Source organism: Parasteatoda tepidariorum, chromosome 7 (genome assembly GCF_982258835.1).
Source record: "Parasteatoda tepidariorum strain Cologne lab strain chromosome 7, Ptep-v5.0, whole genome shotgun sequence".
Taxonomy (NCBI): Eukaryota; Metazoa; Arthropoda; class Arachnida; order Araneae; family Theridiidae; genus Parasteatoda; species Parasteatoda tepidariorum.
In genome coordinates, this window is record NC_141761.1 from 67,253,924 (window position 1) to 67,379,064 (window position 125,141).

At 29.2% G+C, this 125,141-nt stretch overlaps 1 protein-coding gene across 2 annotated transcripts; it reads left to right on the plus strand.

Moving 5' to 3' along the window:
- Positions 1–24,977: 24,977 nt before the first annotated feature.
- Positions 24,978–111,721, plus strand: LOC107455881 (uncharacterized). Of its 2 annotated transcripts, XM_087167975.1 has the most exons (4): positions 24,978–25,234; positions 70,429–70,524; positions 85,020–95,023; positions 95,084–111,721. In XM_087167975.1, exons 1-4 carry the CDS (start codon positions 25,135–25,137, stop codon positions 110,696–110,698), a joined length of 25,815 nt encoding a protein of 8,604 aa, XP_087024101.1. In that variant the 5' UTR covers positions 24,978–25,134; the 3' UTR covers positions 110,699–111,721. The 2 variants fall into 2 exon arrangements, with proteins under 2 accessions (XP_087024101.1, XP_071039445.2); XM_071183344.2 differs by having other exon boundaries at positions 85,020–111,721.
- Positions 111,722–125,141: the final 13,420 nt, after the last annotated feature.

The following is a 125,141-nucleotide window of genomic DNA, read 5'->3' on the forward strand; positions in this document are numbered from 1 at the left end:
TTATTGTTACTTGGATATTTCAACGATTTACTTGCTTTTAACAAAGCATTTATTCACAAATAACAATTACATATGCATTCAAAAGCGATCTAAACTAAAATAAATAAAAAAAAGTTGCATAAGAAAGCTGAGATAAAGATTTTATTCAACATGCAGCATCTTTTTAGCATAATGATGAGCTAGATCATTAAAACCATGTTTTTACTTTAACTATGGTTATCAAAAAAATTTTGGAGACAATTTATCTTCTATCTTTGTATAATAAACGTATAATGGAATCATTACGTAAAAAAATCTAGGTTTTGCATAAAAAGATGAAACATTTCAAGAACGATTGTGTTTCAGCAGCATTTCTTTTTTAATATATTCTCGATTACATATGCGTTCGACTGTTAAGCGAATATTTATTCTCAAGAAGAAATCTTTCTAAAAATGTCACAAATATAATTGATTTGTTTAAATAATTGGATATGTTTTTAAACTACTTCAAACACAAATAATATAAAAATAACACTAAAAAGAATCTAATGATGCACCTATTGATGTGAATAGTTTAAGGTTAGAACACTCATGTTTCGAGGACTCGACGTTGGTTCGAATCCCCGTGATGACTGAACAATTCCTAAACTGTCTCCTACTCACATCGACCCTGTTTTCGTCTCATAGCCTTAGCATGAAATATCAACCAGCTGTAGAAAGATCATCAATTACAGTTCTTTTGTCTTTGGGCTAATCATGCAAGGTTTCTGTGGTTTTCTTCTCCATTTAGCGTAATTTTTCTTCGCTAGATTATTTTCCTTTAATCCCTGCACTGAAGGAAGTTTGTTGCGATTTTCCCAGTAGGCTACAATGTTATTGACTAAAATAAACCTCAGAACTCATGTCTTCACAGATTTTATTAAGATATAACAGGAAATCTTAGATTGAAGCTTTTTTTTCTCAATGTCTACCTCTGTTAACATCGGTCAATGCAGGCATATACCGGGCGATTTTGTTGGCCTCTCTTACAGGGGCACCATATTAGGTGGGCCAACGTCGCTCCCACAGTGAGGACAGATAGTACAGAGAAGAAAAGACCATCCATGCCTTGCCCGGGATTGGAACCCAGAACCTTTCTGATGCAAGGACAGTTCCCTACCCCCTACACAGGCCGGCCGGCTAGATTGAAGCAACTATAAACATTTTTTCTCTTCTACTGATGTGAACCGGGTTTAAATCCAAGCGATGACTGGTCAATACGAATTCCGCGTCTGGCTTGCACCGGCCACAGTGCTAACGTAAAATATCCTCAGTGGTTGAAGGATCATGGGTTAGAGCCCCTTTGCCATCAGGCTAACCATATCAGTTTTTTGTGCTTTCCCTCTCCATATAAGGCTAATGAGATTTAGTTCCTCATAAAAAGTCCTCTACGAAGGCAAATTTCTCCCAATACTTAGTCCAGGAGTTCCCTCTTCTTATGGATTGGGTTCAAAATTACAAGGCTACGGAGTTGAACATTAGTAGTCGTAAACCCAAACAATTGGGTCGGCTGTTCAACGCTTTTTATGAAATAAGAAATTATAAACATTTATTAACCGAAGTAAACATAATTTTAATTACGACTAACGAACTGAATATGAACATAGCTGCTAAGAAAAAGCAAGATTAAATAGATCGCGCTTTCTTTAACTTCCAGAATTTTGTACCCACAAGTAAACGAGTTGAGGATGATGAAGGTGATTTATGCTACTCGTTTACATCCTCTGTTCTTTGAGAGAAAAGTTGTGATTTCAGGCACAAGTAAGCGAACGTTAACCTTTTTGACGAACAATGTACGGGGATACTGCCATTCAGAGAAACTGTAGAGTTACCAGAGTGGTCAGCAAAACCACTCTTTTAGGCCAATGGGATGTGACTCTTTCTGTTCTAACAACAAGGGGTTATAACGCGGTTTGATCCTCTACACGTTTTTTCCAATGCTCGAAAGAAAAATTTCATTGTCTTCTGACTTGAGTTCAAAATTCCTAAGTTACGGAATGGAATATTAGTCTCCACGAATCCGACGAGAATTGACTGCTTTACACCAATTATAAAGCGATACAAAATGAAAAAATCCAAAACTATTTATGAAACATAGGAAGAAACTTCTTGTATATTTTTAATAATTGATCAAGTATTTTATCTTTTAACATATACATGTTGAGTTCATAATTTTACATCTGTAATAACAAATAACTATAAACGTAAGTTCACAATGACGTTAAGCAACAAACAAATTAATTAAACATAGGATGCCTATATAGAACATATGATGATTCAAAGTTTTAACTTAACTAAACTGAACTCAGTGGCACGACAGCCCAAGGTGGGCCAAGGCCTATTGTGTCAAACCCTGCTTTCTTGATCCTTGGTTCAGGTGTTATGTTCCAGGTGAGTGGTTAACAGAACGCAGAATCCCCAGTATTCAGTTACTAAGCATGTTTGGTATTCATATAATCTACGCATTGAATGGATGGATAGAAGGCTGAGTCAACCTTGATGTGATGAAAACTAGTGTTTAAAAGTTGCTAGATGTGTTCTAGCACTTTTTGAAAAAGTAATGAATGATACATATTGTTTAAGTATGATTCCAAAAATATCTATTCATTTATTTGTAAAAGTGTATTAGGTAAAATAAAATGCAAGTTTATAACGCTCATTACACTAAATAAACTTTAATATGTCAGGAATTGGTTAAAAGAAAAAGACTGACACATTAAGTGCTAGTTTCATAAATTATTTCCTTACTATAAAATCAAAAATGAATTTTTCGTCGGAACGAAAAGATATATTGTTTTTTTTTCTGCTTTGCATTCGTTTGCAGTAAAAATGAAAATAAGATTTATTTGATTTTATTATTAATCTAAAGCACAAACCGAAATATATCGACAAACGCAAATCTCTGTGCTCTCTAAAAAATATTGAATTACATTAGGTTTATTTGCTTGCATGAAGTTTTGTAAAGTTTCTATGAAACATCTTTAAAATCAAATATTAAATACGCTTCTTAACATTTGAATAAGTTATGAACAAATACAGAATATTTATGCGATTTCAAGTCAAAGTATTGTAGTTAAACTAGATTTAAAAACGTTTTTCTTTAAATTTTACTGAATTTGTTTGAATTAAAATCAAACGATTAAATAAATTAAGTATTCTTTAAGAAAACAACAAAAAAAATATTTAAATATTTCTTTATTTCCATTCTAAAGATTATTTATTTTATTTAAACATTAATGTTACATAGATTAAATATGTTCAATAAATTTAAAAGTTTCATTTACATAGATACGCTATCCATGGATTTTTACGGTAATATTTTTTCTTCACATTACAAATTTTTACATCTATTTTAAATTAAATATTCATTAAATTAGATGGAAATTTCGGAAAGTTACAAAGTGTACTCTATATAACTTAAAGGCATTAAAGTCGTAAAGTAAATTAAGCACCTAAGATGATTAAAAGTTAAATATAGGTATTACAAATATTGTAAAACTGTTTGAATTTCCAGTGGCATTCGATTCTTACTCTAATGATTGAATGAGATATAAGCATATGATAATAATTATGTATTTCCTTTTCTTTCTTAACTTTAACTTAAGGCACCATTTCCTCAAAATTTTCTTAAGAAAGAAAAAATTTTTAGGAAAAAAAATGAGAATGAGGAAATTTGTCTTTTTAGTTACACTCTTTTAAAAGATTCTTGAAATTATAAGTTATTCTTTTTTGAAAGATAAACAGAAATTTATATTTTCTGCTGCTTATAAATATTAGCTAAATATCCAATAATTATTTTTCTTGCATTTATATAAATATTGTTTTTTTTGTTTGTACTATTATTAACCCCCTAACCAGGGTTCGTGATTTTTTTGATTTTTTAAAAAAAAATCAAAAGAATCAGATTTTTTTGATTTAAATCGGACTTTTTTGATTTAAATCAGATTGTTTTGATTTTTATTCAAATACACTGTAAGATCTTTAATTTATGATTAAAAAAAATTATAAATGTTTAATCAAATTAACTTAATATTAAAACTATGTTGTAACAATATTTTAGAAGCTCTAACTAAAATAATTTTTCATTATAATACATGGCTTTGAATGCATAGCAACTGTTTTGAAAGAAATGCATGATTAAAATTTAAAGACTAGATTAAATAGAGAATTTAAAGAATACTTCAGGGGTCTGTCTGGGTTTTTCTGAGAGGTAGCTATTTTGTGAAAATTATATTAAAAAATCAACACAAATATAGTAAAAATATGGATTTATCGCTTCTTACGAGACACAAAAATAAAATTTTAAGAAAAAGTATTTTGTGTGATTATTCTATCATTTTTCCTAAAGTTGAATTTGTAAAGGTACCGTTAAACGGTAGTAAATTTGGCTTGGACAGACCCCTGCACTTTAACTATTAAAACAAAGTTTCAGTTAGCAAACCATAACTTTAATTTAAAATTGTAATTTCTTTTTTTTCCTCTTGATTTTTAAAATGACAAAATAAATGTAGCAGACTGTGTTTATAAATGTAGTTATTTATCAAATAATAAATAAATATTTAATCTAAATGTTTTTATATTAAAATATTCATTTTTAATTCTATATCAAAATAGATAAGTTAAGCTAAAAAAAAAAGTTAGAAAACCTATCTACTCATTGGAATTTTTTTTCACAAAATTTCTTTACAGAAAATCTGATAATGTCAAAGATACTGTAAACAAATTATGAGAAAAAAATACCAGTTAATAACCCTACTGCATCAAATAGACTTTGAAAGAGTTTGAAAGAGAAGAATGAGACTATATTTGGAAAAATACATCTGAATTCATCAGCCCTCTTTTTTTCTTTTTCTATTTTTGGCATATTAGGGTAATTTTTTTTTTTTTTAACAAACAAATATAACTTTATTGAGAACAAAAACACATAAATACAAAGAATATATATTCGTCGTCAAGAGGAAAATCCTGTCCAGGCGACAAAGAAAAGTAATACAATAAATTTAAAATAGAAATTTAAAAAAAAAAAAAAAAAAAGAAATGGGGTATTACAATCATAAATTATTTTGCTCATCATGAGACGTCATATATTGTTGAACACTGTAATAATAGAAAACAAAAAAAAATGCATGAAACTATATATAAAAAAATAAATAAATAAAAAAAAAAATAACAAAGGTCACATAAGAAATTCATTTGGATTGGCACAAGACTGGTATAAAAAATCAAATGCTTCCTTTAAAGTGAAAAATAGAGATCTAAATCGTCAATGTTCATCACAAATTGAAATAAAGCACGCTTAAAAGAAGAATATATTTTGATGTTTTGCAACTGAAATGGTAATTTATTATATAATTTAGGTGCTAAGTAAAAAAACTGTTTTCGTGAAATTTCTTTTGTAAAGAGGGGAATCTCATACATTTCAGTTGGTCTCCTTTCAGACACATTAGTTTTTAATTTGCATATTAATTTATTGTTGTGTAAATAGAGTAAAATACGAAAAAATACATTATGGCGAAATGGTAATAGGTTAATTCTTGTATATATATTAGTAGTAGTTACACTTGAATTATTTATATTTAGAGAATTAATACTCTTGAAGCATTTATTCTTGACTGAGATTAAGGGAAGTAAATTAGTTTTATATTCACCGCCATATATTATCGCACCATAATTTATGGCGCACCATTATTTCTTTTTAACATAACCTCAAGCTTCAGAAATACACATTTTCCACCAATAAAATATTATGTAGATTTTAATTCACGCTTTTTCATTCAAAAGGTAGAATTTTAATTAACATTATTTGTATTATTTTTTGAAAAATATTCATGTTTATTAATTACTTTCTACAGCTATGCAAGTCTATATTAAGACAGCATTAAATGTTTACTTTAATCTGTACTTTCAATCTCAAGAATCAAAACATTTTTAAAAATGTAATTTCAAATGTGTTGGAATTTAACACACACCAAAAAAGTAATTTCATTAACTAAAATTAATTAATGCAGCAATTTATTTAAATTAAATTTTAATACTAAGAAAAGAAAATAATAAAAGTATCAAAAATTTAAAACACTGTTTTTTTACTTTTAAAATCAATATATATAGATAAAAAAATTTTTTGATTTAAATCAATGATTTTTTTAAAAAAATCATTTGATTTAAATCATGATTTAAATCGTGATTTAAATCAAGCTGATTTAAATCAACAAACCCTGCCCCTAACAGTGACATATATCTCAGAAAAATAGACAAAAAATGAAATATTATTTTCTTGACTGCTTAATTTTGTTTTTATATTATTATAAAAGTTTGAAAATGGTTTTTTATTACAAAATTTTTTTAAATGCCGTAACTACTGTATTTATAATTTTTACATACACATAAAAAGGCAATGGATTACACACACATCTTATTCAATTAGAGCAAGCTAAACTAAATTTTGAAGTCACATATAATGTAACTAGTATAATATAATATAAAAACACAACAATATGATTTTCAATACACAAATTTTTCAAATCTTTTGACCCGGATAGCCTGGTAATTAGGGAGCTGGGCCCATGTCCGAGAGTTCGTGGGTTCGAACCCAGCCGGCCGAAGACTCCCTGTGTAGTTGGTGTCTGATGCAAGTTAAAATACTGTCGAGTCGCAAAGTCCTCCATGTTGCCATAACAAGTCAAAACCTCTGGGGGTACTGAATTGGAGATCGATCGTTCTCTGAGTCAGGTCAAAATTACGATCTGTGGATGAATGAATGAATGGATGTATGAATGGGTCCGCCTTATAAACAGTGTGACGTATGATGTGGCTGAAGTCGAATTCTTGGCCATAGATGGCGCCACTGAAAAACAAGAATCGCACACTCTGCCTTAAATTTGCTCGGTTTCACCTAGCAGACTTGTCCGTGTGGCAAGAGGCATTAGAACCAACCAACAAACAAACAAACAAATCTTTTACAAATACGGTACTGCACGGCATCCCAAAAAACGGTACTGCACACAAGACCATATCGTACTCTTTGCCCTCGAATGAAGTCGTAATCAGTGAAAAACTAGGACCATTAATGCCATCTTTTAGGTAAATAGTGAACTAAGTATTCTAAAGTAGAAACGAAAGCAGCTCAGTCTTTACAAAATAGAAACGCTAATTTTTCTCCTGGCCAAAGTCAGTTCGGGCCCGAATTGGATTCGGGCGACAATGGCAAGGAGTTAAATTATATTTCATAGTTAGTTTCACCAAAATCATTACCAAACCACTTCGGTAAAAATTAACGAGCTTTATGGTATTACCTAACTAAAATCTTCATTCGCTTCAAAAATATATAAATTAGAAACAACAGTCAACTTGCTTCAGTTATTTTCTATGTATATATTTTTGAAGTGAATGGCGTTTTTAATCAATTAATATTAACCTCTTCTGTATCTTAGGATTATTTATTTAAAATTTGGCCTCTTTGAGCTTTATAGAGCTCTACTCAGAGCCAGAAACACGGTAAATTTTACCATATTGTAATAGTTTTATAGTTTTAAACATACTTTTTTTCTCAGAGTTATTATTAGTTTCCAACATTAGTTTCAACGTTTAAAATGGCAGCACTCAGTGGTCGGAAGTAACGCTCCATAAGTAGTGAAACTACTGTAGTTGTTACTTTTCCCCCTAGTTTGTGATGGAGTCCACTACTTTTTAAAAGAAGTAGTGTAGTGAGTTGTGCGATACAAAAAAAAAAAAAAAAAAAAAAAAAAAAAAAAAAAAAAAAAAAGTAGTTAGTAGTAATTTTTTGCAACTACTTTTAACGTTAGTTAAATAAAGAAACAAATTTGAAACGTAAAAAATTTTTGAATCTGATTGGTTTAAATTCTTCGAGGGCCCGTCAACGCACGCAATGAGAATGCCTCTGTAGCCGAGAGTTAATAAGATCTGATGGTCGGAAAAATTGGTGCAAAATCGGTTCAATTTATGCTGAGAAATTGAATTTTAAATATCTAGCTTTTTCAAAATTTGATTTCGCAGGAACTATAAAGTACGTTTTTGTATCTGGTTTCATTACTCAAAATATTGTATGCATTACTAGATCGTATAGCATTGCTAGAACGTGAAGATTCTAGCAATGCTATACGATCAAAATATTGTATGCATTGCTAGAACGTGAAGATCCAATCGTTAGATCAAAAGTTATTCAGGCTGGTACGTTTTTTTGTTTTTCTCATTGTACTTTATTTCTTGGAGGATATTAAAAAAAAAACATTGATGATTTAAATCACAAATAGTTTATAATTCCCCAGCATTTCTTAAATCACTGTCGAGCGAATTTTTTTTATTCAAAATCATTTTGAATATTGGTGAAAATTAAGTTCTCCAGTAAATTTGTCTTGTAAAAGTAGAGAAGTAGTGACTACATTTCGAAAGTAGTTTGTAGTTGCTACATTTAAAAAAGAGTAGTTGTAGTTGTGGTTAACTACAACTGTAATAAGTAGTTGTAGTTAACTATACAGAAAATGTAGTTTTCCCGACCACTGGTCACATCTTATTGCCACTGACTTTAAAACCTAATATCATTTAAAGTTATTTCAAACCTTATTAAGTTCAAATTTGTTTTTCGTGAAATTACAAAATGAAAAATAGTATTCTGTCATCTCCCATAACAAACCAAATGTTTCTGTAAATTAAATTCCAACTTTTCTTCTTCATCAAGTATAATCATATTTGCATAAATGAATAACAAGGACGTGCAACAAAAGTTCTCTTAGACAGTAAAATGATATCACTAATCAAAAAAGCATTTGAATTCCATTTTAATTTTCTGATTATTGATTAACAATCATACAATATCAGCTACAAAAATTTAAATTTAAAAAAATCATGATTATTTATTTAAAAAATCATGATTATTTATCTATAGAAATCAAATTCAAGAAAATTGAGATGGCTACAGCAGGCTTTGTGTCGCGCAAGTGTTATCATATATTTCCGAGGAATTTAAATCAGCTACTATTGAACTAAATTCTTATTGTTTGTAAAGATATGAATCTGTAGTTCGTAAATATATGAATCTTTAACGTATAATAAATAGAACTAAAAATAATTTTTGTAACTGTATTAAAAAGGAGAACATTGGAGAGTTGATATAGTGAAGCAATAGACATAGTAGGCTTTGGCCCTACATGGGCTGTCGCGCAAGCGTACTTACTTATTACAAGTTTCCGAAGATTTTAAAACAACTTGTATTGAACTGAATTCTTATTGTTTGCAAAGATATGCATCTTTAACGTATAATAAGTTGAACTAAAAATAATTTTTGTAACTGTATTAAAAAGGAGAACATTGGAGAGTTGATATAGTGAAGCAATAGACATAGTAGGCTTTGGCCCTACATGGGCTGTGGCGCAAGCGTATTTCGTTATTTCAAGTTTCCGAAGATTTTAAAACAGCTAGTATTGAACTGAATTCTTATTGTTTGTAAAGATATGAATCTTTAACGTATAATAAGTTGGACTAAAAATAATTTGTGTAACTGTATTAATAAAAAGAACATTAGAGAGTTGATATAGTAAAACAAACTGATTTACACGGAAGCCGTGAATAAATCAACAACAACGAGCCAATATGGTAGGTCCTTCCATTTGACTAGTAAAGGGAAATTCAGAGTAAGTCAACCAAAAAATAGAACTAATACCGACACAATCGAGGCACTCAGCCCTATTTTAACCTAAAGACATTATTTAATGCCTGATATGATAATGTTATTATTTTTTAATGATATTAAGACTAAAAATAGTTTTGAAAAAGAAAAATAGTTTAATGTAAAAAAAAATTATTTACTAATTTTTTTTAAAATTAAGAATATTTTTTATATGAAATAAAAAAAGAAAATTTATTTTAAAGCTGAGCATATAATGTGTTTGTTCGATGAAGTAAAATATATTAGCAGCACCGACATTAAAACTTACTGAAAACTTTTCCAAAAGTCACGAACTAAAAATAGTTCCACAGCGCCAACAATACCTTCAAGTACCAAAAACATTCTTTCTAGTCTCAAAATTTTAAAGCTAACTCTTTAATTCACCCGCAATGCCCACAAAAGCGCTCGAGAAATGTTCGAAAAAAGAATTCTTTGCTTTCCGAACTGAAAGCGAAAGACGTGATTCTGGGAGAAGTTCGTTCTTGTTTACCCAGCAAATCCGTTTTCATTATTTAGACTTGGGACGAAATTGTATTAAAGCACAGAACTTTACTCTTCCAAAGTGCATAAAACTGCATTTATGTATTATTCAATGCAAATTTGTAACTAATTTTCTAATTAATAAAATATGGATAATATATAGATTACAAAGCAAATCCTTAAGTTATATTCCCTTTATGATTTTACAGGAATTTGAGTTCTTAATTTAAAGAAAATCTTAAAATCGATTTAATGAATATAAAGTATAGTAACACTAAATAGAAATTTAGATATATTTTACTTTTAAATTTTTAATTTTATTTTATAAATTGTATGTATGTTTTACTCTAGCTGAATACCCGTTCTTTGAATGGGGGGGAATAAAAAAAATCGATAAATCGATAGTGATGACTATGAAATCATGCATACAATCAAAACAAAAACTAAAACAATCCCAATTATTTATTTATTATTATTTGTTGCCATCCCGGTGGCTTTACGTGATAAAATTAAGCAAAACACATTTGTTTATTCCATCAGAATTGAGATTGATTGAACTCAGCACCAATTCGCTTGATGTTATTGCTCGAGGCCATCTCATCGTAGTCAAAATTTACCACAATTTCGCGTTTTTCTCCGGTATGTATTAAAATATTCTGGTATATATTATTTATTTTCTCCGGTCTGTATTAAAACTACTCAGAATTGTTGCGGTTTTAATAATTACCCAGTATATCAAAATAATAGTTTGTACCTATATTAGTGCATTTGGTATATATAACATACCATGCTACATTTGAAGTTTGTGCGGAATACATCTATCAGTAGGAGCAAAATAATTTCATTATTTTAAAAACAAATGGAATTCGTATAAGACCTTGATAAGGATTTTAGGGCATGATTATTTCTTTATCTGACCTCTAATACACTATTTAAAATATTTATAAGTAGCGGTGGAAAAGAGTTCTTTTAATTCTAACTCATTAAAATATTAAAACATTATCTTTGCTACCACTGGGAAAAATATTTTTTTAAACTCCGGAAAATCCTTATTAGAATTCTTTTTAAAACTGTAATAATTATCATAATGCCAGTTGTAAATATTACCAAAATTAATTAAGCGGCATCAGCGAATCTACGGTTCCCCTAAGCGAATAAGTACCTTTCTTCCATTAACTTTGCTTTTTATTACATTATTTATTTTTATTTTAATTAGTACATACTACCAATATTAACTAAGCAATTGTATCCAAAATATTATGGCAAAGTTTTTATGGTTTTCTAAAATGAATATTAGAAACAAAATCAAGTTCGCTATTTATTACTCATTAGCCGCCTAAGGCGACCCGCTGTCCGCCACGCTAAATACTTCTTGGGTTCTAGAATTGCTTGTCGAAATTCTGTTATGTTCCATCTTTCTTTGACTTTCCACAGACGTTTCTTGGGCCCTTCTTCTTCTTTGAGAATCTCTTAATATCTTTTTCCTTGACAAAATACAAAGTTTTTTGGAAGGCGGTTCTGCCATGTCAGTAATCGGATTTTTAAGAAGTCAACGAATACTTTAGAACAACAATTACTATGAAAGCAAATCATGAAACTTCAATATTAAAATCTAAGTGCTTACCTGCAAACTGAAACTTTCTGAAAATAACTAATTACATTTAATAAAAACTGTTAAAATAAAGAATAGAAAAACCAAAGAGATCCAAGGTAAGTGTGATCGTTCCTTCAAAAACAATTAAATTCCTATTTTATGTATTCTATAGCTACAACGCTTAAGAAAAAAAAACTAAAATGCTAAATACATGAAAAGAACACGAAAACGAATTAATTTTTTATGGTATCAATTTCTATTTCTATATAATTTTTTATGGTATCAATTTCTATTTCTATATCGCTACAAAAATTATCGTCTTCGCTTAAGAAAAAAAATAGAGTGTGGAAAGAAGAAGAAAAACTTATTATAACAATTATGAACAGCGACAAATATATCAAAGCGAAGCGTTCTATTTACGTATCGAATATGTTGCCACATTTTTAATACGAAATTTAAACTTTTCTCCACTTTGATAAATGTAAACCAATGCGAACCTTACAATTAAATTATTAATTCCTTCGTATATTATTGGTTTAAGTTGTCGAAAATTAATATTTCAATTGTAAGGTTCGCATTAGCATACATTTATAAGAGTGGAGAAAAGTATACGCATTTTTTAATAGTTTTTTTAATATGGCTCTTTGAAGACGAAAAAGCATAGATTTTCTTACAAAATGATTGATAAAAAACTAATCCAAATTTTTGAAAAAGAAAAAAAATACTTCTTCATTATGTCAAAACACAATTATGTGCCGAGTTTCGTGCCTGGTCAAGGCTTCTGGGGCGATATATTGTGATTACAGACACACACACAGCCGCGTTTATTATTATGTATATAGATAGTTTATTTGTCATTTATATTATTACCTATTATCAAAATTAATTAATCATCATTGGTGCCAATAATGGTTTAACGATTTGTTACGTTTCTCCTAAACGAATTAGTATCTCTTTTCCATTAATTGCTTTTCTATACATAAATTATTATTTTTTTAATTCATACGTATTACCAACATTAATTAAGCATTACTGGTGTCAATAATGGAATGGACATTTCTCATAATTTTTCTAAATGAATAAGTACCTTTCCTTTACTAACTTTGCTTTTTAGCACATGCTTTTTTTTATTTCAATTAATTCCTTCTTACCAAAATCAGTTAGGCATTGGCGGCAAAAACAATCTGGCGAATTTTTGCTGTTCTCCAAAACGAATAAGCATGCTTTCTCTATTAACTTTGCTTTTCAGTTCATAGCCAATTTTTATATCAATTAACAAATATTATCAACATTATTAAAGCATCGCTGTGACGTCAATAACAGAGTGGGGGTACTTTACGGCATCTCTAAACGAATAAGGACCTTTTATCGATAAATTTTGTTATTTAGTACATAGTATATCTCAATTTCATTTATTATATGTTACCAAAATTAATTAATCATCAATAGTATCAGTAATTGTTTGAAGATTTATTTCGTTTTCTCTAAAAGATGATGATTAAATAATTTACCATCATTGGCATCGATGATAGTTTGAAGATTTATTACGTTTTTCCTAAAAGAATTAGTGCCACTTTTTCATTAATTTTACTTTTCCGTCCTTTTTTTCGTTTCAGCAACCATTAATTTTAAATTATTTAATTGCATGGAAACATGTTATGAAAGCATAACTAAACTCGTGGTTTCAGGTAACTTATTATACTATTACCGTAACGTTCATGCTAGCACGTTCAAAGTGATCAATTAGTTTTCCTGAGATAACGAATCAACATTATTTTATAACATTAAAAAATAATTAATTGTTAAAGAATGTTCAATAACTCCTTTTTTTCATCAACTAGAGATATAAACTATCAAACACTGATAATGTTATCTTTAAAATATTTGAAAAATAGAATCGTCAATAATTTAATTTAAAATGATATCTAGCTCTTAAGCAATGAAAAAAATTCTATTTTTCAAACGACTCTATTGAACAAACTACTTGATCAAGGGCTAAATTTAGGCCGCTGTACAAACTTCAAGATGAAAATTGTAGATAAATGTCTAAAAATGTAATGCAAATAATTATATAATAAATGATATCAAATAATTATATTATTATATTTGGGGCGAACAGTTTTAAATATCATAGAATACAGAAAAAAACTAAATATTAATGTGTGTAGCAGATATATAAAATTTTTTCATCATTTGTAACATTTAAAACTTTTCTGTTGGAAATTTTATGTTTTAAAAGTGAAACAATTTGAATCTGTAGTATATTGCAAAAAAGGATGCAAAATCTTTAAATAATATCCAGAAAAAATAACTTACAATTTATATTAAAAATTTTGGATAAATATATTTTACTTGCCTAACAACACCTTAGTTTATTTATCTAATTAACATCAATTCATTTAATTATAATAAGGTCTTTCCTCCATAAATATCGATTTAAAAAATAAATGCATGGCTCAATGTTCATTAATATTAACAAAAACAAAACAAAAATTCAATTTAAAGTGACATTATATGGAATGCAATTAAAGCTTTCCCTGCAAATTAACTTAGAAATTTTAAAAATGTTAAGGTAATAGCGTCATCATAATTAATTAAAAGATTTTTCTAAGATAATCAAATTAATAAAAAAGATGCTTAATTTTTTTCTTGCATAAATTATTTGCCTTAAAGTAAGCGAATCTTTTACGAAATTTTTTCTCTCTAAGTTAATGAAAATATTATCTTCTAAGCAAATTTGAAAAAGAATATGAAAGAAGAACAGAGAAAATGTTCCTCTTTCATATTCTTCATAAAAACAGAGAAATGAATTCCTTTTTTTAATTCAAGCAATACTACAGAGTATATTTTAATTAAACTTAATTTTAAAAAATTGTTTTGAAAATTACATTGAATCTTATTCCGTAAATAAATAAATCTCACAAAGAATAAACACAAAAATGTTTTGAACTACTAAAAATCCTCAAATATTATTTAATTATACTTTTTTTTTCCAATATTCGAAAGTTTCTTTACAGCAACGTTTAATTATAAAATATTTTTAATGGATTTTAAAATTATAAATATAATTATTTTTTAAATAATCCATATATTCATCGCTGTATACTTAAATTTCAGTAGTAATTTAAAAAAAAAAATATAATAAATGGGTATTTTAAATCTACTTAGTATTTGATTTGAAAATTCTGTGCCTGCTGTAGCATAACCAAAAAATACATTTCTCCCATTCATGGAAAAGTTATAAGCGGCAGAAAAAACAAATTAAACCATGTAGGCCTGACTCACGCTTCTTAAATATTTAAATTTTTCTAAAAATGTTACATAATTTTTAGAACCTAAAAGTTTCCTTAAATTAGTATACGTATAAGATCCAAGTAGTACAAATGCAGCAATCTCAAGACCACCAAACATGTTCTGAATGTTCTTGTCGATTTTCGACGAGAATGGAAGATGATGACGCGTGGCCTTGGCCAATCCCATGGTTAGATGAGGCGCACCTTTCTTCAGGTGAAGCTGTGAATAGCCAAAATTATCACATATGGGGTACTTCCAAATGTCCCGCACCAACAACAACTGCATTCTGATTATGTGATTGAATAGTGTGAATTTACTGATGAATTCATCCTCGTAACATTTTTCTTTGAAACTCTCAATCCTCCAGGATCTAAAACGTACTCTGCTACAAATGCACTGTTCATTAAACTTTTACAACAGGTCATTCTTACCTAACAGGAACGGCAATGTTAGCAGGCCGCTGTCTTCATGTAAAGCAAGATGAAGCCAGCAAAAAACTGCCTAGTGCTAACTTTTGAGAGGATTTCATGTAATATCCAGAGCTATTCCAGATGCCTGAGCTCTTCGTTTCCCCTATTTAAATCCCTGTGATTTCTGGTTGTATTTATTCCTAAAAGACTGTGTTCATAGAGCTATAATTAGGACTTTACCTGAGTTGACATTCAGCATTACTCATCATGTCGCTCAAATCCTTTTAGAGTTTTTTCGCGCTACCATTGAAAAATCTATAACGCGCTTATCAACACGTAATTGATGTTAGCGAACGTTAAGCACATTTTTTAACTATATAAATTTTAATGATTCTGACGGATTGTTTTATCCTTCTTTAGGCTCCACAATATAGTCATAGTACCAATAAATGCGACATATATATAATTATATGTATTAGTTCATATTCAAATTAAAAATAATTCACAAATTTTAAAACATATTTAAATTTTAAAAATGAATTTGCCATTAAAATTTATTACCGGATACTACTTTAAAGTATTTCTATTTTTGTCAATTATGCAAAAAATGACAAGAAATTTAACATTTAAATTTAAACTTTATACACTGTGTAAAATAAAAATATTGATATTGCAAAAATAAATTTTTAAACAAATCTAAAATTATTGACAATATTAGTTAAACAATTTAATGGTTATTGTTTAATGATTATTGTTTAAGTTAAACTTCGAAATAAAATTTTACAACTGTCACTACATTCTTAAAGTTTTACATGGACAGCAAAAATATTTGTAAAGTATGTATCCTAAAATATAACTTCCGATAATAGTTAGATAAGTTTTTTCTTTAAGCTTGCGTAAATTTTGCTTGCAGTATGCATGCAGGATTGTTTAGAGTTAGACTAATTCGCAAAACAATACTAAAATTTTAAACACGATTTATACTTCAATAAATCTCGAAAATTAAATACTTAGAAGCAGAGCATAATTAGACCCATCAAATTTTAACATCAGTAATATATTTTAGCAAAATTGTGACCTCTCACGACCTGTAAAGTTTAGTACAAGTCATTCCACCAAATAAAACGGAAATAAAAGTATATCCAACATATTTTTACTAGTCTGATTCTGAAAATAAATTCTAGTATTTCTCATAAATTTTTCCAGAGTTCTTCCTTTTTAGATAAAATCTAACATAAAAAAATGAAAGTTCTTTCTCAAAAGTTAAAATGGTACAAGCACAACCTTAAAAATGTCCCCGACGTATCATATTGAAATGCAACATAAAGCGAAATCACCTTTTATTTCTTTCTTTACTTATGCAAAGCACAACCATCCTATTAGAAATATGAACCTTGATATTTTTAGAATTGGCATTGAATGATATTCTTTTGAATGTTATTTCAAATGGTACCATAATAAGATGGGTTTTGTCGTGCCTCGGGCAAGATTTTGTTGCGATGACTTCAAATGGTAGGTCGTGATGTTAAAATAAGCAGACATGAGGAATGCTCTTGTCAACATGAATAGTATTTTATTCAGATCTTTAAACAAACTGCATTGAGTTGGAATACTAAGACAGTTTTCTTCGCTTTTTTAAGGATAAGGTGTACTGAAATGAGCACCATTAATATATATTTTTACAATATTTCTCAAAGATGATTGGGTAAAAATATTCATATTGAGAGTTGCAAGTTGATATTTAAACGAGAAACATGCACCAAAATTTTACACAAATGAGAAAAGTAGATGTACAAAACGTCAATACCTGTTAGATTGCCAGTTAAAACTTGTTTAAGTTGTTTCTAATTGAAATTGTTTCTTTTTTTCTCTGCTTTCTCCCCAAAATCAGTTCTTGATGCCTTTTTTAAACCCGTTTGTGATAGTAATTTGTAGTTTCATGATAGCGTTTGTATTTTTTCTCCAAATTCTAATGTGTATACTTTTTTGTCATCATTTTTGTCAAGAATTGAGAGTTAAAAGAAACATGTAATATGCTAAAAGAATAGAATAAATATGAATAGTTACGTGTGGAACAATTATATTCTGAGAGAGAAGCAAGAATAATATGCTAAAAGAGATGCCTTTTTCAACAGCAATAATTTAAAAAAAGTCGGTAATTTGCTTGTGTGCATCAAAAAAAACTTTTTGTGATTAATGTAAAGTATAATTTGAGCGCTACTCTTTCAGACTCTCAAATCCTTTTACTTAAAATTTACGAATGAATTGCTTTATTTTATTTTGAACAATATTATATACATTTTTTATTAATTTAAGCATTTTATATATGGAAAAATATATTCTATTATATATCAATATTTATATCATATAAACCGAAGAGCCATTTCATTATGACCACCCTGCAAATAATATGTAGGACCACCTTTAGCCCTCAAAACTGCTGGCACCCACCTTGGCATTGATTCCACAAGGTGCTGATAGGTAGTCTGAGGTATCTGGTACCAAGCGCTCACCAACTGGTCCTGCAATTCCCTCACATTGCGGGGGGGGGGGGTAGCGTGGCAGCACGAATTTGGTTTTCCAAGTAGGACCACAAATGCTTTATTGGATTCAGGTCAGGTGAATTTGGGGCCAAGACATGACTTGAAAGTCACTGGAATGTTCCTCGACAATTTGACCCTTATGACATGGTGCATTATCCTGTTGGTAAACACCATCTCCCGCAGGAAAAACTGTTGCCATTAATGGGTGAACCTGGTCTGCAACTATGTTCAAGTAGCTCGCAGACATCAGGGATTGTTCTATGAGGATTATGGGTCCTAATGTGCCCCGTGAAAACATTGGTCCTGAGCGAGAAACCATGAAAACCTGGGCGAGTCCATTGTTATAGATGGAGGGTGGTCATAATGTAATGGCTCTTCGGTGTATAATATATTATACATCATCAATATTTAAAATCAAGACCATCTAACAACTCCTATGAAAATTCAAAATGTTATGAACTTTAAGAGTTTGTACGTTGCAGGTCTTTTGTACAGAGAAGTTCAATGATTTCAGTAAAATTTAGAAGCATCGACTTTTTATGGATTAATTTTTAATATTTAGTTAGAGTTTTTAATCTCCGACTACCTTTGTTTCTGTCCATTACGATTTTAATTAAGCATAGAGAAATAAATTCATTGAAATAAAACAAAATTCAAGAATTAAATATTTTAAGCAAGCTTTATTTAAAAACGACTTTCATGAGGTTGAGTACACTCTACAACAAATTTCTTACTAAATTACAATTACAAAAACTTTTCTTCTGATTTTCAGTTTCATTTAACTCTTTTTAATCAAACATTTTCTAGTTTACATAAAGCATCGAATCCAAAATTTTTTACTCAGATTTTGAAATTTAAAAGCATTAGTCTGCTGTAATTCATTAAATATGCTTATTCATGGATGTGTTTTTAGGTAGTTTATTATTTACGATGAAAAGTATAAACTAAAATGATAAAGTTTAAATCCATTTATTAGTATTGTTTGTCTATCGAATTGAATTTTGAAATTATATAAATCATTTTAATATAAAATCGTTATACACTACGAAAAATATATGAAATGCTCATAAAAATATGTAACCTTATATAGCTTTAGGATTCTAACTTTTTTACTTACATCGATTTATTTTAAGAAGACCTTCAATATCCAAAGTTTAAAACTTCTGACCTCTTCTATTGTAATTGATTTCTATAAATTTTATTGGAATTTCTAAAATACCAAACTTAGGTAACGTTTAAGACTTCTAAATTTATTAATTAATTTTTAAGAGAGTCTAAAAGATGGCATATTTTTTTGCAAAAGAATTTCAAAATTTGGATAAAAACGTAAAAAGCTTATTTGACTTTAATAAAAAAAATTGCACACAAATATATAAATAACTTTTGAAAATAAAAGTTATTTTAAAAACTTGTTAATGGACTTATGGTTGTTAATTTACTCTTTAAATTCTTTCATAACAACTGTCTCCTCTTCGTAACAAACATTCTAAATTTTCCCGACTCTTCAGAAATCTTGAAACTCACACTAAAAAAAATATTGATATAAACTAACAGAATAAGGTAAAAATTAAAGTGCTTCTAACTCTATTGGAATACCAAACAGCTCGGTAATTTTTGCCAAAGTAACTTGGTAACGATTTCGGTGAAATTAATAATAAAATATTGTTTCATAATATGTTTTAAAATTTGCTAAATGTGGCAATTTTTTCACAATATTTTAGGGCAAGTAACAAAAATCTTTTATTTTGTTAAATTTATTTTTAATTCTTGTATTTTTTACTAAAAGTGTAGTAATAAGAACTTTAATTTCAAAAACCGAAATTTCCGCTAGCCCTTACCATGGAAAAATTTATGATATAAATGGTTAAATTAGCGGATATTACCGTTTTATGAAGCAAAATTATTATTTCCAGAAATGTATTTACTGTACAGTGGTGTAATTGCACTAGAATTTTTTTCTCCATGAAGTAAAAATATTTTTGTTCTGGACTATAAGGAATTAAAAAAACTATTCATTCTAAAATAGTATAGAAGCATAATACAACTCCAGTTCAAGAGAACTTTAAAATTTTTTTTAAAAACATTACTGTGAGTGTTAATTTTCAACCCCAATTATATTAGTTCTTTTGATGGAAATTTTCATTATTGTTCATCTTATTAAGGAGGAAATGAACTACCATTACTATTAAGGTCTCTCTTACAAGCATCTATAACGAAACATTTTAACATGCTATGATGGTAAACATGATTGTATCAAAATATCATTTTATAATAATTTTTATCATGATGCATAAAATAGATATAATTTTTTAACTTTTTTTATTTATATTTACTATGCATTTTCATTTTTATATTGTAAAGTGTGTGCAATAAATCATAGTTTAAACTTTATTTAAATTAGAATAGTAACATTTCTATGATGGTATTAAAAGTTAAAACTTATCATACTACATATTTAGTTCTAATCAAACCTTCATCAATTATAAATTTTGCGTCCTAGTTTAAAAGTTCATATCTCTCGTGACTTAACTTACTTTTTAAACGATGAAAGATAGAATAAGTTAAGTTTTAATTAATTTCTAAATATAGACGTAATGATGTGTGCAGCCGATAGAACAGTCAGTTTTTGGTTAAGCCTAAAACACGCAACGCGGTGAATCAGAAGAAAATTCTTGCGATTATTTATTATTTGATCATAACTGTAAAATACTTGACTGGGAGTGATAAATTAATTGAATATTTATTGCAATAAAATGTATATGATGCTCTATGCAAGAAACAACATTCAAAGAAATAAACTTAAAAATTTAAAGTTCTGAGAAAATTAAATATCAAAAATTTCCTATTTCATATAAATTTTCTCAAAACTTCATATCATATGTCAGAAACGTTTATGGTAAAAACCAAGTCGAAATAGAATTTTTCTATTTGTGCTTCTTAATTTGTTGTATAATAACAACAAAACTCTTATACTTTAAAATCAAGACTTTGAAGTCAATATTTTAAAGTCCCTTTGAAGTCAAAAAAAAAAAATCCTTGTTACTTAAATGTTTAGATTAATCAATATTTTTCATTCACTCCAGCCTCCTATGATTTCTATTTCAATGACACTAATTACAAATTTAAAAATAACTGTTGTTTAAAGTTATGTGCATGTATTGTTTATTAGTTTTTTATAAAACTCGCATTCTTTAGTTTGCAACCAAATAAATCATCTAAAATATACTCTGAAGTTTAATAAATGGTAATTTATAAAAAGCCTTTTGTGTGATAATTCGTTAAAATGTTTGGTTATATTTCTTTTCCTTGAGGTCACGTGCACCCCAAGTTATTACAAATAAAAAGATTTTACAGCAAGATGTACTTAATTTTTGATATTTTTCGAAATTATAATGTCCTAACATGGAAGATATGCTATTTAGATTGCTTACTTTTCATGGAATTTTTAATATAATTTTTCCGAATCTTCCCCTGCGTTTGGAGCCATTAAATTACGACTAATGAATAGATTTGTCTTTAACCCACTGGCTAAATGGGAAGAATGTTTCTCCCCTATACACTAATTCTCTGTCTAATAACATGGAAAAACCAGTTTTGCTATGAGGAGAAGGTTAAAACAAGGCTTTTTACATGCAGAACCGTTAGTGGCTTAATATACTTTATTTCCCTTACTTTGTTTGTTCTCTTCCGGTTTTGCTTCAGACTAAGATTAAGTTCCATCGTTTAATTTTCTTACCTTGAGTACCTACTGCACATTTTGTTTATTCTTCATTGCTTTGACTTACACTGACGGAATGTGAAGAGACACTCTCAAATTAAACTGATTATCAAATTATGCAGTTAGATTTTTTCTTGATTGTGAAATATTATGTTTTAACATTTTTTTTTTCTTTTTTGAATTGGTTTCACAAAAATAAATTATTGAAAATTTAAGATTAGGTGAAAAAGTTTATAAAGAATAAAGAGATTTTACCAAAGTCGCGATAAATAATGCTGACTTGAAAATCACGTTTAAGATATTCATAAAATATTAATTTCAAACAGTTTCACATTTGAGTTCCAATTCAGTTAATAAATTGTCATTTTAAAATTACTTCTAAAATGCAGATTCTTACATGAACTTTTGAACTTTCTTTTACTCAAAACAATAGAATTTTTTATGAAGTTTATTTTTCAGCCTTACCTTTTAAATCGCTAAAGTTAACGTTTCCGATTAAGGATTAAAGTCTCAAATTAAAGAAATCTTTTTTTAGCCATCAATATTCTTCGTCCGAGGAAACTTGGTGGCATATTCAAGATAAAATTGTAAACATTGAACATTAATAAACTATTTATATATCTTTGAAATAACAATGTAGATATTACATAATTGTAGCAAATTACATAAATGGAAGAAAAAGTTTTTTTCATTGGCCATTTTTCATTGACAACTTTAATTTTTTTATTTCATATCACTTTTGTTTATTCTCATTCACGTCTGGACAGTCTTGAAAATGGGCGCCTATTTTTAAAGCGCTTGAAACATGTCGACTGTAATTTCCTACTAGTATATTTTTGAAGTGAATGAAGTTCTTTTATCAGGTAATATCTTACCGCTTCAGCTTTCTGGGATTATTTATTTAATGGCATAAATAGCTTTAAATAAATAAAAAATCAAATATTTAGTTAACATAAAAGCTGCTTAGGTTATTATAAATTATCAAGCTAATTTATAAGAATCAGCTGATATTGCAGCAATCCGATAATTGCATTTTTCAACTCACCTCTTTCCCGTTGTTGGGTATTGGAAAAATCGATTTAGTAAAAATGGGTACTAAGAAAAATGTGTTGTGAAAAGATAATTCTTTTCTATTACTACACAGCCTAACATTTTAAGCAAAAAAAAGTTAACTAGATTTATAGTTTTTTGTGGAATTCAGGGACTGGTAGCAAAACAAATGAGCATTTTTGTTAAAATTAAGCTATATACCTTTCTACAACTAATATTGTATTAGTAGTTTAAATTACTCTTATTTATTTATATTCGCCTAGACGAAAATATTTTTTACCATTATAAAAGACTATAAAACTGAATTAAAAAGAATAAACAAATCTAAATGACAATTCTTTTTTTCTAATTAAAAATAAAGAAATATATCTTCCCTGCTTGCTAACTTTCCACTCCTTTGTTCAACAAAATTAGGCAATTTGATTTTAGTTCCGCAGTGAACTGATCGTAAAGACACCATTCCCAAACAACAAGCATCACTGGCTGCGGTCAGTAAACGGATGAGTGACTTCGTTGATCAGCCTGCGTAGGGACCGAGGGTGCGCGGTATCGGTTCTCGTTAAACTGTTCTACCGTAAAGTGCTCTACTTCGCGCAGGTCGTCGGGCTGACAAAGAAGGGGAGCCATCCCCTCTGAAGAGGGTTGAACTTGCAATGGCATGTTTTCGGATCATCGTCAGAGATGTTTCCTAAACCGTCACCAATAGTCCATTGTGCAGATCTAGTGCGACGTAAATAAAGTACCTACCAACCAATTTGATTTTAAATAATAATAGCTATTTTCTTCGTATTATTTAATCTAATTTAAAAATTTTAAAAAACAATAAATTTGTAAGTTTACATTTTAGTATTTTAATGGAAACAATTAAATTAAACAAAGCCCGTTTTTTCAATAGTTCTCCCAAACTATGTCCTAAGATAGTCCTTAAAAAATGCATAAATCAATCAACCTTCAAATACTTACAAACTGGAAAACTGTTTTCCAAGTTGTTGGCAAAAAGATAAGTAAAGAAGGATTGTGTTTGCTAGTATTTCATTTGCATGTATACTGTTAAAAATTCCAGATCAATTTACGGTAAAAAGTATCAGCACTCAGGGTGCCTGTACTTTTTACCGCAAAATCCATTTTTATCGGAGCATGTTAAGGAACAAAAAACTGATTTATCGAATTTTTACTGTTATAATTATTGTAAAACTGCTGAATCACTATACAATTAAATAAATATTACTGTTAAAATCACTGTATAATATTTTACGGTAAAAATAAATTTCACTGTAAAGTGGATTTTACAAATGATACACCCAAAGTGTCTGTACTTTATACCCTAATTTTATCTGGAATTATTTACAATGAAGGGAAAAAATATTTACTCCTTTTTTGCTGATCAATTCTTGTTCAAATATGGCTAAGAAACTCAATGATTGTGTCATAATTTAACCTATAAAATCGAAATTAATTTCAAAATTCAAAAACTTACTCTTTTAACTACTTTTGCAACCATATTTATACGAAAACAGAATTCATTACGAAATTAAATAAGCATGAATGATAGAATTTATAAAGATAAGAAACACGCTAAAAATTAATAGATATTTATTATATTTTTTAAAATGGGTGAAACTACAATAATTGTTCTAGACTGACTCCTTTACAGCAATATAAAACAATTTTGATCACATTCACTCAATGACGATCTTAATTTAATACTTCCAAACATACTATAAAAAAATATTTATTGATTTAGTGTATGGCATTCTAAAAAATTTTTCGAAGAAAAAAAATTATAAAATTCCGTTTGTAATCCAAAAAATAGTAAATATGTTTGCGAAAAACAATTCTATATCAGCATCTGTGTTAGAATTTAAAACATGAAAACATCCCTCCTGCAGTGAAAAATTTGAAACCAGTTCATTCGCTGTCAACATTAAGATAGTTGAAGAGATTTCCAATTATAATTTGAGAAACCGGGAAGAAAAGGAGATAGAAAAAAAAATCTCCGACCACGTGTTTGGTTTTTCTCCGCATTACAGCTGATGGAATTGCCTCATCTATTGATCATCCCGGCGTCGGTCGAGACGAAGGGGGTATAGGTCTTCTTCCTAAAAATATATATATATTTCCTCCATTGTTTTTATTGCCGCCACTGCCGCTTGTCCGCCACTGCCGCCTGCGTGCAGCAGTGCCCGTCACATGATCCAGTGACGTCACTGCGGTGCCGAAGCATCTGGCCGTTGCAGCAACGGTGTTCCGACACTGTAGCATTCGCCAGTGCTATGTTCTGAGCTCCGTACCGCCCCGGTGGTACTTCTCCTAGCGATAAACTTTCTTCTCCGGCCGCCCTAAGCATGGCGACCGGTGCCCCTCCGGGCTGTTACCTCCTTCTTGTTCTGGCGCAGCCCTGCGCCGAAGAGCATAAGGAGCATATTTTAAGAAAAGTGGAAGAAGGTGAGTTTTTTGTTAACTTTTGCGCCCTTCATAGTTTTGCCCTTGTCCGGCAACCCCCGCCCTATTGTGAGCCATATGTAAAATTTAATGACACCGTCTGACTGCGGAATTATTTGCGGCCCATTTTACGCAAATGCCCGGCGGTCAACCTTAAGTCTCAATTTCATAAAACTAAACTTTAATGCTTGTTTATTAATTTTTATTCAATTCCTTCGAATAAATTATTTCTATTGCATTTTGTGTGCGACAGTTTATTTATGTACTGCTTTTCATTAAAAAAAAATTATCAGTAATATGTAAGTTTATATGTAAGTTTTTAAAATATAAATTATTGAAAAATAATTAAAGTAGCTTTTTGATTCTGAAAAAAAATCAATCAAAATTAGTTTAGTGAAAAATAATAAATTTTTTTGAAAGTTTTAAATGTATAACTAGGTTCAGTATCAATTTTCATGCTATCAAAATCTAAGTCAAAAATAACAACTGTGATAATTTTTCTTCCTTTTGTAAAAATATTAAATGCAAAAAACATCCATTCATCGTTCATCCATAAGTGTATTAGTTCATATCTCTTTCTTTCTTGTTATTATTATCAAAGAATCTCCCAATAGTATTCAAATCATAAATACTATTGAGTTTTGAGATATAAATGATATTTTATAAATACTAACGAGTTTGTGTTTTTGAATTTCATTGAGTTTGTTTAGTTTTTCATTATTAAGAACAGCGAAGTTTTTTTTCGCTCAGGAAATAGTTTTAAAAGAAATAAATTTCATCAAAAAGAAGTAAAACAAACAAGCGGTAAAATACGAAAGATAATTTCCAAAAAAAAAATAGCAATGAACACTTATAAGTGCATTAGTTATTCTTTTATTTTATTAACATTTTCTTATATTGCACTTTATTTTAAACTCGATAATTAGTTATGAGTTGAACGACGAAAAAACTTCCACAAAAAATGAGTGAATTCTCAAAATTTTAATGCATTTTTGCGCAGACAACAAAACTAAAGCATCTTTAAAGTGACAAAGTGTACAATTTATGACACTACAGCTTTATTGACAGATAAATATTTTAACAGTGTGTAAATGAATCATCAACAAATTTCCACCATTTTATATTTCACTTTCTGAAGCAATTTAAATTTTAAGTTTAAATAAATTAATTCAAGCATACTTCCAACTACTCTATACCCATACCCATTAAATACCCATACTACCCCATACCCATACCCATTAAATATCTATACTACCCCATATCCATACTCCCAAGTACTAAATACTCATTAAATTCCATTAAAGTGGGTATTTAGTACTTACACTAAAGCGTGTATCAAGTATTTCTACTCTAAACTATTGTATATATAATCTGTATAAATACCAATAATAATTTTTCAATAATTTAAATCATACACAAAAGTACTACAGTACTGCAATGCATCATGATAATGAGAAAATCACGCAATATTTATCTTTGTATCGGAGCTTTGTAAAAAGCAATATTATTTTGATGTCAGTTACATATTTGTGATGAAAAGTATATTTTGAAAAACAACCTCCATTTATTTTAATAATAGTTTTTATTTTTTCCAAGTGCCTATGAATGCTCCATTCGTTAATTTTTTTCGAGCAGAAATTTTTTTTTATCTAGCGGACTACTACTTCATTTTCGATGGAGGTGGTTTTTTAATTGTCTCCTTCCAAAACAACTATAGCTATCGAAACTTATTTTATCTCAAATTTTATCTTTAAAATGTTAAAGCTATTCAAAACAAATTAAATACTGTGAATGAATTTAGCGTGAAAATCGAAATATCGGTAAATCGAATCAGTTGCAACTCATTTTTAAACTATGTTGATGACAACGGTGATATTTAACTGCCAACCGTCACGAAACTTGATCATTGGAAGGGGAAAATTATGTCTTTGCCAGCGATAATGAAAGGAAATAAAAATTCTGAGCACCAAGATTTATTTCTTATCGTCTGTTACCTTGACAACAACTCGATACTCAATACTCTCGAATTCAAGTGCATCTTCTTGAATATCTTAAATGCTTCAAATTAAAAAGGATATTTAACTTAAAAACCTTTTCCCAATAAATTTGAAATAAGGTTATTTTACTTAATAGAATTTCTTCATTGACTTTTGAAAAAATTTTTCAAATGTAAAAAAGCATGAAAATTTTTATTGATTTTTAAAATAAATTTCGAAAATGCTTTTGAATCAAGAAGTTAATCTGCGTTTTTAAAATTATGCTTTATTGAAATTACGATTAAGGTGACAAAAACTATTATTATCAAAAATATAGATTTGTACCATTGCAATGTATGAAACCAATGGATAAAATATGACACAAAGAAAATCTTAAAGAATGCTCAAACTAAGTAAAATTATTTTTTTTTTAATAGTTACGCTTTTAGTTTTTTTTTCTAAATAAAGTATAACGGCCTCATTAAAGATACAAAGATGTAAACATTGATTTTAAATACCATAACGTATTTTAAAGGTCTCATATTACCTTCCATTTCTAAATCAATACTCATTACGAAATAACTTTTTTTCCACTTTAAATGATTTGAGTTTTTTATTCAAGAGGTTTAGGTATTTTTAACTCATATCAGATGGTTAAAAGTGATTTAAAAAAAGCAACTGAGTTTTAAATCTTTTTTAATTTTTTATTATTTTTTTCGTAATACTTTCTAGACTTTTCTAAAGAAGGATGATCTAAAAATGAAAAATATATTAATCCAGCAATACGATATAATTTAAGATCCATAAATTTGTTTTGAAATAAATAATAATTTACTTTTTTTTTATGAAAGCAAAATATAATGAAAGTCATAGGAACAGATATTGTTTCAGTATTGCCACAAGTACAATTAACAAAAGTGAGGTACAAAATATTTTAGCCCTGATGTTCTGTCTGCTTGAGCAGTGGTTCCAAAATGGCGTCCCGCGGAACCCTGCGGTTCCCTGAGTTAGTAGTTTTTATAACTAGTGATGAGTTCAGAATCCTCAGATTAAAATTATAATAAACCTATAATTCGTTATTTATTTAATATTTCTGTTGCCTTTAAGAAAAAACTTCAAGTAAGATGCCAATAAAATAGAAATGGCATTTTTGAAAAAAAATATTTCTAATAATATATTGAACAAATTAGATTATATTGAATAAAAGCTTCTCAAATCGATATAAAATAATTAAATTTTTAATAACGAAACATACTTCCTTATTAACCATTTTTAACATTTATAGCAGTTTTTTGTTAAGATTTCATTTCAAGGGAAACCACAATTTGACTTATTTTATTCATTTCCGGCTTCTGTATGTGCACCAAAAACAAATTCATAACTATACTATATGTAGCATAAGGACTGTGTTTATTCGCTAGTTCATATAAATTCCACTACACAAGAAGGATAACCAGAACCTTATAACAGCATTATTTTATTTTCAGCTATCTCTTCACTTGTTACACAAAAACTCTCACATAGGTACACTGCCTGCTCGTTACACGAATTATTTTCTCTCTAGGGGGAGCTACAATCTCTTTAACACTGAACAGAGTGCAAATTTAACAGTCGGACATAAAACTTCATTTAATATTGCTTTATTTAATAATAAAACAATGAATAATCCTCATTCCTCTAAATAAATATTTGAAAAATAGTCTTTATTTAAGTTATGACGTTTACAATTACTTTAATAAGCATTATTTATAAAATTGGATTTTGCCAAAAGAGGGCAGATTATTTAGGATCCCGTAGCCGTAAAAAATCGGGAAGCGCTGTGCTATGGTGCCGAAACTGTTGTTAATCATAACCAAGTGTTATTTTTTGTGTTTTAATGCCCTGTCTTAAAATTTATTACCAAAATTTTTTTTTTTTTGAAAAACTTAATTAGTGACCGAACTTTTAAACAAATTAATTTTTGATAATATTGATGTAAAATAAGTAATGGAAAAGTGCTTTTTGACGTACGTGTATCAGTGTCTCTTAATACAGTATAATATTATTAACAAGACAACAGATTACATTACGGATAACAAACATAAGAATGTTTTTAAATTTTTCTACATATTAAGTTACTTTTAATTTTCTGCATTCATTGTTTATGCTAGCACATTTATTTTGATAAAATATGAATATTTTTATTTTACGTCTGAAAATAATCTAGCAATAATTTGTTTAAACTAAACTAGTTCAGCAAAATACATGGGCTGATCATACATTAATCAATAAATAAAGTACTCCTTAATATGAAAAGCGTACTATTTTCTTAAAGGACGAATTTTTAAAAGATTTTAACTGTAACTTATAAAACTATGACATTTAATGCACATAAAGACAAATACAAGCAAAATAAGCAGAATATCTAGGATGATCAAATATTATTCAATAGAAAATATACATCTAAGTATAAAAAGGGTACAATTTTTATAAAGGACGAACTTTTTAAAGATTTTAACTGTGACTTGTAAATCTATGGAATTTAATGAACATAAGTCAAATACAAGCAAAATAAGCAGAATATACAGGATAAGCTCAAATATTATTCAATAGAAAATGTACACCTAAGTATAAAAAGCGTACTATTTTCCTAAAAGACGAACTTTTTAAAATTTTTAACTGTAACTTATAAAACTATGACATTAAATGCACATTAAGGAAATCTAATATTATATATCCCGTGGTTACCTCATCAGCGAAGATAACTTGAATACTTAGCGGTGAACCAATGTAAGATAAATGAAGGCATAGGGCTATCTGATTAATATCGTCTTAGTGATCGTGACAGAGAGATTAAAGACAATGATAATGCTGAAATGAGGTGAACCGGGTTCGAATCCCAGCAAAGACTAATCGATACGAATCTGTATACGGCTTGCATCGACCACAGTGCTGACGTGAAATTATCCTCAGTGGTAGACGGATCATGGTTTAGAGTCCCTTTGTCGTCAAGCTAACCGTGGTAGGTTCTGGTGGTCTTCCTCTCCATGTAACACAAATGCGGGTTAGTTCCATCAAGAAGTCTTCCACGAAGGCAAATTTCTCGCAATTCTTGATCCAGGAGTTCCCTTGTCTTCTGCATTGGGTTCAAAACTACAAGACTGCAGAGTTGAACAGTAGTAGTCGTAGACCCAAAAATCGGGTCGACTGTTTAACTACGGTTATAAAATAAAATAAAATAAAAATGATAATGCTGAGAACATTTGTGAAAGCGTGTCTACTTGAAAAAAAATAGGAGAAATAGATTTGAAAAAATATTATATAAAAGAGTGATTCTATATAATATTTGTTGAGTAAGTTATATGTCTAGAATTAAATGAGATAATGATTGGAACTTTGGTGCTTGTTAAAAATATAAGTTGACTCTTTGTTAATTTAAAAACGATTGGCAAACTTTCGTTTCATATTTTAAATTACATACTTTTTATGATTGTATTCACACAAATACATTTGTTTTTCCTAAAAAACCATTATTGGAATAATTTTACATTGGAGTTTTATTTATTTATTTTTCTTGTTTAATTATGAACTTTATCAATGCTTTCAGATAAACTGAGAAAATATTCTCATAATTGTCAAAATTTCACAACAGGATGCGTAATTTTTGAAAAACAAATAGTTACTCTGTTTAATGAAATATATTGTAAGAAATAATTTTTGATAAAGAGAACTTTCTTTCAAAAATATAAATTTTAAATTTGATAGGATTTTTCTATTGTGCGTTAATATATTAAATACATTTAGTATAAAATAAGTTAAAAATCAAATAACAAGTTAATAGTTAGCTCGTCTCAAACAAGATGGTTAATTGCATGTAAATATATTCAAGATTTTTACATAGCAATTTTTTTATTCTAATTGAAATGTAATGCAAATTATGATATTAAAAAGTATTTAAACAAATTCTGTTAAATTCTATTACATTCAATTACTATTAATTGCGATTGTTGATTCTTTAGTATTTGTGTGAAACTCCGTATTTTATTGTTATTATACACATTATTTTAATCCATTAAATCTTATTTTCGTTCAGATTTTCTTATAAATTCTAAGTATCTCTCGCACTCAATTGTTATGACACCAATTATTTTGAGATTATTCTGATAGGATTTTGAATAATAAAACTCTTAACGCTGTTAAATAATTTTAACCAGGATATCCATAACCCTACGTTTTCATTTGAATGTAATAATCATTTTATTCCTTTCCTGAAAGCGCAGTTTTCAAAATATTAACAGAGTTTTATTTACGAAAAAAACATTTTTTTACAAAATTATATATCGTTAAATTTATTCATTTCATTTTCGTATTGTGTTTCAAAAATAAATATCCTTCTCATATTGATAAAATGAAGGAGCAAGAAAACAGAACAAGTTTTTTTGTACCTTTAGCTATGCTATAACATTACCTTCCAGAGTAAATGTTGAAGCTTTATAAATTATTTGTTAAAATATTAAAAGAGCAACAAGCTGCTTTAACTTAATTACTGATATTTCAAGTAATGAAAGATTTGGCTACTCAACCGCGCAAAATAAATTGAAGAGATATTGATTTCATCATCATTAAAGAGAAGAAGGTCACCCTCAATGTCTGCCTTATTTTCTTCCCTCTATTCATAATGTACAGTGCGTCAAAAAAGGAAAAAAAACAGGACAACTCTATGACTTTTGATCTAATGATCGGATCTTCACGTTCTAAGACTCAAACTTACGGGTTGTCACCTCAAAAATGCTAATAGGGCAGACGATGTTTTAAGTTACGAAGTCAGACAAAAAAAACGTACTTTCTCGGAATTAACATATCTTTCTTTCCACGGATTCAAATTTTTAACCTCCAAAATATAGAGGGTAGCCGCAATCTGAGAAATATGATCCCCATAATTTGGTCAGGAAAGCGATCCAAAGTATGGAACCTATATTATTAATTTTACTTTTTGCGTATTTCGCCATATCTCAAGAACTTTTTAAGCAAATTGAAACATTTTAGCACAAAATTATTAAATTCTAAGGATTTCAAACTATTAGCCTGTAAATTAGCCAAACATCGAAAGTATACTTTTAATTATTACAACTCTAAGAAGTTTCTTACTAATGCATCTTCAAATCGTAAATTGATTTTTGTTCCAGATTGTTCTAACATTTGTAAATAAAACTTTAAAGCACATAAGCAAACTAATTTATAAATGTCAGTTAAATATAAATAGTGTTTCCAAAATTATATTTCACAACTGCATTTATATTAATTTAGATCAAAATAATTTTATTAAAGTATATTTTACTGAATTGATTCAGTTACTGTTAAATGAATACAAATTTATTTTATCTTTATGAAAAACTGTTGAAATAGAACTTAAAAGAAATCAGCACTGCAATTAGCACAATTCTTTTTAACTCTTTTAATTATGTGAGTCATAGTAAACGAGGAAAATACAGACAACAACAGAGAAAGCCGTAAATGTGAATATACAATGCAATATGAAAATTGATTTAACGGAACGTGATTCAAAATGGAGTTTTAGTTTTCGAACAATACATTGAAGGTATATCTACATAACCTTGAGTTTCTTTCCCATTGTTATTCTAAGAAATACGTTCAAATGAAAAATTGAGATTTATTTGTGATGTTTGGACTACAAAATTTTATTACAGATAAATTGTAAAGAATGCAATTAGAGAAATATTCGAATCAATAATATATATTTTCTGCTTAATTTTGTTCACTAAATATATATATATTGCGCAAGATAAACTATAGAAAATGTTCTTTTGTATTTAAAACTAAATGTCGTTTCCCAAATATCATTCTAAATGTCCTTATAATTTTAACAAGTAAGAATTTTTTAGGAGCTTTAATAGTTATTTTGCTTCCAGTTCTCAAATTCAACAACATTTAAATTTATTATTTTAAAGGTATTCGTTTTGATTTTAAAAGTTTTTTCTGTTTAATCAAAAATAATGATACTTTTAATAACATTTATTACTATTTTATTATTATTTAACATTTATAATTAACTTTCTAAAATTTTAAATGTTTTGAATTTCTGTATTATTTTGATCTGACTTAAAGATTACTGAACATCTAAAAATGAAATAAATACACTCCAAAATCTTTTTTTATTTCAAAAATTAATTGTTAAATTAAATAAAATGTTATAAAATGTAAATATAAAGTATTAAATTAAAAGGTGAATGTATAAGTAGGTGTGCGCAATACATTGTATGCTAAGTATTTGCACATAAAGTGGTAAATGTATTATAATTTTTACAATATGGATTCTAAAGAAAAAATAAAATCGAAATACGGAGTTTTATGGTTTATTTTTTTAGACACGCGTTGCATTAATGGCCACGTTTTCATAACATTAAAGGTCCAAAAAATTTATGCTTACATATTTAGCATTAAATATTCAAATTTAATGTTACTATGTTGAAACAACTAAGCTTATTAAATTGTTTTACTTATATTACAGTGCTCAGTAACATGTTATTCTCATACTTTAAACACTGTTAGTACGTTTAGTAATTATTATATTTTTATATTATTATATTATGTTATCACTATATTGTGTTATCATTATATTATGTAACCATTATATAATGTTATCATTATATTATGTTATCATTATATTTTCCACCAGAGCTTTTTTTCATAGTTTACGCATTTTAAGCTGAAAAGTTTAAAATTCCATTTTAAACTGTTTTTTTATTGTTATAAAATCTACAATTTTTCTTTTTTCCTTCAAAATTAATTAAAAACACAAATGTTTTTACTCATTTGTATGCAATGCATTTCCTAATCTCGCTTATAACAATGTATCTAATTAACTTTAGACAGTAATGGTTTTTTTCAAGGACATGAGTCAAAATTAGTTTTATTGCATTTAGTTTATGTGTAATTTCCAGCATTGTAAACCAAAAATAAAAAAACTTGTCATTAAATGAAATACATGTAATTAAAGTCTCTATCTTTTGAAAATTGAAAAAATAACACAAAACAGAAACTTTACTGTTTTTTTTTAATTTTTTAAAACTAATATGGTAATGAAAATGATGAAATTAATTGACCAGAAGATTTGAGAAAGTAAATCCTTTTAATGGGTATTATTAAATCATCTTCGTCGTCCTAAATTTTTATTATCTTTAACTAGAGTTCATAAGTAATCATATTAGTAGTTCAATTAAGAAAAATAAATAAATGAAACATTTTATATGTTTATCCGAACATTTTTCGAAATTACAGTAAACATGAAATTTTATTGCGTTTTCAGCCTTTAAAATTTATTATAAACATTAAACAATTCATAAGACCATCAATTTCGAAACAATAAATAACAGCTGCTTATACAAATTACTTCATTTCCACAGCATAGAAAATAAGTTAATCGAAACAAAACAATTTAAATTCTCTTTACTAATAAACATTATTAGATAAACCAACGGTTTCTTATAATAAATGGAAAAATTATCTAGTTGCGAGTTATTTATTTAAAACTGAATCTTTAAAAAAACATCTATTAATTTTCCTGGTCTAAATGAAATATAATTATTCGATTATTGGGCACTCGAATTCAACTCACAGACAACCAGACTCAATTAAACTTTTTTACTTTAACACCCATATAATATTTGAATAATTCATTATTTAATTTCTATGATAAAAATTATTTAATTACTGTCATTTAGTGTAATTAGAGTTATGTTTGGCATTTATTATTATTTCGAAAAGTTTGTTTTATCATTCGAACTGCCTGTGAATTGATTTAATTAATGGATTCTGATAGTGATTCAAGTCTTCTATGAAAGGGACAAATGTTAAAAGTGCAAAATTACAATACATTTTTTTAACAAAGTTCCCTAAAAAGCTTGAATATTTAATTAATTTATTTATTTTTTAAAAAAAAACACTCCTACAGCAGCGTGCTGGGGCCAGGGATACATGGATTTGAAGGACTCACAACTTCGTGACCAATGGCATGATTGCGACTATGTGGTTTGAATTGCGCATAGGTTGCCTTTACTTTCCAGCTAAGCTGGAACCCATCTATCTGAAATTGATTTTGTTTAAAATATTATTTTATTTTTAGCATTGATCAGACTTTAAATTTCATATTTATAATGTTTCATTTCTTTAATACATTTTAGTTGACAAAAATTTGCGGAAAATTGAAAATTGCTTAAAAATTTACTCGTCTAAACTTTCTTCCTTTTCCCGTTTTGTTTTATAAACCAACAAAACTTTCAGGATTCAGTTGATCTCAGGTAAAATGTTTCTAACTCTCTTAATTTATTTATATTGTCAGTAGAAAATCTTTCTAGATGCTGTGTTATCAGAAAAAGTCTAATCACATAAAAAATATTATAAATTAGTTATACGGCTTCATAAAGTAAATTAAGATTTTGTTGAGCATTTTTTAGCTTTGTACCATGGTAGCCCAGAGGTTAGAGAATCGGATTTCTGAGCGGAAGGGCGGGTTCAATCCTCAAAGCCATTAAAGATCCACCGAGTACATACGATACATTATGCTGGTTCGTAAAAGTTGTGGAATCGAAGGTCCTAATGTCGGCCACTGAGCAGTATCATGGGTACATAGATCTGGAAAAAATGTCCTTTCCCTTCAGATCAATGTCAAAAGTGTGGAAATGGTCTCATGAATAAGTGGTAATGCTGCCTATTCATGGGATTCTGAGCTAAGTTGCACTTTCACCCTAGCGGTGCTCTCTTGCAAACGAAGGGTGCTCCTTTCGGACTTAATTCGCAAGTCTAATGGATGGCAAGTTTCACTTGTCCCCGTGTCATAAGAAACAAAATAAATTTTTATTTAAACCTTTACTCGGTTAAACGTAGATTTATCAGTTATGACTTTAGTTTAGCAAAGTATACTAACAAAGCAAGCATATCAATCAAATAGTAGCAATTTATTTAATAATAAGTAAATAATAATATAATTATATAATATAACAAATAAAACAAATTAATTAAATAAAATGAAAATCAACGAAATAGAAAACAAAATCCCTTACTACATTACGATTTGATTATATAATACGACAATATTTTTGAATACATAAATTAATTCCTTTTAAAATTTTTACGAGTTCTGAGTATGTAGTAATTGAATAAGCATCTACAACTTTATGTTGATACAGAAAGTAAAAATTTTATAAAAATAAATTTTCGAACACAATATTTTTGAAAAGGAATCATATTTATTTCTTAATCACAAAATGCAGCATAAAGCATAAAATTAAAAACTTAATTGATGTGGTTTAGCTGTAAGTATTTTATTAGCAGTAATTAATGATTTTTTTGGAAAGAAAATTTAAATTATAGCTTTCAAAAAGGAAAAAAAGAGAATGATATTTTTATCGAAATAATTTTTAAAACTAAATGTAACTAATGAATGACATCGTGACTCATACAATTACATGGAGATATATTCTTAATTAATACAAATTATGCCAACATCGGTCTCAAAGGTGTCGAAGTATGTTCCCATTACATATGTCTTGTGACGATAGCACGCAGCAAGTGACAGACGTTTATAGGAATACGTCATAAACGTAGTATTGTTATTCAACGCCATTTTCTGACTCACCGAGTATCTAAATCATTTTAATATCGTCGTCTGTCATAACCTCGTTTTTATATACTGCCGCGCTTTTGTCAAGATATCTTTCTTTATTTGTGTCTGGAACAACTTAGACGGTTCTAGGAATACTAGATATGTGCTACGCTTCTTTCTTCATTGTATTTTATTTTCTGTTTGAATAGTCTGCTTGTTTCATTTACCCAAAAGAAAGTTAGGTTGTTATGTTTATATTTCATAGAAGTATATCAGTGATTAAAAGAATGTGTTGATTAAGTATTATTTATTTCTCCAACATTGATTTTTCTGTATACTTATATATTTTTTTATTCCAAAATACTTATTCCATTGTTTAAAATAATGTCATTAAAACTATTTTATTTTTTTTGGAAACACAGAAAGAGTTAAAGAAACAAATAATGATGTTACTATATTAAATTTCTAAAACATTAAGAATCAAAACTAGAAAAAGTATTTTTAGAATTAAAAATTTAAAAATTACATTGGAGAACAATTTTTTTCTCTGTTGAGATTTTTTAACGGATCTTGGATATTTTCACGACGTTGATTTCAAATCCACAATCAGTATCTCTCTCCATACAGTTTTTTTAATGACATTTTTAGTTTATTTGTTGTCGAAATGTACAGGTTTAAAAACGTTATATATAACAGGAGGTCTCATAAATGTTGCAAAAAACTTCCACGAGAGTTAGGACACATAATCAGGATAAAAAACTGCATAGGAACCCATGCTTGGAAATATCATCATTCGCTCTTATGGGTACTTCCCAATTATAAACTGTTTCTTCGTGTGCCTCTATACAGGTCATTCTAGGGAAGTTGTGCAATTTTAATCCTGATAATGTGTACTAACTCCTCTAGAAGTTTGTCGCAACATTTATGCGACTCTCTGTTATATATATCGTCTTTAAACTTGTACATTTCGACAAAAAATTGACTGAAAATGTCACTTTTTACAAAAAATTGTGTCCTTAGAACTAATTTTAGACATAAAATTCTACACCCGAGTTAGGCAAGATTGAGTATTTGCTTACATGTAACAAAAAATTTGCTCTCCAATGTTATTCTCATTAGAATTAGTTTTATTTTTACAGTTTAATTTAGATGAGCTAACATTTCATTCTTACATTGTGTTCAAACTAAGCACCTATAAAAATAACGCTTTCCAGAAAATTACTAAGTTAGTTCTTCTAAAATGTATTTGAAAGACCAACTTCAAAAATGTCTCCAAGGTTTAATAGGAATAAACTAAATAAGAATAATTTTAATTAAAGTATTATGTGTACAAAAAATTTTACGAATCTGTTACATTAAAAAAAATATTCAATGCTACATAGTTCTTATTTTTAGAACAAAATCTTTTTATAAACAATATACCTTTTAACAAACTGTTGTTATAAATGCAAAAGCAATCTTATCAATTAAAATTTATTTATAAAAATTATGAAAAAAGGCGCCATAAAAATTTTATAAAGGCTGCTGAAATCAATGTCGTTCGAATAAAAAAATCATATTATTGATTAAGTATATTATAACAAAAATATATTTAAAAAATAACAGATTTCTAAAACTTTTCCTACAGAAATTTACTGTAAAATTCTATATTTTGAGGCAAAAAATATGAGTTAACACTAAAAAAAAAAAAACATTTCTATATTTTTTTATCCGTAATTTTTTACATTTACAATGTACTTGTGATATTAATATTTTATAATCATTTTTAGTGAACAAAGCCATACCGTACAACATATTCACATTTTTAGCCCTTCTTTAAATTTATCGGTAGTAACATTATTAACCCTTTAAGGTTGCATATCTGCTCACAGCCACTCAGTAAATTGGCATTTGATCCATAACTTTAATTAGTCGCTGTCCCTCCAAGTAACTTATGCTTTATTGCATCAATTATTAAATACCTCTTGTTAGCCGTTCTTTTAATTATCCCACTAAATTGCCACTTACAAAATAACTTTATATTCTTATTTCTCTTTACAAATCACTCTTTTTAGTACTGCAGTAAACTATTCAACTGTATTGGCACTTAGTGTGTAAGGTTTTTTTATTTCTGTTGAATTTTTTCACTATTTTTAATAATAAATAATATTTTAAATAATTGTGCTAAATAAGTTTCTTTAATACCACAATACTTTCTGTGATGCTGTCAGCTCTGCTTAAACGTATACCTGCATTTCTACTGTTTTCACATGTGGATAAATTTTAAAGGCAGGCAATTTGGACAACGAATGTGACTACACTTTCAAAATAAAACTCACTTTTGACGATTCTGCAATCCTCGAACTGTATTTCGCTAATTTTTATAATCATTTCGTCACGAAATCGCGCAATGACGCACAATTATCAAATATAGGACGAAATTGTTTCCTCAACTCGGAATCTCATCATTGGGCATTGTGGGAAATTGTTAACTAGAATGAAGACTAGACGATTGAAACTAGAGTGAGGAAATATTTCGTTGCATTTGACGGAATTCGTTTCCCCGTAGAAGAGACGATAAATATTTCGTCACTTTGACGAAATGTACGCTAAGAGCATACGCCAGGAAACGATTTCGTCAAAAACTAAAAACTTTTCGTGAAATTTGCGGATCCAGTTCTTACAGTGTAGTAATATTATAAGAACTTCGTAGTCATAACTTTAAAACATCAATAGTTATTTTATAAACATTACACTTAATAGCACTAAAATAACTGAATAAAACTGTCAATAATTTTCTCTGTTTTTTTTTTTTAATTTGTTGTTCACATAAATGATGGAAAGAAAACAATATATTTGTATCTATAAACACTATTTTGTATCTATTTTGTAACTATTTTGTATATATTTGTATCTATAACCACTAAATATCAACAAAATTTATATTAATAATCAAATCTACTCGAAATAAATTGCGACAACCAGCGTGTTTTTTTTTCCGGAACAGTGTATGTCGCTGAACTGGTGTAGTACCTGATAGTTTTGATTGATGATCACCAATTTCTCATAAATATGTATGCACCTATATAAAGCTCTGTAACATCTTTTCTTTCTATTTTATTAAAACAATATATTTGTTGAAATCGTACAAAAAATGAGAAATATAGATTAAATATTTCTAGTAAGTGTTGATAGGAATTCGACTTAAACTATGATTCATATAAATTTCATTAATTTACATTTTTATTATCAGAATAATTATCAAGTTGATGCTGATATAGTTTTTTTGCGCAGACTTGACAAGATTCGTGTTATTCAAATCAATCAATTACCATGCTTCTGATATTAGCCTAATTTAAATATTCGATTTTGACAAGAACTATACAACAACTTTCTCTGTATTGCGTGACTTGCTAACATTTAGTACATTTGTAATTGCTATAATTTTAATATATTTAAATACATTTTAAATATCTACGACTGTTTTCTTTATTTTAACCTGAAACGTCACTCAATGAATAATTAATAAGCAGCTTTTATCGGGAAGAGAGCTACATTTCAAATTTGTTTTAAAGCATTATTTGTACAGTGTGCAAAAAAAAACTTCTAAATAACTTTTAATCTAATGATCGGATATTTAATAAAAAATCAATTAAGTAGTGTAGACAATATTTTCAGTTATTAAATGATAACGCAAAAAACGTACTCTCTCGGAATATACGTGCCTTATTCTTCGATGGATTTCGATTCTTGATCCCAATATAATCCGCAATCTATAAAAGTAATCTATAATAAAGTAATCTACAAGTATCTATAATACTCCTCATAATTTAGGAAACACGGCGCTCTAACTTTATTTTTTTCCTATTTTCAAATTTTTATTTCTTAATAACTGTAAAACCGTTTAAGATTACATAAAATAATATTTTTTTTACATGAAACTATGTTTAAACATGTTTTATAATTTAGTGCAAAACCTTTTTCATTTAAGTCAGGGAGCTGACCTCACATCAGAAAGGTCCTAGGTTTAAATCCCGGACAAGGCATGGATGTTCTTTTATTCTCTGTATTATTTCTCCTTACTGTGAGAGCAACGTTAGCCAACCTAATATAATGCCCCTGAAAGAGTGGCCAACAAATCTGTCCAACTGATACCTGAATGAAGAGTGTCAATCGGATGGACATTGAAAAAAATTTTTTTTTTATTCTCTTCATTAGTTGCGAAGACATAGCGAAATACGCATAAAATGAAATCAACATTAGTGTACAAGCTTTTGACCACTCTTTTGCTTAAACCATATTTTCCAGATTAAGGCTACCTTTCTTATATTGAAATTTTTCCAAATATGTCGATAAGGTTGGGATAGCCTGGTTGGTAGGGCACTGGGACCATGTATAAGAGGTCGTGGGTTCGATTCAGCAGGCCGAAGACTCCCCGTGTAGTAAATGGTGATTGATGCACGTTAAATCTGTCGAGTCACGAAGTCTTTCATGTTCCCATAACAAATCATACCTCTAGGGGTACTGATCCAGGAGTTTTCTTATCTTCAGGATTGGTTCAAAATTACAAGGCTACGGTGTTGAAAACCCAGAATTGGGTCAGCTGTTCAAGGACAGTTAGTAAATTAATAATTAAATATGTCGATAAAAAGATCTGTTTATTCAAATTAAGTAAGTTTTTGTATCTGTTTTTAAATATCGTATGTACTAAACTAGAATCGGAAACTAAATTTTTGAACCATTAAAATTGACTTTGAGTAGGGGAAAATCCGATCATTAAATCAAAAAAATTTAAAGCATCGAGGTTTACATGCTCTTTAACACAACTTACTTCTGGGTATAAATTAAAAATAAACTAAGGTCAGAAATAAATTGAATATCGTCATTTAGAACTAAATCTCCCAACCAAAACTAAAAAAGAAATTATTAAACAGAATTAATTTTTTAGGAATTCAAATATCAACAGAATATAATAAGAAATGTACAAAAGTTGTATCCGAAAATATTAGAAATAATTGCACAAAGTAATCTCTAATTATATGATAATTACAAAGGTACAAAAAACTATCTTCATTTAAAATAAATTTATTTACGTTCTCTCTTATTTATTGTGTCGTGTATGAAACTGGAAATAAAATAACAAACTAAATATTTAAAATAGCATTAGTAATAATTACACAAAATAAACTCTAATTTTGTGAAAATTATGATTAAATTAGAACGCCGTGTTTAAAAAATAATTATATTGTACTTTTTCCGAAAAAAAATTTCTTTGCGCAATGTTTCATTACAGGGCAATTCCATATGTGACGGAATGACATCTTGACTTTCAAAATAACAATCAATTGAAGTTTCTATGTATCTAATTTCAAAAAAAAAATTTTTTTTTTCTCATGCATATCATTATTATTGGCATAATGCGCTTCATAAACTAAAAAAAACAGGATTTTCTATCTTTTTTACTTTTAATTTTACGAACTTTTTATTTGCGTGACGGAATGACATTTTGGCAACCAAGCTTTTGGCATGCCGCTTAGAACTGGTAGTTTCTGCGAATTTTGCAGCTATTATTTTTCTGAACTATTTTATACTTTTAGTATAATGTGTAAGCAATGTAAAATGTGAATTTGGAAAATTAACTTCAGGTTGGCTAGCAGTTATTAACATCTATTTGCTGTGACGGAATGACCGTGACGGAATGACAAAAAGTTTAGTAGAAGAAAGCCTTCATTTAAAAAATGTTTTATTAACATGTAAATAATAAACAGAATGTAACAGATAAACAGGATTAATATGTATGTAAGAATTAGTAAAAATTTCAACAGTTTGAAAATTAGGTTGTCTCTGAAGAGGTTTTATATCTAACTTGCCAATGTCACATTTTATCTTCGTTCTTAGGAAATTTATGCATTAAGACATGTGACGGAATGACGTTAAAGAAGTTACTTTTATTTCATATATTAAACTTAAAATGTTTACATTTTGTTCTATATGCATATTTTTATCAAAATATTGCAAAAGAAAGATACATTTCTTTTATTTTATAAGTATTTTTCAAGAAAACAATTTGAGCACAAATATGAACAATTCACTTGCCAGCCATGTGATTACCTTAGAATGCTGCAGATTCAAAAAAATTTAAAATTATCAAAAATGAAACGGCAATATGTAGACTTTGGCTATTTTTGAACATATTTTTAAAATTAAAATATGCAATTCATAAAAAAAAAATTTCACTTAAAAGTTGACACTTCCGTGGAATTCCCTACAACGTTTTATATATTCTATAGTTTAGTTTACAAAAGTAATAACTAAAAAAAAACTATGAGTAACAGCTGCAGAAACTAAACTTCAATTTCGCGAGTATCGCGATCAAAATAAAGTGTATCTTCACAAAAAATATTCACAAAATTTCCTCTAAAATAACAGTTCCTCATTCTTCGTTTTTAAATTTGGCTTCATTGTAGCATTTTATGTTTTTTCATTCGACAGTAAAATGGCGAAAGTGAAATAACTTAAGCCTAATAGAATAGCTTGACTCATCTTGCGAAACGAGTAGCGGAAATGTTTGTAGAACCAAACTTTGTCTGCAAAGGGCTTCTATTCATTTCAAATGAAAAATGATGTCTAGATGACTGCAAACAGATCTCTCTCTAATTAGGTGTTTATTAGAAACATCAGACATTCAGTTGAGAATATATTGCTCGATAACTAAACTAAACGCCAGTTTCTATGTTAACAAAAAAGCTAGAATGTAACTTTATTACGCGTTTTACTATTTTTTCATTTATATCAATTTTTCGTTTAAGATAGTAGCTTCTTCCAAAGTTGTTAAAAACATCTAAATAAATAGTAAGAGTCTAAAGTGTTGGATTCATAAAAACATAAAAATAGCTAATTAATTTTTAAACTGAAAAATCAATTATAATCGGATTAATCATTATATCTTAAAAGCTTAAATAATTTAAGTTGTTAAAACAGTTTTTGATTAACAAAAATATCCTCATTTTTTTAGCAAATTGTAATAATCTTGTTGAAAAAATGCCTTTAATATACTAATATACACTATGTAATTACCATGTTATGAATTAATTGAAAAATATTTAAGATATACACAACTATATAGGTTTTAATTAATTAAACAAACTTTATTTTTCTAAACATTTTTTCTCCAATATAACAGAAAATTATCGAGAAATGCTGTGTATTAAGTTAAAATGAAAATACGTTTCATTCACTAATACAAAAACATTTAGTTTTGATAAATTAATTAAACCAATTATTAAATTGTTGAGATTAATTTACACCAAAATAAGTTCTTTTACTTTCGATTGATTGTTCATAGATATCTTCCGAAGAAAATTGTTTTCATTTTATATGATAACTTTATAAATAGCTATAATAACTGTAAGAATTAAATAAGATACAGAACTTTTTTGTTTTGGAAAAGAGTACTCTATAATCAGTGGGATAGTAAATTCATTTAAAACTTATTATAAATTTTAGCCGGATTTTTCTTAAACTTTTTTTAGAACAATTTTGAATAACCGCAAAAATTTTTTATCGTATGATAACTTCTTTCAAACAAGTTATGGTAAATATCATATTGTTCGCTTAATCGTGATTGTAACAAATTAGTTTCATTTAATTTGTTTACAAAAGCTGAAATATGTAATTAAAATCGCCGAAAATAACTTAAAATTCCAGGAATTGCCCTTAAATTTTTGAAAAAAGTACCCTGAAAGCCATATTGAAAACCTTTGTGTATCGAAGTTTTACAACCGGGGAATTATTTCCGACTTATTTTCATAGAGAATTTTTGGAAAAAAATATTTATTTCGGAATGAAACAAAAATAAAGTGAATTATAAAACATTAAATATAAAGATTCTACAGATATTCATCGCTATTACTTCAAAGAAGAAGGAATTAAGACTTGATATCATTTGAAACCAATACTAGTCTTTGATTTTTTTAATGTCCAAATCAATTTACATCAAAATTATGCAGATACGTAAAATATACAGATTTTTAAAAGAAATATTCAAAATATTTATTTTTAGTGAAAAATAATATTACTTATCTTAATTGTGAAGTAGCTATAACCAAATACTAATATAATAAATGCATTATTTACGCTTAATTTTATTGGGAATCCTAAACTATCAAAAGAATTATAATTATATGACTCATGTTAGAGAAACTGCAGATATAGATAGATATACAGGCAGAAAATGCAATGTAAAATTCAAATCAAGAGATATTTTCTTAACACAATCGAAATAACTATTCTGGTGCATAAAGTGTATAATATTCGCCAATATTTACATTCCATAAATAATTTTCAACTAACAAGAGAAACCTAACGTCACGTAACCTAAGTCATCTTAAAGGACAGTCTTAAATCATTTTGACGTGAATGACTCAGTCATTTTTCTTTTTCTAGCAATAAACACCAATATTTGAAAAGAAAAAGAAGAACAGAAATGACTTAAGAGCCTTTGAAAATAATTTTTTTCCATCATCAATCATAGAAATTGGAAGTAAATCTCGAGTTATTTGGACTAAGGAATCGTATGGTTATTTATTCCATTTCGATTAAGTTAAATTTGGTTGCTGATAATCCACCAAGCATGTTAAGGACTTAGAACTAGTTTTCTCAAAAATAATCATCCTACAATAAATTTTCTGTGGTTTTCACTTTCTTTTCTCCAAATAGAAGTTAAAACTTTTATTTATTTTCGATTTAATGAAATGCATATTTAAGTATTTCAATAATATAATATAATATAATATAATATAATATAATATAATATAATATAATATAATATAATATAATATAATATAATATAATATAATATAATATAATATAATATAATATAATATAATATAATATAATATAATATAATATAATATAATATAATATAATATAATATAATATAATATGTGCTTTTTGTCAATGGCTTTAATTCCATTTAAAAATTTAATAACATTGAAAAAAAATAAGTTTTAAAATATGGTCATTTTGTTACAATTTCTGTGTACTATATATTTGAAAAGGACTTTCCAATAAGTAATCAGTTATTTTATTTAAATTAAAATTAAATTATTTCTTAAAATAAGGGCTACCGAAAATAATCAATTTTATTCTAATTTTAAAGTTAGAATCAACTATCGTCGAACGCCATATTTTGAAATACAAATAAAAAATTGAAAAATGAAAAGGGGAAAAAATGTATTTCTTCCGGAAATTATTAAAAATATTGGCAGGTGTTCATTCTTTTAAAACATTAACTTGTTTCAACTCATTTTAGTTTCTAATTCAACCAGTTCGGTTTTATTATTAGCAGCCATTTATTCATGCAATTATTGATAGAATAATTTATTATTTTCTTATAATAATATTTCTAATTATAAAGAAAGAAATAATAGTACTAAATGTGTAATAAAATTTAATTCAAAGAACTGAAACTAACTCTAATTTCGATAATATGAACTACAATATATAGTAAATTTTCTGCAACCTTAATTAGATGTTACGTTAAACTTAATCACTTCTTTTCTTTTAGTTAAACTATAGTATCATGCAATCAAGTTCAAGAAAAAAAACATTTGCTCAAAAATATGATTCAACTTTGTACAGTGCGCAAAACAAAAACAAACCGCACTGAATAACTTTTGATCTAATGATCAGATCTTCACGTTCTAGTACTCAATCTTAACGGTTCGAGGGGATGACCTCAGATATGCTAATTAATTAGCGCAGACGATATTTTACAATTCGAAATCAGACACTAAAGGGTGGGAAGAAGCATATCTTTTTTTCGAGGGATCCAGACTTTTGACCCTCAAAATTAGTATAACGCTAATCAGTCTTTTAAGTTAGTTTGTTTAGTATTTTGATAAGTATTTTGAGCTAGTATTTTGAGCTAGCTAATTAGTTTGGTCAGAAAAGATGTCACAAATTTCGACCCTTAATTGTTAATTTTACATTTTGACCAATTTCACCATATTTCGAGAACTTTTTAAGCGACTTGAAAAGGAAATTGCACACAATTATAAAATCCCTTTACCCAAAAATAACTCCATGCAACAAACAACTTTTAGTAGGTAATATATATATTTTAATAACATATATGTTTAGTAATATATATAATGATAGTCAAAAAAAGTTAAGTTTCAAGGTATTGAACTTTTTGAATCATTTAAAAGAATGCAATTCTACATAATAAAATGCAAAATTTTAGCAAAATTGGTCGAATAGTTCTTGAGAAATCGAATATTGAAAAAGCCTTATTTTTAAAATTCGATTACTCAGAAACTATTCGATCGCTTTCTCTCAAATTTTGTATTTTGCTTTATAACATTACATTCTTTAAAATAATCCAAAAAAATTTATACCTTAGAATCTAAAATTGTTTTGACTATTTTCAAATAAAATAATAAAAATTTTCTAAAAGTTATATTTTGCATGGAACTTGTTATATTTTGCTGTCCTTGAATAAATGAATTTTACAATCATATGCAAAAATCTTTCTATTCGCTTAAAAAGTTCTCGAGATATGGTGAAATACGCAAAAATTAGAATTAACATTAAGTGGTCTAAACTTTGAACCACTCTCCTAACCAAACTATTGGGAACCAAACCAAACTACAAACCTTAATTCGCAAACTGCGGCTACCCCTTATACTTCATGAAGTCAAAAATCTGAATCCGTTGGGGAAAAAAATTTTCTTCCGACGTTTTAGTGTCTGATTTCGAATTGTAAAATATCGTCTGCACTGATTAAGCATCCGATTTGAGATCACACCCTTAAATCGTTGAGATTAGTTCTTAGAGCTTGATGATCCGATCATTAGATCAAAAGTTATTCAGGGTGGTCCGTTTTCTTCTTTACGCACTGTACATCGTATTAATTCGAAGATGCAGCAAATTTAAGCAATATTAAATTCAACGCGTTCTAAATTTTCAAACAATGTTACAGAGGCCCATAATATCCAGTATCATGCTGATTTTTTATTTATGAATTAAAAATCCCTTTATCATATTTTGACTTAACCACAGGAGTTTTATAGCTATATTTTTAATTGAAAATTAATTAACTTTTTATTTAAATAAAAAAAATTGAGTTGAATGAAAAGAAAACAGAAATCTTGAAATGTAAAGTTCTTTTATTTCTGGAACGAAATGCAATTATTTTTTTAAAAAAATTGCACAAAATTTAAGTTTTTATCTTTATCAGAGAGTAAGAAAAGGTTTATTTTCTCTGTTAAGAATCTAGTAATATTAAAATTTTAAAGATTTTCTCCATAATCCTTTCTACATGACTTCTACATCCTTTTTACATGACTAAATCTCATAATCTAATAAAAATAGAAAAATGATGTTTAGAACAAGTGTTTGTTTTTTCAGAGAATACATTATTCACCTATATAAATTTTTCATTTCAATAAGAAATTTTAAATATTTTAAACATAAATAGCTAAGAATGTAAAAAATAAATAAAGGATTGAACGTATTTCTTTAAAATACATTATAAAAAAAATTAGAGCATAATAGTTTCAGTAATGTCAAAAATAGAAATAGTTATTTTTTTATTTTAAATTTTTTAAGTGTCAACTAGAATATTTCGTGGAGTTTTTTCGTTGGCATTTGTATGGTACAACTGCATAAAATTCTAAACATACTCAGAATGCCTTTATAAAACTATTTCAAACACATGTCCAAACCCTATTCAACGGATATTTTTCACAGAAAAATGGTGAACATTATTTTACTTTTTGAAACCTATGTAAATAAAAATAAAAGCAATTTAATTTTAATTTCAAGATTTTATAATATCTTAGAGAACTTCGGCTGATTATTTGTTGGAAAAGTTATTTGTTTATCTATAAATAATAGTTCAAAACCATATTAAAATACTTGCACTGTGCAACACGAAAAAAAACGTAAAAAAATTGGTTCCCCCTCTAAACATCTTCGAATTTTTAAACATCAAACATATACACCAAGATGATCAACATATAAACTAATTTATTCATTAGATTTATTCATTACAATATCTTTTCAAACTAAACTTTAAATTGCACCTGATTTTTATTTATAAAATAGATCATAAGAAATCACGAAAAAAAAAGCATTTTTGAAATTAAAAATCACACACTTTCATCACACATTAAAATGTACCGTAATACTATCGCTCAAAAAGCATAAAACCTTTGTTGATCTCATTAGCATTTAAATTAAAATTTTAATGAAGTATAGCGCAATAAAATAAAAATGAATAGTTTCATCAAAATTACCCAAGTTTGTGTGTAATCCTATCATGTTAAATTCAACGTCTAAGGTAAAATTCCTGTTTGGTTTTTTTGATAGGAATCCTATAACACCTTCAATATTTTATTTTTAACCAGATTATGCAAATTGCCTTCATGGCTTAATCTTAAAGTATACCTCCGATACCTCTCTGTTTAAAATTCCTATCCACTCAAAGTAACATACGTCAAAGTTAATCACAAAATCGATTGGCATGCTTTTACTTCGCCAAAGAAACTGCGAAAACTTTACGGGGAAAATATTTTTTATACTGCGAAAGAGAAGACTGCAGAAGTTTTTTTTAACCACAATTAACTATTACTTTGATAATATTATTTCATTGTGATTTATCCAAAAAAGGCTTTTAAGATAGTGTGTTTGGTTGCTTAAAAAAGGTTTCGATAAGGCACGAAAGTGTTAAAGCGTTGATATGAATCTGCTTTAATTAGAATAATGGTTATTTTCGTTCGTTCGCAATTTAAAATCGTTCTTTGATTAAATGTAAATGGTGTAATGACCGTATGAAATATGAAAGTTGCGTAATAACGTAATTCAGAATGTAAGAAATATGTTAAATTGCAAATAAATAGCTGTTTTAAGCATAACGAAAACTTTTATTGACGCGAAAAAAAAACAATGCAAAGAGCACAAAAAATTAAATACTTAAAAAATTATTAACAATTTTGCAAAAAAAAAATTAAAAAATTCATAAAAGCTCTGTAAAAATACAAAATGTACCGTAAAATTCATTATAATTAATGATAATACTACGGAACAATTTTTTTTCTTCTGTTGCATGACATTTTTTAAGGGATATTGGATATTTTCACTTTGATAATTTCAAATCTGCAATCAATTTCTCTCCCCAAACTGCATTTTTTTAAATAACATTTTTAATTTACCTTTCGCAAAATGTACAAGTTTAAAAACCATTATGTATGACAGGGAGTCGCGTAAAAGTTGCGACTAACTTCTTAAAGAGTAGGGCACATCATCAGGCCGGGAAATCTCGCCGTACACCTCTAGGGGTGCTTTATTATTATGAATTGTTTCTTCGTGTGCTTCTGCACAGGTCATTATAGGAAAGCATCTTTAATCGACGACATTATACGACATGGGTTTCTATGCAATTTTAATCCTGATGATGGGCTCTAACTCCCCTATAAGTTTATCGCAATATTTACGCTACTCCCTATTACATATTACGGTTTTCAAACTTGTACATTTCGACAAAAAAAGACTAAATATGTAATTTTAAAAATCTATAGGTTTAGGAGCAAAACTAACTTCAGACTAACTTGCAGCTAACTTATTGTACCCAAATTAAGTGGTTATATGCTATCTTCAAGCACGTTTACTTTTTCTAATTTATTTTTAAATTCGCGAAATTATAAAATTATAAATCTTAATCATGATCAACTAATAAATAATCCTCAGACAACATCAGCAACATTTTGATTTGTTCATTTTTACATTTGAAAAGTATCGATCTTTAAAAATAATTATATACAAAGAAATTATATCTCACAGCAAAAGCAACACAATACTTTTGCTCCTTTAATAAGACTTGCTTTCAAAGTAATTTCTTCAAAGAAAGCGCAAAATTTATATTAAAAATTTAAATTGTGGTAATAAAAATTCTTATAAAAAAAACCTCAACAATAATAATTCCTGGATGAATAATGAATAAATTAATTTATAGAAAAACGTGGTTTTCTTATAGCATAATATACAGCATTGAAACTTAATTTGTTCTTTTGAAGTTCTACCGCTGTTGTTATGAAGCTTGAAAATTTTAATTTTGGAATTTTAAATTATTTTATTTAAATTAATATTTCTCGTTTACATAAGCAGAAAATTATTGACGTTTTTAGCCTAAGTCTGAACATTAGTCTCAGGGTTGATTGGAGCAAATGCATTCAAATGTAGGTCCCACGGTAAGGATTTCAAATTATTAACCAGTAAATTAGCCAAATATCAAAAAAAATTCCCAATTTTTGAAAGTCTTCGCCAAATGCAAATCTTAATTTTTTATGATTAATTTTTTTCACATAGAAAACTATTTTACGGTAGTTTGCTTCTTATATTATTTGGACCCAATTCTAATTGGCTATGTGGTGAATCTACTGAAAATTACTGTTATCGAATTAAAAATACTGATTTGTTTATTTTTATTTTATAACCGTCGTTGAACAGCTGACCCAATTTTGGGTTTACGACTACTAATGTTCCACTCCGTAACCTTGTAATTTTGAACCAATCCAGAAGACAAGGAAACTCCTAGATCAGTACCCCCAGAGATATGATTTGTTATGGGAACATGAAGGACTTTGTGACTCGACAGAGTTAAGGTGCATCAGTCACCATTTACTACACGGGGAGTCTTTGGCCGGCGGAGAGCGAACCCACGACCTCTAGGACATGGGCCCAGTGCCCTACCAACCGATTGCTATCTCGGCCCTACTGATTTGCTTAGAAAAAAAAATTTGACGTTGTTTTAATTTCCTTCCAGTGGAAAAAATCATTCTCCAATTTCTTAGTCAAAACACAATTTTACTCTCCAAATTTACGATTTTATCGCATTTGGCGAAGGGGTCAATGCTTAGCGCAGGCCCTGTATATGTAACTGAAAGCAATCATTTAAAATTCTTGTTTTACTAAACATCAAAATAAATATTACTATAAAGAAAATAAAAAAAATTAAATCATAATTTTCTCGGAAATCAGCATAAATAAAACAAATTATTTTACTACTGTATCTATGTTTTTTTTAATTAATCCATCCTTAAAAAGGAAAATTTTAAAAAATTACCTGTGGTTGCTTAAAGGTGTAGATTTTTTACTTAATTTTGTCAATAATATTTTAATAACATTTTGAGTGTGATTTTTTTAAAAAAACAGACAGTTTAAAAGTCGTTTGTGAGAAATTTTTACGCACAAAAAAACTTCGTATTGCAAAACAAATATGTCTGAGTTTCAACTATTTTTTTTTATTCAGAGTCTCCTGTTTATATATTTATCCAACCTCATTAATTAGTTAATAAAAAAGTATTATATTTTTTACCAACTAACCAATCTATCAATTTCTTCTTCTGTGTTAACACTTTTCGAAAAATATTTTAGCATATTATAATATTTTATTTCTTAAAAAAATTTAGCAACTACCCGGTAATTATCAAACGCCTATATTTACTTTCGATTTATTTTTATAAAATAATCATAATTTAGTTTAAATAATAAAGCTTTAAGGACTAATTTAATTTTAACAAAAAAGTAAAGTCTTAAAGACTAGTCTAATTTTTTTTATTTATATAGATTTCATTTGTTTTATAATTGGTTCTTTCTTCAATACAATCACTCACATCACAGTTTTACCTGCATACTATCTCACATAGGAATCCAACTTTTATTATGCTGCTTCTTATTTAGATTTTTCTTAATATGTTTTAATAAATGAATAATAAGAATAAATAAAAATATAACATGAATGTAAAATTTTTATTGATCCTGCTGCTATATCATATTTTACAAATATTCTGGGAACCATTAATTTTTTCTTTTAATCTTCTAACTCTACTGTCAATTCAATATTGTTACTTTTAACCATATGGTCATCTTCTTAGTGAGACTTAACCTTTGCCGATTTACATTATGACTGTTTTGCGTATAGAGTATACAAAAGTAAAACATTTAGATAAGCAAGAGTTCTATAATATTATGTGAACTTATAGAAGAGAGATAAAACTCGGAGAAATATAACTCGGTTTTTGATATTTAATTATACTTTTGTCCTTTAAGATAATATGCATCCAAGTAAGCAGATAACACATTATTTTTAATTTTCAGTAATTTACATGAAACTTTTGACAATTGATTTCCAGTGAATTCTTATGTAAAAAAATAAAAAATACTATACTAGACGGGTATAAAAACATCAAGACTGTTTGACTGCCAAAAGTTGATAGGCAACTCTTAGAAACATCTCTAAGTTTTCGAATAATCAAACTAGTTTAGATGAGCTTTCGTTAACCTCGCTTTTCTTTCCAGCATTCAACAAACTTCGATAGTTTTTGTTTCGTTCTCTCTCAGATATTAATCTTCGATGTCTACTGCAACGATGTCTCATGAAGTCAATAAGCCTACGCTTTACTGACTTCATTTATAACAAGTACTCAGTGGACAACAGCCTTATAAAATGTATAATTTTCTACATTCTGCTAATATTGAGAATCAATTGTTAAAGTCCAAAAGTATAATGATCAAATCAAATGAAAAGCATATTCGAGTTACAAATAAAAAAATTCAAAAGCTGTCATGTTTGAAATCTTTACAGATTCTATGCTATTTACTTAATATTTAAATATATTCCAGCAGCAGACAGTCTGTCTTCTCGGCGAGACATTACATAAAAGCGTTTCTAAATCCCCAACTTGGCTCAATGTCAAGTACCCATAAAAATATAGTTATCCTGACCTACTAATCCGCAGTAGGTCAGTAAGAATGAAACTGCGCCATTTGAAAGAAAGTAGGACACGCCCCTGCAGCAATATGGGCCCTGTACTTCCATCCCTCCTATACAGAAACCTAGCAACCAAACTTTTGTTTTCCTTAACACTCAAATGCTTCGAATTCCTTTGGTTTATGCTTGCCAAAAAAAAGCAAAAAGAACTTGATATATTCCGATTGTTAGTACTTAATTTTATTCATCTTTAAATGCACAGATATTTTATTTTCAATGGAAAACTAATCAAGATATAACTTTGTTGCGACGGTTTGAAAGGTTTTGAAAAGAATAGATTGAATTAAAATCTCTTTTTACCAATGTATTTGAAAGACAGTTGCTTTGGGTTGTTAAGGGAACATCATTTTAATCTTTCAAACTAGTATTTTTAGTTTAATTTGTTTTCGTACAGATTAAAATTGCTATTATAATCTAATATCTGTAAAAAAATGTAAAACGCTAAGGAAACTTGTGTTTTAAAATTTTTCGTATTGGAAGAAGGATTTGATAAATTACAATATAAAATGTTGAAAGCCATTATTATATCCCATAAAAAGTGTTCCGAATATAAATAATTTAGAAGGCTTAATATTCCAAACAGTACTAAAAATATTTAACAGTAATATCATACGACTTTTTGAAATTCAATATATCGGAAACTATTCGATTATTCATATTTTTTAAAGGTAATATATATACATAATTTCTAAAAATATTCTACAGAAAAGTAAAACAAAGACAGTGTGTCACTTATATCTGACGTCTTTTTTACCTGATATCTTACGAAGTTTTAATAAAATATAAAAGCTTGACACCAAGAGATAAGAACAAAAAATTGACTAACGTGCGACGCAACTAAAGATCGGTAATGCCTTTCCCATCAATTCTACTTTATAACATGTATGTACTACTTTAGTTGACTATTTATAATTTATAAGCAATTGTTAATAACCAAATTGTATTTTGTTTACAAAAAGAAAACGTTTAAACAAAAGATATATCTCCTCTTTTTATACATCAAATAACAAAATTAATTCTAAAAGTTAGAAAATAAAGGTGATTAGGAAGTTTTAATACAATGCATCATACATTTAGAGAATGTAAACTTCCCCATGAGCATTTAGTAATAAAGAACACAAGCTTCTATAAAATATCTCATAATGAATTATTGAAACGAGGTATGATTTAAAATTTTAAAGGTACAGAGAAATGAAAGAAAGGGGAGAAAGAAATTCATCATCTTGTTCAACCTTCTTCCTTTTTCCCTATTAGTAATACCGCTTTTTTTTTCCTCCTGACAAACGTGTTTGTCTTGTTGTTGCGGCTTTTTGCTGTCCCTTTGTGCTTCGACACTGAGGAAGGTTCCCTTTTATTGAACAGAAACTATAATATGTCCATTTCTGTGCCTTTATCTGTACTTTATTCTTGTAATTTTTCTTGTCTTTATACCCTGTTCATACCCTATCTTAATATAGCTTTTGTTTGTATTTCAAAACATGTTACCATGTAACCTCTTAATGAATGATTAAACTTATATTTATTCAAATCAGGCGAAACTAAAAAAAATAATAGAACTTTCGGATATTTTGAGAATAATGAAGTGTAACAAAAGTTATCAAAACATCAAGTGCTTGAAATAAAGTATGTCACGAAATTTGAAAGAATTGTTTTAGTTGATCACAGAATAATAAATACCAATATATGTGGGGCAGTTTAATTATATCTAATAATATTTTAGCGGCAATAATTGTCCAATTAAAACCCTCAATGTTTTATTATTCTATATTAATACAACATTACCCTTCAATTATTACCAGCAAGATAAATTGTTTCGGTGAGTCATTGGCCTCGTTCGCTTCATTTATCAAACAATGACTTTTTTTTCTAGTATAGGTAAAAACACGGGACCAATTATTTATACCAGTCCAAATGTAGTGACGTACAGTCAAATTGTTCTTTTGACACCAATTATGTCATGATTTTGACTGTAAAGAATATTTCTCACTCCTTTGGTATGTAATTTCTTATTATTGCTGGAAAAAAAAACTCTTTTTAATTTTTACTATTATTATTAACTATCTTCCTTTCTGATTGAAACTTTTGTGCTCAAGTTGTCTCAATACTAAGCTTTAACAAATGTGTTTAAATAAGTTGTTAGTAAGCATTGTTGACAGTAACTCATCGAAACAAAAAAATATTTATTTTATATTATTTATTAAGGGGAATATTTATTTTAAGTTATTTTTTAATTTTAGTTTGATATTATTAATAATATAATATTATTTTTTTATAAATATTTTAAAACGTATATGTGCGAGGAGTTCAGTTGTCTTCTGGATTGGGGTCAAAATTAAAAGGCTACGGAGTTAAACATTAGTAGTTGTGCATCCAAGTAATTAGGTCGGCTGTTCAACGACGGTTATAAAATTATAAAATGTGTATGTGAGAGCCGTGGTGACTCAGGGGATAGAGGGTTCGCCTCTTAATGAGATGAACCGGGTTGGAATCCCAGCGTTGACTGGTCGATACGAATAATGCAACCGGCTGGCACCGAGCACAGTGATGACGTAAAATACCCTCTGTGGTAAACGGATAGTTGGTTAGAGTCCCCTTGCTGTCAGGCTAACCGTGGAAGGTTTTTGTGGATTCCTCTCCATGTAACGCAAAAAATCCACTAACGCAAAAGTTCCATCAAAAAATCCACCACGAAAGAAAATTCATCCCAATACTTGATCCAGGAGTTCCCTTGTCTTCTAGATTGGGTTCAAAATTACAAGGCTATAGAGTTGAACATTATTAGTCATAAACCCTAATTTGGGTCTGCTTTTCAACGGCGGTTATACAATATAAAATAATGTGGTTTTTCTTATTAAAATTTTTTAGTGGCGCTCAAAAAATATAATAATTCATATAATGATTATTTATATAATTCAATAGCCGGCCAGGTGGCCAAGCGGTTAGCGTGCCTGACTGCGAAGCCAATGGCTGCGGGTTCGAATCCCGCTCTGGGCATGGATGTTTCTCTCTCTCTCTCTCTCTCTCTCTCTTTGTGCTGTCCCTGTTGTGTGTGTGTATCATGTGTGAATGTGGCCCACCCTATAAACGGGTTTGTGGCAGTGTGGCTTGGGCAATGTTGCTCGCCTCCGTGACTTTGGTTCACAGGTGCCCACTGGGTAACGCGAAATGAGCAACAATTCTGGCATAGTATAGGCAAAGATTCAAAAATCAGTGCCTGCCATTGGAAAAAAAATATATATATATAATTCAATAATTCAAAAAATCATAATCCATATCCAAAAATATTAAGCCTATGCGGTATTCTGTCCTCTAGGTATTTCATCTACGAATTAGCTTTCTTATCGACATTTTTATGAGTACTGTAATAATTATTACAATCATTACCTAATACTTTGATAATATTTTTATATTCCCTATGGAAAGCTAAAAAAAATTAAAAAAAGGAAATGAAAAGACACTGAACGGAAATTTTCGTAGATTTTACTGTTTATTATTCTAAACCACAAATATACCACGGGAAAAAGAATATTGTTTATTGTTCAAATTCTCACAGCCGGCACCTTATTTTGAATAAAAACTACAGTTGTTACGTGATTTCCCACAACAAATCAATAACTTTCACAGCTTAGAGGAAAAAGAAACTTAAAGCCTCTAGAATGCATAATTCAAGTTTAACTTAGTTTCTTTATTCCTTTCTCGTGAGAAAAGGTTTTGCTATGAAGAGCTGATTTTTAGTGAAAAATACTAATCAAAAAACAAAATACTTGCAATCTTATTTCACAAAAAAATGCATTAACACTCAGTTTCATTAAATTAAAATAAAAACCAAATGGGTTGTTTTGCGAGTCACATAATGCCAAACGAAATCTAAACTTCTAAACGAAGCACCGATGTAAGAGGCGATTTATAAAATTTGTCCACTGTCTTAGAGAATATAAGAAGTAAACATGTAAATCAATTAAATATTATTGTCAATAATAACTGAGATTAAAATCAAACAACTCACTATGATTATAGAAACTATAGACATTCTGTGTCGCTTGCCTATCTTTACATGAGATCACGACAATTAGAAAAAAAAATTTAAAAAAAACTACGCAACATTATCATTTTCGTATAGGTGTAATTTGCATTTAGTACACATATACTCTGTACTCTACATCTTATGAAATATAAACGCACTACCTATATTACCTTAATATATATATAAAAAAAACTACCCTCACTTTCTCCCTAAACTAACTACGCTCTGATAAAAGTATAGCCGAAACTACAAAAATATGGTAAAATTTACCGTGTTTCTGGCTCTATGGAAATACCAAAAAGCTCAGTAATCTTTACCGAAACATTTTGGTATTGATTTTAGTTAAACTTACCATAAAATATAATGCTACAAAAAGTGATAAAATTCAGTAAATGTGCAAAATTTGATAGTTTTATAATATATTTGAACATTTATATACAAAAACCATTTTTTTGGTAAAATTTACTTTTTATTTTTTGTTTGTTGCTAAATTTGTAGTAATAAGGACTATAATTTTAAAAGAATTTCAAGTCACTTGTTACCGTATAACAAAATAATTACTAAATGAATTGTTTAAATACAGTGTATTTTAGCTTTGTTAACCAAAATAATGGGTTTTTTTTATCAGAAATATCCTTAACATAGAGTGGGATAATTTTACCAGATTTTTTTTTCTCTGTGCGAATATGAATGTATGAAAATTAAAACAACATATGTAATAGTAAAAGTTATATGGTTAATATATGTAATATATGTTATATAGTTAATGTATAACATAAAATATATGCTATTTAGTTAATATGTGTAAGACTACATTTACTTATTTGCTTCACTACATTGCAAAACAAGTTGTATAATTAGAGAATTTAAAAATGGTTTCAGCAATTTCTTAAAACCAAGTATTTCTTATAATACATCGACTTCCAAATTTTTAAAAATTTAGTCCTTTGTCCCTTACTGCATATGCTTCACTAAAGTTGTATTTTAGCTTGCTCTAAGGAGTTTACTTACATGAAAACTATTTAAAGTAAATTATGTCATATAATTCATTACTATGTATACGTTTTATTGAATTCCTCCTTTTAAAATTGTGCTCTAAAGTACGCTAACGAGCTTAAAACTTATCAGGAAACATGAGGTGTTTAAGGGAAATTGCGTCTAATAATTCATTTTAATAGGGAAAGTTTTCTCTGATAACAATATAGTAAATTACACGATGGTTTAGTAAAATAAGTTATAGTAAAGTGCTTCAATAATTTAAAAATTTACAAAATAATATTTTTTTATTTACATATTTTAATTATTTATTTATTTCAAATTATTTTTCTTTCCGTCTCTTATAAAATTTTCGCGCTTTAAAGTAATAGGGATGAAATTAAAATTTATTTTCAGTCTACCCTTACATCAGAGTTGAATAAAACTTAATTGAATACAGATATCAAATACTCTGCGATGATGATTACTAGCAATCGATTTACAATTGTGATTTAGATTATATGTAATCATAATCACTTGCTAACGTAAATTATTCTGAAATTTATTTGCATTGTAATGTAAGTTATAATTAAGATTAAAATTGCGATCTTAAATTACGATTACATATATTCACAGATATGCGATTACATATATTCACGGTCATATGTATGATTACATATATTCACAGTCATATGTATGATTGCATATATTCACAGTCATATGTATGATTACATATATTCACAGTCATATGTATGATTACATATATTCACAGTCATATGTATGATTACATATATTCACAGTCATATGTATGATTGCATATATTCACAGTTATCATTAGTTATGATTATTTGTAGTAACGATTGAAAGTAGTAATCAAAAACGTTTTTAATCAAAAACGTTTAACATAACCCCGTTCATATATGCCAGTAAACAACAAAAAAGATTAGATGCTACCATTTTAAAACAACGTCGTCCTGATTCTTTATTGAAAGATAAAAGAAATGTATGTTAAAGTTGACTCCGTCCGTTTCCTTCTACAGAAGTATCGATCAGCGTGAACTATTACATTGTTAAAGGGCAGACGACAACTAGTCGATACATTTTCGATCAGAGAGCTACATAAATTAATGACACTCCGAAAACTGTAACCGCTGATCTACTTCAAAACAGGAGATGATGATCTCATTTTCGCATGATTTCCACTTTGCTGCTTTCAGAATACATTTTCATTTGTCTGTTTGTTGCGGTAATGGTTTTTGACGTTTACTTGTCTAGTAATTAAATTGAATGAAGATAACATTTTTATTCAAGAATTATTAGCAACAACTCGGTGGCGTTATTCTTCCAAATACATATTTATTCTTTATATTAATTTAAACAAAGTAAATAGGAATAAACTCGATTCTTGACTTTCGAATTTTTTTTACCGGGGTTAAACCTTAAATATAACACGAGAAGACAATTGTTGTGCTTTGTAGAATAACAAAAAAAGCGATTGAGGAGTTGATATTAAAAAGAGATTAATTCGTTTTAAAATTTCGCTTTTGCCCTGAAACAAATTTTTGATTAGTTTCCAGTAGACTGCGCCATTTAGTTCCGGAATTCCTTCGAAGGTGGAGCTGTTAGCAACTTTCAATCTTTACAGCATTCCTTTCTTCCTTCTGTGAAATTTTATTTATGTCACTTAATTTCTTTTCATGTCCTCACCTAGATTATTTATCGTTCCTTGATTTAAAATGGCATGCAGTTTTGAATGAAATAATGCACATAAATTATTTTTTTACATCATTCTTATAATTTTTAGTCATACATACATCTGGTTTATTTACTTTTAAGAATGATTCGAATATCTTCTTTTGTTTCAATTTCAGAAAAAAGTGGACGTGGATGTATTTATCAATTTTTATTTTAATTAGGGATTTACCATAATTAAAAGAAAAAGAGTCTTCCTCTTTTTCTACCAGCACTACAGCCGATTACCAGCCATGGCTGTCTCCAGCAGCTTTACCCATTTTGATCTATCAGACGCCACCACTCGCCATCTATTAACTCCAACACCGCTCTGATACTTTCACTCATTTTTGTAATCATCTTGCACGTAGTCTACCTCGTTTTCTTTTTCCTTCTGGTTTGCGGAAAGTTATTTTTTTACTGGTTTACCATTGTTATATTTATAAATATTACCAAGTCATTTCATCTTTGAATTTTAATTAACTTCACTACATTTGGTTCTCTGAATTTGTAGTATAACTCGTTATTCTCTTTTACTGTACAAAAAATTTTTTCTAAAGATCTTTTGTTTGTAAATAAGTAATAGATTTTCTTCTGATTTATTCCTTGCCTAACATCCATTTCCTTATAAAATTATTGGTCTCAATAAGGTCTTATATGGTTGTAGTACTGCCATATAAGTCTATTAAGTTTTACTAAGGTCTTATATAGTTGCAGCATTTCCATATAAGACTATTGATCTTACCGCACTTGATTTGAACTGTCAATTTCATCCAAAATAGCATCTATTAGCCATATTCATGCTATTTTTAGTTCCTTGTTTAATGACATTATTGTTTTATATGAAATGAAATAAAATTGGTTTAATACTTTTTTTTTGTATGAGAGTATAACAATAAGTTAGGCAAACTTCATGGTAGTAGAGTTCGTTTATTTCCGGTTGTTTGTGAAAACAACAACCCTGATATTAATGTTCGAAATATTGAAATTAAATACAAAAATAAGCACTAATAATAATTATATAAAACCTAATGTACAACATTTCTAAAAAGTAAAAATGATTTTTAGAAACCAATTAAATATTATCAATGTTATAAATCTTTTTTTAAAAAGTTTCTCCAGTAGAAGTAGTAATAGTAATCTGACGAACCGTTTCGCAACTTTATGCTTCATAAATGCGCTTGTAGCTCACATGGATTAAGAGAGATGAAATTGGAGAGTAAGCTCTTTTTCTACATTTTTTGCAGCATTACAAGCTATTTGGCTGCAAAGATGATGGCTGGTGAACACGTCACAAACAACACATTAACTTAGTTTCCCATTTATTGATTATTTTTTAAATGTAATTCAAAGCAAGTAAAGTAATAAAAATTAATAAATATGTATTTATAAATTATATTATAAAATGTTTTCCTTAAGAAATAAATCTTTTTTAAGAAATGCTCCCCTTGTTTAATTCGCCTAATTTAATAAAGTTAGTTAATAATGATTTTATAAAAAAAGTATAGATTAATATAGAACTTATTCTCAACGAAAATAAGGTGTCTGGCTTAAAAAGCAATTTAATCCACTTTATCGAAAATTAACTTTTATGTTCCTTTACTTCTTCTAGCTAGCGATTCTGTAAAATTTTTCTTTGTTTGTTCTTTTTGAACATGAAAAGAGTGAGATTCTTTCGTCTTTTTAATACTACTTCAAAAACAAAATTAACATCGGTACTAAAAAGAAATTAAATTATAAACTAATAATTTAATTATTTAAAAACTATAAAATCAGTCAGAAAATCACATTTGAAACGATCGATTTCTTGCAGTTTTTACTGAATTTTTGTCCAAATTACTTGTTTGCAAAAATTATTTGGTGCTCAGTGAAAAAAATAAATAAATAAACTGTTTACTTTGTACAATAGACATACTTCTAATTAACACAACTTTCTACACTTGAGAATATTCGTATTGAAAAGAAAAATTAAATAAACTAATTAAAAGCTTAATTGTATCGAATCAAATTAACAAATAAATAGAAAATACAACAAAAAAAAATATTTAAAGACTTTTGACCTATAACTTTGAACTCAAATTAAGAAGAAAAAAAATCAAAGTTTCCAATTCTTAAATCAAAATCTTTTCACTAACTAGTTTTTAAAATGAATTCAACTAACGATGCTTAATGCCGGATTTTGCTCATTATATTAAAGTTCATTCGTAAAAGTCGGTAGAAAAAGTTTTGAAAAAAAAAATTTCTTACTCAATTAACTTAATGAAATGAGAAAAAAAAACTAGTTTTTGTAAGTTGTTGCTTTTTCTCGTCAAAAAAGTCAACAAAACTAGCTATCTTAATTAATGTAACAGTTGTTGAGCAATAAACGCATTTAAGAACTCTTGACTGTGATGTCACATAAACATTTTTAAAGTTTCTTTTTGCCCCATTTACATTAATTTTAATAAACGTCAAGTTTATATTTTAAATTTAAAAAGCGAACTCCTTACAATTTAATGACTCTCTCATATTTTTATTTACTTCTGTTTAACAGGGTTTTTTTTATTTGATTCTATTAAGTAATAAATTCTAAATTATATAGGGAAAAGAAAAAAAATTTATGTAAACAATTTAACGAAAAGCATTTAAATACAACAATAATCAATGCAACGTATCCGTATTTATTCCTCTATTAGTTTTAATAAAATTAAAAGTGCATGTTAAGCATATAAATATAAATTATATTCATCAGATGAATAAATTTAAAAACATGGGAAAAAACAAAAGTTAAAATGCTTAAATCGTAATTTATTATAAATAAAGAAAAATGTATTTTGTCCTCATAAACACTAAATATCTTTGAAGAAAAAGCATCAAAGCATTTTGAAGAATTAAATAAAACAAATAACGAAAAACGATTCTTGAATTCAAATAAAAATCATAAATCATCATCGAGCAAATAGTTATGTTTATTATCACAGCAGAATGTTGAATACATTTGAGTGAAAAATGTTTTCCCGCGTTTAAAAAAAAAAAAAAAAATTCGTGCTTTTCATCATGCTTTTGCATCTAAGTGAAAATTCTTCAATCCTTCATTATGGATAAATGGTAAAAGCAATCGATTTCTAAAGTCTAACTCTGTTACTTTTGAAAAGATTGTTGGATTTTGTTAGAATGTAGTTCATTTTATTCCTTTTCAAATCTGTAAATAAACTTTTATGTATGTAATTCTTCCAAACTGAGAATAATAAATATTTTTATCTAAAAAAGAATATCTGCCTCGAGCAAATGCCTATGTCTGTGCTTTCCTTCCTTAAATTTAGACAAATATTACGAGTATACATTAAGTATGTACATAATCATTAAACAGTTAATCATATCTCTAACGATTTAAAATAAAGTTACCAAAAATTTTTTAAAAAATTTATTTCTATCAGTATTTATATGTATTCCAATATCATGTACATATTATCCCTCTCTCTGTTAGATCTAAACTAAAAGCTATATCCATCAAACAAGTAAAAGTTTTACAAGTGAAGCGATAATAACATATTATCCTTTCAACTAAAGTGTTTAAACAAGGCGAGGAAATAGATCATAATTGGTTTCTCCTTTTGTTTTTAACTAGCCTAGTTTTGCTTAACTATCTAACCATGGAAGATGGAACATGCATGGCAAAGTGGTTAAACAAAAACTGATGGATTGCAGTTAAACCCTTTTGTGTAATCTCTTTTGCTTTACAAATTACCAGCAGTGTTTGATCTTAAAAACTTAATTAGAACTTAACCAAGTGTGCATAACGTTTTTGACGTTTACATTAAAAGATATATTATATGGTGATAATAAAGTGAGTCAATACTACGTGGCGCTATGAATTGTCAGCAATTTCCTAATTTTCCTCATTATATATATATATATATATATATATATATATATATATATATATATATATATATATATATATATATATATATATATATATATATATATATATATATATATATATATATATATATATATATATATATATATATATATATATATATATATATATATTCTAGTTCGATTGCAAATTTACAATTTGTTTTAGTTGTAAGCATTCTTGTTGAAATATTTACATCATTTTAAAGTTATAAATTCAATTATCTAATAAAATACTTTCCATAATTTTAAAAGGTGAACCGTTGCAGAAAAATATCTTATCTTTCTTCGGAAGCTTACATTTCTCGGATATTTTAAGCAAATAGATACCTTTTTGTATCAGGTAAACAAAGTGAATGCATCTTGAGACAAACTGAATTACTATAAAATTTTAATTGAAATTACTGTATTTAAACTAAAATTATTAAGATTAAACAGAGTTTTTCATATTTAAACTGTTGTTATTAGCTTTCATTTTATTCTTAAATAAACAATCAGAATATTGATGCTTTGATACGGAGCCCTTACTATTGGTGGGCGAGCTCCATTTATAAAAATGTAAAGTTAATCTCACTTTCATGTTCATGCATGTTTATCTTAAATTTATATTTTAAAACGTGTATACAGCTCCAGCTCATTTCTGCAGCAGAACAAAAAGCACCTCAAAGCAGATAAAAACAATGTTTTTAAAGCTCTGTAATACAAAATGAACAAAGATAGCATTATATCAAAATTGAATTAGGCCTTCATATAAACTTTTAATTGAGATAGTGAAAAAATCTATAGAAAATTAATATAAGTAATAAGCCCATATGCTCAGTGGTTAAGACCACTGATCTGAGATTCTAAACGACTGGGGTTCATTCCTCTGCGGCAGCTTGAAACCCACCCCTGATCGATACGTATCAGTTTGTCTGGAAAGTAAAGGTAGCTTCTGCTTAATGCTCACTATACTGACACGATAATGAGGTACCTTAACCTCCATCAACCCCTCTATTATATTCTTGGACATCAATTCTCGACAATTTAAATCTTTTATTATATTTGTCTTAACATTTTACTGAAATAAACAAGTTTGATAAATATAAATGTAATTTGTTAAAATGAAAATTTTATCATAACTCTCTAATTTAAAAGCAGAAAATTCCTTAAAAAAGTATTTTATTTACAAAAAAATTACGAAAATTTTGCATACATTATTATTTTTGAGCACTATAATAAAAAAAAATGGTTTTATTCAATGCTTCATAAAATCCTTAAAATATATTTACTAAAACAAAGTATTTCAAGACACGTAATTCTAATGCTAATACAATTAAATAATAGTTTTTCAAACAAACATTATTACATTTGATATGTATTTTCTGTCATAAATGCTTAGGTGAAATATTAGCTATTCAGTGCTTATCAATTTAAGCAGAATATCTAGTATAGTCATCATTTCATTCCTCCATCTTAAACTAGTTACATTTATCGAAAAGTAATTTAATCGGATTAATGAGTATTCTTGAAAGTACTCACGACTTCTATTAGAATTTTTATTCTCAAAGCAGTCTATTCCGGATTTAAAAAAGAAACATGGTTGCGTTTCTAATCCATTTAGTAAACGGTAAGTCACGTTACAAAATGTCTTTTTTGAAATGTTTGGAGTAAGTTTAAATCACTCGAGTTTGTATTTTCGCAATTGAATTATTTATTTAATAAAAGTTAAAGTTAACTGCATTTCTGAGAATAGTACTTTTAAGTAATCTTGCCTTCTTTTTTCTTAAGTGATTGAAAGAAATTTTAGATAGAAATAACGTCTTTTATTAATATAAATTAAATGGGGTTCTTAAAATCAATATATCAATTTCAATAATGAGATTATTCACTTATCATTCATACGCTTTTACTTTTTATAATCACTTATTTACCCTCATAATCTTATAACAGATAATGTTTAGGTTGACTTTTAGATTATTTCAAGTATGATTTTTTTACACGATAACACAAGAATAATTACTTATCTAAATAAGTAATACTTACGTAACTATTACTTAGTTAAATAAAAAATCGAAAAATTTAAGAATTTTTCTTCCATTTGAATTTGTATGGATACAAAATATAAAATAAATTATCTGATAAAATGATGTCAAGTCAAAAGATGATTGTTTTAATTATAATGTTTAGGTTAATTTTCAGATTATTTCAAGTATGATTTTTAACGCAATAACACGAGAATAATTACTTATCTAAATAGTAATACTTACGTAACTATTACTTAAATAAAAATTCTTAAAAATTTAAGAATTTTTCTTCCATTCGAATTTGTATGGATACAAAATATAAAATAAATTATCTGATAAAATGATGTCAAGTCAAAAGATGATTGTTTTAATTATAATGTTAAGGTTATTTCAAATATGATTTTTTACGCAATAACAAGAGAATAATTATTTATCTAAATAGTAATGCTTACGTAACTATTACATAGACAAAAATTCTTAAAAATTTAAGAATTTTCTTTCATTCGAATTTTTATTGAATTAAAATATAAAATAAATTATCTGAGAAAATGATGTCATGTCAAAAGATGATTGTTTTAATTATAATGTTTAGGTTAATTTTTAGATTATTTCAAGTATGATTTTTTACGCAATAACACGAGAATAATTACTTAACTAAATAGTAATACTTACTTAACTATTACTTAGTTAGATAAAAATTCCAAAACATTTTACTTTTTTTCCCATCCGAATTTGTATCGAAACAAAAAATAAAATATTCGAAAAAATGATATCAAGTTTTAATATATCCGTTTTGTTTAAACTTTGAATCAGTAGCCATTTATACATTTGACCACGAGGATCGAGTCCCGGTGGTGATAACAAGGTTGATTTCTACTTCCGACTTATACAGAGCATAAATAATAGAATAGGTTGACGAATGTGATAAACAGTATATAGATTAAATTGAGTCTTAAATAATATAGTAGATGGTGACAGGTGTTTTAGTTTCCTAAAATTTAATAAAAATGCGAATAAGTTTCACTAAAATATTTCATCATGAAAAGTTAATGCCCTGATGAATGATTGAAAAGTTTTCTTACTTTTGATTTTGATTGAAAATTATTAAAGAGTTAACTGTTTAAGTTAAGGATTTAACGGTTTTTGTGAAAAGAATTGACTGATTATTAAAATAAAATAAAAAGGACGAACAGAAAAAATTATGAAATAAAATCTAATAAAACAAATAAATTTCCCAATAAGGTTAATTTTTAAATAGTAACGCATTTTTCTTAAATTGTAACTTAAGAAATCAAAATACTTAATTCAATTGTTTCGTTTTTCTTTGCTAAAAATAACATACCATAGCAAAAATAACAATCAATAAAAAAATTGTTAAAATGGGCAATTTATAATTTTATGTTTATTTTATTTTACGTTTATTTTAAATTTAACAATGTTTCATTGCAAAAAAGATCATCATTTTTTTAACATAGGATTAAAATGTACTCTAAAACTTACGCCTATATGTTACGTAACTCTAACAAATTGGAAAAAATTTTATTTCGTTCTTTTAAACCAAAAAAATTGTTTTATCTATAATATTAATCGTAATAAGTTTAGAAATTTTATTATAAACTTTTATTTCTGTTGTGTTTTACGTTACTACTTGCTCAAGATCACTTTGCAATCCTAACTGAATCATTTTAATTAATATGAAAGTTTCAACTGCAGCGTAGCATTTTTCATAACAATTTGTTACATTTTTTATTAGAACATTTGGAAATCCTATGGTAAACAAAGAAAAAATCTTAAAGCCCTAAATCTCAAGTAATTTCGTAAACACAATGATAAGATTACGCAATTTTGGTATCTCACATCTTTTTAGTTCTTCATAGTCTCAATAGTTTTTATGATTTATTTATTTGATCTGAAATTTTACGACTCCTTGTTTTATTTACTTTTTACTAATAAAAATGAAATAAAAATAGAATAAAATCAATGAATCAATATTTTCTTGTAGAATTTCTTAAAACAATTTTCCAGTTTACTTCTTGAAGCAAATGAAAATTTATTTATTCATAAGTAATTGAAAAGTATGATTAAAGCATTATTAAGTCATACTTATACTTTTCAAACATTTTCTATCAGCTTTTCAAACTAATTGAAAATTGATTGATTGCTTACATGCAAATTGAGTGCTAACATTAGCATAATATTATTTGATATTAACGTAATGCTACCCTGATTTCAATGCTTAAAGTTACTCACTACTGCTAATAAGTATTTGGTTAATAAGTATTCAAATTAGAGTATAATTTACATAAACTATTATATGACACTAATCGATGTCAAATACGATAATATCAAATACCAAAACGCTTTATTTCCTTCTTGAATCTTTTCAAATAATATAATATCCCTCTATAAAAACAAAGTGCAGGCTTGTTATTGTCACAAAATAGTAGTTTCCATTGGATACTGTTAGAAGCACAGTACTGTACTGGAAAGAATTCCGGATAAAATTACGGTAACGAACTTTTTATCGTAATTTGGTCCATACCGTAAATCTAATTTTTACTGGAACATGTTGTACCGGAAGATTAATAATCTGATGTACTGTAATTTTTACAGTAATAATTACCGTAAAGTCACCGAATCACACTAATTAAACATATATTACAGTAAAAATTATGTATAATATTTCATAGTAAAAATAAATTTAAAATTAAAATGGATTTTACGGATTGCGGACACACCGTAATTTTTTACAGAGTGCTAGATTTGAGTACCACTTAAGAATATTATTTCGTGTTACTTAATGGAAAAAAACGACCAACGACTTAACGTAAATTTATTTTTAAATTTTTTGATGCTTTATTTTATTAAATATGAATAATTCGTTAATAAATAACTGCTTTAACTCTATTACTAATTAAAACTTTATGTTTAAATGTATTAATTAGTTTAATTTAGACAAATCGCAAAAAATTTTAAAACCTTCTGAGAAAACAAATAAAAGTGTAAAGGTCAGAAGGAAAATAAAGTGATCATTTCAAGTAATAATGAAATTAAAGTAGTTTTTGAGACTTTAACTGTTATCAACTAATTTAGCTTACAAAGGTATATTAATGGCAATATTTAACGAACAAAAAATAGCCCTCTTTATTCATTCAAACTATTGTTTTGTATTATAGCATCTAATTTTCCTACATTTTTTACATTAATGATATGCAACAACTACGATTACAAGAACTATGAAAGTCCTGGAAACAAAAAAATTTTAATTTTTCTGCAACAACCTTAGAAAAGTTATAGATATGGTTTATATATTTCTGAAATGTTTCTGATATGGCTCAGATAACATCTCAAAAATATTTTATAAAAAAAATAACATCATTGAAACATTTAATCGTTAACTGAAAATGCTAATTTTTTTTCATGCAGCAGTAATAATTTACTAATTTATTTGTTGCATCATTATAGCTTACCCTGAAGAAATTTTTAAACGCTTTTCAGTTTCACCTGAAAAAATAAATCACTTACTAATTTTAATTTTACCCTATTTCTGAAATAGGCTTCTAGAATGATTTGTCCGTTCATATAATAACTCAAATATTAACTTAAAACCTATTTTTGGGCCGGGATAGCTTGGGATGGACCCATGTCCAAGAGGTCATGAGTTCAATCTCACCGGCGAAGATTCCCTGTGTAGTAAATGGTGACTGGTGAACGTTAAATCTGTCGAGTCACAAAGTCTTCTATGCTCGCATAACAAATAACACCTCTGGGAGTACTAAATTGTAGATTGATCGTTCTTAGTTTCAGGTCAAAATAATGATTTGTGGAAGAATGAATAGATGTATGAATGGGTCCGCCCTATTAACGGACTACGACGTGCGTATCTGAAGTCGTATTCTTGGTCGTAAATTGCGCCGAAAAACAAGAAACGCACCCTCTGCCTTAAATTCGCTTGGTTTTACCAATCAGGCTTGCGGCAGGCAAGTGACATTAGAAACAACAACAACTAAACCTATTTGTAGATTCCAATGACTGTATGGTTGACTAAGATTGCAAAATTTTTATGAAGATCGCGGATTACAAAAAACCCTTAATATCAGTGATAAAAAATTGAAATGCTTTGTTCTAAATTAATGATCATCAGTTTAAATTAAAATTTCCTCTTTTTCAGGGCTTCTCTCATGGGACGTTAAACACACCAGATGTGATTTAGAAGGAATTGACGTTGTTTGCTCGCAGATTCAGTCCTCAAAAGAACCAGAAAGTGGTAAGTATCATGCGATAAAAAAATGTGCAGAATGTAAAAATCTCAGAAATGAGGTTTAGTTAAAAACATTCGAAAAGAGAACAAAATCATGCTCTTAAATAACAGAAAGAAAATTGACAATATTTATAAATAAACTTTTTCTGTCTAAAAACTTTTTTTTGTTTTATTCCTCAAATGAAACAAAAAGGTTTTCAGAAAAAAATTACAATTTTTGTAAAACTTTGAACCAAAGGCAAAAGACATTTAATGAAATATTATAAGAACACAAATAAAGGAATTTTAAAATTAAGACAAACTGTCAAAAATCTTCCAAAATTATGAGAGGCGAAAGATAGTATTACAATTACATTTACTGAACTATTTAAAGAATACAAATAAAGCAATTTTAAAATTACGGTAAACTGTCCAAGAACTATCAAAATTATGTGATGCAAAAGATACTATTGCAATTCTATTTACTGAAATCTTTGCTTAAAACAAATAAAGGAATTAATTCATAAACCAACACTTAACACATTGCAAAAAAAAGAAGAAAAAAAGCTTCTTTTGAGTTGAATAAAAAAAAAAAGAACATGATATGGGTGACCACTGATAGATTTGCACATTTGTGTTAACTGCACATTATGCACATTTATCAGAACTGCACATTTATGCTAATTATTTTTTAAAAAGTTAAGCATAGTTTATAGAGAAATTCTGTTCATTCGTCTAATTATGGTATATTTACCGAACTAAGAATCTGTTTTAATGTTTCGAAAAATGAAATTAAAACATTTTAATTAATTGTTGTGAACAATTATTTTATAGCTATAAAATTAGGTGCAAAAAAACTTTCATTAATTACTGAAAAAATGCATTCATACGGTACAAAAAAATACATACATACATTCACAGAAAAAAATACAGCATACGGGAAAAATTACGGTATAATATTTTAGGGTAAAAATGGATTTGACAGTAAGACAGTAAAATAGATTTGCACCTAAACTGCCGATACTATATACCGTAATTTGATCTGAAATTTTATTCAGTAAAGGATCAGTTCAGTAAACTGTATTTCATGTCTAAGCGAATCACAAAAATTTCCACGTAATTTACGTGATATATAAGGATGTTATAATTATATAGTAGCATTTGAAATCAGATTAATATATTTTTGAATGTAACTCCCTTTCACGAGTGTAGCTTGTAATTGAATCGAAATATTTTCAAAAAAATTCTGAAGAGAATTTTTAAGGAGGGATAAGATTCAGATAAAAGTAAAATATCGGCGATTTTTAAGACAATATAACTGGTTTGCTTCAGACAGAGGCCTGAATTCTGTGTGATTCCTAATTAGCTGAATAAGATTATTATTGACGATTTTACAAATATATCTAAAATTTGAATTTTAAAGCGGTTTCAAAGGTAAAGAAAAACATCAACGGTCTGAGAATCATTCTTGAGAATCCAAAGACATGACATCTCAATTTTGATGGTCTGCAGAGGGGACATCTCCCCAGTTTTGTTATTATAGCACTTTTAAATGGAACAGCTTAACGAGGACAGGTATCGCGCACCCCTTTTCCCTTCATAGACTGCTCAAAGCGGTCACCCATCCGCTCACTGACCGGCTGCAATGCTTGAATTCAGTAATTTACGGGGAACAGTTTTTATTATCAGTTCACCATTGGACCATGATTGTCTAAATATTTAGAACAACTTAGCTGTGCAGAAATTGACAATTTAAAGTAAATTGTATTATTTAAAAATATTTGCCTTCCAAATATTACTGAATTTCGTCCTTTATTAGATCAATTAGATTAACTTATTATGCTTCAGGAAGTGGAAAATATATCTACAAAGTTTAAATTTTCAAGTGGTTTCAAAAGCAAAGAAAGTATCAACTGCGTCAAAAGATTATAATGACACGCTGTTTTGACTGCTTAATTTAAAATGCCATGCGTAGAACTTAAGTAGTAGTACTTTATTTATGTCGCAATGGAATAGACTATAGACGATGGTCGGGAATACATCCTTAAGAATCCAAGGTAGGCCATCACAATTTTGATCCTCTGCAGAGGGGATGGCTTTCCTGCTTTGGTAGTTCGACGACTTGCACTCGAACTAGAGTACATACTTTACAGTTAAACAGTTTAAAGAGGACCTATACTGCTCACCCTCAGTATCTTTACAGACCAATCAAAGAGATAACTCAACCACTCTCTGACAGCTGCCAGTGATGCTTGACTTCAGTAATTTACTGGGAACTGTTTCTTACGGTCAGTCTACTATTAAACCCTAATTGTTTAAAAATTTAAAACATAGCTGAGCAGAAAGTAATTGCTTTTACTTATTAAACTCGAACAGTTTAAAATTTCAAAATAAACTGCTTTGCTTAAAAAATTATTTCCTTTCTCAATATTACTGAATTTGACTCTTTTCTGCACCAACAATACAAGCTTATTATTCAACATCAAGTGGAAAATATGCCGTGTCAAAATAATTTCTGTAAAATGAATAATTGCTTAAGAATTTAGATTTGGTAGATAACTTTTGTTTTAACTTTGAGTAATAGCGTGTTATATGCAATATCTATGTTTGAAAAGAATTACATCACACATTGCAATTTACTATTTAACCCAACTTAGAACAGGAAAATGGGGTACTCAGTCAAAAATTCCAGATCAAAATTATAGTATAAAATGCAGCACTTTAATTCAAGAAACTAGTCATTTTGTTTTAAAAACTCTTTAAAACTTTTTTAAAGCACATACTTATAAAAATCACGAAAAAGAATTTCTTTAATTGCTTTTTAATAATATTACAAAAATATTGTACTCAATTCAAAAGAAACTTAAAAAATTTTTTAAAAAACTCATCTATTGTTTGTATTGTTATCAAAGTTTTCTAGATGAAAAAAGAATTAAACGTTTCAATGAAAAATGATTTTTAATAAATACTAGAACTTTAGAAACTATAAAATAACTCCAAGTAAGACATTAAAGTTTCTGTTCCCTTAAAGTTCTTGAAGCAAAACTTCTTTGGATAAAAAAGAAGAAAAAAGATCATGATATATTTCTACTTTCAAAACTGTATATAGTCTTCAGCACGATATATTGTGTGTTGAATTCTCAGTAGTCTTTTTTTTTTCTTCTTCGGTGTGTTTGTCTTGTTTTTCTTAGGTCATAGATTTCAACTCACGCATCACCTAATTTATCTTATCGCTCGAGCATAATGGTTAAAAATATGTTCTGAAATAGTGAAGTATTTTCAACAATTCGAATTCATATGTAACTAGTATTCTCAAACAATATATGCACAGTGCGCAATATAAAAAATGGACCACCCAGAATAACTTTTGATCTAATTTGATCTTCACGTTCTATTACTCAATCTTGAGGATTGAAGGGCAATGGCTCAAGGATTTCACTCATGCTAATTAATTAATGCAGACGATATTTTAAGCTATGAAATAAGACACACAAACGTACTTTTTGGAATAAACATGTCATTTTCGAATTTTTGACCCTCAAAATATAGCCACAATTTGGAAAACTTGGTCCCAATAGTTTCCTCAGGAGAGGGGTCCGAAATCTGCACCCCTTAATGCTAATTTTACTTTTTGCGACTTTCGCCATATCTCGAGAACTATTCAAGAGAATTGAAAAAATTTTGCACAAAATTTTAAAATTTGGTTATATGAATATTAATCCATGCAAAACCTAAACTTCAATAAATATTTATTATTTTTCACTATTTTGTTTATGAAAAGTAGTAAAAGTTTGAATCGTGAGATTTACGATGTCTCACATCATTTTAAAGCATGTAATTTTCAGAAATTTGGACAAACTCCATCATATAGTTTCTGGGAAATCGAATTGTGAAGACACGATTTTTTCAAAATTTTCGATTGCTCAGATTGATTGATTAAAATGTTACAATCAACTGATTTGGCCTATTTTACCGATTTCGCTCAAATTTCGCATTTTGACATGTAAAGTTACATTCTCTGAAATGGTGTAGAAAATGTAAATCTTACACTTCAAAATATTTTCGAATATTAATAAATAAAATAATAAATAAAATAATAAAAAATAATATTAAATGATAAATATTTATTAAAAGCTATTTTTTCATGGAATTTACATTGGCAGGGTGCGTAGCCAAATTATTCAGCAGAGCACTTTTCAAGCACTCAAAAGATATTTTTAAGAACTTTAAAAAAATGTCATAATTGAACAGGGTGGGAAAGTTGTTGACAATTGACAGTTTTATCTTGTTTTAACCATCATGACAAAAAAAAACTTTTGGCATTGTTAAAAATCACGAAGTTTTGAATCATATAAAACGAATGGCGTTTTCATACGCTACAGACTGGAAATACGCCGAAATAGATAGGAGTTGAATTAATAATGAAAACGTTGAACAGAACAATGTGAACTGCGTCTTTTTTGCATAATTTTCAGCAAAAATTAACATGGTAAAGGAAAAATCTCATTTTGAAAAGAGGAAAATTAAGCACTTTTTAAAAACACCCAATGAAAAAAAAAGCACATTTAAAGGGCTTTTAAAAGACGAAAATCGAAAATAAGCACTTTTAAGCACTTTTTAAAAACGCTACGCACCCTGATTGGATAAACGAATTTTAAACATGTGAGCAAAAATCCTTCAATTCGCTTAAAAAGTTTTAGAAATATTAATGGATGCGCAAAAAATAAAATTAACATTAAGGGGTCCAAACTTAGGTCCACTCTCCTGATCAAACTATTAGAACCATATTTCCCAGGTTGCGGCTACCTCCTATATTTTGGGAATCAGAAATCCGAACCAGTTGAAAAAAGGTATATTTATTCAGAGAAAGTACATTTTGTGTCTTATTTCAAAACTTAAAATATCGTCTGCACTAGATAATTAGCATATTTGAGGTCACCCCTTTAAACCATTTTGATTGTGTCCTAAAACGTTATAAATATTCGATCATTGGATCAAATGTTATTCCCGATGGTTCGTTTTTTATTTTGAGCACTGTACATAGGCGAAAAGATTTTGCCATTTCAATGCGGATTGAGAACTTAAACGTACCTGATTATTGAAAGAAGTAATACAGACGGTATTCGAGATAATCACTCAATATATAAATACAGCAATGATTAAGCAAGCTTATCATTCGCAAAGAGTAAATTTGAAAAATATTTATTTCGCGCCAAAATAAAGAATAATTTAAAACTGAAATATATATGAATGTGCCAAAAAAACTCTTACATCTTGTTAAATTTCTAATATTACATTTATCTATAAATTGAAAAAAAGTGCTTGAATTGAAATACCCTTTAAAATTTATCTATCTATCTATCTATCTATCTATATATATATATATATATATATATATATATATATATATATATATATATATATATATATATATATATATATATATATATGTCATAAGTCTTTAAACTTTGCCACCTAGACTAGTGTTCGGTTTTTCGCTCAAAAGTTCTTGCCATCAGAGAGACTTTGAATTACGCCATCCGTTCTGAAATAACTGAGGCCTATATTCTGACAGGCGGCAAAAGTTCAACTCAATGCTTACAAAACTGGCCGAAAATTCTAAAAAAAGGTCGGACAAAAAATATTTTTCAAAATTTTAATACTCTCACATAAAAGCTAAGTTTGCCTCCAATGGATCCCTCCCCACGTTAAGATCCTCAGCAATGAGAAGGTGGACTTGCTTGCGGAAAAGGGAAGTGTTCTTCCTTCTATGACTTCTCTTAGGCTCTTGGCATCCGAATTTTTTTTTTTTCTCATCCACGGGGCTAAAGCAAATACTGCGTGCAGAGTCCCTCCCGCACACGGTTTTATTTTATTTTATAACCGTCGTTGAAAAGCCGACCTAAATTTGAGTTTACGACTACCAATGTTCAATTCCGTAGCCTTGTAATGCTTACACACGATTGGTAAGTTAGAAATCGTCCGGGTTTGTCCCTAAAATTCGAAGGCACAAGGTCTGCACAAACTACATCGGTCAGGTTACGAAACGGTCACATCAAATGTTTAAAATTTGTCAACAGGGAAAAGACCTATTCACATTGCCCTTGTTCCTGTCCTGCTTCTCCTGCTCATATACTTAATTATATTACCTCCTCTGTGAGGCTGCTGTAGAGTAGGGAGGAGAATGGACTAGTAGAGCTGTTAGAACGGCATGGTTTCATGGACATGATCTGGACCAGGGGGACAGAAAGCAAGTCTTTAAACTTAATGAAACTCACTTAATGGAAGAAGTCTTTAAACTTAATGTTCACAGAGAGTACGATTTAGTTTATATAAACATGAAAAACTTATGCATTTGTCTAGCATGTATACAACTCTTAAAAAAATTTATACAAGTTGAAAAGATTCCGTAGCCTTGTAATGCTATGGTTAATATGTATACATATTAACCTATTCCACATAGAACACTACCGAGAGTTACCCATAAATGAAGATCTTATCAGTAAGAACTAAAACATATCTCTTTAAGATTATATTAAAATATTTTCAATAAGTAGTAGAATCTAACAAAAAAGTATCTATGAGTAGAGAAATCTAACAAAAAATGTACGAGACATTGCATTTTAATTAATTTGCATTATTGTATGTATAATTCTCATTCAAAAATATGAAGTACAATTTAGTGTTTCGAAATAGGACATTAAAAATATTTACTTCAATAAATACACAACATTAAACTAATAAAATTTCCCCTGTGGTTACTTTTTCCTTTTACGGGTGAAAGAATAAAATAATCAAAATGTCGATAAAAATGATGGGAATATGACATGAGGTGTAAAAGTCGCTTGCCCAAAGGCAGAAGTATAAATGACTTTTAAAAACTTGATATGAAACTTTTCAGAATGAATTTTTGAAAGTAATATCAAATTTTAACTTTTGATACCTTTAAGGCTTGTATTTTGCGATAAAGTTATTTAAAAAATATAACTATAAATCTAGGAAGTAAACTATAATTATTTTAAAACACTTAAATACCATAATAATCAATTAATAATCAATTTATTTAAAGATTGTAAAGGCATTAAAGCACCCAACTTAGGACGAGCCAAAAATCTGAATTAAACATTGAATTTTTAATAAGAGAAAGAAAATAAATAATTAATAAGAAATCATTTATGCTATCCAAGATGTCATGACATCGTACACGATTTTCTGGCATTTCATGGTTAAAGCATAAATATAAAAGGTAAAAAGTTCAAGGACATGCCAAAAATCTGATTTAAACATTGAATTTTTAATACGAGAAGGAAAATAAATAATTATTAATAAGTAATAATTTAAGCTATTCAAGACGTCATGACATCGTACACGATTTTCTGCCATTCATAGTTAAAGCATGAATATTCATTGAGTGTTTTTGTTATTTTATAATTTGAATTGACGAATATTAATTGATATCTACCAATTAATATTTAAAGTTTTTACAAATTAATCATTTTTTAAATTAATTACGAAACAATAAAAAATATAATTATTTCTATAATTATTTGGGGACTCATTCCTTGGATTAATAAGTTCATGTTTTTTCATTGTAGGTGAGCAAACAATAAATAAAAGCTACAATAATTTCATATGATTTTCTATTTTAGTCAGTGTATCATTCAATAAATTTTTCCATGCCATTATTACTTGGATTTTGATACAATCATTCCTTGTTAATATTTTTAGAATAAACAAATAATGAAATATTAGAATGGTTAAACGATTTTTTAATTTTAGAGTTGCAAATAGATATTTTTTAATATCTCAAAATCAACACACCTATAAGCTGAATAAGTTATTAAAACTTAATAACTTAAATAACAAAACATTAATCGGTAAAATCAAAATTCTATACTTTCAAATTACTGTACAAACTTTTTTCATGACTCTTTTTTGTAGTCTTTAATTAAGAAGTAAATACATGTCGCATGTATGTTCTTAGATAAAATTCCCTCTGCGATTTTTCTTTCGGAAATATCTTGTTTTATTACATCAAAATATTACTAGCAATACGCATAACAAATAATAACTTTACGACTTGTAAACTTGCCATATAGCTACAAATAATCAAATCAGATTTTGTAATATGGGGGAAGGCAAGGAGCATCAGAACTACGTTAAGTAACATTTATTCACATATAGGACATAACACTGGACAATACACAAAATACAAGACACTTAACTTATTAGAAGAGGCCGTCTGCCTCGTCGGCTACCATCACATACGATGTGTGTGGGGAGGGAAGGGTGTGCGCCATGATATGCGTGGGGAAGGTGCGCAATGATATATGTACGTGTGCATGACGTATGGAATACGCTTCCTACATCGGCCATCATGACCAGGAAGGCGACCTCGCCTGGTGTTACAAGCAATAAAATTAAATCTGAAAACTATCTACCAATACAATTAAAAAAAAATCTGAAAATTAAGCTGACTAATATTTAACAATACAATCAAATAATTAGAAAATTAATCTGAAAAATTTTAGCAAAACAATTTTTTGTTTACATTACAATCTTCTGAAATACTAGAATATAAGAAAATTTCATACATTACCGATAGTTAAACAAATATCAGTAACAGCTTTTTCACATTTCAATGAAACATTAATCTGCAACTGTAAATATTCTCTAAAACAAGATAAAAATAAATCATTAAATATAAAATTTAGAGTCAATGATATTAAAGGAAGGAAAAAAAAGTTTAGTTTCTTGATAAAGTCAATCAGTCTTTCATGAAAAAAAATGACTATTTTCAAATAGAAAATTAAGTTTTTTCATTATCGTGAGGCCATGGTTTCATATACTCTGCACAAGTAGAGGTTTTGAAAGGTCCATCGACGAAGTCACATTTCTCTACGTCATAGGTGTCATTACTTTTGATTTTTGTCACTTTGTAGGGTCCTAGAAATTTTTTCTTTAACTTCAAACCTGGACCAAACTGTGTTCGCTTAATTGCAACTAAATCATGAAGTTTGAACTTTTGTGCCTGCTTACGACGGAGATTATAATAACGGCGATTTTCATCTTGAACTTTGCAAATTTGGTTCTTTGCGTTTTTGCGTAGTTCATCTCGTTGTTGTTGAAAATTAGCTGTTGTCTCATCGTTTAGCAGTTCTATGATCTTGATATCATTTCTCGACTTCATTTTCGTACCAATGAGGAGTTCGAAGGGCGTCATCTTAATACTTCGCTGAAACGTTGAGTTCAGTATCTGTTGCAGTTTGGGAACATGGGTATACCATTTCTCTGGATTGTCTGCTGAGAGTTTAGAAAGGACGGCAATAATGGTGGAATTTTGTTTCTCAACTTGGCCATTAGATCTTGGTAAGCCTGCTGTTATGGCAACATGAGCAATTTTTTCTTTATTGCAGTAATCTTGAAATGCAGCAGAGGTAAATGCAGATCCTCTGTCAGTTATTATTCTGGCTGGATTTCCAAAGATATGACTTTGCTTTTCTAGTCTATCTATGACTTCTGCAGCGTCTGTGGATTTAGTGGGATAGAGTCAACTGAATTTAGTAAAAGCATCTATAACTGTGAAAATGTGTTTATATTTCTTCGAGGTGGTTGCCAGCGGACCTAGATGATCTAAATGAAAAGTGTGAAGAGGTGAGTCATCTTTTTCGATTGGATGTAGCATACCGTCTTGTTTGCCACGTTTTCGATTTGCTAGGATACATGTGACACAATTTTTAATGCATTTCTCAACTTTATCTTTAAGATGTGGTATGTAAAAGTCTTTGCTGACCAATTCTTGTGTACGTAATACGGCAAAATGACCACGTTCGTGAGCAGTTTTGATGATGTTGGTCTGCATTTCGTCAGGTACTACAATTAAATCGATTCCATTAACAGTTTTGAACAATAATTTGTTCTTTAGTATATAATCATCGTGAGGTGTACTTTGAAGAAGAGTTTTTATTGCGGTTATTTGGTCATCAGTTTGTTGCGCTTTTAGTAGCTGAAGATGTAAACTATCTTGAATGACCATGCACTGTGGAGAGCGACTAAGAGCATCTACGTGACACATCTTTGTACCAGTTCTGCGTTCTATAGTATAATCAAATTCTTGAAGATATAATGCCCATCTAGCAATACGGGAATTAAGTTCTTTTTTGTTCAAAGTTTTCACTAAGGCGTCGCAATCAGTTACTATTTTAAATTTGGTACCAAGCACATAAATACGAAATTTTTTTAGTACTTCTACAACTGCGAGTACTTCTAGTTCAAAACTTGTATATTTTCTTTCATTGTCCGATGTTTTCTTTGACATAAAAAATACTGGATGGAGTTGGTTGTCAAGAATAGATTTTTGAAGTAGGACTGCCCCCAAACCATCTATTGATGCGTCAGTATGAATCTCAGTAGGAGAATTTTGATTATAAATACTTAAAACAGGTTTTTGGGAAAGTAAGTATTTTAATTTCTGAAATGCGGTTTTCTGACCAATTTTAAACTGAAAGGGGCTGTCCTTACGTAGTAGGTCACTTAGAGGTTTTGCTATAGTGGAATACGAGGGTATAAACTTTCTAAAATAACCAGTAAGTCCGAGAAATCGTCGTACGTCTTTAACATTTTTGAGATCTGGATAGTTAAGAACGGCTTTAGTTTTAGACGTAGAAGGTGATAATTTTCCGTTTTCTATTACGTATCCAAGAAATTCAATCTTATTATGTAAAAATTTGCATTTTTGAAAATTTATTTCAAGTCCATAATCACGAGCTACATCAAGAACAATTTTTAAATATTCAAGAGCTTCAGATTCATTAGCAGCAGGGATAACAATATCATCCATGTATGGCAAAACAATGCCTTTAGCAATTAGGTCTCGAAAAATAGCATTTATGTAACGCATAAAAGTTGATGGACCGTTACTAAGACCGAAGGGCATACGTCTGAATTGATATTGACCATTATGTGTAACAAAACTAGTGAATTTACGACTTTTTTCATTAACCGGAACGTGTAGGAACCCATTTTTCAGATCAAGTGTAATAAAAATTTTAGAATTTTGAAGACAATCTAAAATATCATCAATTAAAGGAAGAGGGTAGTTATCTTTAATTAATTTTCGATTTAAACGTCTATAGTCAATACAAACTCGAGATTTACCATCTTTTTTACGAACTACCACAACTTGACTAGCGTACGGGGATGAACAAGGTTCAATAATTCCATTTTTAACCCATTCGTCAATTTGTTCGTCTACAATGCCACGCTCAACAAATGGCAAACGTCGGGGTTTATGAAAAATTGGCTCGTCGTCAGTTAGTACGATATCAAGTTCAATATTTGCAGTTTTCTTTTTCTCTGGCGAATAAGCAATTAAAAGTTGCTCAACTTCTATACGAGTTTGTTTCGAAACGTTAGGACCGATATCATAAGAGGGAGAATCGTCAGAAATTATCATAACGAAATTTTCAATTACATTATCTGAGGGTTTAGAAATTTTTGAAAATTGAACTCCGACAGGTGAAATAGAGAGGTTTGCTTGTTGAATAACGTCGCAATCTATTATTAGATCATAATTTGTACAATTATTCGGCACAACAGAAATAGTTACAGGGAAATTTTGATCATCAATAATAATTTCGGAATCAAAAGAACCGATGATGTTTGTTTGTGAAAAACCAAAACCAGTTAACAATTTATTGTTTCTTTTTAATGGTGGGGCGCCTAAGTTTGTATATGCCGCTTTTCTTAGCAATGTCAAATTGCTACCTGTGTCTACTAAACCATTAAGTTTTTGATCAGATATTATTACTTCTTTACACATATTAAAATGAGAGGGAGATTCGTGAACGGTATTTACATTGGCATGTGGTGCAGAATTATAATTTCGATTATTTCGCCTACACTCTGTGGATTTATGACCAAACAGATTACATAATATAGATTTGGGACCACGTGAACGATTAGGACACGATTTAGATAAATGACCGATATCATTACAGTTAAAACAACGTTGAGGAGCTCTAGCTGATTCTAAAACATTCAATTTTGAAGGCTTTCTATAGTTGTTTTGTTTTAGGCTATCATGTGTATGGAGAAAATTTGAAGAATTTGGAATATTGATCCTATTGTTTACTACAGTTTCATACGTACGTAATTTTTGCTTAAATTCCGAAAAAGAATTCGCTCCATAAAGAATAATTTTTTCAGAATGTGTTCCATAAATTCCATTTATAACATACTGAATTATAGATGATTCATCAATTGTAGAATCACATCTATTAGCTAATTCACGCATTGAATTAAAATATTGTATGTAAGTTTCGGATTTCAACATTTTACGTTTTTCAAGTTCTCGATGAATTTCTATTGAAGTAACAGTATCTGAAAATTCTTTAATTAATTCCTCTTTGAACGCGTCATACGTATTTAAATTTCTTTTTGAAAACAAAAATGATTTGGCAGTTCCGCAAATCAAACGCTTGGCAAAAATTAATTTCTGAGAGGAACTTATAGCTGGGAATAAATCAAAATTTTCCTCAACATCTCGAAAAAAACTTTTAATAGAATAAAAATCTTCACCCGAAAATTTTCTACAATTAGAAGAAATGTCTCTTAAAAGTAACCAGAACTGTGAATTCATTTCCGAATTCGCTAACTCATTCGAAAAAGAAAAAGGATTTACATTGTTTTGTTTACTAAATGAATTATTTTGATTTGAAGAAAATGAAAGACCTTGAATATTTGATACAAGCTCTTCACTAACGGGGGTAGTTGGCTGACCTTGATTGGCGCCTACTGAAAAATCACAAGCATTAGTATTCTGATTTATTGGATTCGGCGGGAATATCGGATTATTAGTTTCATTTTCGTCTTCCGATAAAAAATCTGTGCTTAAAGTTTTTTGAAATTCAATAATGTTTGATAAAGCGTTTAAAATAATTTGACATAAAATTTGCTCATCACCTTCAACTTCTAAATGCAACAAATTAGCTACTGAAATAAATTCTTTTAAAGAGAGAATAGCTAACAAATTTTCCTTATGTTTTTCGAAATCAAAATCATCAGGAAATGCTGAAAAGTTTCTTATCCTTTTTCTCGATGTTCTATCGAAAACAGGGAGTGCTAGTATTGAATTTAAAGCTTTAACAGCCTGAGTAGTTCCGTACTTTAAGGAATTGGCGATTAGGGGGATGTCTCCTAATTTTAGTGCCATGATTAGTTTACAATGGAAAATTTAAACAAATCGAAATTAGATAAACAGAGATTAAGAATTAAACAATTCAAAACAAATTAACGCGGAAATTGGAACTGTTCAAAATTACTAATCTTTTGAATTCAATTCTATTTAACATAAAAATTCTGAATACGAAATTAATAAAATTTCGCCTACCTTGGTATTGGGTGCAGTCCGTCCGTCAAAAAAAAATATTGTAACATATCGTCCAGTAGAAGAACTTCATTTATTGCCTTTAACACAACACGTCTGTTTGTTAACGTCTTAATGCAATTCATCAAAATAAAATGTAGAACGTCTTTGGTGCATTTTATTTTTCGACAGCTTCAGGTATCTAGGGGTATTGTTGTCTTAGGATTGCAGGAGGGAAGGCCGTGCCCCCAAAATATGGGGGAAGGCAAGGAGCATCAGAACTACGTTAAGTAACATTTATTCACATATAGGACATAACACTGGACAATACACAAAATACAAGACACTTAACTTATTAGAAGAGGCCGTCTGCCTCGTCGGCTACCATCACATACGATGTGTGTGGGGAGGGAAGGGTGTGCGCCATGATATGCGTGGGGAGGGTGCGCAATGATATATGTACGTGTGCATGACGTATGGAATACGCTTCCTACAGTAATGTATTTAAACGCAAGTTTCCCATAGTCATATTACAACAAGAAAACCCAAAATGTTTGTGACCCAAAATAGCTTCGCTATTAATTTTCTTGGTGGAAATGATTGTGGGCCCGCCAAACACAATAAACCCAATTGCATAACAAAATTGTTCATTTCTTATCAAGCTATTACAAAACAAAACAAAACAACAAAAAAAACATCGCTAGCCCTTAATTTTTAAAAAAAATGCATGCGTCTAACTTTTTGAAAATACAAAAAAGTTAAAAAAAATTTGTATCAAAAAGAATAAAGAAAATAATAGTTTTGCTTGATTTAAATTTAGATGAAAAAAAACGCCTCGTTTTGAAACTTTAGTGTTAACAAAAGCTATGTTATAAGTCATAAAGAGACAGAAGATGCATGAGCAATTACTTAATGCTAAAGAAATATCAAATTAAAAAGAAACGAAGACTGAAATCAATAAAAGCTGTAGGGAAAAAAATTATTTATTTTAAAAATTTCACTTACTTTGCTTGTAAATATTACACACAAGCTTTTTTATATGTGTCTTAATTTGTTGAGAAGAAAATAATGCTCATAAATGTTTTTTATATTTGTTTTCATTTATTTCATTCGTATTCGTTATAATTCTAGAACATTTTTCTATCATTTTTTTCAGAATTGCTGATTCAGCATTCAACTGAGAATCTTGCCGTAGAAGTTTTACTAAATCCTCACGTCAGCACATTGAAGCAATGCCTGAAAAATTTGCTGGCAGCCAACGTAGGCCACAAACATGTGATTCATGCCGGATATGCTTTCACAGGGTCCGGATCCTGGATTTTACAGGATGGAAATTTTTCTTATCAAAACTTAATGGACACTTTACAGGATGTAGACGTTCAAAAAGCGTTACGGCTACATCCAGGATGTACTATTCACATACATTGCATCCCAGAAGGACCTTGGGCTCAACCGGAAGAAAGAACTTCATCCGACATTCCAGAATCTCTTTATATTAATCCTGCCAAAAATGTGTCTGTTGTTCCTGGTTCAACCCATCTTATACAATGTTTAGATTCTGTGTTAAGGTTCCAACCCCTGACGGAGATGATGAAATCATCCCCAGTAGTAGGAAATATTAGATTTAATAGGCCAACCTTGTATGTATTCCCTGGAGGACAAGGAGATTGTGCTCTCTTTGGAGTAAGTGGATTCACCATGCTTATCGATGGTGGATTCAATCGAAAACCTTGTTTCTGGGAATTCATTCGCCACCTCGATAGGCTGGATGCCATTATGATAACGCGCCTTAACGAGAACAATGTGTGTGGAATTACGAACGTCATTCGTCGAAAAAGAGAAGGCAAACGAGTTTATCCTCAAGTAGGTTACGTTTTTTGTAATGTTGCTGAAGGAAAGAGTCCGACAAGTCCAGGCTCTTCTGGGCAAGACAGAGATCCTTTACTAGTAAGTGTTATAAAAGAAGGACGTGAATTTAGTGAAAATCTTCATCAATTGGGATTAAAGCCTCATAGATGTCTTCGGGATAGTTTAGCTGAACCCCTGACTCTTTTCCATAAAGTTGGACATGGGACTCTAGAAATGCATGTTTTAAGTCCACCAAAAGATAGCAAAGAAATGAAATTATTTTTCCAACAATGGACTTCCTATAAAGAACATTTTACCTCAAAAAAGTATACTGACGATGGAGAAATGCCTATTCCTTTATCACATGCCATGTCAATATGTGCTTTATTGATATGGAAACCATCTGATCCCTCAGATACAATTACAAGAGTTCTTTTACCTGGAAGTGCGCCACAAAGTAAAATTTTTGAGGGTTTAGAACACTTAAGTCACTTAGAAGAACTTAAATATAAAACTTGTAGTCAAATGTCATTAGGAATTAAATATGAAGAAAGGGTCAAAATTAAAACTACAAAGAAACATGTTGTTAAATCTTCCATCAAGCATAAAGCAGATTTTGTAAGACCTGCATCACCGACGAAACTAATTAGGGACAGTGATGAAATTAAAATTGTAAGAAGAAGAGCGGAATCACCAGTGAAGTCCATGACAGGATCTCCTGTTCGAAAAGTTAAGAAGATAACAAAAAAAGTTGAAGAGAAAAAATTCGTTGGTGTGAAAGATGAAATTGTTTCGAAAAAGATTGCATCAAAAGAAGTAAAAGCAACCAAAAAAATTAAGAAAAGTAATAAAGCTAAATTGCAAAAATTAAAAGATACTGCTGATAAACGGAGTTCAGAAATTCCTGATGTAGAAACTATAGAAACAGCAGGAGATACTATACAACAGACTGAAGGTGAAGATATGGAATCCTTGCTTGCCACAGAAGACGAAATGCTGAAAATTGAAAAAGATTTTGATACTCAAGCAGAAGAAAAAATACTACTTGAAGCTGTAGATCGTGAAAAATCTCCTTCTAAAATTGACGAAGCAGATATTAACTTAGATGATTCGCAAAAAGAGCGCGATGAAAAGGAAGAAAAAGCAAAGAGTGAAGAAAAATCAAAGGAAAAAGAGACAGAGGAAGACATTACGGAAACTGAACAGGAAGAAAAATTGAAAGAAAAAGAGATTGCTGAAGATAGTAAAGAAACAGAAAAAGAAGAAGAGAGAGAGATTGTTGATGATACTAAAGAAGTAGAACAAGAAGAAAAAGAAATAAAAGAAGAGAAAGTAGAAGACGGAAAAGAAATAAAAAGTAAAATTGAAAAAGAAACTAAAGAAGAAATAGAGGTAAAAGAAAGTGAAGATAAAAGTGGAGGCATTACCTTAATATTGAAAAAACCAACCGAAAGTGAATTAGAAACAAAATCTATATCCGACACTACAGAAGATGACAAAAAATCAACAGGTGGTGAAATGGACCAAATAATACCTTCTCCTTCCACAGAAGACAAATCACCGGAATTAGTTGAAACTGTTAAAAAAGTTTCACCTTCAGGTGAAAAGAAATTAGAATCTAAAACAACCGCGGAAAAAACACCGAGAAAAGTTAAAAAATCGAGTAAAATTTCAGCTCTTAAGTCAACAGTGTCTGCACCAAGTAAACTTCGAAAAGAACCTGAAATTCGAAAAACAGCTCCTAAAAAAGACAAACCTTTAGAAAAAGAAATTAAAAAATCAGGAGTTAAAAGTGTTAAAGCAATACCAAAAACTGTTAAAAAAGAAATCGTGAGTGAAAGTCCACTAAAAAAAGCTGAGGTTTCAAGAACAGCTGTGAAACCTAAAGAGTTGAAAACTATTCCCGCAATAAAAGAAGTTAAAGCTCCTGTGACTCTTAAAATATCTAAAAAAGCTGAACCAAAATTAATAAAATCAACTAGTGCAGCAGATGTAAAAACCAAAGTGTCTAAGGACGTGTCGATTAAGCGAATAACTGAAAGCAAACTCACCGCTAAACCCTCACTGTCAGTAAAAGAGAAAGATTCAACCACCTTACCAAAAAGTCCAGTTAAGAAACCCAAAGAAAAAATTCCTATATTGTCTCCGAAGAAAAAAGCCAAGCCACTCACAAGCACGCCAGCACGACCATCTAAACCTTCCAAGGACAAAACAAAGCCTAAGCCAGTGAAGCGACCCGGAAAAATGAAAGACATTACTCCGTCCGCAGAAGAAAAACTTTCACCCGAAATCAAGGGACCAATTGCACCGGAAGAATCGATTCCGTCCCAAGCTCCAGCAAAGGAAGTTGTTGATGAAGAGATGGCTCTAGAAGCTCCATCCAGTCCAAAAGAAACAGAAACTCAAGAATTACCGGAGGAATTAGCTGCTGAAATTCCGTCCTCACCAGTTGATGTTGATAAAGTCTCACTTGCAGAGTCAGAAGATAAGAGATCAGAAATAGGAGATGAAGGTATTGTTGAAACGCCCCATGAAGCAAAAGAGCCTGAAATTTTCGATGAACAAATGGTAGTAAAGGAAATTGAAGCTGTTGAAGCTGCTGTCGATGAGCTCATTGAAGGTATGCGAACTGAAATAGGTGAACCGAAACTTAAAAGCAAAATTGATCAAGAAGATGCAAAGGTTGAAAGTCCAGTTGAAGAGCTAGCAGTTTTAACGGAAGATAAAATTAAAACTCCAGCTGATATCGGAAGCGCAGAAGAAGAAATATCTGCTGAAGAAATTTCCGAGGGAATTGAAGAAGAAAAGTCAGCATTAGTTGAAGTTTCTAAGAAAGATATTTCATGGGAAAGTCTACAAGAATCAGTTGCAGCTTTAATTAATGTTGAAATAACCTATATCAAGGAAAATATTAAAAACAAGGGAATAAAACTAGACAATTACGAAACAGTCATATTCAGATACATATCAATGGATTTTGAAAAGCTATGCTTGACACCTACTGTTGAATCTGTAAGTAAATATGTAACATCAAATAAAGAAAATATTGTAAGAGTAATTTCTGAACAGTATGAAGCAGATACAGCAGACAAATCGGGTCTTGCAGATGAACCAGGTGAAAAACTTGAAGAGAAAATTTCCACAGAAGCAGATGAAATGACAGAGGAAGAAATTTCTATGAAAGCTAAAGCGATTGACGATATTTCGAAAAAAACGAGTGAAGTTGAAAAAGACACAATTGTTACTGAGCATAAAGAAATTGAAGGAATAGATATTTCCGAAAAAGCTGAAAGTGAAGTTCCTTCAGATGCAGAGAAACATGAAGCAATTTCAACAGAATCTGATAAAGAAATTCCAAGTGTTGATGCAAAAGACGAAAAAGAAATTCCTACAGAAACTGAAAAAGCTGTCGAAAAAATTTGCAAGGAAGATAAGGAATTTGAGGAAGAAACTCCCGTGGAAGCTGAGGAAACTGAAAAAGAAATTCCTACAAAAGTAGAACATGAGAAAGAAATTTCCACAGATGAGGAGAAAATTATAAAAGAAATTTCCACAGAAACTAAGAAAATTGAGGAAAAAATTACCACGAAAATTGAAGGAGATGAAGAAGAAATTCTTACCAAAGAAAAAATTCCCACAGAAGCAGCAAAATCTGAAGAAAAACTTATTATGGAAGCTGAGAAATTAGAAGATGAAACTTCCACGGAAGCTAGGAAAACTGAAGAAGAAACTCCCAGGGAGCCTGAGACAATTGAAAAAGAAATCCTCACTAAAACTGAAGTTAAAGAAGAAATAATACAAAAAGAAGAGGTTTCCACAAAAACTGATAAAATTAAAGAAGAAATTTCAAAAGTAACCGAGAAAGACGACGAAAAGATTCCTACGGAAACCGAAGAAGAAAAAATTTTGACAACTATTGAAAAAGAAGAAGTTTCTACGGATACCGAGGAACTGAAAAAGGAAACACGTGTGGAAGCTGAAAAAGTTGAAAAACAAATTCCCGCGGAAGCTGCGGGGGAAGAAGAAGCAGAAGATTCCATCTATGATGGTAAGGAAGAGGTCTCTATAGAATCTGAGAAACTAGAAAAAGAAGAAATGTCAGTGAAAACTGAAGAAGCAAAAATTCTTGCAGAAGATGGTAAGGAAGACATTTCTACAGAATCTAAAAAAATTGAAAAACAAATTTCCGCTGAAGAAATTCCTGAGATATCTGAAAAAGTTGGAGAAGAAGAAATATCTATAGAATCCAAAAAAATTGAAGACGTAAAACTTTTCATAAAAGATGAAGTAGAGACAATTTCTTCGGAAGTTAAGAAAGCTGAAAAAGAGCGTCTCGAAGAAAAGGAAAAATTGGAACAAGAAAGACTTCCAATTACTAAAAAAGAAGAAGAAATTTCTGTGTCTCCAGAACAAGTGAAAGAAATTGCTGCGACTCCAGAAGAAGAAAAAGAGATTATTATGGATTCCACACAACAAGTGGAAACTTCAGCTACTCCTGGCGAAATTGCTGCCATCGTACAAGAAAAAGAAATTTTGAAAACTCCCGAAAAAGCAAAAGAAATTACTAAGACTCCTGAAGAAGAGACTACTATCGTTTCTGAGCAAGAAAGTGAAATTGCTGTAACCACAGAACAAGAAAAAGAAGTTGTTTTAACTACTGAACAAGAAAAAGAATATATATCAGAAGAAGATTTCAAAAAATTAATTACTCCCGAAATTAAGAAAGAAATATCTTCTATAGCAAGAGAAATTGAAAACCTGTCATTAACTGATCCCCTAGAAATTATTATCAAGTTCGTTTATTTACTTCTTCAAGAAAGAGAAATTATACCGGAGGCTGACTCTCTGAAAAACTACATTATTAAATACAGAACTGAAATTATTACAAAAATACTTAACATCCACGGGAAAGAGCAAGAAGAAGAAGAAACTCCACAATTTAAGAAAGACAGTTTTACTGAATCAATGTTTGAGACCTTGATCACACCAGAAATAAAAAAAGAAGTTTCCACTATATCAAAAGAACTAAAAAACATTACTTTGGATGATCCTGAACAAGTTATTCTTAAGATCATTTACATGGTCTTAAACAATAAAGAAATTATTCCTGAACCAGAGTCTTTAATTAACTACATAATAAAATACAGAACTGAAATCATTACACTAATACAAGATCAATATGCGGCTGGAGAAGAAGATCAAGAGAAAAAAGAGATATCTCCTGAAGATGGCATTGAGGTAACTGAAGATATTAGTCCAACTCAAGAACCCGAGCCCGAAGGAACGATAAGTGAACAGCTTATTCACGAACAACTTACAAAGGAATCACTGAAGATCATTGATGAATTAGTGGAAGAACACAAGTCAGGAAATATGTCTAAAGAAGATTGTAAAAATATACTCTTATCAATACTGAGAGAAGAGCTCGAAAATAAAAAATTGCCAATAAATGAGGATACAATTAAAATGTACATAAATGAATATAGAACAGAGTTTATCAAAGTTTTAAGAAAAGAGTTCATGTCAGCAGCTGATACTAAGGTACTTGAAAAGGAAGAAATTCCTGTCACAGTCACGCTAGAAGAAGTGTCAACTAAAATTATAACAGAAAACTTAACGAGTGAATCTCGAAAAATTTTAAATGAGCTTATAAATGAACTTAAGCCAGAAAACGTATCAAAGACAGAGTTCGAGCAAATAATTTTAGAAACCTTAGAATTTGAATTACAAAACGAAAATTTGCCCTTAAAGAAAGACACAATTCTAACATATCTCACAGAATACAGAGTTAAATTTGTTACAATTTTAAAAGAAAAACAATTAACTATTATAGATGAACAAAAAGGTGCAGGAGCGTCAGAAGAACCAATTTCAGAAGAAATAGACATAACAATAGACAGTATTGAAAATCAATTGACAAGTGAATCATTGAAACTTATTGATGAGCTTATAGGTGAATGCAAAGTAGAAGACATGTCTCATGAATCATGCAAAAGTTTATTATTAGAAATCTTGATACAAGAACTACTGATGAGAAACCTACCCTTAAATAGTGAGGTGATTATTATGTATATAACTCAATATAAAGAAGAATTCGTCACACTTTTGAAAAAGAGATATTTAGAATTCACCACAGAGGAAGAAGAAGAACTAGAAGAACCAGCAAAAAAAGTTGCAGATGAATCGATTGATGAAGATTTAAAAAGCCCGAGAGAGGATACAAATATTCCAGAATCATTGGAATTAGAAGAAATAAGAAAGTTGATAAATCCCCAAACTCAAAAAATAATCGATTCGTTGGAAGAAAAAATTAAGTTAGGAGATACAACAAATGAAGAGTTTTGTGAAATGCTTCTTCAAGCTGTGCAGAAAATACGTATTGAACACAAAATAGAATACAACGAGGAATCATTGAGAAACTGTTTATCAAATTATGAAATAGAAATAATAAATATAATTACACAGCTATATCAGGACCGTGTTTCCCAAATTGAATCTAAAGAACTGCCAGAAACAGAAGTTGCACAAGTGATATCTTATGAAGAAATAAAACGTTTATCAACACCAGAAATAACCAAATTGATTACTTCTATGAAGAATGAAATTCAAATAAATATTCCAGAGGAAGAATTTCAGAACCTCCTTTATGATACTTTAATTGAGCTTATGCAGAAAGAATCTATACTTATAAACTCAATGAATATTCTAAACTGCATTATTCGTTTCAAAATTGAAATAATTAATCTAATTCTTAATCGATATAACGTCAAAGAATCGCTAGAAATCAGTGCAACTGGAGAAGTGCCAATTGACGAAATAGTTGCTTCTTCTCCTGTTGAAGTAATTGACTCTGAAAGTATGGAAGAAAAAATATCGTCATTTGAAATTAAAGCAACGGATATAAAACTTAGAGAAAAAACTCCCAGTCCAGAAAAAGAAGTATTAACAGAAGATGTTACCGAAAAATTAAAAAAAGAGCTACCATCAACAGCAGAAAAAGAAAAAATTACTTCAATTCAAAAAGTTGAAGAAACGATTGAAGAAATAACACCGATTCCTTCTGCATCAAGTGAAACCGAAAAACCTTTACAAGAGGAAACCGCAACAGAAATACGAGAAAAAACCCCAACTACCGTAAGAGAAATTATTCTGATTGATGGTGAGAAAAACGTTGAAGATGATGTTTCTCTAAAAGAGCCTGACACAGAAGCAGAAAAATATGAATCAATTGACGAAGTGCTTTTAACAGACAAGGAATTACAAACAAAAGAGATAATTAAAAAAGAATCACCAACAAAAGAAGATACTGAAAAAAAATCACCAACAAAGGAGGAAGTTGAGAAAGAATCACCAATAAAAGAGGATATTAAAAAAGAGTCACTTACAAAAGAGGACATCGAAAAAATATCACCTTCAAAAGGGGAAATTGAAATAGAATTACAAACGACAGAGGAAATGGAAGAAGAATCACAAACAAAAGAAGAAATTTTAAAAGCATCACTCACAAAAGAAGACAGGAAAAAAGAATCACCTACAAAAGAAGACATTGAAAAAGAATTACCAACAATCGAGGACATTAAAAAAGATTTATCATCTAAACAAGACATAGAAAAAGAATCTCCTACGGAAGAAGACATTAAAAAAGAATCTCCGACAAAAGAAGACATAGAAAAAGAATCTCCAACAAAAGAGTACATTGAAAAAGAACTATTTCCAAAAGAAGACGTTGAAAAGGAATCACCAAAAATAGAGGTTGTTGAAAAAGAATCACCAACAATCGAGGACATTAAAAAAGAACTACCATCTAAACAAGACGACGAAAAAGAATCACCAACAAAAGAAGAAGCTGAAAAAGAATTACCGACAAAAGAGGATATTAAAGACGAATTACCGACAAAAGAAGACATGGAAAAGGTATCTCCAACAAAAGAGGACATTGAAAAAGAATTACCAACAAAAGAGTATATTGAAAAAGAATCACCAACGAAAGAGGTTGTTGAAAAAGAATCAATAACAATCGAGGACATTAAAAAAGAATTGCCATCTAAACAAGACGACGAAAAAGAATCACCAACAAAAGAGGTTGTTGAAAAAGAATCACTAACAATCCAGGACATTAAAAAAGAATTACCATCTAAACAAGACGACGAAAAAGAATCACCAGCAAAAGAGGAAGCTGAAAAAGAATTACAGACAAAAGAGGATATTAAAAAAGAATCACCGACAAAAGAAGACATAGAAAAGGTATCTCCAACAAAAGAGATTGTTGAAAAAGAATCACCAACAAAAGAGGTTGCTGAAAAAGAATCACCAACAAAAGGGGTTGTTGAAAAAGAATCACCAACAATCGAGGACATTAAAAAAGAATTATCATCTAAACAAGATGACGAAAAAGAATCACCAACAAAAGAAGAAGCTGAAAAAGAATTACCGACAAAAGAGGATATTAAAAAAGAATCACCGACAAAAGAAGACATAGAAAAGGTATCTCCAACAAAAGAGATTGTTGAAAAAGAATCACCAACAAAAGAGGTTGCTGAAAAAGAATCACCAACAAAAGAGGTTGTTGAAAAAGAATCACCAACAATCGAGGACATTAAAAAAGAATTATCATCTAAACAAGATGACGAAAAAGAATCACCAACAAAAGAAGAAGCTGAAAAAGAATTACCGACAAAAGAGGATATTAAAAAAGAATCACCAACAAAAGAGGTTGTTGAAAAAGAATCACTAACAATCGAGGACATTAAAAAAGAATTACCATCTAAACAAGACGACGAAAAAGAATCACCAGCAAAAGAGGAAGCTGAAAAAGAATTACAGACAAAAGAGGATATTAAAAAAGAATCACCGACAAAAGAAGACATAGAAAAGGCATCTCCAACAAAAGAGATTGTTGAAAAAGAATCACCAACAAAAGAGGTTGTTGAAAAAGAATCACCAACAATCGAGGACATTAAAAAAGAATTGCCATCTAAACAAGACGACGAAAAAGAATCACCAACAAAAGAGGTTGTTGAAAAAGAATCACTAACAATCCAGGACATTAAAAAAGAATTGCCATCTAAACAAGACGACGAAAAAGAATCACCAACAAAAGAGGTTGTTGAAAAAGAATCACTAACAATCCAGGACATTAAAAAAGAATTACCATCTAAACAAGACGACGAAAAAGAATCACCAGCAAAAGAGGAAGCTGAAAAAGAATTACAGACAAAAGAGGATATTAAAAAGGAATCACCGACAAAAGAAGACATAGAAAAGGTATCTCCAACAAAAGAGATTGTTGAAAAAGAATCACCAACAAAAGAGGTTGTTGAAAAAGAATCACCAACAAAAGAGGTTGTTGAAAAAGAATCACCAACAAAAGAGGTTGTTGAAAAAGAATCACCAACAATCGAGGACATTAAAAAAGAATTATCATCTAAACAAGATGACGAAAAAGAATCACCAACAAAAGAAGAAGCTGAAAAAGAATTACCGACAAAAGAGGATATTAAAAAAGAATCACCGACAAAAGAAGACCTAGAAAAGGTATCTCCTACAAAAGAGGACATTGAAAAAGAATTACCAACAAAAGAGTATATTGAAAAAGAATCACCAACGAAAGAGGTTGTGGAAAAAGAATCACCAACAAAAGAGGTTGTTGAAAAAGAATCACTAACAATCCAGGACATTAAAAAAGAATTACCATCTAAACAAGACGACGAAAAAGAATCCCCAGCAAAAGTGGAAGCTGAAAAAGAATTACAGAAAAAAGAGGATATTAAAAAAGAATCACCGACAAAAGAAGACATAGAAAAGGTATCTCCAACAAAAGAGATTGTTGAAAAAGAATCACCAACAAAAGAGGTTGTTGAAAAAGAATCACCAACAATCGAGGACATTAAAAAACAATTATCATCTAAACAAGATGACGAAAAAGAATCACCAACAAAAGAAGAAGCTGAAAAAGAATTACCGACAAAAGAGGATATTAAAAATGAATCACTGACAAAAGAAGACCTAGAAAAGGTATCTCCAACAAAAGAGGACATTGAAAAAGAATTATTAACAAAAGAGTACATTGAAAAAGAATCTTCAACAAAAGAGAACACTGAAAAAGAATTATCAACAAAAGAGGATGTTGAAAAAGAATCACCGACGAAAGAAGACATAGAAAAGGTATCTCCAACCAAAGAAGACATTGGAAAAGAATTATCAACAAAAGAGTACATTGAAAAAGAATCGCCAACAAAAGAGGTTGCTGAAAAAGAATCACCAACAATCGAGGACATTAAAAAAGAATTACCATCTAAACAAGACGACGAAAAAGAATTACCAACAAAAGAGGAAGCTGAAAAAGAATTACAGACAAAAGAGGATATTAAAAAAGAATCACCGACAAAAGAAGACATAGGAAAGGTATCTCCAACCAAAGAAGACATTGGAAAAGAGTTACCAACACAAAAGTTTATTGAAAAAGAATCACCAACAAAAGAGGTTGTTGAAAAAGAATCACCAACAAAAGAGGTTGTTGAAAAAGAATCACCAACAAAAGAAGTTGTTGAAAAAGAATCACCAACAAAAGATGTTGTTGAAAAAGAATCACCAACAAAAGAGGATGTTGAAAAAGAATCACTAACAAAAGAGGTTGTTGAAAAAGAATCACCAACAATTGAGGACATTAAAAAAGATTTACCATCTAAACAAGATGACGAAAAAAAATCACCAACAAAAGAAGAAGCTGAAAAAGAATTACCAACAAAAGAGGATATTAAAAAAGAATCACCGACAAAAGAAGACATAGAAAAGGTATCTCCAACCAAAGAAGACATTGGAAAAGAGTTACCAACACAAAAGTACATTGAAAAAGAATCCCCAACAAAAGAGGTTGCTGAAAAAGAATCACCAACAATCGAGGACATTAAAAAAGAATTACTATCTAAACAAGACGACGAAAAGGAATTACAAACAAAAGAGGAAGCTGAAAAAGAATTACAGACAAAAGAGGATATTAAAAAAGAATCACCGACAAAAGAAGACATAGAAAAGGTATCTCCAACCAAAGAAGACATTGGAAAAGAGTTACCAACACAAAAGTACATTGAAAAAGAATCACCAACAAAAGAGGTTGCTGAAAAAGAATCACCAACAATCGAGGACATTAAAAAAGAATTACTATCTAAACAAGACGACGAAAAGGAATTACAAACAAAAGAGGAAGCTGAAAAAGAATTACAGACAAAAGAGGATATTAAAAAAGAATCACCGACAAAAGAAGACATAGAAAAGGTATCTCCAACCAAAGAAGACATTGGAAAAGAGTTACCAACACAAAAGTACATTGAAAAAGAATCACCAACAAAAGAGGTTGTTGGAAAAAAATCACCAACAATCGAGGACATTAAAAAAGAATTACCATCTAAACAAGATGACGAAAAAGAATCACCAACAAAAGAAGAAGCTGAAAAAGAATTATCGACAAAAGAGGATATTAAAAAAGAATCACCGACAAAAGAAGACATAGAAAAGGTATCCCCGACAAAAGAGGTCATTGAAAAAGAATTGCCAACAAAAGAGGTCATTGAAAAAAAATCCCCAACAAAGGAAGACAAAGAAGAAGAATCACCAACAAAAGAGGACATTGAAAAAGAATCACCTTCAAAACAGGTCACTGAAAAAAAATCCCCAACAACAGTGCATGCTGAAAAAGAATTACGAACAAAAGAGGACATTGAAAAAGAATCACCTTCAAAAGAAGACATACAAAAAGAATCACCTACAGAAGAGGTCATTGAAAAGAAGTTACCAACAAAAGAAGACCTAGAAGAAGAATCACCAACAAAAGAGGACACCGAAAAAGAATCACCTTCAAAACAGGTCACTGAAAAAAAATCCCCAACAACAGAGCATGTTGAAAAAGAATTACGAACAAAAGAGGACATTGAAAAAGGACCACCTTTAAAAGAAGAGATAGAAGAATCACCTACGGAAGAGGTCATTGAAAAAAAATCACCAACCAAAGAAAACCTAGAAGGAGATTCACCAACAAAAGAGGACATTGAAAAAGAATCACCTTCAAAACAGGTCACTGAAAAAAAATCCCCAACAGCAGAGCATGTTGAAAAAGAATTATCAAAAAAAGAGGATACTGAAAAAGAATCTCCTTCAAAAGAAGACATACAAAAAGAATCACCTACGGAAGAGGTCATTGAAAAGAAGTTACCAACAAAGGAAGACCTAGAAGAAGAATCACCAACAAAAGAGGACATCGAAAAAGAATCATCTTCAAAACAGGTCACTGAAAAAAAATCCCCAACAACAGAGCATATTGAAAAAGAATTACCAACAAAAGAGAACATTGAAAAAGGATCACCTTCGAAAGAAGAGATAGAAAAAGAATTACCTACGGAAGAGGTCATTGAAAGAAAATCACCAACAAAAGAAGACCTAAAAGAAGAATCACCAACAAAGGAGGACATCGAAAAAGAGTCACCTACAAAAAATCACATCGAAAGAGAAACAACTGCAGTAGAGGATGTTAAAAGAGAATCATTAACAAAAGAATTACCAAAAAGAGAGGACATTAAAAAAGAATCTCCAACAAAAGAGGATATTAAAAGAGAATCACCGACAAAAGAGGACACTGAAAAAGAATTGCAAAAAGAAGACAGTGAAAAAGTACCACCTACAGAAGAAGACATAAAAAAAGAATCACCATCGAAAGAGGACGTTGGAAGGGAATCAACAGAAAAGCAATTTTTAGAAAAAACATTATCTCCAAAAGAAAAAATAATTTCTACAGAAGAAGAGATGGAAAAAGTTTTGATAAAAACAACATCTCCATCACCTTCTAAAGAAACAGACGCAAAAGTAACGCTTACGGAAAGCATTTTACCTGAAGGGTTGAAGGAAGAATCGACCCTAGAACAAGCTATAGATATTCAGGACACTGATATAAAGGATGATGGAGCAGAAAAACTTCTCATGTCTGATGAAAAAAAAGTACTTTCAGAAATCACTAAACCAGATACTAAAGAAGCAGTGAAAAGTCCATCACCGACAATAAGTGAAAGCGAAACATTTATACAAGAAAAAAAAGAACAAGTTATGGAAATGGCCATATTTGCAGATCATGAACTTGAGTTATCAAAACCGAAAGCTGTTGTAAAATCGCCTTTATCAGAAGAAAAAGACATTATTCTTGAAGTGAGAGAAGAAGCAGCAGCAACCCCAATGTTATCAAAACCTTCGACTCCGATTGAAAAAATTGATTCTGAAAAAATTAAGGAATCTGCTATTTCTGAAACTGGGGCTGAACTTGAGACTGTTGATAAAACATTAACAGAGCTTTCTGATAAAGAGGAAAAACCATCAGAAAAGACAGCTGTTGAAGATATGATAAAAAAGACCCCATCTCTAATATTATCTAAAGAAGTTGTCTCTGATCAAATTGAAGAAAAAACAGAACTCGACTCAAAGTCTTTGATTCAAACACCCTCACCTCAAAAAGAGAAAGAAGAAAAAATTATTGTTGATAAAATTCAGAAAGCTGCGCCTTTTATTTCAAGTGAAGAAATTGTTCCTGAACTTGAAAAAAGTGTAATATCTCCCACTGCAAAAGAAACTGAAGATTCAAAACCAGAAGAAAGAGCTATTTCAGAAACTGGCGATTCGACTTCGACAGATAAAACGGATGTCCAGAAATCAGAAGATGAACCTACTCCAACTGAAGGTGCAGTTTCAGGTCACGAAGTGGAAATTAAAGAAAAAGAAGAATTATTAGTTTCAGAGGCTATTAAATCTCCGCTTGAAACTCCAGAAAAAGAAGCATCGTCACCTAAAGTGATCGCAAAAGAAAAAAAACCTTCACTTATTGAAACAGAAGAACCAAAGGACGTAGTGGAAAAGGCTGCGGAGGAAGTGTCTCCAACTATTGATGCAACAACAATTCATAAACTAGAGATTGAAAGTGCAAAAAAAAGTGAATCTATTCCCGATAGTGCAGACGTTCAAACAACCGATAAAACACCAGAAGAGATAACATTGTCCTCTATTGAAACAAAAGAATCAACTTCCATACAAAAAGATGTCGAAATAATTACAAAGGAACTATCACTTACTATAGATACCGTAAAAATTGAAAAACCAGATGATGAAATTGAAAAAGAAAGTGATTCCACTCCTGTTTCTAAAGACATTGAGACAACCGATAAAATATCGAAAGAGAAAACTCCATCGCCTGCTGAAACAAAAGAATCAAAGTTAGACGATACAGATCTTACCGAAAAGGTTACTGAGGAAGTGTCGCCAACAGCAGATATTACAACAATAAAAACACCAGAGGTTGAGGGTGAATCTACTCCTGTTCTTGAAGAGATTGAAAAAATTGGGGAAGTACAAGAACCAAAATTAGTTCAAAAAGATGTTACTGAAATGGTTGCAGAAGAAGTATCACCATCTTTAGATACTACAGCTATTGAAGAAACAGATATTGAAAGTACGAGGGCAAGCGAAACTACAGTCGACTTTGGTGATATTAAGGCAACCGATAAAACGTCAAAAGAGAAAACACCTTCTCCGACTGATATGAAAAAACCAACGTTTGAACAAAAAGATGTTCTCGAAAAGGTTACACCGAAAGTATCACCAACTGCCGATACTGATTCAATTACAAAGCTGGAAGCTATGGAAGGTGAATCTATCGCTGTCGATGAAGACATCGAAATTAAAGATAAAACACCAAAAGAAAAAACACCTTCACCAACTGAAACAAAAGAAGCAACATCAATGCAAACAGATGTTATTGAAACAGGTATAAAGGATGTATCACCGACTATGGATACTTCAAAAATTGAAAAACTAGAGATTGAAAGTGTAAAGGAAAGTAAATCTACTCTAGACACTGAGACGACCGATGAAACACCGAAAGAAAAATCAACATCTCCTTCAGAAACAAAAGAACCAACATTACTGCAAAAAGACGCTATCGAAAAAATTGCAGATAAAGAAATCGTGGCCGACGAAAAAGATGATGACGTGAAACTAGTTTTGCACGATACGAAGACAGTTGAAATAGATTCCCGAGAAAAAACACCTTCACCTGAAAAGATTGAAGTCGTTTTAAAAACGGAAGATGAAATAAGCAAAGAAGAAGCTATTTTACTTGAAAAATCTGAATCTGAAAGGGGTGAAATGGAAAAGATTTTGACAGATACGAAAACATCAACACCAGTAGAAAAAGAAACCAAAGATATTGAAAAATCACCACAAAAAGAAGAAGCAGCCTCACCAACGTCACTTGGGGAAGCAACAAAAGATGATAAGGAGTCAGAGGAAGCACCTTCGCTATCAATCGAAAAAAGTTCCACGCCTTCAGAAAAAGTAGGCATTGAAGAAAGGAAAGACACCGTTTCATCCGAAATAACTCAAGAACGTATTTCACGTGAGACAACGGATGAAAAATCACTTTCATCAACTCGTGACGAATTGTCAAAAACAGTAGCAAAGGATATCTCTAAATTATCGGAGGAGAAATCTCCGTCACCAATTGAACCGAATGTGCTAGATAGCAAAGTTAGGTCTGAAGAAAGTGAAAAAATAGTTTATTCACCTATTCAGTCAGAACTCAACTTAAAAGACCTTAAACATTTGGAAAAAACTTCGCTACCAGACAAAGATCAGCAGCAAGCTCCAATAGAAGATCAAATTGTTGAGGAATCTGTTACAAAAACACCCTCTCCAACTTTCGATGACAAAGTTGAGGATAAATGCATTACTGAAAAGACGATATCACCAGCTTCTCCAATATCCCAAAAATCTGATGCTATCGAAGAAGCCGTTTCTTTGAAATCTAAAGAAGAAATGTCTGATGAGGAAATCTTAGAAAAAGTGTCATCGTCTGAGAAATTTGAAGAAGCTGCTTCAATACAGGATGTAACAAAAGAAACATCTAAAACTTCCAGTTTTTCTGAAGATTTTTCGATTGAAACAAAACCATCCATTAGTGAGACTAAAACAAAAGCAACGTCCCTAATATTGACTACAGAACAAAAGATTTGTAAAGATGGTATCACGGAAGAAATAAAAGAGAGTTCTCCCTCTCCAGTTGTAGAAAAAATCACTTCATTACATGAAATTAAAATCAAAAGTGATACAAAAGAAAAATCTCCCATCTCTCCATCCAGTGAGAAAACTGAAAAGGAACTGAAAGACAAAACCCCAACACCTGATCATATTGACAAATCTGAACTAACCAAAGAAGATACAGTTGACGAAATTAAAGAAAAGTTAACTTTAACTTTAGAGAAAGAAGCTGAAGAGAAAAAGAAGGAAAAAACACCATCTCCAAGCTTAACCACAACTGAAGATTCAAAGATTGAAACTTTAGAAAAAGAAGAAGATAAACTTCATTCACCCGATAAAAGAAAAATTGATGAAAAAATATCTTCTCCAATTCTTGATAAAGAAGATTCAAATGCAACAAAGGTAGAAGAAGCACTTCCTTCATCAAAAGAAGAAATTAAAATTATAGATAAAGACATGTCTGATAAAGAAAAATCACCATCGCCAACTTTGGGCGAAAAGGCAGACTTAAGCCCAACGCAAATTATTGAAGAAGAAGACAAATCTTCAGTATCGCCTACGGAAACGCCAGCAGGATCAGAAAAAATAGAAATTAAAGAAATTGAGGAGAAAACACCTTCTCCAATAGAACCATCTGCAGCGAAAGAAATTACTGAAACTATCTTAGAAAAATCTGTTACTGAAAGTCTTACTGAAAAAGAACTAATATCTTCTGCTGCAAAAGAAGAAATTTCAAAAACAGAAAAAGAAATACGAGACAAAGTAAAGAGTGAAAAAACTATCACAATAAAAGAATCAACTGAAGAAAGTAAAACAAAATCATTTTCTCCAACTGAAGAAATTATAAAATCTAAAGAAGAAAAAAGTGAAGAAGAACAAAAAATATTAAAAACACCCGAGGCCGAATTCGAAAAAGAAAAACTTTCAGTATCGAGTGAACAATCAATAATCTCTGATAAAGAGAAAACCCCTTCTCCTTCTGACGAGATTAAAGCACCAAAAGAGGAAAAGTTCGCTGAATTAAAAGAAAAATCATCCTCTCCTACCCTTGAAACAGCTACAGGTGAAACAGAAGAGAAATCACCCACTTCAGAGGAAAGAGATGCAGAAAAAAAAGAGATTTTAAGTCATACTGTTTCTAAAGAAGAAATAACACAAAAATCACCAACTCCGACCAAAGAAACCAAAACTATTAGCAAAACAGAAGAGATAGAATCTCTTGTGCCTACCGTGATAAAAGAAGCTGGTGCAACTGATAAAGTTGACGAGAAAATAAAAGAAAAACTGGTTTCTCCGAAAACTCCCGAGATACCTACCTTGGCGGAAGATGAAAGTGCTTCTGAAACAAAAGATAAAGAACTTTTTCCATCTTTAGAAACACCCAAAACGGTTGGAAAAACAGTTGAAACTGTAACAGAACAACTATCGATGACATCAGATAAAGAAACAATTTTATCGCCTAAAGATATTGTCAAGCAAATTTCTAGTGATGAAAGTGGTGACTCTAAGAAAATTGAAATTGATTTGAAAACTCCCCATTCTCCAATTTTAACTGAAGAAATAAGTGTAGAGGGAAAAGTACTACCTGTAGCAGAGGAAAAATCTCCGTCATCAGATTTAAAGAAACTGCCTCCGGATTCAGAGAAAGATGTCATGCTTTCAGAAAAAATGATCACTCCAAAAGAACTGAAAGAGGATGCATTAAAAGAAAAAGCACCATCTCCCACTTCCGAATCGGAAGCAGTTATAGAAGAAAAAGAAACGTTGTCTCCAGTTAGCAAGAAAGCATCGTTATCTGATGAGGATGAATATATTCATAAAACTGAATCATCTTTAACAGAAGGACAAGAAGAAATTTCAACAAAAGATGTCAAAATTGTGACTGAGAAAACTATTTCCACATTTTCAACTGAAGAAAAATCAGTTCCCAAAAAACCAGACATTTTAATTACACAGAAAGAAAAATCCGCTGATCAAACAAAAACTGATTCTCCAGCATTAGATGATCATAAAACAGAAGAAACTACAACTTCAAAAATTATCGAAGTAGAAATAAGTACAACAGCAGAACAAGATGTAAGGTTTCAAGAAACTCTAATTACTGGTCGAAAAGAGGATGAAAAAATGACATCTCCTGAAAAAGTCGAACATACTATCTCGCCTTTACAGAAGGATGAAAAGCTATTGCCTTCAATAGATTCGAAAGAAAATGTTCCCATAACAACAATGAAAGAAAAAGATCTAACACAAGATATAAAAGGCAAATCCCCAGAGGAAAGAGAAACGATGGACGAATTTAAATCCCCAGCTACTGAAAAAGATATTGACGAAGAGGATATTTCAGTTGAGGAATCAAAGGAAGAAGCTGTTTGCCTTGATAAAGAAGGTGAACAAACTTCTCCAGCGAAACATCATGTACCCAAAGAACTTGAGAAACTTTCATCACCTTTAGATAATAAATTGCAAACAGTTACTGTTAGAGAATCATCTGATGATAGTTCGAAGGTGATTACTGAAATGAGCTTAGAAATGTTCCAACAATCATGCTTAGGAGAAGTTAAAACGCAAATTAAAGATTTTGCTTGTATTCTTGAAAGGTTAGGAGAAGCGACAGGCATTTCAAGCAATGATTGTGAAACAATTATACAAGAGATAGTTTTTGAAGAATTAAAACGAAAAGGATGGGTTATAAGCATCGTTAATATAATACGATATATAATTGAATATAAAACAGAAATTATCAGAATTTTGACTTTAAGAATTACTGAGATAAGATCAAAAGTTTTGGGCGAAAAAACTACTAAAGATATTATTGAACAAAAAGCAGCCATACTTTTAAAAAGTATAGTGGAAGCCGAAGATGATGAAATTTCCCCAATAGCTGAAAGTGTAATGGGAGACGACGTAGATATTCCTGATACAGATACTTACGAAACTAATTTAGTGGAACAGTTTTCCTCCCAATCTAAAGCTGAAGATGTATCAGTGGGTGAAACAGTAATATCAAAAACAGTTACAGAAATATCGACACGTAAGATAGTATATGAGAAACCTGAAGCAGAACAAGTGTTTAGGCATATTTTTGCCGAAACAGTTGTTGATGATGATGTTGAAGTTCTTCAGGATGAAGAAGTGAGCAGAGATGAAATAGTTACCTCCCTCTCCACAGAGAAACTGGATGATGCAGAAGGAGATAAACTAAAATATGATGACATGGAAACATCAGAATCTCCGAGACAGAAATTGATGTACATTGAAATAGAAGTTGAAGAATCAGTAACGACAACAACAGATGCATCAGCTGATACAGATGCTCCCGAAATACCGTTCGATGGGAAGTACAAAGAAAGCACTGAAGTGAAAGATGAAGATGCAACAGCTAAGCTGGGTTTGGAAAAACCCGCAGAAGAATTAAGTACAGGGGGAACTGATGATGAGTTTATCAGTGCTAAAACTTCAATTACTGATAAAGTTGAAAAACAAATGTTAACTTGTAAGGAAGTAGATTTGGAAGAATCAGCCACATCATCAGCCAGTATGTCTGGGAGTTATGAACTAATAGCAAAAGATGCGAATGAATCTGAATTAAAAGAGCTAGATGAATTCGAAGAAAAGCCATCAGAAATAGATGCAGAAGGTACGAAACAGAAAGCAGAAAAAATATTGGAAGAGCCCAATCTGGAGCAAATGACACCTATTTCGGATATCAGAATATCTTCTACTGCGAAGGACGAGAAATCAACACAAAGAGAAATTTCGGAAACGGTCTTATCTGCACCAGACCAAGAATTTAAAGATGACGAGCCCACACAATCAAAGACAATTGCACTGGATGAAACATATACACCAAAAGATGGTGAAACAGCTTTGACTACAAAAGAAACAGTTGTAAGTGCAGATGGGAGAACTATTACTACCACAACTGTCACTAAAATTACGAAATCAGAAGAAATAAGTGACAGCCCTTCTGTAACAAAATTGATTTCGGAGGCTGTTGATGGATCAAAAATTACTAAAACTATTACAACAACTGCCGTCAAAAAAGAAGTTCAGTCCTCAGAAGAAATTCAGGAGGCTGGTATAATTGAAGGAGAAACTCCTGTTCCAAAAGATTCAATTATTATTAAAGAAACTGTCACTACCACTTCTAGTGTAACAGAACATCCAGTCTCCAGTGACACAGTAATCTCTGAAGATACAAGAAAAGAGATTGAACCAGGCGGTCAGGTTCTTACTCATATTTCAGATACCATGACTCACGCAGCAGACACCATCGATAAAGAAAAGATTTCTGATGACGAAAGTGACTCTAAAATAAAACATACTATTTCAACAGAGACCATGAAAAAGACCGAAGACCAAGTCCATGAGATCGATATCAGAACCACTGTTCCATCGAAAGACAAAAGTCAAGTAAAAGAAATCACCAGCAGTAAAGAAGAAAGTTCAGATATGTTTAAAACTGCATTAGCATCAGATATAGAAAAAAGAAAGTCCACCGAACTCGAACAAACAGGTGATGAACTTCGGCAACCAACTAGTGATGAAGGTTTTGAAAAAGAAGAAAAAATCATGGAGAGTCAAACGACAACAATGCAGCAAACTTCGACTTCTGGTGATAGCTCAATTACAACCAAAACAATTACAACTTACAAAACGGAACAAATGAAAACTTTAGAAGATGAAAAATTATCATTCATAACAGATGAAAGTGGTGACATAAAAGTAAAAACAGATAAAGATATTTCCTCCATTGCTAAAGATGAATCAATGGTATCAATAATTAGTACTTCAAAAATCGATTTCGATGACAGTTGCAAAAAATCCCAACAAAGTGTCATAACTCGTGTCACCGAATTTATTTCATCTGATGCAATAGAAAGTGAAAAAATCGATATTGATGAAGAAATAATAGCACATGATGAAAGTTTAAGTTCTAAAGAAGCAGTTACTGTCATTGGCCACATACAGATAGAAGAAGAAACAAGTGGAAAAACATCACCAATAACAGAGAGACCATCAGATCAAGAGACAATTGTTGAAAGTGCTACAACTTACATTTCAAAAGAAATTCTACATGCAGGTGAAGTTGATATCGGTACTAAAAAGGAAACCGGTGACCTACCAAAGACATTAATACATGAAAGTTCCTATTCAATGACCGAATCACCGAAATCTTCTGCTCTTGAATCAAAGAGTCCCACTGTTATTGAGGAAAAAATAGAAATCTTACCAAAAGTAGAGAAGATAGAGAAAAGTGCCGCATATGTTAGTGATTCAGCTGTTGAAAGTGATGATGCATCTTTAGTATCTAAAAGAGTTACAGCCACTTATATAACGAAAGAAATATTGGCAGATGAAGAAGATGACGGAGATGATAAAGGGGCAAAGATACAAGAAGCTCTCGGAATAGAGAAACTGAAAGACGATTCTTCCTCTGTTGTAAGTGAAATTAGGGCTACGGAAAGTGAAGATGGACAAGTTATTAAAACTGTTATTACCTCCAGCGTGACAAAAGAACACTCACCAGATGAGACTTTAGAACAGAAAGAAATACAAAAACCCAAATTTAGTGATTCAATAATAATAGAAAAAGGCCACATAGAGACGAGTGAATCAGATGAGCAAGAAAAAACATTAACAACCGTTACCGAAACGTTTGGAGAAAGTGGAGAACATATAGTCACCCAATCTGTTGTAAAAAGCTATGTTTCGAAAAAAACACCGTCACCAGTTGAACCTGAAGCTGACGCTTCAACAGATCAAACAGAGTTAAGTCAAACCTCATCAAAAACAACAGAAAAAAGTGCCTCGGTTACGTCTACGCAAATTGCTGAAGACGGAGGAACCATAGTATCTAAAATTGTTACGATTACTTCTGAAGCAAAAGAACTATTTTTTACGGACTCTAGTGATACAGAAATAGATAGAGATGCTGAGTGTATTAAATCAGAGGAGATTGAAAAAGTAAGTGATCAATCGGCTAGTAAAGATATAACTATAGATGGAACATCGGAAATGGAAGCAATTAGTTCAACTTCCGTAGTGGAAAAACAGCCAAAAGATGAAACAATTACATCTTCTATAGTTGATGGTACATCTTCAGAAGAGTTTGGAGACGAAAGTAGGAAGATCATAACGAAAACGATAACATCAAAATCTGACGATGGTTCGACAACAACAGTTATTACTTCTAGTTATACAATAAGCGATTCCCCTCAAGAAAAAACTAGCATAGGCAGAAAATCCAGTCACAAAAGTGAAGAATTAAAAGATATTGAAAAATTAGTCGAAAAAACTGTTTCAGAAACTACAACCATAAAATCAGCTGAAAGTGATGTCTTAAAAGAAAAAAGAGAGGATATAAAAACTGTCACAACATTAGTGAGAGACGAGGAAGATGATTCAACAAAAATAGCAGTTACGAAAAGCACTGTTACTTCAAAAATAGAAACATTACATGAACCCTCTGAAAGCGATAGGGCTGAAACAGAGAGTTCATATGGAGATATTAAAACGAAAGTAATTTCAGAAAGCATTTCTTACAGCAAAGAAGCATCTAAAGATATTTCGCCATCAGAAGTAGACAGCGGGATAAGTGATGCATCAGTGACTACTAAAACAACTGAAGAAGTTAAAACAATTTCTTCAACACACATTGTTGGATCCAAAGATACGCCAGGGAAAGAAGAATCAGCAAAAGAAGCTCCAACAGCAAAAACTACTGCTGAAGCAAAATCAACTTCTACAGCTGAATCCTCAGAAATCATTTCTTCTTCAACCTTGAAATCTGAATCAGATGGTATAACACGAATCAAAGCGAAATCTTCATCGCTAAAAGAAGAATCAGGAGAAATTTTATCGAAAACAATCTCTAGTGTTTCCAGTTCAGCGTACACTGAATCAACGTCAGGTGAAGAAACAGAATCTCGTACTCATACTAAAGCTAGCACTGTAGAAATCATTTCCCCCTCCTCATCATCCATTACATTACTTCAACAAACAAAAAGTAGCTCTGAAACAACAAGTAAACAACAAAGTGATTCGGAGTCTATATGCTCTGAAACAATTTGTGAAACTACTGAGTATCGAACAATATCAGATGCATCTGGAGAAAGTGAAGTTCTAAAAACCACCATTCAAGAAAAAGGAGACTCTATTAAATCAGAAATGAAATTAATATCTGAAGAAAGTGTAGAACGTGAAAGCATGGAGAGTTCTAAGTTAACAACAGGAGCGAAGGACAAAACATCTAAAGAAAGCATAAGCTATGAGCATCAAATCAGCGAAGAATCAGAACAGAAATCATTCACAGAAGACACTATTGTTAAAAATGTAACTACCATGCAAAGTTCAGATGGAAAATATGAAGAGTCAGCAGAAACAGAATCACAGAAGAGCTCAGAAGAAACAAATATAAAATCATTTTCATCCAAAATTAAGGAAGAAAAAAGTGAAACAGTTGAAGGGATTAGTAAAACAAAGTCATCAATTGTAAGCACATCTGAAACAACAGAATCGCAAAGAGTCGTAGAAGACTCCAAAGATACATTCACAGAAGTCAGAACGTCCAAAATTATAACAGCAATACCAGAATCGGTAAAGCATTTTATACCTTCTCATACAAGATCGCCATCAGACGGAGAGTCATCTGATGATTCTCCTAAAAAACGATCTAAGAGAGTAGTAAAAAAAGTTATTGTTTTCCAAACTGATTCAGATTCATCTATTGAAGAAGTTTTAAAAGAAGAAAAAATAAGAGAGACTATAATGAAAGCTGGGGGTAAGGATACCAGCGCTGTAACAAAAATCATATCATCGGGTTCAACGGAGAACTTAGACGGCTTTAGCGCACAAGAAAATGTTATAAGAATTAAATCCCCCATCGAACCAAGCCAAAGTAGGGAAAGTAATATCGCAGAAGAAATCTCTTCTAGAAGTGAAACTTTCAGTGAAGAACTAGAACATGTTGCTTTTGATCCTTTTTCTTTAATTACGAAGCCAATTGAAGAAACATTCCGGAAGAAATTCCAAGAACAACAAACATCAAGTGTAATTCAAAGTACCAGCATGACTGCACCTACTCAAGATAGAAAGGAATCCACTCACACTAGTTTTATTGACCCCAAAGTAGCAACTGATGCTAAGAAACTTTTAATAAGTTCGATTCAATCTTCAACTGAAACTCATCAGCCTACGTCATCCGAAGAACCTGAAGCTTCAAGCTCTTCTTCAGCAGATAGACCAGCTAGTGAATCAAGATCAGAACGTACAGAAAGTGACGATCCGAATAATCAAAAATCATTCAGTTTAGACGAATGGGATAAACCAATGGGATTGCCTTCGCCTCCAGAGCCAATGGGATTTACATCTTTGACTAAACAAAACACAACACGTACAACGAAACCGGAAGGTGAATATAAATCTCAGGACGCAGTAGAGGAAGTAGTTAATTATCAAAATAATCAACAAATGTTTAACAATAGTGAAGATACAACACCAAATAAGGAAATCGATACAACACCAGAAAAAGAATCGCACACCTCTCACAAAACGGATGAAAAAAATATAGAACCTATCTATTTGGACCTAACTTATGTTCCTCATTTTGGCGATCCCCATTACAGTAACGTAGAATTTTTCAGACGAATCAGATCTCGGTATTATGTTTTCAGTGGTACAAAACCCAGTAAAGAAGTGTTCAATGCTCTGTTGGAAGCTAAACAAGACTGGAAAGATAAAGATGCTAAGGTAACAATCATTCCTACCTATGAAACAGACACTTTAGGCTACTGGATGGCTGTTAATCAAGAAGCTTTGATAGCAAACAATATTGACGTGGCGCCATCTGCCAGTAGATGCACAATCAATCTGCAAGACCACGAAACCAGCTGTTCTGCATATAGATTGGAACTGTAAAAAAAATGTTAAATGACTGACTCTCTTAATCTTGAAAAAGTACTTAATTTGCAGTGCAGGATACTGCAAAATCAATTCCTTTTTGAGAAGCTGTACGAAGAAAGGCGAAAGCCGGGGACTAGAATAACAAATTTGCTTTGACTCTCATTAAAGTAAAATTCATCCTAGGGGGCTTTCAATTTAGCGCTTATACTTTCATATAATGGAATAAGGCCTCGAAGGCAGATCCAGAAAAATAATGTGAGATAACTGACCCTTAGTGCCTAAAGCTGACGTGATATGAAGGAATGGACAAGTAAAAAATTAAAGAGAAAAAAAAACTTATATTCCATATTTATTTAAAATGTTCTGCGTTCAGAACTGTCATATGAGCTCAGGGGAAAAGGGGCTTAGTATTTAGTTTTACAGATACAACATATTATTTACTTCTTATTTCAAAACAAATACGTCTAAATCTTTTGATACTATAGATGTTTATATAGATCCAAAAAAAAAGTAAAATTTAAAACTAACATCGATTTAAAAATCTACATTTTAAGCTATGGAATCGTTGTTAACGAAATTCGAGAAGTAAATAATATTCGTTGGTTGTGATAATATGTTCATAATTCTCAAGAAATAACTAAGCCACTTTGGGGTAATAAATCTGTGCCAAGAGTGCAGAGAAATGTTATACAAGAAAACATGAGTAAAGGTTGTTAGTTTATCCTAGACGCTGAGATACTATATATATATTTTTCTTTGCCTAGTTCTAAACTACGAAATTAATATATAAATTGTTTGGGCTTACCATTGAACTATTCCTTTTCGTCCACTTTACGTATACTTCCGATTATTCCACGAATGTTCCAGTTGTGATTTAAGATGGAATGATGAGAACAAACTGTATTGTGAATCTGTGGTGCTTCTAAAAAAAAGGTTCAGTTAAGTTTTTCAACGTTCGATAATGTTTAAAGAAATTCCTAACAAAGAATATATTTTCAGTTGGATTTTCAAAACAACGTTACTTTCATTACGAGAAAATATATTATAATTTCATTTGGTTAGAAAACGTACAATGGTTTTGTTTTGATTTATACTTGAAAACATAATTTAACTGCCATATTTTTTTTTTCTCGTAGAAGCAGCTTATTATGAATCAAAACAATCTGTGATGTTTTCGTATAGTGTACAAAAATGTGTTTTGTGGCAACAAAGTGATTATGTTTAAATTGGAAAATTCATTTCTTTTCAAGGATGTTGACCCTGTTTTAATTGAACAAAAACAAATCTGATTAATGTTTTTGTATTTGAATTACAACAAAAATCCCATTAATCATATATTTAAAAAAAACAACCTTAAATGAGTTCGGAAATTAATTTGATATAATTCTATCGTTGAAAAAATAAAACAAGTAATTAAAAAAAATCAATTTGTAGAAAATGAATTGTATAGAACCACTTATTTGAATACTTTTCTAAGACTTGTGCTCAATTAAATAAAATATTAATTCAAACTCTATCTGACATGTCTATTTAAATTTAAACAAAATAGACACTTGCAAGGTAAATAGACTACGATAAATTAAATTATGCTAAAAAAAGCCATAATTTGATGAATTGGAAAAGCTTAAAATCTAATTCTGACAATATTCATATCTTCGCAAATGCTTACAAATCACTAAAAAATGAAGCATTTTTTACTAACAAAAAAAAAACATTGGTTCATAATATATAACATATTTTAATTCTACTTGTATAAAATATACATAATTGTTTTTGTACAATAATAATTTGGACACATTCCAATGTTTTATTACTATACTACAGTTATACTTAATTCTAAGTATAGTATTATTATAAAAACTAATTCTTATAGATTTAGGAAAAAATTAAAACCTTATTATAAACGTGATTGATATGGAAAAGGCGTTGCTAAAGTAAAAATCTATTTTGTAATTATATTCACTTGAATATAAAGTATCAATTCAAACGGGGTACATCAACGTTCTTGTATCACATAAAAAATTTTACATTTATTATTTTTTCTTTAAATTATGATTGACTTTAGTGAAGTATTACTTACACTTGAAATTGTTTCAATATTTCATTTCCTTGATATTTTTGAAACATCCCATGTATTAAATGTTCCTACTATATTTACAAAAAAAATATTTACCTTAAGCAATATAAATATGATTTAAATAATTTTTGTAAACAATATAAGTGCACTTAATTAACGACATTTAATTTAATAAAGTGATATTATTTTAAAGTATCTTGAAATATGTTATATTTTAAACCTATGAAGAAAAAAAATATTTTGTATATTTTAATTCGAAAAAAATATTTGTAGACTAATTTTTTTCTAAATTTATGTCTTTGTTTCTATATTATTTAAAAACATTCAATAATTTTGCAAATAATTTTATTCTTTGACAAATACTTATTTACTATTACTGAAAAGACTTTTCAGGAAAAAGCAACGAATAATAATTATTTATCACTGATTCAATTAAGAAATAATCTGTTAACTAAAACAAAGGGAATGCTACAATTTATTTTAATACTTATCAACTGATTAGCAGACCACTTGCAAATTTTGCTTAACCAATTAAACACATCAAATTTATAGTAAGCCCTTTAATATAGAGTGATTACCATTAAAATATATTCTTAATATGTATTACTTCAGTAACAAAATTATAATGGGATTTTAACACTATACATACTTGGAAAACAAATTAATATGATTTAAGTATAGCATTTTATTAATATCAACAAAATCCATTCTGAACATGTTATTAATAAAATTGTGTAAAAAAATATTAATTTATTCACTGATATTCTAATTAAAACCACATGTTTTATGTCTTCCTAAATGCCATATCCCTAAATTATATCAATAAATAAAAATACTAAGTATTATTTTTTATAACAGAAATTACGCAAAAAATACTGAGAATCAATGAAAATATTACTAACTTCATAAAGATACCCAAATGGACAAATATATATATATATAAATAAAAATAATAATAAAAAATATTTGCTTGCAATGATTTTAAATTTTCAGATAGTTATAAAAATAATAATAAACTGTTTTAAAAGCAGTACGTAGTATTCTTTTATAGAACACAGAGCCCGCGCTAAGCATTCGCTAACTCGCCAAATGCGATAAAATCGTAAATTCGATGAAACAAATTTCGTTTTGGCGAAAGTATTGGCGAACGACTTTTTTTACCTAAAAGAAAAATATAAAATATCCTCGATCCTGAAAATTAAGTCAAAATGAATTTTTCTGAACAAATTTTGTAAATTTTATTCGATTACAGTGATTTATGTTAGATTCGTCGCATAAATTAAAATTATATTATTAGGTCTAGATAATGTAAAAAAACAAGAGAGATTATGCAAGCATCAAAAAAATAAAAATAAAACTCAAATTACAGATTAACTTGTACGTTGCCGGATCACGTGATATCGCGTGACGGAACTCTTTCAAACTGTTCGTCAATAAACGATTTAAATTAAACGTTTTATTTAAATGATATTTTATTTAAAAGATAGTCGGATTCTAAAAAAACATCTAATATTGCTTCAGGTGTAACCTTATATATTACTGCTCTAGTCTAAGAAGTTATCAAAAATTAGCCCCAATTGTAAAATGACTTTTGAATGCATTTTATATAACTGTTCAATTTATAATAGATTTGTATTTTGATTTTAAGTTTTCTATGGGGGAAAAATTCATCATTAAAAAATTGTTAAGATTTGTTTTGTCTAGGAATTTTGAAATTTGGCTATTACTTTTGATATTTGGCTAATTTACTCGCTAATAATTTAAAGTTCTTAGCACGGGCCCTGGAACATATGCCCAATTAAAATTTAAAAACAAATATAATTATGATTTTTTGATCTTCATTCCAATTCATATACCTTCAAACTCACGACAATACATAAAAATGAAAATTCTTTTACTCTCTGATATTCTTCATTTTAGTTTTAAACAAAATGCTTAATAAAGTTAATAATTCGTAACAATACGTAAAAATAATAAAAGCTCTTTTTCTCTCTGATATTCTTCATTTTAGCTTTAAGAGGACAATGTGCATTCAAAGCAAAAAAGTGCATTTTTTATTCAATTCATCTTAAAATTTTAACACCACATTGGTAGCATAAATAGAAGTCTGTGTTTAAAGTAATAAATAACTATTTTAAAAATTATTAATTAGTTTTAAAGTTATAGCTGAAATTGTGGTTTTTAATTGTTGATAATTAAAAAGTTCCTTTCCAACGAATTTCAATTTATTTAATTAAATTTTTACCTAAATGCGTTGTTAATAGGTATTTAAATCAATTTAAGTGGTTATGGTAACCGTATAAAGTTATGACATTTCTAGGTGTAAAAGTTTTATTTTTTCATCAGAATTTTCTTTGAAAAACACATCTGAATTAAATTAAATTAAGGTATAGTGTTCATCAAATGCGCTTAAAATTAAATGAGACACATTAAAGAATGTCTGAAAAAATTTCCTAACAATAAAAAAAAAACTGAGGAGCAAGCATTTTAAATTTGCAAGAAAATTTAAAAATTCCATAACAAGAAAAGACAACTTTGTCAACAAGAATTGGATATCAATATATAGATCCTCACAAATTCAAACTTTTTTAACTCGATAAGAAAAACTCCAATTTGAACACGATTAGTTGCATATTTCTTTGTAAAATGTCAATTTCTTTAATAGCTAAAAATCTAAAAATAGATTTATAAAAGATTTTTCTCATTCTGAATGCCCATTGTCCCCAATGAAATGTTTAATGAAGTCATAACTCGTGACAATACATGAAAATAGTATAACGTTCTTTTACTCTCAAATATTCTGCATTTTGGTTTTATATGAAATGTTTAATAAATTTATAACTCATTGACTCTCAGATATTCTGAAAATTTTCGTGCGGTGTATAATTTTGCACATAGCTCTACAACGCAAAATATATTAGAAGTATCTAAACAAATGTACACGTCAATTTGCCCTGATCGTCCATTCGAAATAAAATCAGACAAAATTTCAAAAAAAAAATAAACAAATAAAATCCTACTTGCAACTGTAATTGAAAGATATGAGCATAACATGTTTAGTTTCTAGCAAGAAAAAGCCTACATCTTCAACTACAACCGATATTTAGTGCTAAAAATACCAAGCGAGAAGACGAATAATCTAATTATCTAACCAGCCACTTAGAGGGCGTTTACAATGATAAATGTTCTAACAAGCTGTAAGTGGAATTAAGGTTAAATATAAATAAAAATAATAAACAGTTTAGTTATAACTCGTCCAGAGCTGAAGAATCTACACACACAGTGTTGTCATTTTTTACTATTATCGAAGTTGATGGTAAGGGAAATTCGCAACTCAACTCCAAGGAAACTTAACGCGATTATTCCCGCCACTTGAAACTTTTCTCAGTTAGTAAGGAAGGCAACACTGGAATCAATTGCGTAATCGAAGATTTTCAGAAATAACACTCAGACTCGAACTGTAAGACTTAATTGCTACTTTGCTCAAAAGTACTAAAACTATACAGCTATAATTTTATAGCTGCTGCATACAAGTCTGTTCTTACAAATGTATTCCAGTCAAGTTTAAACCGGAATCTATAAACTCAAGCACAATAATATATAATGGTATATACTAGTCCAAAAACTTTTTACAATTTTTTCTGAACTTTGGAGCTAGGGATAATTTTGAAATTTCCAAAAATATAAATTTTATCTTAAAAAATACATTACCGAAATTCCATTTTATCTGTTCCCATCACTATTGCTCAATTTAAAATGTTTTGACGAATAAAATATAGTTATTCCAACCTGTTTGGTATATTATTTACGAATTAAAGAAAAAAAACACCTGTTACTCCCTCACCCAGAGAAGAATGTAGAAAAATTTTTATGAATCTGAAATTTTATTTCATACCTGAAACTTATAGTTTACGATTAATGATCGATAATGGACTATTCCATTGAATATTATTTTTCATTCAGGCTAATATACTAATATTAGTAATACTATTCTAAATATATAAGACAGGAATTCTGAGAGTCAAATTATCAAAAATTACAAAGGAATATTTTTAGTATGAATATTATAATTGAAAATGAAAAAAGTTATGTTAACAAAATTTTTGTATAGATTATAAATTTATAATACATTTTTATTTAATAATTACAAGCAGCAATTTAATTTTCAATTAAAACAACCATAAAATTACACAATTTTCGTTTTCAAATTTAAATTTATTAATAGGATAGATTTTGATTAAAGTCTCTTTCATCAGCATATATTATCAAATATTTTTTTTTAACAGCAAGCACTATTTAAACTTATTTTTAAAGAGAAATTTACATTTGCAATAACTATTACATTCCTTACACTATTTATTTTTTTGCACTATTTATTACATTCCTTTTGCCGAAAAGGCTTAATCATTGATTTCATCTTACTACTCTTAATTATAAACATATTAACAAGTTACTTGATCAAATATTACATATACTCAGAGAAAAAAAGGGCAACAAATTATGTCACAAAATATATATATTCCCAAAATATCTTACAATATTTTTTGCAATGTACTTTTTTTTTTTACATTTTTCATATCCTAAAAGTAGTTTTATTACATAACAGGATATTATTGCTTTTTTTTTTTCAAACCTGAATTCTCCCAAAATTTCAAGTACATTTTCACAATTAATATATTCAATTTTACTTCATAAATAAAAATTTAAATATTTTAGTAAACAACGAATTAGTTATCAAAAGCGAACTTAGAAAAAAAAAATCAAGTTACTTCTTGTTTCAGCCAAGCAAATTAATGTAAAGAAGAAATGATATTTTAAAGAACTTATTTATAAATCTTTTCATGTAATTATAGTTCAAAACTCTGATTTATTGTGAAATATGTGCATTGTGTAAACTAATTTTTTTTCTGTGAAATGTAGTTATTAATTTTTCATGACCAAATACTTGAATAACAGCTTCAAACTGTCACAAAGGTAAAAAGTGGTAGTACAAATATTTCATTTTTAGCATTTATAAAGGTCCTAACTATTTTTTTTATCCATACTAACACAAATCCTAAAAATTTTCACATACCCCTTTAACTAAATTCCTTTCAAAATGTGGTAAAAAAAATAGTTTATTTCTATTTTAAATAACTTAAATGTTATTCAAGATCAAGACAGTCCTTTTCAAGATCCTTTTAATTGACATTTGTATTTTTTTTTTTTTTCTGTTTACCTTTAAAAAAAATTCTGAATGAATTTCATTGAGATATCACCTGAGAACTTTCCTTTATGTGTACCACTAATCTAGAACGATTGATGTGGGATTTGTAAGAAATTTGTGTTTATTATCAAATATCAATAATTTGAAAATCTATATCTGTTTTGAAATCATGGAACAGATTTTTTTTAAATTACATTTATTGAAAATGATATGCATAAAAAGTAGTACCCAATTAAATAAAAAATAAATTTGCAACCACTTTTTATCTTTGGTTTGTAACACTGAGCTATATTTTTTTCAAGAGATTGTTTATTTTTAGAAAATACTTTTTGACGATAAAGCAAAATGAATATAAATAAAAGGAAATTGCTAAATAAATATAATTTGTAAAAATAAAATATTATTTTTGACATTACAAAATTAAGTACCTTTGTGAGAATATGCTCTTTCATTTATATTTTGTAGTTAAAACAAATTGACAATCACACACTGACTTAGAAAATAATGTAATGCTATAATTAAAAAAACACATAAAATATCTATTTGTATATTATAAAATATAATCCACTGGTTATACAGTGTAAACAATGGGATAATGTGTGGTTTAAAATAAAAGTGAAAAGTATGCTGATGTTATATATTGATAAACCTATGCAAATGATTGCTCTGCAGATACTTAAGTCTGGGTGGAAAGGTACAATAACGAAATATACTTTGTACTTTAAAAGTAAAAGAAAGTGCTACATTAAAAATGTTGCTAGGAAATATAATGCACAAGAGTGCACTTTAAAATATCTGTACATATTAAGCACTAAAGTGCTGAATTCACTACAATACAATGCTGAATGGACTGCCACTTCTATAGAAGTGAGAGACTCTCACTAATATTAAATGATTTCAAAGGCAAAGAAATGTTAATTTTTAGAGATGTATCACAAAGTAATATTTTTAGTGATACATAATACTAACTTATTATACAATCTAGTAATTTTCCCTCTTTGAGTCTAGGCCAACTGCAGAGCAAGGCAAAGCATACATACATTTCATCTAATATCAAAATATGTATTCCAATTTCATTACTCTGCAGTATTCATATAACTACTGAAATTCCTTAATGAAGAATGTTATTTGATCATATGCTTCTTATGAACTTTTTTCATTTCACTTGGTTGAATACAGCTGATGCTTATTGCTTGTGATACTATATTTATTAAAGAACTCATGATTATTCATTTCCTGCTCTTGCCAGCTTTGTTTTGATCAAAGAATTTTATTTAGTGCCAAATAGAGAAAAGAAAAAACCATATTCAATGTCCATTTTATTCTCTCTTGTGCTCGTTACTTTCAAGCTTGAGGTTATGTGATAACTTATTTTATTGCCATTGTTAATTGTATGTTATTGAACACTGTTAATAAAGCTTGCTTGTTGCTTCCATAGTTTTATTTAGAATTTAATACTTCTAATACAAAATTCATTCAATTTAACCAATTAACATTTCTACTCATATCAAATATCTACCATTGCCTTATATAGCTGTAATTCATAGCAAAGAATATTTTTTAAAACTCTTAAAATATAAATATACTCAAGGTATTAATATGTTTATTACATAGGGCAGCAATTCCTAATTTTTTATGGCTATAGAATCCTAAATAATAGAGCATTTTTTGGCGGAATCCCAGGTTAATAAACAAAATTAGTAGCTGTGGATATACTAACAAAACAAAAACACACACACACAAATTATTTTAATCATGTTTAATGTGATGAAAGAAATTATTTAGTCATCGTTTTACCAATAATTTTTTTTGAGTGGCACCCATGTGAAAAGAATATGTATTTATAAAGAAACAATGAGTTTTGCATTTAAACAATGAGTTTTATGTCAATCAATCGAATTTGCTGGTTTGGAGTGACATCGAGACTAGTTCTGAATTCTTTTTTGGTGTATGCATAAGCTGAAAACGAATTAAGTACAGTGAATTAAAATTTTTAAGAAAGAACTGTTATAAACATGGTGAAAGGTATCAGAGAAACATAATTTACTAGTGTAGGTTTTGATCATTTTATATTAAAATGTAGAGTTTGATGAGAAATAATAATGCATTTCTTTATAAATACATATTCTTTTCACATGGGTGCCACTCAAAAAAAATTTCAAGACTGAACTTATTTTTTAACCAATTAACAAATTCTATCTTTGTTTACCAGAATTTTCAGAAATTTAAAGCAGACTTCAAAATGCACCTTTCCATGACAATGGCACATATATAAATTAATAATTAGATTTTTTTTTCAGCAAACAAAATAAAAATAACAGCTAACTATAAAAGTAGCGACAGGGTATCTGCTACATATTAGATTTTCAAATTCATGACTTTCCATGACTAATTCCTAGAATTCGTCATGACTTAACGAAGTTACTATTTTCTCTGACAAAAACACAACAAGAAATTTATAAAAGCATTATAATAACATAAATTGAAATGATAGGTATAATCAAAACTGTTATACTCTGCATGGTCATATTTAAAGATTTTAAATTTTAAAAAAAAAACAGAGTAAAGAAAGAGTTGAAGCAATAAAATAGCTGAAAAAAATACAAAAGCAAAAAAAAAATTTCTGCAGATACTTATCTTGTTAATCCGAAAGGAAAAAAATACTCCTGATTTTTCTGTTTTCATTTCGTAATTTTAAAAAAATTCGTCAATGACTGCCTTGCTTCAGCTAGAATTTTACATTGATGAAATAAAAAAATAATAACAAAAATTCTGAAATCACAGAAGTTTACAAGATAATTCGCTTTAGAAATGATGTATTTTTCTTTCATTTTTTGAAAGAACACCAGAACTTTTAAAGAACATGATAAAAACATTTTATATGGTAATAAAATATGACTGTGAGTGGGGATTTTATTACAAATTCAGACATTCGGACCACCATGAAATGGGGGGGGGGATTTTATAACAAATTCAGGTATTCGGACCACCATGAAAGGGGGGGATGTTTTTAAATTCCATTTTAAAAATTAGATTTTTCAGCGACCTAAATCCACGACTTTCCTTTAAAAAATAGTTGAAATCATGACATTTCATAACAAATTTTGTTCAATACCGAAAATCATGACTTTCCAGGTGAGCGGATACCCTGTAAAAATAACAGCTGAAATATCTGCACAAACGATAAAAATAACAGCTAAGCGGTGGGGTATATATCTATTCTTTTTTCTTTTTTTTTTTTTGCTTCATCATTATTTATTTCTTTTCTTATCTATAAAATTTTTTTAACAAAAATAATCTTATCTTTGGTCTTAAAAATAATCTTAACTTACGAAATGTTAGGGGAAAATGAAAACTCAAACAAATTTAGATTCAACAGTAGTAAAAATTTTGTTTAAGCAAGCATGTGCCGAAGTGCAATAAATCCCATTCATTCATTGTTGGCACATCATAACTTGATCATTTTGCAATAATTATGAAAAATAACAATATTTTCATTAAAATGCAATATTTTAATTTCAACAGAAAATATTTGAAACACTTTTAATGAGAAAAAGACATTTTAATTTAAAGAACAAATTTCCCCCTAGATGGCATAATAAGTGGTCTCATCCTGGCCACTTTAGACACTTTCATAATTATAGATGTAGACATTCGATATTTATAAGGGTTGACATGCACTGAAATGGTTTGAGTTCAATTATTTTAAAGCATTTTGAGTCAAACAAAATTTTTGATCTAAAATTGTAATGAATTCCAAGGATTCTTGTTAAATGTAGTGTGAACAAATAAGAAAACACTGACTGATTACATAAATATCATTTCAGAAATTTTATTTACAGAATAGTTCTAAAAACATTTCCATCATATTAATTTTAAAATTTTCACAGATATTTAGAAAACTTCAGTTCTAATACAAGTATTTTTTCAATCAAGGCACTTATTTTAATATGGATAGGTGTTGCATAATCCTATGTTTAGACAGATAATAATATTATATAGAGAGAGAAGTTATAATACAATTTACTTCTTCAAATATAATTGATCCCATTCATGGTTGTGACCTGAAACTCACGAAGTTAGTATACAGCAAATGCATCAAAACTTTTAGATGAAAAACTGCCAGATCAAATGAAATGAATAAAATATGGTACAGTGTAATTATAAAATAACAAATTAAATATTTAATTGATACATACAAAGTAATTTACTATTAATTTTATCACTAACAAAACATTTTTACGTGTATACAATACGCCATTTAAAGTGTTCAAAAACAAGGTTGACAATTAATAATTTGGAGAAAGATAGTAAAAAGCAAAATAAAATAGAAAGTAAATGGGAAGAAGATGTTAATTTTTAATGATTTTTATACAGTCCTTGTAATAAAATGGTTGCTTTAAAATTTAAATACATTTTTAAACTTTATATATTTTTAAATTATACCTATGTAATATACTAACACTTTACAATCAGTTTAGGACATTTGATAGTATTCCTTAACTTTTAACAAAGTACTGTGAGAAACAAAACAAAGTTGAACAGATGTATGTCTATTATAATTGTCATTAAATATTTAAATACAAACATTACTTGAAAAAACCTATAACACAAACAAAGATTATGAATAGCTTCACAAATTAATACAACCAAACAAATAACAGGGTGGCCATAACACAATCAGAAAAATATTCTCTGACTTTTCCAGACAGATTTTATCCAACTTTTCTGATTTTTGGAATTGATGGAACAGTTATTATTAATTTTCCAATTTAACTTATTCATGTCCATAAAATTAAATCAAAAATATAAAAAAATTATTATCAAGAATAAACTAAAACAAATACTTTAAAAGATTCAAGAAGATCAGCAAAAATATATAATGGAAGCATTAAAAAAAAAAAAATTTGCAAAAAGAGTGCAATATATAATATTTTTGTTTAAAATATATATATTTTTTTTAAATTATGAAATTTTAACATAATTTTATAAACATAATATAAATACATGAGTAAGGGGAAATAAACATTTGGTATATAACTAGTTGTGTTATAAATAAGATTCAAAATTGAGCATCAGAAAATATCTTTCAGAATCAGAACTTTTTTTTTCTTGAAAAAATACTGGATTTTTTTTTTTAAAAAACTACTTTTCGTTCTTTTTCCTTGATTTTTGGTCATTTTACTTAAATTTTGTGATTTTTTTCAGATGGATAAAAATCACCTGCATTTTTCCCTGTTCAATGGCCACCCGGCGATAAGAAAGCAAAATGTCTTAGCCCTTTTCCAGTGGTTGCAGTTGCTAAAATATAAAATAACCAATGTGATTAATATTTAAAGAAACTGAGTTTATTAATAAGGATCAGATCTAGCAAGAAGTGTCAAAAAGCAATGAAACATTTCGATTCAAATTTCTGCTCAGCAACTTCAACATTTCTACTCAATTTGATAGCAAAATTGGTGTTGTCTACATTTGAAAAACTATTAACTGTTCCATTACGAAATACCTATATTAAATCATTGAAACCAGTATAAAAACCTAATTAAAAACTAAGAATAATTCGAAATAAATAACCATTATACTTATAAATAGTATATATTAAAAGTAAATTAAGCAAACAAAATAAAACAATATGCCAGATAAATGAGCCAAAGCATGGGCTTGAAACAAAAAAAAAGCAGTCCAAATATCTTTTTCTCGTAACACCAGACCGATTGAACTATCAATTCAACATTTTGCTCGGGAAAAAAACCTTAGTTGTGGTAAGTTTTATTGTTACAAATGAGATATTTGTTCATTACTAGCTTAATTAGAAAGAACCACTAATACAGCATCAATAAAAAATCGGTATAATGTTGTAAACACTTGATGAAATTTGAGAAAATGGCCTTCATAAATAGCTTTTAAAATTACAATTCACATTAAACATAGTATAAAATGAAGTAAAAATGCTTAAACATTATAATTATATGTTTCATTTACAAAAATAATTACATATAAAAATATAACGTTCAAAGATAAACATTTTCATTTAATTTGGCAAACAATAACTGCTCAATATATACAAATATAGAAAATAGAATTATTATTTGTTACATTTTTACATGTTTAAAACTTCAATTATCAATGTACAGTAGAGAACCGATTATCCGGAACGATCGGGATTATCGCTATTCCGGATAACTGATTTTTCCGGTTTTCTGAATCGCTACAAAAAGCCGTTTTTTTAGTGTTAAACCTAACTAAAAAAAAAATATTTGGAAATAATCTTAAAAATAAGAAAAAACGATGAGGTAATACACTAATGATTATTTCTGAAATGATGGTAAGGTAAACATCTTTCAAAAAAGAAAGAAAAATCCAAAAATCTTATGAGGAAAAAAAAAAATTTTTTTAAAAAATTGCGGGAAAATTTATCGAATTCAGTTCTGGTTTTTCGGTTTTCTGATTTCCGGATAACGGGTTCTGTACTGTATTTAATAAATATAGAAAATTAAACTGTGTATGGGAGAATTTAAAACTTTCTAAAAATTGCTTAAAATACATATTTGAAAAATTTATACAGTATGAAGAAGATGATTAAGCAAAGGATATCAATATTATCACAAATAAAGAGTAGAAAAATTAAATATCTGGGATGAAGGCACGAAAGCATGAAATACACACAATGACACATTTATTATTTTGATTTTATACATTTATCCAAAGTTGCAAGACCTATTACATTAAACAATAACTTTATTCAAGTAAAAACATCTATTAGACAATCAACTCAAATTTTTTAACTCATTTTTCATGAAAGTAAATACAAAGTACTAAAGGAGGTACAGTGTGAAAAAAAACACTGAATCACCCTAAATAGCTGTTGATATGAAGATGGGATTTTTACGGACTCGAACTCAAATTCGAGGAGATATCTTCAGATATGCTAATTAAAGTAAGAGGTATTGTGAATTAAGAAATCAGACACAAAAAAAATATTTCGTTGAATAAACATACCTGTTTTACCGGATTTCTGACCCTCAAAATATAGGAGGTAACCGCATTCTGAGAAATATGGCCCTAATAGTTTGGTTAGGAGAGCAGTCAAAAATCTGGAGCCTTTAATGTTAATTTTACTTTTTGTCGCGACGTCTCTAGAACTTTTTAAGCTTTGCACACATTTGTAATATTGG

What these genes read in the sequence shown, in the direction of transcription:
- LOC107455881 (XM_071183344.2), top strand. Translation starts at nt 25,135, where the DNA reads ATGGCGACCGGTGCCCCTCCGGGCTGTTACCTCCTTCTTGTTCTGGCG. An exon ending in TTTAAGAAAAGTGGAAGAAG is followed by an intron (nt 25,235 to 70,428) that starts GTGAGTTTTTTG and finishes CCTCTTTTTCAG; the next exon opens with GGCTTCTCTCATGGGACGTT. An exon ending in CTCAAAAGAACCAGAAAGTG is followed by an intron (nt 70,525 to 85,019) that starts GTAAGTATCATG and finishes CATTTTTTTCAG; the next exon opens with AATTGCTGATTCAGCATTCA.